This window comes from Cebidichthys violaceus, unplaced genomic scaffold (genome assembly GCF_023349555.1).
Source record: "Cebidichthys violaceus isolate CVI_PGR_0920_01 unplaced genomic scaffold, fCebVio1.0.p SCAF_154, whole genome shotgun sequence".
Classification (NCBI taxonomy): domain Eukaryota; kingdom Metazoa; phylum Chordata; class Actinopteri; order Perciformes; family Stichaeidae; genus Cebidichthys; species Cebidichthys violaceus.
Genome location: NW_027176323.1, coordinates 1 through 122,355, shown reverse-complemented (window position 1 = coordinate 122,355; position 122,355 = coordinate 1). Strand labels below are relative to the sequence as shown.

Here is a 122,355-nt window from a genome sequence, read left to right as displayed (position 1 = left end):
AATTTGTGTTGGTTTTTGGCGGTCCCTGTGGACAAAAGCGGTAGTGTTTCTGAGCACCAGCGTTCCTTTAGAAAACCTCTCATTTTACAGTCTGACAGTCTGCTCCTCTCAGTCCTGGTTCTGGTTCTGCCTCCCTTCCCTCCAGCGGGCCCAGCATTACGGCCTGCAGCGTGGTGTCGGAGGCACCGATGACGAGCATTAAAAATGAACTATATAGAAACAGACCATCTTCTCTGTGACGCTCTTGTGTACTTGTGTGTGTTTCTCCTTTGTCCTCTTTTCCCTCCAGCTTTTCTGCGTCACCCTGCCGTCTGTTTGCGTTTCCACTGCCGCTCGTGTTTTATGTCCTCCATCACACAGCAGCAAACAAAAGAGCCTCACAGGCCGCTGGTTTGTTTTTTTAATTAGGTAAATGGACTTGAGTCTGCCGGACCAGACTGAGAAATCACTCTGTGGACTCCAGCGCTGTCATAACGACTTCTTAAATTAATGACTTCAACTAAATGTTATTAAAATCTTTGCCGTGCAGCGGGGTTATGCGTACTTTTTTTTTTTTTTTTTTTTACAAACTGCTGTTTCAGTTTTGGGTTTCTTGTGTTTTTTTTCCCTTTGTGCTTTGTCAAGGTGGAAACGCTCCACAGTTTCTCCACAGATGCTCGTGCTTCTAAAGGGGAACTCGCCCACACGGCGGCCAACCTCCGAAACCTCGGCCTCACCTGGTCCTGACGGGCTGCATTCTGACTCTCCCGCACCCACACAAGGTGAGGCCTGGCTGGGCGTAGCAGACGTGGCACTGCCCATCTTTCCAGGGAGGATCCCTTCAGACGCAACAACAAATATGCGCTCAGACAGAGGGGGTATTATCTGTTGTTATTACTGGAGATAATTATGTCAGATAATTATATCTAATAGCTATGTTGTGTCTTTTCAGCCACTCCAGTGTCAATATTATTTCAATCTCAGTCCTGAGAGCGCTGGACCTCATGGGAAAATACTGCGGGTCGGGTGAAGAAGGGGGTGTGAGGGGACCACGACGTCAGGGAGGGGTACGGATTTTATATGTCATAAAGCTCCAACGATTGCTAATTAAAGACACAAGGTTCATTTGTACAGCAGTTTTAGGGTATTTAAGAAAACTTCTGACCAAAAAAAGCAAAGAAAGGATTTAAATTTTGGATAGCAAATCACATCTGTGTTTTGTCTTATTACCAGAGACACGCAGTCACCCGACGCTCCGTCGTTTTCCTTGTCGTACACAAGCGTTTCTGACTTTTGAGGGACTGTTTCTCTCACAGAGGGCTTTTGTGTGCCGCAGGTGTTGAGGTATACGAGGCTGCGCTAAGGAGGGTTTTATTCCTACGGGCCCCCTGAGGCCCCGGGGCCTGGTCCAAGAGAAAGACCAGAAGCTGTTTCAACTTCCTCTGCTGTTGTTTTGTATGGAACACAACATCAAACACTGTACGTCAGAGCGCACAGCCCACCACAGCTACACACACACACACACACACACACACACACACACACACACACACACACACACATACACACACACATACTGTAAAAAATATGAGTGTAGGGAGGTGGAGAGAGAGTCTGAATCCATACTTTATATGATTTAAGTGCTGCGTGATTCACACAATATTATCACATGTGAATTATCTACATGATACAAATATTTAATTTTTTTAAATGTCACGGTTATTGTTAATATTGTACATCGCGACCCTCCTATTGTGAGCAGTGTCTCATATCCCAGTCGTGACAAAAGTCTGACTTTTATTAATAAAAGTAGCATCAGAAATATAAAACAAATATACAAAAAAAACACTCCTTTACAAGTAAAATCCCTGCAATCAAAGATGTATGTACAGTACAGAATACATTTTATTATTATTATAATGTATTATTGTATTTTATTGATTAAGCAGCATTTTAATAAAGCTACATTTTTCTAGTTTTTGTTGGGTAATCTATAAATAATATCTTATTTAACGCGATGATCATTATATTCCGTGTGTAAGAATTTAGTAAAGCAACAAGTAAAGACAAATAATGAATCGTGATATTTAAGTTTTTTTTAAATACTCGTAGTATAAACAATCTCAAATTGTACTCAAGTACAGTATTTAGCCGTATTAAAGCTCTGCATTTCTCTCTGCTCTTGCAACAAATTTTTAACAAAAAAACATTTGAATAAACATAAACACTTTTGTGAGGAGACGATACAAAATCTTCAGGTTCAGTCTAACATGACTTACTGAGTTATCTTTAAAAGGAAAAGTCTGACTTTCCCTGAAGAATAATTAGAGCTATATATATATATATATATATATATATATATATATATATATATATATATAATATAGCATATATTTGTCAGGCTCAGATTGATGATATACAATACAGCGTGTAATATTAGACTATAGCGCCGAATGGAGTCCGGCCAACAGGTATGGAGCAGCGGAGCAGAGAGCTCCTGGTATGGATTGTGTTAGCGTCTCTGAAGCCCCTGGAGCCACAACACTGACCTTTCCTGTTATGGAAATGTGCTGCAGGCTGTTCTAGGCCCACCGCCACACGCTGCTGGTTTGAATGGGCCACACAGGCCCCCTTCTGCTGCCCGACCTCTTTCCTGAAGACTCGCTTTTTTTTACTGTTTTTGAGCTGCTTTCTGAACGCACATTCGCGGAGCATTGTTCAACAGAATGGGCACAATGTGTTCCATTTTTATGACGTCGTTCTCTGTTCTCTTTATTTTGGCGACCTTTTGCTCGACTGCGCGGTTCTCCGAACTCCTCGTATATATATATATATATATATATATATATATAGCTGATGAATAATCTCTGCTCAGCCAAAGGCAGGAAAAAAGAAGTTGGCATTGTATGTATCGTGCAAAGCAGGGATCCGTTTAACGTCAACGTTTCTGAACCAAACACGTGTTTCATGAATGCGTTTAAATACCAGCCTTGTAAAAACGTTAACGTTGGGAAACTACTTGGTTAGGGTTCGAAAAAACAGTGAAATAATGTTTAATGTTAAGTGTGTTTACTTTGGGTTTTCACATGGGACACAAACAGTGATCTCCTGGGTGAAAGTCCTGCGTTTGTCTGTTTCATATCCGGTTCCTATCACACTCGGGGAAATAGGTGAAATGGTTACTGTTGGGAAATGGTTTGTTTTTATGTTAAGGTTGGAAAATAGTGCCTTTAGTGGACTTTCTTATATAACAAGCTTTATGTTATGTGACAAGCGTCAAAGTTTACGTTTGGTTTCACAAGGCCGTGAACACACACCACTCTCCTGGGTGAAAGTCCTGTGTTTGTTTGACCCCTCTCTACTGCCCATAGTGGACTTTCCCACTGACGATGGACTGATACGACTTTTTCAGCCCCGATACGAAACCCGTCTTTAACCAGTCAGCTGTAAGCCTCACTGTGAGGAAGTGACTTTTATGTAAAAGGCAACATCAGACTTGACATGATGTTGCTTTCCTAACATTGTTAAACAAAAATGTAATAAATACATAGATATAAATTTACTTAACTGTTTTTTGTTACAATAATAAATCGTACACCAGAAACTCAGTGCAAAATCTTAAAGATTTACAGGAGTTACAATTTCAGTGTCAACTTTTTTTAATGCAGCAACAAATTGGACTGGGCTGGTCTGCTTCCATGTGTGTGTGTGTGTGTGTGTGTGTGTGTGTGTGTAGGTGTAGGTGTGTTGAATGTAAAAGAGTTGATTCGTGATTCCTAACCAAAAAAACATACCAGGGTGTAGAGAGTCCACTTGTCAAACTTCATGCTGCTACCCCCCCCCCCCCCCCCCCCCCCCCCCTCTCTCCTGTCCGTCACTGTGATTAGAGGCTAAACTGGGGCAAATGAAGTGACATGTTTTGCTTTGCAAAGAAAACAGAGCTGCGTTAATCCTCGCGTGTGGACTCGTGCGAGCGTCGGAGGAGTCGGGTCAGCAGTGACCGCCCCCCCCCCCCCCCCCCCCCCGTACGCCATCATCTGGACTTTCCACATGTGACGTGATTAGAAAGCAATTTGCTCCTTGACAATCTGATCCAAGAAAAACACCCGCTTTATTAAAACAAAACAAATTACCCCATTTAGCCCCAAAGACACAGAATCGCACGGTTTAGCGGCCTGAATACATCACATGGATGGATTATTATAAACAAATGGGGGTTTTAAGGAGTTAATCAAGAGCGCGGCCAACATGATCCTTATCGTGACGTCTGGCGGCGCTCCACCAAAATCTCCAGTATTTTCGTTTGACCCGCAATCTGCACTGAAAGGCTTAACAGAACACAGATGAACACGACTGAAGTATTGTAATTGCTGAGCAAAGGGATCCACTTTGTACGTTCCAGAACTGCAGAACAGTATTTACGTTGCACTAAACTTGTGCGGCCTCCCGATCTTCAATTTTCATTTGAGGAACTTTTTAAAGTTTCATCTCGTTTCATACAGTGCAGCACAGAACTTAAATATTGAGTTTCTCCAAAGCTTTTTTTATGCTAATATTGTGGCCGTATAGTTCACATCGTTTAGAAATGAAAGAGGCTGCGTTCGAGGGAATTACACTGTGCTGGGTTACATAAAAACACACACTACCTTGTAAAATAAATATGTCTGGATTGATGTGGCTGAGGTGACGGAGAAATTGGAAGATCTACAGCAGTTCTTCCAACACGCTCTGTATAAATGGGAGATTCTAAAGAATACATGAGGTTTAGCCACAAGAAAGCCCCCTGCAGCAAGGGGGGGGGGGGGTTATACAGTGTGACGTAAACAAAGATCAGTGCTGGTAAAAAATAGATTTAACAAACACTTGCCAATAAGAATTTGCAATAAATTTGACTTGAAATATCCAAGAAATGCCACGCGGCTTAGCTCTGCTTAGGCTTGTGAAGTGTCCCCATTGTGCGGCCGTTTGTCCTCCCGCAAAGCCCTCGAGAGAACGGTAATCGCCTTGCCGGCGTTTGTGCGACGTTAGCGTAGCATAGCGCGCCTTAGCATTAGACCAGTCAGCTGTAAGCCCCGGATTGTTTTTCGTGATTTGTCAGAGGAAACCATGCGCGGCATGATAATCGCTAAGCTGTCGGGATGCCCCTTTCAGTTTTTTGGCATTTTGTACAGTTGTCGGATGCTTTCCCAGGCACAATGAGGCCTTTTCATGCGATTGTTACAACAGTCAATCTCAGCCGGTTGTGTGTTCTACTCAGAAATCTGTATGTGATTTCCCCCCACGAGCTTCAACAGAAATCTGCATCATTTTTCAGTGTTGCAAACCAGAGGTCTTCCAAGCATGACTGTGGCCTTCTGCGTTATCTCCCCTCTCTTCACCGTTTCCCTCCATCACACAGGGTTACCCCCTTCTGTCTATCTTTATCTTCTCATGAAGTCTGTAGGCTCTGTAAAAGGAACAACAAAAACACTGTTTTCCTGTTCCTCATTGTTTTTCACTTCAATATGCAAAATCAGAGACATTCTTCTCTGTTTCTAACGCTTCACTGGACATTCGCTTTCTGCGTTTCTCCTCTCGGTGTTCAAATCTTCTCCTTCATTCACTCTCTCTTCCGCAAACCTGCTGTTACTTTATTTAGCTTTAGACGTCCCCTCTGCCCCTGACGTCACTGATGTCACGACTGTGTTGAATCAGAAGCGTAAGAAGAAATGCCGTTGCCGTCTGTGTGCTCCCAGAGCTGTATGCGTATGAACCATAGACTGTCCAGTGTTCTCCACAGGATTTTTTTTTGGGATTCTATAGTGTGTGGACCTTGGACCCTCTAGTGGGGTCTGGGGTCACGGTCCCCTGGAGGTAAGGTTTGTACAATTTAAAATGAAATGCATCAATCTGGTACACTTTCCGAGAACAAATAAGAGTCTACGTCTAAGACGTTTTGTGCTATTCCTCTAGCAGTGGTGGAAGAATGTGACTAACTACATTTAGGCTACTCCACTGAAGTGCAATCCATTTATGTATATCCATTTTATGTAATATTATACTCCGGCTGTGCACCTCTGCGGTGGGAAATGCTACCCGATAGGGCCAGCCAGCCCACTCGTTGAGAAGTGTGAAAACATTTTCGGGATCATCATGAAACTGTGGAGGGACAAAATAGACTTTGGCGAGCCGCCGCATTCTCGGTAATTAATGGCAAGCGTCGCTGCCGTATTTATCCCGAGATGCCGTTATTTTTGAGTGTTGACGGAGCAGCTAGAGTGTCATCCCAGTTTAGCACTGATCGATTCCAACTCCATTTGGGAAATGATTTTAAAAGTTGTTTGTCTTGCGGACAGAGCTGACAAAGCATGAACTCAGACTTTTTACAAATAGTTATTTAAGAATCCTTTTTTATCCTTTATTGAAATTAAATCACAGCAAAATCTCTTTATTTTGGGTTCATGCCACTGTGGTAAACCAGCCGACGTGTGGATTGCTAGTGGGATTAACACAACCAGACACAACTGATCCCGCAGTCAAACTCTAGTGGGTAACAGAGGTGAAAATTTGCTTCGTGCTTAGTTAACACAACTGTAGGGTTCAGCCTCTGGGGACCATAGATTTCTGTACAACAGTTCATAGCAATAGATCATTGATAGATAGTTGACCAACAGACCAGCAGACATTGCCACACTTAGAAAAGGTAAAAATAATCTGACCAAATTTGATCAGCGGTGTGTTTGTGAAAGTAAGACAAACTTCTGTCTCCTTCGCTTTCAAATTACTGCCGACCAAATATAGTCCACATCTGCTGCCACCGGTCACATCTTAATGTGTGTTAAGAATATCAGTCGTATATCAGTGTTTGACACAGTTTGTTTATGAGTTGAATTTAGCAACTCAGCATTATCTGAAAAACGAGCCGCGGTGTTCCGTGTAGACGAACTGGCCGGCTTCAGCGGCTGTAAAGGGCTCCAGGCAGATGATAAACAGGACTAGTCCTTCCCCAAACTTGGTTTTCCAGTATTTATTAGCTTCACAGTGACAACTCCAGGCCAACGGTAAGCAGGGATTTGTTTTTTGAAGCGTTGGCCTACTTAAGAACACAAAAGTCTAAATCTGTTCTTTCAGCGCTTCTCACCATCACAGACAGACAGACAGACAAGATTCCAGCACTGGTGCCAGCCCCAATAACGTGTGTGTGTGTGTGTGTGTGTGTGTGTGTGTCAGCATGTGTGCATTTTTTGGACGAGAGATGGAAGGGTGTTAGTGAGTTCAGAGGAGGAGAGCGGTTGGGTAAAAGAAAAGAGAGATGAAGCAGATGCTATTTCTCAGTTGGGGCAACGTTAACCCGGGGCGGTGCCAAGAGGCAGCAGCCGTTGGCACGGGACTAACAAGTGTGTGTGTGTGTGTGTGTGTGTGTGTGTGTGTGTGTGTGTGTGTGTGTGTGTGTGTGTGAGTGTAATTTAAATTGGGGGGGCTTGTCTTGCATTAGCTGTGCCCTTATAAAGACGAGAGCAGGATATACTGTTCTCATACTGAAATGCCATATTAAACAAACACCAAGCAGTGGGTGGTGAAACTGTGTGTGTGTGTGTGTGTGTGTGTGTGTGTGTGTGTGTGTGTAGGGAGAGATGGTGTCTTTCTCTGTGTGAGGCCTTTACGGGCTTTAGGAGCTGGAAGACCGCAGTCCTCTTGATGTAAAAATAGTCTGTGTATACTTACACGTCTCTATACGCTTTGTGCAGAACAGTGAAGAGATTCAAGCCCAATTACCCTCCGTGTGCACAGAGGAGGAGAAGCCCGTCTCAACCCAGTCGCCAGAAAACAACGTTGACCATTGTACGTTCATGCAAGACACGGGGGTTACGTTGAATGTCGGGCGCTTCCGAACCGAAGCGACGTTTCGCGAATTTGTTTCGTATCCGTCACACTTGCAAAAATGCAGAAAAAACGACGGCAATTTTTTACAAAACTTGAATACATACAGGTTCAGTACATGAAAGAAGATCGTGGTTACTCAAACCAAACGGAAAGAAGACATCCACAGGAGCAGCTGATGATGCCATGTTTGGTATTAGTTTTACAGTATTATTTGTTAAAGTTGTTTTAATACAGAATAAATCAATTATTGGCCGTGACTAACAACAACAACCTGATTTTGTGTGGTAAGTAGTTTGTTTTTTTTGACCCAACAGGACAAGGTGAGGAGACTCCAGCTCGTTCTCAAACCGTCAGAGTAGTTTGATGTGTATCAGTGTCTGCAGCTGCTCAACATCAGCCCGTGTGTGCTGCTCCTTTTTCCTCTTCCTTCTTCCTTTCCTCACTCCCTCGTCTCCTCTCCTCTGTTGTCTTTAAGGTCACGGATCAGCATGTGTGTGGCTCACTCCATCAGCTCTAAGCAGCTGGCACGGGTCGACCCCGGCGGTATTGGTCCTCCGCTCACACCGGCGGTAACACACTCACACACACACACACACACACACACACACACACACACACACACACATAGACTTACACAGAGGTGCGCGCTCAGCAGCGACGGTTTCAGGCTAGGACTAGGAAACGTGTGCAGACGTGTGCGCGAGATGTTTGTTATGTCTGTCTGCGCTGTATTGTGTGAATCAGGCCCCATGCAGAGCGTCTGATACGCTTCCACTGTGTGTGTGTGTGTGTGTGTGTGTGTGTGTGTGTGTGTGTGTGTGTGTGTGTGAACCACGTAGCCGCGTGGTTCACTGCCCCTTTTCTCGGAGATGAAGAACACATGGACACTAAATTATTGGGTGGAAGAGACTTCTGAAACCTAACTTCTCTCCTGTTTTTAAAGCCACTCTCACGTCCTCGCATGTCTTCAACCTAACATTGGTTTTGTTGCATGATTACAGCATTACGGATCACTTTACTAAGTACTTTAGGCCTTTAAGGCAGCAGTTGGAATTGGCAGAGGCCGCTCAGGTTTTAACCCCTTTGACTGGCTTGGCAGCAGAGAGTGTTTGCGAGTCTTCAAGCACTTTTGGCATGAAAAAGGTCAACTCTGAAAGCACTTTCTGGTAGATCTGTCTCTGGTTACAAAAGCCAACGCCTTATGAGATGCCGCTCGCCTAAACAAAAAGTAAAAGTACTGTTACTTTGAAGAAATTTGACTCAAGTAAAAGTGAAAGTGTGTAAAAATGTGTTGTTTTTTTTAGCTGAGTGAGAAACAGCAGAACGTCCTCACGCTTGTCATTGAAGGTCTAAGCACCTCAGTGAACTCTGAGGCTCCACCGTTAGCATCTTAGCATCTTAGCTAAGTTAGCCAGACCGAGCGTACTCCGACTATCCGGGTCACGAAACATCGTGGGTGTGTGTGGTGCATGAAATCCTGAAATAACGCATTTATGATCCGGAAGAAAATAGGTTTCCCTCTAAAACATAATTGACGATGCAGTTTCGTTGGATGGGAACGGATCATTTTTAGGAGACCAGGTTAGTATGAAGGTAGATTTGTGTCTTTATTACGCAAACAAAAAAAATATGTTTTGAAAGCAAATTTCTCGCACTGCAATCAAAAATCAAGTTTGTAAGTGAAAATATATTAACTGAGAATAAATTATTTGTTAGTTTTGCTTATGAAACTATAATTTTTGGTTGCAAAACAAAAATCTTTGCTTTCAAAACCAAAAGCTACGGTTTCAAAACCAAAACCAAAACGTAAAGCTATGAGTTGAGTTTGGACGTAGTGGGCGGGGCATACGCTGCTGAATGAGCCAGGAGTTTCTATTGGTGGGTTCGACTTGGATCCCGGCATCTACTTCCACTGTAGAGGTTACTGTGATGAGCGGCATGGAGGTAAGTTGACTTTATATTGCTCTGTTAGCGCTTCACTTTGTTTTCATGTTGTTAGTGTCGTAGAGTCTCTTTTTTTTAAAGAACGACATGAGGTGTTGTTGACATGAAGCTTCACTTTCTGCGTGCATGTGACGTAAGTCCAACCCACCAATAGAAACTCCTGGCTCATTCAGCAGCGTATGCCCCGCCCACTACGTCCAAACTCAACTTGTAGCTTTACGTTTTGGTTTTGGTTTTGAAACCGTAGCTTTTGGTTTTGAAAGCAAAGGTTTTTGTTTTGCAACCAAAAATGATAGTTTCATAAGCAAAACTAACAAATAATTTATTCTCAGTTTATATATTTTCACTTACAAACTTGATTTTTGATTGCAGTGCGAGAAATTTGCTTTCAAAACATATTTTTTTGTTTGCGTAATAAAGACACAAATCTACCTTCATACTTAGCCGTTTAACACTTAATTAATATATTAATATAATTTCACACACTTTTTTTTTTTTGTTGTTGTTGTGGACAAATCAAACAGTCATCTGTGCACCACAGTCTACTCTGCACTTGGAGACAAGTCAAGACAGAGTCGTGCTTGGAAGCAAATCAAGCACGAGGGTGTCGAGTGAGAAAACAACTGAAAGTGTTGATCAAACAAAAAAATATATCAATTTTAAGGAGAGAAAAAGCAAAACTTCTACGACGGCCGAAGGTGAATGAACCTGAGTGAACAGAAATGTTTCAGTGTGTAGCTTCTGAGCAGACAGTTGTTTTCTGTGACTGGAACCATTTTCACTTTAATCTCTCAGAGACACAATGTAAGAGAGAGAGAGAGAGAGAGAGAGAGAGAGAGAGAGAGAGAAAGACTGGCTCTTAACATTGTGGCGTGTATGCATGCATGTGTGTGTGTGTGTGTGTGTGTGTGTGTGTGTGTGTGTGTGTGTGTGGGGCTCTTTGCAGATGGCTGGCCGTGTGCCAGCAGCAGGGATCTCTGGGAGCAGACCCAGGCATGATGTCATTACCAGCCAGACCAAGGAGCCGCAGTTATCTGTGACATTGTGTCTTCGAAGGAGACACAATGTGTGTGTGTGTGTGTGTGTGTGTGTGTGTGTGTGTTAGTGTCATTTTTTTAACGGTTTGTGTCTGCACACAGTCACATTGTGAGGACTCGCCTTTGATTCTGGGGACAAAATGCAGGTTTACGGTTGTGTTAATGTTAGGTAAGAGTTCGGACCGGGCTGGTCACGGTTGCGGTGACGGTATCTCTCCAGGAAAAATGAACGCTCCTCAGCGACTACGTTCTCATGCGCGCTCATATTCCACTATTATTCCTTCCAAAATATTTAGAATTTAATATGGCTCATGTAAACATCATGTTCCGTTTGGATATGCAGAATTAGGCCTTATTCCAGTGGAGACATTTTCCGACTGAGACATGCGGGACACACGCTGGTATTATTAGAGCGTTCTTTGGACATGTGTACAACGTCTCTGTAGGAACACGGCCGCTTTCCTGTTTACCACCAGCTCTGCACAAACCAACTAGCCAACAGTTGGGAAGAAGCAGAGATGCATGCCCAAAAGAAAGGCCCACCTTTCTCGTGTGTGTGTGTGTGTGTGTGTGTGTGTGTGTGTGTGTGTGTGTGTGTGGTACAAGAACATGCTTATTGTCAGTCGTCTGTGCCTGTGGTCCATCAGTCACACTCTCTCTCTCTCCTTCATACTCTCCTCCCTCTGGTCTTCAAAAGATGACCCTCAGAGGTTCAAGAGTGTGTGTGTGTGTGTGTGTGTGTGTGTGTGTGTGTGTGTGTGTGTGTGTGTGTGTGTGTGTGTGTGTGTGAGCCGTTTATGAGCCTGTTTTCTCTTTTCTATTTCAGGTTTTTATTACTTATGAAAGGGGCGGATAGACGTCTGACAGGGTGACATTTCTCTGCGGCCACTTGAGTTTTTATGGCTGATGTGATTTGGATGTCGGAGGAGAGGCAGCGGCCGCCTGGCGGTCGAATCCAATTGGTCTCTTTTATGGAATGGAAACGACAAAACTCACCGTGACAATTTGTCCCCCTTTTTTTTTTTTTTTTTCCTCCCCTCGTTCACTTCAGACTTCTCCGAGATGTTTCCATGTTATATTTGTTTATGCGAGGCTAGCGAGGGGGGAGGCGAGGGGGGGGGGGGGAGGCAGAGAGAGAGAGAGAGAGAGAGAGAGAGGAATCATTGAAGTGCTCGCCAGTGTTTTTGTTTGTGTCTGGGTTCCCCTGCTCTCTCTTTTCCCCTCGAACCCACAACAGCAAGCAGCTTCAGTTTCTTCACCTCTCTCTCCCTACCTGTCTCACCCCCCCTCCCCTTGACAATTTGAGTCGGCCCAAACTGAACCTGTCCTCCCTCCCTCCCTCCCTGCTGTCTGTCTATACACCTGCCAACCTTTACTCTCCCGCCCGTGTTTGTGCTCCGGTCTGGCTCTCGGCGTGGTCCGTCTGGACGCTGAGGAGAGGGAAAACCCGTCAGGTGGAAGCCGCGAAAGAAAAGAGGGCCTGTGGTGCAGGACTAAGCTGCGTTTTTTTTTTTTTTTTTTTTTTTTCCATCGGAACGCCGAAAACCCAGACGTCTGAGCAAGCTTTATCAGGAAGGAGTTTGAGTGGAGGAGGAGGAGGAGGAGTGTGAATTCGCCCTCCTCTGTAGTGGAAACGTTAACAGCCCTGGTTGACTCACGCAAAAACTCTCTTCTGTCTTTCTTTCTTGTCCTCTCCGTCCGTCCGTCCGTCCGTCCGTCCGTCTGTGTTCGTGTGAGTTGTGAGTAAATTGAATAGGCCCTTCAGGTTTCACATGTCAGCAGGGAGCTCCGTTTTCAGATGGTAGGTTTCAGGTAACGACCCAGTCTCTCTAACCAAACACATTAGCGCCGCTCTCACCTCGGAATACGAGGTTCACCCCCCCCCCCCCCCCCCCCCCCACGGCCTTCAACGCCTCATTTTAGAGGTCCAGAGGTCCCCCCCACGGTGCCGAAAGACAGACGCATGCGACACCACTAACACCGGGAGACATGCAAAAACACGTTAAAAAAATATCATGCAATATATAAAACAATGACATATACGGTCGGACTTATACATAATGTGTACATATAGATGCTCTGCAATATCAAGATCATAGGAATGTTCTATAATTGCTGCATCCGCTTGAAGGTTTTTTTTTTCCCGGATGTGCGTGTTTTTTTTCGTTCTGAGTGACTACAAAAACAATAAGCGGTGTCATTTCCAAATCTACCCGAGCGGATTTGTCGTAGGTTCGTGCCCACGCATTCAGTAAAGGGAGCCAGCGTTGTTTTCCCAGAAGACAAAACAAACAGTCAACTGGCTGGTTGTTGACTGGAAGCTTATGTGGCAAATTTGGTATTTTCAGTATGACTCGTCCTTTTCAAACTGCCATCCCCATTGAGTGGTTTTGTTTACTTATTATTTATCTTCTTTAATGTGAAATTGATCACCGAGAAGATTTACTTGAACCAAGTTTAGTTGCTCACTTAGTTTCCCCCGTTGCATCCCCGTTGCATCTTTAAATCCCCCGTTGCATCTTTACATATCAGGCATGTAACAACACACTCACACTTACTGGTTTACCTGAGATTACAGGAAATGTTTTTCCCAATAACAATGTCTTTTTCTACATTTCCTGTAACCCTCTAGCTCTTTCTCACTGGGATTTTTGCTGTAGTTTACTACTGAGAGAGTGTCAACATGTGTAGAAACCTTTGACCTTTGCGGTTGCACTTTCTGTCCACCTCTGCAGCAGGCAGCTGCGGAGCTCCGAATCCCCGCTGATGCCGCTACATCTGCTGAAGCTCACCTCGTGCGACCATCTGAGAGGGATTCCCAACTAGTTCACAGTTAGTTTACCTCACCCCCCCCGCCCCCCCCCCCCCGCCACCTTGCATCGCTGTCCTCTCCCACCTCTCCTGTGGTTTCTTCTGCCTACACTGTGGTGAGCCTGTCGGTGCTCGTGAGTCAGTGCAGAGACATGCTGCGGTTAGCTGATCTTTATGGCGTCCCCGATAAGAACAAATATGAAGTAGACCCCCATGATGCCTCACACATAAACCACAAAGGGAAACACAACATTATTCAAAATGTGTGTGTGTGTGTGCATTCTCTCATTTATGCAGAAATGAAACAAAGAAGAACGACAGAATAGTTTGTCAGCTATTTAGCAAAACCAACAGTTTAGCCAAAATTCTTTATATGGAGGTAAAAGTGAAACTATGACAAGCAGGTCAAAGTTGAACCCAGAACTGTAGTACATGTTTAAAAACATGACAGTTTGGATAATATTTTACCATTAGCATGTGTTCTTTGAGGGTTTCTTTGACGAGAAAGACTACAGCCGTGCTAGCAGCTCTGTGAGGCTGTACTTTGAGCTAAATGCTAACGCCAGCATGCTAACGCCAGCATGCTAACGTGCACACAAAGTGAGGCTTGATGGGAATGTCATGATCTTTGCAGGTATGGTCATTAACAAATGCTTTGGACAAATGCAGAATGTGACCTCAGGATAGCTCCATGTGGAAAGTTGAAGTTTGTAAAAACCAAAGTTTGCAGGCTTCATGCTTTTTGAGGCTGGAATATCCAAAAGTTGTTGAGCTATTCCAGTCGAGGCCAAAGTGTTGCACAGAAAAGCTGACACACTGATATTGCTAAGTACCGTGTGACCCATGCAGCAGCTTGTGTTTGTTGCCCCCTCTCGAGCAGTGTTGCTGTGTTCTCAGCGAAAGTTAAAAGTTAAAGCGTCTTTTGATCTGGTGGGAATGTTTCTTCATTTACAGCAGATAGAAACAACTCGTTAACCGAGGTCCACTATTCTTCGACAGCTGAGGGCTCATTTACCGAAACACCCTGTAACTTTTCATGAGACCGCAGCTTTTATTTGAATGTCATTGTGTGGAGCGTAAAGTTCAATCTCAAAGGTGTGAGCAGCGAAGGAGAGGGGATCCCGTCGCGACCCAGCAGACTGTCACGGCTGCACGGCAGAGCGCTTTACATGGACCCCACGCAGTGGGTGGGCGGACCGCTGCTCGACACATTCTCAGCTGTGGGGGGGGATTCTGAAACTGCAGGGGGGGGGGGGGGAAAGCCCTCATTTCAAAGTGTGTGTGAGCGACCGACGGCAGTTGACGATAGAGCTGAGGTTGCAGGTACGCTGTCTTTGTTACGCCCACGCGTCCCTCTTTTCTAGCTGCACTTACAAGCAGATGCATTTTAAAGATCAATCCATCAAACATGATCTTTCAAGGGACAGACGGACGAATGAGGACGTTAAAATAGGCTTTCAAAGGGGGCAATTTTCCAGTTCAAAGGTTGCCATTTCTCATCCAGCAAAATGAACTGGTGTAGCGATATGACGAGCTTCCCACCAATAAACAAAGCTAGCTGTGTCAATCCAGTTAGCTCTTTTGGTAAGATTGATTGACCCCCCCCCCCCCCCCCCTCGCTAAGTCCCGCCCCATGAACGCAGACAACAGCCAATCATAGCGTAGCATCGACTCCAAGCGGGGTCCGAGAACTATCCGGCTCTGCTCCAAAGACTCTGATGCACGTCATTAACTAGCGTTAGCACCTCTATGCTATGCTAACTATTGAAGGTGTACTGAATGTAAACACATGCTGCTGCTGCTGCTGGTGTAGCTTTTTAATGATTCTAACAGTGAATAAAGATCGACCCGGCTTTACAAGAACAGTGTTCCTTAATTTCATTGTCTTCCGTCTCCGTCAGGTGATGTGATGGTTCACCTTTTTCACTGAGATCTGTAGCTTTAGCTTCTATCTTTATCGTTTTAAGCTGTTTTTGCTGCTGAACCAGTCTGACATCCTGGATCTATCCTTCAGAATGCATACTGTAGACCCTTCTGTCTGCTTCTCTCTGAAATCACTTTTTTCCAAAAATACGATTATTTATTTATTCCGGGGGTGCAGTTAGTGACAGTGTGGGCTCCATGGTATCGTAGCTCTGACAGCTTGACGGAGAAGCAGCGAGGGGGGGCGGGGCTTAGCGAAGGGTCTTTTTTTTTTTTTTACACACATAGGGCGATTCTGCTCCTATGTGAGGAGAGAACCTCACCGGAACGCACAGCTTCCTCCGACATGACCGTAAGTTCAGTCAGACATCCAGGCGAGCGCAAGAGGATGCAGCACCGCTTACTTTAGCTCGCGAAGGGTATGAGGCCTTAGCATGAGGCCGCGAAGGTGCTGTTGTTCTCGGCGAGCGGGTGTCCTGGTTGCTAATTAGGTCAGCGCGGCCCTCCTGGGAGGAGAGGGCAGAGGGGACACCGTAGAAGCCCCTGAGCCCCATCACAGCCAGATGAAAAGAAAACAGTCCCGGTACAGGTTCCACATGTCAGGGCGAAGGGTGAAAATGTGTTTTCGATTTCCCCTCCTTCCCTCTCCTCTCTGGTGCCGTTTGATTCTGGGCTAGGGAGGGAGTAACCTCCTAAGAGCTCTTATAACACCTCTCCGTCCCGGCGCGTCCAGTTTGTTTCTACACTACGTGAGGTTTGTGTGTGCGTACTGCGATGTGGTCCGGCGTATCTGTTTCTTCCTTCCTTTGGGTTTTAGCTAATCCACTTGTCCAGGCTTCCTTCCCAGAACAGGCGAGACCTTTCTAAAGAAAACAGGACAGAGCAGCACCTTGGAAATCCCTCCACCTCTCTCATTAAAGATGAGGATGAAGACGAAGTTGATTTTCCTGATTCGATTTAAGCCCGTGAAACTGGACCCGGGCCACGGAGCTCCGAGAGAGGGATGAAAGAGAGACAGCTGGAGAGAGAGAAGGTGTGGGGGGGGGGGACACTTTAGTGAGCAAATATGAATCTGGTTTATCAATCCAGTTCTGCCTGCTGGATCTGAGATCCCTCTGCATGTATTTAAAGTCAAGTAAAATACATTTTTGCCGAGAACTTTAACCTTCTGCAATTATTTGGTCAACATTTCGTTTACATCTGACACTGTCCAATAGTGAAGGCTTTCCCTTTCAGTTTTTAGTTTAGTTAAGCCGGCTCTCAGGTGTAAGTCAGCCGCTCTCGTGGGATCGGTCAGCATTTTCACTCGTATCGTATTTTGATAAAAATGGTGAAAAAAAATAAAAAATCGGCACGATTGCCATCATAGATTATATTTCCACAAACCAATCCCGAATGTAATTTGAAGAGAGGAAATGTAACGCGATCCGACTGTAGAGACAGACATCGGGTGCATGCATGCGCACGTGCAAACGTGCGCATGCATGCATGCGGTCGTGTACAACATAATGACCCACCATCAGAATTGCACGTCAGGCAAAATGACAGACCTGCCGAGATAAAGACCGTTCTTATGTTCATGTAATTCAAACAATAATCTGCTGTGGACTCGATGATCCCTCCAATCTGGGAATCCTCTCCCTGTAATCACACTCGTCACGTTTTGCACCGAAAAGAGCAACAGTTCCCGTCTTCCTCCTTGATCTTTTTTTTTTTTTATTGCCTTTATTAATAATACATAAAAGAACCTTTCTACAACAGGAACTCTGAATGAAACGTGTGATATGTTAAGACTTTCCCTGACACCCGGGCTTATTTAAACATGGTAGTATTGTTGCCATGGCTCTAACTGAGGCCAGGCTTTCCATGCTCATTCGGCCGTCCTGTAAACCAACAGAGTCGTCTCTACCAGAGAGCGTGTTTCACCGTCTTCCTCTGAGACACGAGTGTGAACGTCAGCTCTGTGGGCAGCGGTGTTTGCCTCTGTCAGCGGCCCTTCAGCACCAGCGGGGGATCAAAAAACGGTGGAATAACAATCCAGGAAACCAAACGTGCCCAAAGTGAAGTCTACACTTTCAGTTGGCAGGAGAAATAAAAAATAATTTTAAAAAAAAGTTTTTTTTCGAGAGATATTCTTATCCTGCGTTGGAAAGAGTTTAGTGGAGTAAAAGAAAAAAAGATAATTTCTCCTGAAAATATTGGTAATATGCATGACAGCAGCTGGTTATTGTTCAAAAAGTTACAATAACAGTATGAATACGTGATAGGATGCCAATAGAGCGCTACTTTCAACGCCCGTCATGTGAATGTAAGCTGCGCGTCACATAGCTGATCGTAACTCCGCCCCCTGACCCACGGCGTCGGGACTCCCCCCCCGCCACAAACTAGCGCTGTTAGCACCGTTAGCTGCAAGTCGACCCGACTCCGCCGCCCCAATGCAGTCAGACGATCAGGCATATTCACCAATCCCACCGCTCCGCATCACAAGACCCGCCCTGCGTACAGCCGGCATTGACCTCCGGTCACCGGTTAGCGGTACCTTGGGTAAGCGTGGACGCCTGGCCAATCCCAGCACTTGAATGCAGCACGGGGCCGGGGGCCAAGAAGAGCAGTGGGATTCATGATAACGATAATCTGGGCACAAGAAAGGATCGATTGCAGGTGTTGTTTCACTTGGAGAAGTTTCGGTGCGACCTGGCGTTGGGATATTCCGGTCGATACCTCACAGGTATTGAGTATCGACTCTCAACTTTAAAAAAAAAAAACACCCGTGACGGAGTTAAACCAGGTGCTGTTTCTAGTGAATCATCACCGCCGGTTGCATCTGCTTACTGGAAGTTGTCGTGGGTTGTACAGCTTCACCCTCCAAAAGCCAGTGTATCCACCCATTAAATTATTCAGCATGTAGGTGCGGCCACATTGATTAAAGTCAATGTAAACCAACTGAAGTGAAGAGAACGCAGCAGGGCGACCGAAGTTCCCCTCTGAAGAGGGAACCGGGTTATTCAAAGTAGAGCGAGAGTGTGTTTTCACAATTCTTTTCCTCTCATCTCACACTACCAGCTGTGTTTTTGTTGTCTTTCTGCCTTTCTTTTCATTTCAGAATAAGTGCTGACAGGGCCTTTCAAACACTGCAGCAACTTCTCTTTCTGCAGCCTCCTTTGTCTATTGTTCACTTCGAGCTGAACCCTCAGACAATGCACGCGTGATCCATATTTAAGAACGTGTCCACCGCAGAGAGGCCGGCGTTCTTTGCTCTGGTTCCTATTGTGTGTGTGTGTGTGTGTGTGTGTGTGTGTGTGTGTGTGTGTGTGTGTGTCGACTGCATGTAAAATAAACAATGTTGTGTGGCAAATTGAGCGAAATGTCTCGAGCAGATGTGTCCACACTGGATCAAAATCTGCAGTCAACTGCTGCATATCTGCTTGACAAATCACCCCCTCCACCCTCACCCGCTAAACTCTAGACCTCACACACCCCCCCCCCCCCTCCTCCTCCTCCCTTCGGCCTCTCTGGGGAACCACTACAGGCCGCCTGGCTCCAGCGTTCTGCACCAGGAGCCAGGGGGTCTCCATGGAGGGCATACCCAAACGGTGAGTCCCTCCTGGGGGCACACAGACTCTCATCGCACAGTTGCAGGAGACAGGGAGGAGGCGGCGGCGGGGGGGGGGGGGGGGGGTCATAAACACAGTACGAACACACAGTTAATGAGTCACACAGCGAAATACCAGATCCCGGCTGGCAATCTGTGTTGTTTGGAGAGAACAGTTATGCAGGAAAGTTATTGTGGAGAAGAGGAGGAAACGGTCTTTCTTATTATCTTCATGCTCTCTCTCTCTCTCTCTCTCTCTCTCTCTCTCTCTCTCTCTCTCTCTCTCTCTCTTATAAATCTCTACATAAACATGACCTGCAGTAATAAACACCTCGCCTCAATTTAGAAGGAAATGAGAGCTGTAGGAAGAAAAAAAAAGGATTCTAGCGCTGTGACTTACAGCCATTATTAAAACGCTGCCAAAACATAATCTGACGCTTAATCCACGTTACTCAAGAGTCCATCTCCATGAAAACCCTTCACCACTAGAGCCCTGATATTCCCACTGTCCCTTTAAGTAGAGCTCCGAAAAAATAGATCCAAATATTTTCTTCCAGTTATTGATTGAATTTTGGACGGTAGACGTCTCGTTTTGTTCACCGGCCGTTGCCTCGACTCCTCTCTCTCTCTCTCTCTCTCTCTCTCTCTCTCTCTCTCTCTCTCTCTCTCTCTCCTCTTACTCGCCGCTCGCTTTTCCCATGGGCGGGATTAAGGCTCAAGGAGATGAGGGCGAGGAGAGGAATCAAGGATGCACAAAACTGGGAAAATGGGGAAAAGGCCCATTTCTGTATCGAATTTCAAGATGAAGTTTATTTTTGTATTACTGTTGCCTAATTTATCATCTTCACCTTCGCTAATTCGTCCACCTGACCGCACAAAACAGGTATATTAAAATACTCTGAGAGCGTTAGCCGGTCTGTACAGATGCAGCTATATGTTCAGACTCTTCTGTAGGCTTCTGTTTCCTTCTCACTGTCTCAGATTCATAGTTAGGGACCCACAGGCTACTTACAGCCTGTTGACCTCTGACCTCTGGGAGGGGTTAAGTATGAGAATGAGAGGGTCACGGAGAAGCTAAAGGGTTAATTGTAGTCCCTCTTAGAAGTAATCGCCAGCATCACCCACGACCAGTGCCGCCCCCACTGCCTCCCAGCACACACACACACACACACACACACACACACACACACACACACACACACACACACACACATTTGACAGCTACAACAGCAGCCCGGCTCTTTATCTGCAGTGTCCCTTCATATCCTGGCCTGCAGGCAAACAGTCCCTCTTTTTATGTGGACAGATAGATGTTCAGCTTGTTTCCTGCTGCATGTTTTGCATACCACAGAGCGCTCGAAGGTCAGGCCCCCCCCCCCCCCCCCCCCTGGGGACTTGAGCCCAGGAACTGTACCCCCCCCCCCCCCGTGTCACCCAAACGCACAACCGCCCCATAGTCTCGGACGTCCTTGCGGGACCGAATACGGCAGCAGACCCGTCCCCGAGTCCGCTAATCTGTTATAGCCCAGAGCACAAGAGGGACGAGGCTTCGGAGGGATCTCTGGAGGAAGAGGAATGATAATTGGAGTGGAATTTTTCTTTTTTATCACTTAATTTATGGAACGATTGTGGTTTGTCATCCTATTTGAGCTTTTCATTTTGAAGGACAGTGTGTGCATGTGTGTGTGAGAAGAGACATGTATGTGTGTGAGAAGAGACATGTGTGTGTGTGTGTGTGTGTATGTGTGTGTGTGTGTGTGTGTGTGTGTGTGTGTGTGTGTGTGTGTGTGTGTGTGTGTGTGTGTGCATTCATGTGAGGCAGAATGGATGCGATTAGAGGACTGGGTTGAGCGCAGCAGGGTAAGAGGGCCAGATGGAGAGACGGAGGAAAGCCGGGGTTGGAGATGGGAGGGTAATTGGCTGAGATGAAAAATGAGAGTCCTTGACCTTTTGTTACCTCCGGTGGGGGGGTGGGGGTGGGGGGGGGGGGGGGGGGGGCTGATAGCACGGGAGCCCATCCCATCGCCCCGTCCCCTGTGCCACTCCCTCACCCATAAAGATCTTTAACTACAGGGATGGAGGACGGGAGGGACGAAGGTAAAGGCAGGCGGAGAAGCTCAGGGGTGGGTGGGAGTCACTTGGTTGTTCATGGGCGTGGTGGTCTTTTATTGTGTGTGTGTGTGTGTGTGTGTGTGTGTGTGTGTGTGTTAGGGTCTCAGCTGTCCCAGCCTCCATTAGTCCCTAATAGGGCTGTCACTCTGGTGCTCTTAAGTCTGCTTGGTAGCACAAGCAGACAACCAACAAACCCCCACAACCCCCCCCCTCCCCCCCCTTTTCGCTTCCCGATCCCAATTAGCATTAGCATCCCAACCGCCCATCCAGGTCTCATGTACGCAAGCACGCCGGGGTGAGGCGAGTCCCGTACCTCAACCGCAAACACACCTGCGCCGAGGAACAGATCAACAGCTCCGTGATCTATAATGAGCGGAGCGGTTTCGTGAGGGGAATTCCCCAGCGTCCCCGGTGTGACCCGCTGTGGCGGTGCGCAGCGCGGTGACAGGTGTGTCCGTTAATTGAAGCTCAGAGCTAATGACAGGGCGGCAGAGCTGAAGCCTGGCTGAGAAGAAGAAGAAGAAGAAGAAGAAGAAGAAGAAGAAGAAGAAGAAGAAGAAGAAGAAGAAGAAGAAGAAGAAGAAGAAGGGGCCCAGGGGATGAAGCATTTCTGGCACGAGTGCACTTGTGGACTGAAGTCCTCGTTGTTGACAAATGACTTGATAAGTTGAAGGAAAGGAAGCGGTCGTCGTTGTGCTGTTCAGTGTTACATGTGTATTGTTCGTCTTTTAGAGAACCACACTTATTTGCTGAATGGACTGCATTTGATGAGAGCTTTTTTTTTAAGTCTTGGCGGCCAATCAAAGTGCTTTACAACACACACACACACACACACACACACACACACACATTCAAACACTGGTGGCAGAGGCTACCATACAAGGTGCCACCTGTTCCTCAGGAGCGGTAAACATTTACATTCAAGGCAATTTAGGGATCAGTATTTTAAACATCTTAGTCAGGCCCGGGATTCAACCGCAGACCTTTCGATTAGTGGACAACCGCTCTACCTCCCTGGCCTCTTATTTGAAATGGTCTGGAAGCAAATAAGGCGTCTTCAAGGACAGAAGAAAAGAAAAAGAGCCCAAACTAATTAGAAATGATTCTACCGAATCAAACACAAAGACAACAGAGAGAGAGAGAGAGAGAGAGAGAGAGAGAGAGAGAGAGAGAGAGAGAGAGAAGAGAGAGAGAGAGAGAGAGAAATCAGTCGATGAAACACATGAAACCCTTTCGCTAAGCCCCCCCCCCCTCCGGCTGCTACTCTGTCAAACTGTCAGAGCTATACCATTAACTGCTCTCACTAAATAAATTATCTTATTTCTGGAAGAATTAAAAGGTGATTTCAGAGAGAAAGAAGACAGACTGGGGGGCTGATGGCTGTGATTGGCTAGTCTGCATTTGAGGGCGGGACTTAGCAAAGGGTCAATAGAGTTCAGCATTTTTTTGCACTTCCTGTTCGCTCGTTTCAAAGTCAGTGTTTTTATTGAATGTGTTTTTTGTTTTTCGATGCCTGAGATAAAGTCTGTGGTTAACACAAATCTTAACACGTTTTGCTTTTTGTTCTACAATATAAAATATGTCAGTAAATACCCTTCTGAAGAATTTTGAATTTTTCAAAATTTTCGGTTGCTAACAAGTGGCTGAATGAGATCACCAGAACACCAGTCCTCCGTTAGCTTAGTGGTGGTGAAGTCACGTGACGATTGTATCTACGCTTCAAAAATAATAAAAGTGGCGTTCATTTGTGACGAATATCTCGCTGAAGAAGTATCATAAAGGTTTGTTTCTGTTGGATCTAAAATCCAAAGTAAAAAAATCCTGTTTTCTTTTTGGCGGGGGAACCGGTGCGATGCTAACTTCCTGGTTGGCCTTCAAAAAAATACTAAATTTACTAAAACAAAAACAACGTTAAGTTAAAAGTCTGGTTGTTTTGTGTTCCACAAATGTGAGTAAGGGAGTGAAGTAGTAGAACGATGCCAGAAGTGAACTAAATAAAAAGGACGCAGAAGAAAGCCTAACGAGATGAGCGGATATATGGACTTACCAGAGAGCTCCGACACGCGGGGGGGGGGGGGAAGCTACAGAGGAGAAGGATTGAACCCGGGAGAGAGCGGGGGGGGGGGGGGGGCAGCTGTGAGGAGGTGCAGTTTGTCCTTGTTAAACTCGCGGCCCATATGGCCGGCATCTGAGCCGGTTCTGGAGGTGATTTTTATTGCCGCTTTTTATAGCTTGGCAGGCTCGCGCCGCTCCAATGAGAGAGTGGCTGCCCGTACCTGCCAGTGGACGGCCATTCAGCCGATGGAGAAGGAAGAAAACGTGAATAATGTGCTGGACTTTATTCTACATTTTGGAAGATTAAAAAGCACCGGGAACCAATGCGCCTTGAAAAGAGATTAGTTGGGGATATCGGATCACACGCCCCCACCACCTCCACCACCACCACCACCACCACCACCATCCTTCCCCTTTTTGGCTTCTCTTTGTTACATTTCTTTGTCCTCTGCTCTATCCCTCATCAATCCCTCCAGGCCTTTTTTTGCACAATTTTCTACCCCTATACTTATCATTATAATCAATAACGCGTAACAAACCATTACGGTTGATACCAACAACAATGATTACTGCGTTCTGTAGATAAGCACACGGTTGACTATTCGTACTCACACGGATTTTAGTCCTCGGAGATCGTTGCGCGCTTCTTTTTTTTTCCCCCTCCCTTAAACTGTCGGAGAAGCACAGTCCCTTATAAAGTAAAACCACACTCTGGGAACCTGTCCTCGTTGGTACTCGAGCGCATACATTATATCTGCCATGCAGATCATTTCTTTTCATCCTTTCCCCACAAAGTTCATTAGGTTCTTTTTTGCTGCCGTTGATGTTTTGAGTTGCCAAGCCTCTCCAGCAACTCGCGTTTCAGCGTTTGAACTGGAAATATGAAGCGGATCAGGTTTCCACTGAGGGGAATTGGTGAGTGCGTGTGTGCGTGTGTGTGTGTGTGTGTGTGTGTGTGTGTGTGCGTGTGTGTGTGTGTGTGTGTGTGTGTGTGTGTGTGGGGCTAGATAGAGGCTTTCCCGATGTGAGACAGACAGATGCTCGGCACACATGTGGCGAGACAAAGACCGGACAGGCGGAGGTTTTGTAAAAACAAAAACAAAAAAACATCTGACGTGAATATTGTAACAAGAAAAGTAATTGAAAAAAAAAGCCAAGTTTAGTGTTTAGAAAAGAAAAAAAATCTGACTGAACAATACAAAAATAATGTGCCGAAAAAAAACGAGTTTACTTGACGTCAGTGGGTCTTTAATTCTCATGCAAATGTTTACCACTGTTTATTCGCCAACGTACAAACTGTACAGATGTTTGCTGTCAGCTAGTTAGCAACGTGTGTGTGTGTGTGTGTGTGTGTGTGTGTGTGTGTGTGTGTGTGTGTGTGTGTGTGTGTGTGTGTGTGTGTGGTTCTATCTGTGTGTTCAGCTCAAAGTCGAACCGAACATAGAGTTCATCAGAACTTTCTCTGCCTTTATGAAAAAGATGAAAAGAGTGAGAATCTTTTTCTTCTCTAGTGTGTTTGTGTCTTTCCATAAAAGGAGCTTTCATTTGTTGATTCTGGCGGCCCCTGTGGTCAGAAGCGGTAGTGTGTCCGTGTACTGCAGCAGGTGTTCTGACAGTCTGCTCAGCTCAGTCCTGGTTCTGGTTCTCCCGTTGCCTCCCTTCCCTCCAGCGGGGCCCGGCAATACGTCCTGGATCTCCAGCAGCGTGGCGTCGGCGTTGGCTCCCAGAGAGGAGAAGCTCTGCTCCTGGAGGAGGAGGAGGAGGAGGAGGAAGAGGAGGAGGAGGAGGAGGAGACCCTCAATCCAACCCGGCGGCACCGATGACAAGCGTTATATAGATATAGCCAATCGTGTAGCTGATGGTGTAGTTTACTGATGTAGGTCACATAGAGGCATCAGTATTACTGTTTCATAACCAGTTCCTCACAGCAACTTTTAAAAAACATAGAAAACCGTCAAATCGCATTTCCACACTTTGCTAAGGTGGAAATGCGACAATTAAAACAAACCTACATTGTTCATCTACTAGTCCCTTTGAAAGCGGCCTTGGTTCCTTATCTGACATCATGAAGCACACTGCCAGAAATTAGTAATACTACTATTTGACTCAGATCTATGCTTCAAACCACAACTCAAAAGAAGTTTCCCACGCGCTGACCCTTTAAAAGTCATTCATGCTTTTATCTCCTCAAGACTCGCCTCCTTCCAGGCTTCAACCAGAAGTCAGTCTCTCGCCTCCTACTATAGTTCTCACCGGTACACGTGAGTGGACGTTTATTGACGTTACTCGCAATCGTCTGACCTGAAACGCTCAAAGCGAAACTCGCGCTGACGCACGCGTCGACCGCGGAGGTGATCGAGAGGAGTAACGGTTCGTCTCTGCGTCAGGTGACCACATCTGTGTTCATGTTTACATCACGATAATAGACTCGGCTCGCTCCAACTCCTTCTCTCTCTCTCTCATCGTGACGTTGTTGTTGTGGAGGACTCGTGGATCATGGCCAGCTTAAACAGTTCCACCCCCCCCCCCCCCCCTCCCCTCCCACACTTGCTGACCTTCAGAAACTGACTCGAGCGTGTGTGTGTCGTGGGTTTTTTGGCGAACGGTGAAACGGGGACGTATGTAGGAGGGAGATGGAGAAAGACGAGCACAAATTCAACTGTGGGGAGAAAAAAAAAAAGGTGTTTAAAAGGACTTGATTGGAGAGTGCTCATGCAGATATAGGATAGGAAGGGGGGGGGGGGGGGGGGGGGGGGGGGGGGGAAGCACAACTGAAAGGAGCTGAAAAAAGAAGAGCGGTGCAAAAGCTGAGACGTGAACTCCTGCCAAACTATTGTAAGAGCAGCCTGCTCCGCCTGCTCCGCCTGCAGCTGCCCTGGTAATCTCCCCCCGCTGCTGGTTCCTCCTCCACATCTGTCCTCGTCCTCCCTCTCCTCTCCTCCAATGACACAAATGATGTGATCACAATAACAGAGGAGCTCTTCTTAAAGCCTTTACGCACCGTGTGCCAATTCATTTGCATGTCGACATATTTCTCTGAACTTCTCTGATTTTTTTTTCCAGGGCTTTTGCAGCATCAACCGATCACATTGTGCGGAAACGGTTGAGTCGCGGCCGTATTTACATCCCAATCAGAGGCTCCGTAGTCCGGACCAATAAAGTCCAATTTATTCGACATATCCTCACACAAGGAAAGACAACAACACACGTCAATTTTCCACGTGTTACATGCATACCGTCTTTTCAAAATAAACTTCCGTTTTTACAGGAAACTTAGTCAGGTTCATAGACTGTATATAAGTAGTAGTCATCGTGACGTCACCCATTGGTTTGTGGTTTTGAAGCCTGGAGTTCAGCGTTTTGCCCGTCGCCATGTTGGCTTTTTTGCAAACCAGCGAACGAAAGTTAATCACCGTGTAGCCCCGCCCCTAAAGCATCCCCTGCTTTATGGTCTGTTTGACTCTAAATGGAGCATAATGTACTAAATGAATATCATGCTGTGTTGAAGAAGACTTGAAACTAGAGATTGAGACCATAAACTCATGTTTACAATGTTTACTGAGGGAATAAATCAAGAGAGAAGTAGAGTCATTTTAGACTAGACTTCTATACAACCAGAGGAGTCGCCCCCTGGTGGACACTAGAGAGAATGCAGCTTTAACACACTTGACTTCAGAACCGGAGGTTTCCGCCTGATTAGGTTTAGGCAGCAAAACTACTTGGCTGGGGTTAGGAAAAGACTGCAGTTTGGGTTAAAATAACTACGGAAGAGCTATTACCGAAGTTTGCATGTTACGTGACAAAAACCTCAACGTTGACTTCTTGTTTCATGCGGGGAACGAACAGGAAGTTTGACCCATACACCTCCACTCCTGCCCGCCCGGTGTGGGCTTTCGCGGACTTTAAACTTCCGTGGGATTACGGCGCATTACGGCGCATTATTTTTCGTAGTTTTTTGCAGACAGGAAGGCAGCGCAGACCAAATCTTACTCCTTACATTCTTACCTTTCACAATAAAAACACTCGACATGTAACAATCGCAGGCGAGTAGTCCGCATTCTCCTATTGTTTACTCGTCGCACCCTGCATGTGAACGCCTCTAGGGGGAAAACGCACACCTGTGTGATGGATTGGGGGGTGTCGTGAAATCTAAAAGTGCGCATTCCAAAGAAAAGAGCGAAGCAAGGTGGAAATAACTCCAGGTTGATGCACGCAGGGTGAAATGGAGGAGAAAGGAGGGGACGTTAAATGGAAAATGGCCGCCTGCCAAATGGCAAAGTGCCCTTTCAGCTGCATGCTTGTTTTATACACACTCCTCAATCACAAACATTTCATCACCGAGGACAAGCCTCACATGTGTGTGTGTGTGTGTGTGTGTGTGTGTGTGTGTGTGTGTGTGTGTGTGTGTGTGTGTGTGTGTACCTGCAATAACTTGTTCCTTTGACCGTAAAATGCAAAAAGCTTTGTTTTGCAGAAGGACGGCTGAGAAGCGACTGTTTTGTTCCCGCAGACAGGATTGTGGACACAGAGACGTGTAATTTAGAGTGCAGCCTTGTACTTCCTGTCAGCCACTCATAAAGAGAGATGATAACACACTCGCGGAGATGTGCCTGTCACAAACCTCTCGACAGGCATGATAATGTGTGTGTGTGTGTGTGTGTGTGTGTGTGTGTGTGTGTGCGCGTCAAACTCCTCTCCTCCGCGTTCAAAGAAGTGTATTGTCTGCTCTTATCTGTGCATCTGTGCAGAACGAGTGAAAGGGAGAGCCGCAAGCTTGTTGTCGAAGCTCCTTGTTGCCGCCCAGCTTTTAAGCCGAGATTTGTTTGTTAACCTCTTACCTCTGACAGAACAGACAGAGACTCCATAGTTCGGAGCGATGGATGTTTGCCTTTGACGGGGGGGACGGGGGGGGGGGGTCATCTCAGACGTCAGGACAACTCCGGCCGGGACGGACGGGGTGGCCACCAATGAAAAGAAAATCTGAATTAATGAGCGGAGAAACAGATGCTTTTTCCAAGTAGCCACTGACTGGTTTGATGAATGTGAAATGAATGGGGAATCATTTGGAGCTAACACATACTAACACCTACTAACTCTCCCAAGCTGTCAGCAGCTTCTTCTTTCTTTTTTTTTTCACACATTACCTCAGTTTTTAAACCAGGTGTTTACAGCTGGGCTCATCATCATTTATTCCTAAAGGAGACTGTTTCAGTCTGCTTTAAAGGAATTATTGGCCATTTTGGGGGGCAGCGGGAAAACCAAGCTGTAGACACAACATTGACATATTGTGAACTCGTGAAAAACTCACTTCTTTCGGTGCTTGTGCGCACACATTGTCTGCCAAAGCCTCAAACTGTGAAATAAGACGACCCAGTGAGTCTCTTTGTGGATCAAAAAAAACATGTGATTTTAACAAGCCATTTAGATTTGGCTGTGTCTCCAACTGTCTCCACCCACAGTTCCGGAACTACCTTTGCAAAGCTGCACCGTATTTTTCACGCCAATCGTAAGAGGCTGGGCTTTTTTTCGAGAGTGGCTCTTAAAGAGACAGGCGCTACAACTTAGTGTTTCCGGTGAACACAGGTATATATATTCACATAACAGACAGTAAATGTGAAAAATGCATCTCAACATGTTCTAGTATCCAACAGTAACGGAGCAACGTCGGTTCGTGTTTGTGTCAACCTGATGAACGTAAGCCCAATATTTACTCTACTTTTAGCTCTGGTTTTGGTCTCTACCACCTCCAGAGGGAAGTGTTTGGCTCTTTAGCGGCCGAATGCTTCTCTACATTACGTATCGTATATATGTTCACCAGCTAGTGGCTACCTTCGTCTGCTGTTCGGTGCTGGGACAGGTAGGGTGAACGTGGGGGATTTACGTGTAGGATTTGGTGGCATCTAGCTGTGCGGTTGCAGGTTGCAACCGACTCGACAACCCCTTGCGCCAACTCCTCCCTTTGCAAAACTGGGTGACGTGAGACCCGCAGAGTGCCAAACCCTTTTTTTGTAGCGCCGTTAGCCTCACTCAGACGCCATCCGTACCAAAGAAACACTGCTTTAGGAGCAGAAGTCAGAAGGCTGGTGGCCTTCAGGTAACGCAAAAAAAAAAAGGCCCTCTCTAGAGCCAGTGTTTGGTTTGTCCATTCAGGGCTACTGTACAAACATGGCGGACTCAGAGAAGAGGATCCGCTCCCTATGTGGATATGAAGGTCTTATACCAAGCGAACAAAAACACGAAGATTCTTAGTTTCAGGTGATTATACACTAAAGAAAACATAGTCATAGAGCATTGTATTCCATTTCTGCAGATCCCCTGAAATCCTACACTGGCCCTTTAAGTGTAAGTAGAATAGCAGATATTAGAATGTCAAAAAAGCGTATAAAACAAGTAACACAATCACGGTAATAAAGGTACTTGTGATTAGATCGTCACATGTTAAAAATGTAAATGTTGGAGCTGCCAAAGCATGAGCCTTTCAACACAGTATGGTAGTATTGGTACATGTTCAATGTGTTCAATGTAGTACAGTATAAGTATTGTCTCTGCTGTATTTAGAGCTCCCAGCAGAGTAGTAACCGCAGTGAATGCAATAAAACTAAGAACTCTATTTTAAAGAGGGCTCTGTTTGCTGTTAAAATGCTGGATCCGCGATCTGTAGCGTTTGCCCAGCGTGTTCTGTATAAAACGGTATCGAGTAGATTTAAGAAAAAGAAAAGCTGACAATTACCTCGTATGAACTACACCCCACCGTGTCTGATTGTCAGTGCACCCGGGCATGAGAAAACCTGGCCCGGGGATACGGGCCAGCTGGAGCGGCCCCTGAGCTCCTCTGAGAACCAGAGTTTACAAAGGCTCACTGTGCTGGAGTGGCACTGAGAGCCGCCCGCTGGCAGCGGCTCTGAGGCTTCACCAGCGCTGGGCGGCAACACTTGAAAAGACCTGGGACTTTTTCTGTCTGCCTTTCACCTCCGTCTTTCACCGCGTTCTGTTTCCTACTGGCGTCGCCCCGTCTCACCTCCGCTGCCCGTCTGCACATACACTTTAACGGGGGGGGGGGGGGGTGAGACGGAACTAAGCACGCTTGCTCTGTAGGAGTGTTTCCATTTTTTTACGCAGCTGTATGCTTCCATGCCACCACTCAGAGGCATCTCAGAGAATTACTCTACTTTTTTCAACTCCACTGCGTTTATCTGACCGCCTCAGTTTCTTAATAGATTAGTGTTTTGAATCCCCTTCATGTCCAGTGAAAACCATTTATCTCCAAATGTTGTAAGGATGAAGTGTTTCTTCTACGTGTTGAGAAAAACCCTCCTACTTCTTAAGTTAAATAAACTTTAATTTGAAAAGCCTCTTGGATCAGCTGGAAAATGCTTCGTCACAAAGCTGAAAACATTCTCACTCCCAACTTGTATACTTGCATATTTTTGGGGTACCTACAGGGGTCTAGGTACCCCAACTCGTATACTCGTATACTTTTGGCATCTAGGTACCCCAACTCGTATACTCGTATACTTTTGGCATCTAGGTACCCCAACTCGTATACTCGTATACTTTTGGCGTCTAGGTACGCCAACTTGTATACTCGTATACTTTTGGCATCTAGGTACCCCAACTCGTATACTCGTATACTTTTGGCGTCTAGGTACCCCAACTCATATACTCGTATACTTTTGGCGTCTAGGTACCCCAACTCGTATACTCGTATACTTTTGGCGTCTAGGTACGCCAACTTGTATACTTTTGGGGTACCTTAGAGAGGTCTAGGTACCCCTCTAGCGTCAATTTTGGACGTGGCAGGGACGACAAGTCAAATTCAAGTCGTAACATGCATAGTGACCTTTCAAAATAAACTCCCGTCTTCACAGGAAGTAAGGTTTTGTCAGCAAAAAACACTGAAAGAAAAGACCGTGGTTTTGACGTTGACTTGACTGACTAGCGACTCAGAACAAAATGTCATTTATTTTTGGTTTCACACAGGACATGAACAGAAGTCTCCTGGATCAAAGTCCCGTGTTTGTTTGATTCATCAACAGCCCATCCCAATTACCCCATGAGGACTGTTTTGCTTTCTACTACGTCAGTTGCCCTGACCGACGGTATCGCGCGCCGAGAATCACCGACCGAGCGTCTGTATTACACAAGGTGGGAGTGAGAGAAGGTTCCACCGGACGGCAACCCTACAAACATGTAATAATCTCATAGAATATGTTGCATTGCTGTAGAAACATCGGCACTGCAACATTAATGCAGCAGTAATATTAAGCATTCTGTTACTGCCTCTGTGTCCTCAAACTTTGTCAATGTTTGTCTTTAATTTTACAGCTAAACAGTTCACTAAGACAGTGGTTCTCAACTGGTCTGGCTGTGGGACCCACCATCACCCCTTAATGACAAGCCGCCACCCACATTTTTAACTTCTCAAATGTATTTAATTAAATCCACACCTCATTAGTCGGTGTCGTACTTGCGTTTCGCTCACTTAGCATGAAAACAAACTGTGTGTGTGTTCTTCTATACTGTGAAATGGGTATCTATTAGCATTACAAGGCATTAACGCCAAATACTGTTAAGGACTGTGACTAACTCCGCTGCATTAAAAATCCCCTTCAAAATAAAAGCACAGGATTTATTTATTTATTTTTTCAGGCAAAGGTCCGCGACCCACTGAAAACGGGTCCGCGAACCCCACCTTTTGAACGCAGGACTTCTTTTACTTGTAGTGAAGTTTTTTTTCTCAGTGCGGTATTAGCAATTTTACTCAAGAAAAGGATCTGAACGCTTCCTCCACTACTGCATGTCCGTAGGTGGACGTCAGCCTGTCTTTCTCTCCCCCCTCTCTGGCTCTTTCTCTTTTGGTTTCCCGCTTCCTCTCTTTGGTATCAGAGCGATCAGATTGTCACTTCCAAAATAGCTTGCCCTTTCGCTCGGTAAACCGTTGGCAGCGAAAGACAGATTGGCACAAAGACAGTCAGACAGATTTTTTTCCTGCCCAGTTTGCACAAGTTTTTTTTTTTTTTTTTTGTTGTTTTTTTTGGGTCTCAAATCCCCTGACAACATGGCTGTGATGTTTTCACCGCGAGACGTCTGGACTGGGATCAGGTGGAAGCATGGCACTGATCCCGCTATAAGAGGCCTAAATGGCACCCGCTAACCAGCAGCAGGGAGCGGGGATAAAGTAGTGGGTGCAGGTAACAACAGAACAGACAGAGAGGAGAGTCGGGCAACGGGGAAATCCCTGGTGAGGTCACACTCCTATTCTGAAGCCTGCCCCCCCCTTCTAAAAAGAAACCCCCACAAAAAAGCTGTCAGAGGGCCAATAACCGTACCTGATGCAGCCTACTTCTCTCTGTACAGCACCTGGATTACAGCAGGAGTCACAGCTGCATTCTCTTTAAATCAGCCTGTGGGATATCTGTGACATTTAGCAGGATTTGTGGAACTCTATTTGAATCAGTAGTAAACGCAGAGAGCCAAAGAATGTCCTGGACTGATCTTCGGGTCTAATCACTTTATCCCTGCGTGTGACCGCATCACTACTGTCCCGAAAACACCCTCATACAAAATAGTCCACCGCAACAAGATTCAATGCGGCTGAGGACCTTTTTGAGAGAGAGAGCTATAAATATCGCGTTTTTTTGTCACCATTCCTGCGCCACGCCGCCTTTGAGTCGGGTAGCTTTGTCCACGATACGAGAACAAACAGCAAATATTTGACTTTCAGTTTTGTTAATCTTTAGCCACAGATAAGGTCAGATACCACAAGGGCGGCGACTCTCGCCCTGCACGTTTCAACCGCGAAGCAATCTTCTGGTCAGGTGCCTTTCTTCTGTGTTAAAGCAACATCTCAATATCCTGGGAAATATGCTAATCTGATTTCCGAGGTAGAGGAGAATATCGATACCAGGAAGTTCCTGGTCCCAGCCAAGAAATAGACGGTGTTGGTTCAAAACAACAATGGCGGCTCCTGAAGAGGTTGGGGCAGATGATGCAATAGCATAGTTTATATCAGAGCTGGGGAGTATTTCTTCATTGAAAGGAGAACAAACAACGACACTGAAGGTTTCTATCGTTAGAGAAAATGTTATAAAGTATTTTTTGAAAGTGCTTTAAAGTCTCTAAAGACGTCTTCTCAGATGGTTTTGTGTTGGGTTAGCTTTTAGTTGGACATGAGCCAGGCTAGCTGTTTCCTTTTGTTTCCAGTCTTTATGCTAAGCTAAGCTAATTGCCTGCTAGCTCCAGCTTCACATTTCCTGTACAGCTGTGACAGTGGTATTGATCTTCTCATCGAGCTCACAGCGAGAAACCGTGTTTCCAAAATGTCGAACTCTCATGAAAAGCGATTCGTGGCTTAAAATCTCTCTCAGATCTATAATTCATTATAAATAAATGTCAGCGGTCATATCAATTCTGTGGTTCACACGTCAGACAGGAGTCTTGTATGTATTACTGTCATTTTTGACACAATCATTTCCTTTTGGGATTTAAACTATTCTGTCGTATCTCATCTTTGATGTGAAATACATTTCCTAGCAGCAGTTTGGTCACGTGACACAGTTTGTTTTCAGCCGCACCCTGAGGTGGGACGCACCCACACCCCCACACAGACTAAAGGGCAGCTCCTGACCCCCGCCCCCCCCCCCCCCCCCCCCCGATCCCCTATAAAGTTTCAGGTCAGACTGGAGGTGAAGCGTCGCCACCCTCAGCGGCTTCGTGCTCAGCGATAGAGTTGACCTCCGCGTCATGGCCACCGGGTCAGAACAAGGTGTGAAGCCACTGACCCGACGTCTAAGCTGCTGTCTCTTTGTCTCGTTTGTCCCCAGAAGACAAAATGTGGCAGTTTTGTCGGCGCCCGATACCCGAAAATCAAAGTCGCTCCCCATTTCCTCCTCTCCATACATATGTATAAATAAACATGTGTACAGGCGGTCGACTCAAAAAAAAGGCCGCCCCCCCCCCCCCCCCTCGTTCCCTACTTAAATAAATATACAGGGGGAAGCAAGGGGTTAATAGGGCCACGTTTAGGGAAAAGGAGGAGAAAGGAGGGAGGGGTGGAAGGTGAGGGAGGCCCGGGGGAGCTCATTATACTCAACCAGAGGAGACATTAACTCACATACACACACTTTGACGCAAACCTCCAAACTTCTTTAACGCACACATAGAGACCTATTACTCTCCATGTGAAGCATATGCTGGCTTAAAGCCCCATTAACACGCAACGTTTTGTAAGCGGGCTTATTGAAAGCAGTTACCCAGAAAAGTCACCGGTTCCTGGTGGGGTGAAGCCCGCAAGCCACGCTATAACACGAGAATGAAATATATATATATATATAGATCTGCTTTGCAGGATATTGAACGGTGCGTAGCAGAGATTTGGAGTCTTATTGGCATTGTGTATTTCTGCAAAGCACAGGATCTCTGAATGCTGACGTTTCTGCACCATAAGAACGTTTCATCGATGTTGACTTTTTTGGTTTCACACAGGACACGAACAGCGGCCTCCTGGGTGAAAGTCCCATGTTCAGTTTGACCCCGATCCTCCCTCCCTCCCTCCCTACGCAGACGTCTGGATTGCTGTTCATTATGTCTCCTTGCTATCTTCACTCCCGTGTCCTAACTGTTCCCAGCGAGGACTTAAAAAAAAGACATGCAAGGAAGGAAACGAGGAGCCCAAGGACACAAGGATTGGAGGTTCACCAGCTAAAGTCTGCCTGTTAAACTCGTCGTTTAAGGACAGCGAATAGGTCAGGTTAGCAGCAGCCCTGCAGGTCCTGGCTTCATGATTACGTAGATATATAAATATATATAAATGAATACAGCATTACTTTTGGTAGTAGTAAGTGCGAGCGGTGAATGAGAACAGCCTGCTCTATGTGAGCTTGGCACTGTTTATTTACAAGTGCTGGTTTTATGATCACCGCTTTAATTGATAGTTAACCGAGGCTCTGCTCTCCCACTGTTGGATGAACATAAACAAGTACTAAAGCAAAACATGTGTCACTCTCTCAGCTCTCTGTGTGTGTGTGTGTGTGTGTGTGTGTGTGTGTGTGTGTGTGTGTGTGTGTGTGTGTGTGTTCACATGACCTGGAGTGTGAGAGCCAGGAAAGCCAGACTGGTTTCATTATGCTCCAAACTAGCCCATTATGGTTTAGGAAAATCATCCAAACCCTAAACAGTTGTCATGGCAACGGCATGTCACCGCTCCTTTTTTTTTTAATTTTTATTTTTTTTATTAATTTTTTCAACCTTCCTCACTCTCCCGCTCTTCACATTTCTTCTTGTTTCCTCACCTCCACCCATTCTCTGCCCTTCCCACCACATCACACACTCAACACACACACACACACACACACACACACACACACACACACACGGCCCTCGCTCTCTTTTCCCCCCAGCGGTGAGTTATAGATGCAGCCTCTGCCCTCTCTTAAAGAAAAATAAAACAGTGGAAAAGAACACAGAGAAACAGCAACAGGAGTTTGGAAATTGTCGGATCTCTATCTTTTTTCCTTTCTGCTTTATTTTGTTCAAAGGTTCTGGCCCGTCCACTTCCTTTCCTGTACAGTTCAAGTCAGGTTTCAGTGAAGGGGAAAACAGCACGAGCACCACGGTCAACATGTTTGTTGTTACTGGCAGAATTAACGTGCTTCATTTGGAACTTTTGGAAATATTACTTTGAATGAATAATTTTAAAGTGTAACTGCGTCCCCAGGTCTGAGAGAAATAAGAGGGAAACAGATAAAGTCACGCCCACTTACGTATGATGACATCTGGTACTGAATTTAATGGGTTTACTGTTTATCAGACACACCATACTACATTACGGTTATTTAGCAGATGTTTTTATCCAAAGCGATTTACAATTCAGTATCTATCTACACAGCGTAGATGCAGCGATGGGAGACATTTTGGGGTTAAGTGTCACATGGGGATCGAACCACCGACCCTCTGATTGAAAGGCGGCCCTGCTCTCCACTTAGCCACGGTCACCCTCAGGCCACAAATTAGACAGGAATGACTTCCAATGGTCAGCAACCTCCGGTTCTGAAGAGTGACGCTGAAGTGTCCTTATTAAACTTGCATTCTCTCTAATGGCCATCAGGGGGCGACTCCTCTGCTTGCAAAATGAAGTCAGACTGTATAGAAGTCTAACTTAAGTTAACTTAAGTTCCAGTAGACAGAAAGGAGAGAACAAGCTTAATGCTGCAAACCTGGTAACCAATAGACGCTGAGGGAAGAGGAGACGAGGAGAGAGGAGAGGTCCGATTAGATTCTTTTATTTCTCGACGTTATTAGTCACAAATGGTCGGCTCCATCTCAGAATTGGTCTTGCAAGATTACGGCAGATTTAAAAACAGTGGATGGTATTTTGAACCATGATTTAAATGATGATGCCATTAAAAGGTTTAAGCATGCAGCTATTCTTTAAATCTCTTTTCCTACTTGCTGTGTCATTAACCGAACTAACGATACGGAGCCAAACTGTGATCCAACATTCTTTTCAAATTTTAGTGGAGATCTAAAAGTTTTGTCCACAGATGTTCTATTTTCTAGTTGGCGAAGGTTCTTGTGTTTGTTTCTGTAAAGTCAGTTGGGTTCTCTCATCTGTTACACTTTAGGTGCCTCAGCAGCCTTTTGTTGCTTTTCCCGTCCGTCGTTTTCTTTGTAACGGTTACGGAAACATTTTGTACTACTCCTTGTGTCGCCTCAGACATAAAGTAACAGATGTGAAACACAGAGCAGAGTTTTGACAACGAGAACATTTCAGTTTAATTGAAGAGCACGAGCGCTTCACTCAGTGTGAACGTCGTGTCTCTTCAAAATAAATAGCTGGAACAACCTGAAACAGAATATAAATTTCATACTGTCAGCGTTGAAATCAGGTCGTTTCCCAACCAATAGTTATTAGACATTGGGGAGATACTCTTTGATCGTTTCAAATTCAGAGAATTAGATGAAAAGATTGATACACCTCGCGTGAATGGTAAATGCAAGGCCAACAGCTTTAGCATAAAGACTTATGCTAAGCTAACATCTTTATGCTAAGCTAATGTCTGCTAGCTGTAGCAGCAGCTAATCATCCGCTAGCTCCTTAGCCAGTGTGGCTAGACAGTCAAGCGGTATCTCATTTAATTCTTCGCTAGAAAGTAAGTAAGTTAAAGGGTTAAAGTTTAAATATACCTTGAGCATTCTGAGTGTGTGGCTTTAGGAATCTCAAGTGCACGCACACACACACACACACACACACACACACACACACACACACATGCTGAAAACATTATTAATGACTTAAAGTGGTGCAGTATAGTGCTTCGCTCTGTGGCAGGTCTGGTGGTCTGGGATCCTTATTGGGTTGTGTTTGATGTCTCTTCTTAATGGCAAAGTCCCAATGCGTTATGATCACACACACACACACACACACACACACACACACACACACGGAGAGAGAGGCACACTTTACTATGTGAGCAGCCATTTGCCTTGTCGCCATGATAAAGCTCTTGGCGCTCTACCGGGGTTGTTTTAAAGCCCAGACACCCTTAGCCATTACTCAGGTGATGTGCCAGCGGCTGCTGATCAATGAGTCTCTAATAGAGGTGGAGGGGGGGGGGAGGCAAAAAAGCGAGAGAAAGACAGCGATATTGATAGAGAGAGATAAAGATAAGCGCAGAGAGTGATTGCACTTTTACCTTCTCATCCATCAGCCTCTTCGTAGAGCGCTAAACTGGCCCTAACCTGCACCGCGGTAATAGCCTGTCTGCACGTTGTATTTACGAGGTGCCATCAAAACAATGGCATTTATCTCGGCACTCGGATCATAAGCTTTCATCACTTTTATCATCGCGTCTTCGCCCTCCGTGTGTGCGCGCAGGTGTCGGCGGGTCTTGCTGAAAAGGCTCGATGACCCGCGTGCTTTAGCGCGGAGTGAGGAAAGCTCAGAGAGGGAGGGGAGGGGAGGGGAGGGAGAGGGGGGTTAGGGTGTCGAATGCGAGGCGGTTAATGCTCCTTAAAGTTCAGCCAAATCCTGAGGTCAGCACGCGCGTTTCTGTTCGTCCGTCTGACCTTCAGTCTGTTCATCTGTCTCGCTTCGCCTCTTGTGGATGCACGGGGGGAAAAAAACGCCCACGGGGGGGGGGGGGGGGGGGGTTATTGTGGGAGTTTCAGATTGAATGAGGATTAAACGGCAACATGAAGCGAGGGAAGAAACAAAGAGAAGAAGTGCATGGGAAAGGAGCGCTGAAGAAGCAAAAACTTCTGATAAGCGGGTTTGAGTGAGACGGGGGAGGTGCGAGTGTGAGTGTGAGTGTGTGTGTGTGTGAGTGTGTGTGTGTGTGTGTGATGTGGGGAGGGCGAGAGTGCCAGGCGATGTAGGAGGGAGAGAAAGAGCGGGCGCGTCTGGAAAGCATCAAGCCGTAGCTCGGCGTGTGTGTGTGTGTGTGTGTGTGTGTGTGTGTGTGTGTGTGTGTGTGTGTGTGTGTGTGTGTGTGTGTGTGTTTTGCAGCTCCTCTGGTCTCTGGCTTGTTAACCCGAAGGTCACGGGGCAGCTTCAATGCCTGGCACACGGCATGGGAATAATGACCTCTTCCATAGCGAGCATGCTTATGAATAAACACGCATAACACAGAAACATGCAACCTGAGTGTGTGTGTGTGTGTGTGTGTGTGTGTGTGTGTGTGTGTGTGTGTGTGTGTCTGTGTTCACGAGTCAAATGTCTGCAACACGTTTGAAGCCGCGCTGCTAGCTGCTTCCACGGGACAACCGTTAAGCATTCTCACTGTTTACCATCCACCTCTCATACACAGTCTATGGTGGGTTTCCCCAGGTCTCCAGTCTTTATGCTAAGCTAAGCTAACAAGCTGGTGGCTGTAGCTCTTCGCAATTGGCCCACAGTCGTGAGAGTTGGTGTCGATCTTCTCGACCAAGGTTTGTTTTGCTGGTACGGATTCTCTCCTCACTGCTCAGGACGACGGGAGCTTCTGAGGGGGAAAACAACATCTTCTCCTCTGAGATAAGACAAGTTTGCTGGGAGGCCACTCCTTGTGTCTTTGATCAGCAGTGTGTGTGTGTGTCTGTGTGTGTGTGTGTGTGTGTGTGTGTGTGAATAGTAGAAAAAGACCAGCAGCTGGTGTGTTGTGTTTTGCCCTGTGAGACCTGGACCAGGCTGGTGTTGTATTACATGTACTAGTGTTGCACAGAGGCGAGGTGGGGTGAGTTGGCTCGATAGCCAAGAAGCGAGGGGTGGCAGATGAACAGGGGGGGGTGAGGAGGGGGGGGGGTTTGATCCCGGGAAGTGAAGCCAGCGTCTGACACCCAAAGCGCTTCTCATGCTCTGGCACGGTCTATTGTAGTCTGGAATTTGAGAAATGCATTTGATCGGTACAGAGCGTCCCTGTGGGTTGTTATTTTGGACGACTCCTGGGGACAAAACAGCCACCAGAGAAGGAGAGAGGAGAGGAGGGCAAGGGTTACCTGGTGAATACTTTTACTTTCATCACACATGAGACAAGTCAAGAATGGAGGCCCTTTGAATGTAGGTCCAAGCTCTCTGCAAGAGACAGAGAGAGAGAAAGAAAAAAAAGAAACAATATGGCACTTTTAACCTTTATGGGGCGAAGTGAGCGTCTGATTAAAAGAGGGAAAAGAATAGCATTCCAGTTCACATTGTGTGGGAGACAGGAGTGAAAAGAAGGAGGGCCTGGAGATATTCTATCTGGCTCTGCACACTCTCAGCCTCCCTCACTCACTCAAAGGGAATCCCATCTTTTCTCTTTGACCTCAGCATTCCTTGCAAGGCGTTTGCGTGTGTGTGTGTGTGTGTGTGTGTGTGTGTGTGACAGAGATCAGTGTTCACCTTCAGAACTACTTGAGGTAATTAATACGATCCTCAGCCACGCCGTCGTGACGGTTGAGTAACTCAAAGAAGGGAAACCTACACCTCGGCGCTGGCTTCAGTGTCCTACCATCCGACCCGGAGAGAGACGCCTTTACCTCTTCTGAAGAATCGGTTCAGTCTTCCGTCTTTGTGGAGCGGAGATGTGACGTGGGGCTTTAGAGGTGCGAGATGCTTTGTACGGTGTTGGTTGTTGAAATTAAAGATAAGGATTCTCAGAAATGCATGCTTGACATTATGAGATCTCTGTAATAGTCCGTGTTTGCGCAGTTAATGTTACGCAGGTCTTTCACTTGTTTCAATGTGTACGATTTGGCGGCACCTAGGGGCGAGGTTGCAGACTGCAACCGACTGAAACTTCTCCCATGGTGCAAAGCGTGTGGCGGGTCTACTGTGGCCGACGTGAAAACATGAATCCAGAGAGTGTTTGGTTTGTCCTTTCTGGGCTACTGTAGAAACACGGCAGCCGGCTCTATGAAGAGGTGTGTAGATATAAAAACAATTATTATTTTTTTAGATGAGCGTACACTAGAGAAGACATTCTTAATATTTTATTCAAATATTGCTATTTTTTTTTTTTACATACAGATGGATAGTTTAGTCCAGTGATTCTCAACCTAAGGGTCGGGGCCCCTCAAAAGAGTCACAAGATTCATCTGAGGGGTCGTGAGGTGATTAATGAAGAGAAGAACTTGTGCTTATATTTCTGACTTATCTCTAATTTATGCTTTTTGTGAAATAATAAATGGACTTTATCTCTTTCTTTAAAATGAACCCATATGAGAATTTTAGCGGGGAAATGTAAACGCAGCATCATAATCTGTAAGGTGACCAGTGACTACAGTCAAAGTGTAATAAGTACAATATTTCCCTTGACTTTTACTTGAGTCAATGTACTTAATAGTTACTTTCCACCACGGAGCAGCTGCTACATTTCATCTGCATTTAAAAAGCCTTCGACATGAAGCGCAGAACAATCAATTTAAAAGACTAATCCATTGTGCATTAAGACATTTAGACAGCTATAGGGCATGAGCCTGGAATGCTGAGTTGGCAAAATGATAAAAAAAAAAAAAAAAAAAAAAAGGCAGAACGTTTTGCAAACCTCACTGGGCACTTTGAGCAACATCGCTGGACGTAGATGAACTCGATGTGGTCGAGTCCCTCTTTTCAACATAATGAATGGAAATGTAAATAAACTAGTCCTTCCACTACATGTGGTACCACTCCCCACGTCTGCAACTGTTTAGGACGGATTGGTGCTTTCACCCTAATTGCTTTCAGGGGGGGGGAAGACGGCGTGCGCATGCCGCCGCCTACTGATGGAAGGCGGTACTGCGGCGAAAGCGGCGAGCTGATATGTCCGGTCGTAGGAGGACACCTAGTGGTACAGTAAGAGTGAAAGGATTCAGAGGACAGCGTGTGAAAAGTGTTTATTGAAGGAAACGAGGCAGTGACACTCTACTCTACACTCCTGGCTCATTGCATCCCACTAGTCACCAAACCGGATAAGTGCATCCAACGCTTTTGGATCAGTTCTTTATGAGAATTACCATTCCCCCCCCCCCAACAAAAAAAAAAAGAGCCGTGAAACTAGAGAAGGCTGTAGTGTCTCTTCAGGGCTGAGTGTAGCGCAAGTATTTCTTCCCAGAAGGCAACTCTTTGGTGGTCACACCGTTGGGGAAGAGAGCGGCGGCTTCGGCGTTGGAGAGCGACGGGATGACCATGACTTTCTGACCAGGCTGAAAGAGACAACATGGAGGACGTTTTTAAAAAAATAAATAAATAAATAAATAAAAATCACAGCGTCACCGTGATGACGATTACGCAGACCGTTATTATAAATAAGAATCCTACAGAGAAATAAAATGTGTTGCTGTACCTTTAGATCGTTCTTAAAAAAAAAAAAGGAACTTAAAAGACATAGAATACATTTTGGGAAGCGTGATCATTTGCTTTCTGGCCGAGAGTTAGAGGAGGAACGGTTCCCCTCTCATATCTGTGGTTAACATATGAAGCCGGAGAAGAAAGGCGCGGTTTAACCGTTTACCTTCCAGTCGACCGGCGTGGCGACCTTCTTCTGCGCGGTGAGCTGCAGAGAGTCGACGACTCGGAGCAGCTCGTCAAAGTTCCTCCCGGTGGTGGCGGGGTAGAGGATGGACAGCTTCATCTTCTTGTCCGGGCCGATCACAAAGACCTGAAGCGGGGTTGAGAGGTCACAGGGTCAACGTGGCACCCGGAAGACGCTGCTTTCTTTTTCCCTTTAAATACGGCGATAAAGCGGCACGCAAAAAACAAACAAAAAAAAAAGCACTGAGGACGGGTTTCCTACACAGCGAGCGGTGAGGGGCACCCCATCCTTGTCCCTCTCATCGGGGTCCAGCATGCCGAGCTGGACGGACAGCTCTCTCTTGTCGTCGGCGATGATGGGGAACGGCAGAGCGCTTTCAGCCGCGTCGTTGAACGCCATCACGTCCTATAGAAGGGAGAGACGCATTACAACGGACGTACATCATCATCATCATCCTAAGTGAATCATTCTCTCCGTCCCGACGGGCGTCTCCTTCTCAGGTTTGATGAGCGACCTTTGATCTTTAACTCCAGCAAGAGCTCAGACACCGGGAGTGTAGAGCCGACACTGCTGTGTGACAGATGTTAATGATTATCACCTGAGGAAGGCAAAAGGAGGAAATGATACTTTCAAAAAGTTTTCTGCATTTTTTTTTTTTTTTTTTTTTTTTTTTTTTTTTTAAGCGGGGAAGCAGGCTCGTGTGACTGTTGTATAAAAACCACACGGTTCCCTCGTCGACCAATCACGGGCCTGTCTGAGGAGGCGGAGCTAAATGTCAGAAATGAAATTATAACTAATTTAAAGTTAAGTTGAAATAAATTAAATGTATTCAATTAAATCTAAATTAAAAAAAATAATAATGACACCAAGTTATATACAATGTGATTAAAATACATTGTATAATTATTTAAATCTAAACAATTATACATTATTAATGTAACTCAATAATATTTATTGAAAATTATGCAATGTATATTACAATTAAAAAAAGGTGTGTGTGTGTGTGTGTGTGTGTGTGTGTGTGTGTGTGTGTGTGTGTGTGTGACCTTGCTCCAGTTGCGGTGATCCTCCACGCTGTCTATGGACAAGGCGATCATCTTCACGTCTCGTTTCTTGAACTCGCCGCTTATTCTGGAGGCACAAGCGAGCTCAGTGGTGCAGACGGGAGTGAAGTCCTTTGGGTGGGAGAACAGGATGCCCCATCTACAGAGACAGAGACACACACACACACACACACACACACTATGAGGCCTTTGCTCTAAACGTCGTTTTCTGGCTCAGAAACCTCGATGTGCATCAAGCCATGCACAAGTAACCACACCGAATGAAGTAAACTAAAAAAAAAAAAAAAAAAAAAAAGGTGAAACAGAGCTACAAACACACATTGCATAACATACACCTTTGCTCTGTATTTGTGTGTCTGTTGTAGTTGTGCACGCACGTCTTCACGTCTCCCATAAGGAAGACACAGAAACAGAAGAAACGGCCATAAAAGAAGAAGGAACAGAGAGAACATAAAGTCTCAGGAGAGGAAATTCCAGCCACAGATTGAAACAACAGGTGTCTGTGAATCTGGCAGAGTCCAGCTTCAAAATCCAGCTGTGCGCTCACTAAACAATGTCCAATGAGGAGGGGGTGAAGGATCATGGCTGATCCTTTTTTTTTTTTAAAGGACAATTCCCCCATTAATCACACGAGTCTCCTGCTTCACATGATGCGTGTGGATTTCTTTCTTTTTTTTTTTTTTTTTTTTAAATGTGTTGGAACATGCCATCACATGGGGGAGAGGGGGGGGGGGGGGGGGGGGCACTGGAAAGCTTTGTTCCTCACATGCATTGTGATCAGCTGATTAGATCTGTCACAGCAGGGAGAAAGTGGATACTGACACAGTTTCTAAAGAGGAATGGTTTTCTTCTAAAAAAAGAAGAAAGGTAACAAAACACCGTACAAAGTTTGGTTTTGTGCTCAGTATTGCAAATTGAAACTGCCTTAAAACAACCCCACCCAACAATTGAAGCTGCTATTATTATTATTATTATTATTATTATTATTATTATTATTATTATTATTTGGCAGTTAACTGGGAGTGAATAGATCCAGCAGTTTGGAAAGTAGGTCACGTTCCACCGTGTGCTCAACCCAGAAGATTATTCTTGCAAAGAGTTTGTTAAATGTTGAGCAAACTCTCTAGATCACAGTTCCAAGTCCACATAAAAAACACACACACACACACACACACAACACAGGCCTTGTCCTGACGGGGCCAACACCTCACTAATGAGCTGGTCCACAGAGAAATGCAGATATGTTTGTATCTGCAGCTAGAACAGCTGTGATCCATTCAAAAAGCACAAGATAAAGAGTGTTTATTACATCACATTTATGGTGTGCAAAATTTGTATAGCCCTACAAAGTGATGCGTGTGCAACACAGCATGTGTCGCATCACGGCAGTCACACGGTCAAGTGATCTGGACTGATGTGTCACATCTCCACACAAAAACAAAATCATCACTTTGTGAACTTAAGAATTAAATCCTTAATACTCAGATCAGCGTTCAAGCTTCTCAGTCTGAAGACAGGCGCATGCGCACACAACCTGCTCAATCAAATGTCGCACTGTTAACGAAACACGTTAATTAGTTCAAAACTCAAAGAGTAAAAACATAATAGGGGGACGCATGTGCGTGGGAGCTTTCCAAATGCGCGCACTCACGAGCTGCCCAGGAACTCGTGGAACTTGATCCTGCCGATGGTGGTGTCGGCCTCGAAGTTCGGGAACACGTCCCCCAGCAGAAGTCCAGGCATGTTCGGTTCTTCTCCGCAGCTCAGACGCAAGAAAAAGAGGGTCAGTCTGGCTGCGTGAATCGTGATCAGCGCCTGATAAATGGACCAGGATATGGGCGGGGTTTATTTGTCTTACGTTAAAATCATCGACCAATGAGATGCGAGTGTTTTTTTGGGTTTTTTTTTTTAAATAACTTTATTAAAACAAAACAAATTACACTTTAACAGCAGGGAAAAAAAATAATTATGAACAGTATATTACTGTTATAATGAATGTATAAAAGGGAACTGTTTAACAACATAAGAGTCAGAAGAAAGCGGTCACATAGAAAAACACAATTACCCAGGTAGCTTTGCGATTAGAACAACAAAGATGGCGATTCTGTTTAGTGTTTCCGGACGTGATAAGAATTGTGAAACGTCCAACAGATGAATTAAAGGAGCGACAACCCGCACGGCACTGCAGACAACAGGGAATTTACCACTGCGGGTCAGCGACATCACACCGCACTACATACACCGGTGTATGTACTCATAAAATGCCGTCTCCTAAAGCTAAAAACCCCGGTCGCGGCAGTGGAAGCCCGGTGCTCGGCAGCAGCTCAAACGGCCGCTACGAGTTCATGTCGCTAACGAAGCCGCTGAACCGGTCCTCGGTGCCGCCTCCGCTCCTCCTCCAGCGGCAGGGCTCCGACCCGACCACCGCCCGCCTCCGAGTCTCCGAGAGCCCGACTCGGCGCCGGGGCTCCAGCTCCTCCACGGGCTCGGCGAGCGGTCAGGGTCCGCCGCCGCCAGAAGAGGACGGCTTACGGCTCAACCCCTCCTTCGTGCGCGTGGCGCTCAGCTCGCTTCTCGCCATCGACTTGTGGATGTCCAAGCGGCTCGGGGTGTGCGCCTGCGAGGACTCGTCCTGGGGCAGTGTGCGACCGCTGATGAAGCTGATCGAGATATCCGGACATGGCATCCCCTGGCTGGCTGGCACCGCCTACTGCCTGTACAAGAGCGACAGCGCTGCAGGACAAGAGGTCATGCTCAACCTTTTCATGGGTAAAAACACTTTGCGATCATCTGTTATGCAGACATGCTTTCTAGGCACCACTGAGCCTGGCTAAGGTGCAGTATTTGTGTCTCCCCCCAGCTCCTCCTTCTCCTCCTCCTCTCCCCCTCCCTCCCATGCACACCTCTTCTATCAGATCCCACCTCCCATCACTATTTATATTAAAACATTTTTTAGCAGGTTCTCACATGCAGATCACAACTGTTGTTCATTCTGCCTTTAATCCACCTCTTGTTTGCAGCTCTGCAGCTGTAGCTTGCTCCAAAAAAAAGCAGCGTGTCTGCGGGGTAGAGTGTGTCACAGCGCCACCTACAGTCAAGGTGTAGAAGTCTGAACAGGCCAAAACTCCCGGGAGTCTTAAAGAATGATGTTCTATAAATCTACAAGTGTTGCTGGAGTTTTGACCTCTTAGACCGCTGGAGGGAAATATCTTCCGAGATTTAAAAAAAAAAAAATGCAAAGTGTGCAAAAAAAAACAAACACTGTGCACAAGTGCATCCACTTTGTACATGAAGATTTGATTCCCTTGTTGCAGGAGGAGGATTGTGTGTGTCTCCCTGCTTATTGTCAGAGGTTGTTTTTTTCCAGTAGCACCAGCCCACAGCGATGAACCTTTTTGATTTGTGTTCTTCCTCTGCGTGGGTGAATTCATGTTTCTTTTATTATTGTGGGATAATTGAAGTGTCAGGGTCAGTAATTACGTGGCGTGCAGAGGCAGGTCCGCCTCTCCGTCATCTCGTGCACGGCTCGCGATCGCGCACGTGAAACCGGTCGAGCGGTTTCGGAACCGCCCCCGCCTCGTCATAATTAAGAGTCTGAGTAGATAAACGTCCACTTCGCAAAGCGCCAGCTTGTAACGGCGGCGGTTCTTTAAGAGTTGAGTCGTCGTCGGTAATGTGTGCGATGCGCCGTTGCGTTCTCATTTTGATGAAATCCTTTCATTGGACTCACGGCAGCCGGTTTGGCTCGATGCCCACCCGGCTGTCGCATGAATATTTCAGCACTGCAGACCTGGAGGACATAAAGCAACCGCTAATAAAACACGTCTCTCTTCATTCAAGACTAGGGATGGGCGTCGTTTTTTTTTTTTTGCCGATACCGGTGCTAAAACGATACTTTTAAAACGATACCGGTGCTAAAACGATACTTTTAAAACGATACTGGTGCTAAAACGATACTTTAAAAACGATACCGGTGCTAAAACGATACTTGTAAAACGATACCGGTGCCTAAAACGGTGCCTGAACCGATACTTTAAAAAAACAAAACACACACAAAACGACGATTGACGACATTAAAGAAAGGCTTTTTTTTTTTTATTGCCACGGCAATTTGTTTTCTTCAAATTGAACAATATATTAACTGTTTGAAGCATACTATAAATATAAATAAATACAAAAACACTTGGCTTCAAACTACAGCTTCAAACTTTTTAACTTCAAACTATGAACAATATATTAACTGTTAACAACAGTTTACAGTATACTTAAATAAATATAAATAAACTTCAGCAATTCTTTTGCAGAAATATGAGCGTATTTGCCTCGGCACCGAAAGGAAGCGCCGAAATCTGCGTTGCGTTTCGGTCCGGTAGGCACCGGTTGTGTAGGAACCACATTGGCACCGGTTTTCGGTACCCCACCCTATTCAAGACTCTGCCGAAGTCTTTTTAAATACAAGATAATTCTTCTGTTTTTGAGCGTATGATTCTTGACTGTCCTCGTGAATTGACTGGTTGTCGATCAGTGTGTCGCATGTTGTTAACGGGACCACCTCCCCTCCCTTTGGTCCCCTCCAGGCCTCCTGTTGGACCTGCTCCTGGTCGGCATCGTGAAGGCGGTGGTGCGTCGCCGTCGGCCGGCGCACAACCGCATGGACATGTTCGCCACCTTCTCCGTGGACCGCTACTCCTTCCCTTCGGGCCACGCGACCCGCGCCGCCATGTGTGGCCGCTTCCTGCTGGCTCACCTGGTGCTGGCCGCCCCGCTCAGGGTCCTGGTCCTGCTGTGGGCCGCCCTGGTGGGGCTGAGCCGAGTGATGCTGGGCAGGCACAACGTGACCGACGTGATGTTCGGGTTCTGGATGGGCTACTGCCAGTATAACCTCGTAGAGATGTTGTGGATCTCGCCGCAGACCCTGCAAGGGCTGCTGGGACAGTTGGCTTAATGTGGAGCGTCCTAAAGGAGGACGAGACGCGGCCGCTTTAAGTCTCCATCGGTAGAGCGCCTGCACCACCTTTTTTTGACTTTTAGACGGATACGTCACAGAAATTGTCTTTTGTTCTGCTGTTCTCTGACACTTACAGGCACGTTGAGTAGGATTTGTCGGTTCCGGCGTGTAAACACTTAAAGTTGGCTCCTCCTCCCCGGCTCTATATGAGGGCGACGGCGCTCGGATTCACTCTAGTTTCGTCCGCTTGCCGTTTTAACCCCCCCCCCCCCTTGCTATATTTACAGACTCCTCCATTTTCGTAGCTTCCTCGCTACGTTTTTCAAGAGTTTGAAGCTCAGAAAATGTCCCAAACACGTCAAAATGAAAAGAAACCAGAGAGACCCGCACACACTAGTCGTGGGTCGTAAGTAAGGATTAAGAAGGGTTCATTTTGCACCAGTCTACACATTGTTTTTAAGGAAAATCCTAGTCGTCGTGCTTTAAATACAAAAGCCTTTCGGGCCTCATGACCAGCCCGTCTGTAGTAAATAATACAGCGCTTTGATTCCGAATAGACCAGGAGAAACGGAACCGCCTCACTCCCCCCTGCTGGCCCGATTCACCGGAAATGATTTAAACTGCAAGCATGCTTTTGTTGTTAGAAGAGTTCGGCTGTGTGTTTTTTTTCTTCGCCCGTCTGTCCACGTCCCGGCGATCGGCGGAGAACTTTGGGGAGTTTTAAGAGGAGAAACCTGCAACCTGAGTGTAAAATGCTGCACCCTGAACAGCTGTTTGGTGCACAGACAGTGGGCTCACAGCTGCACGGCTCCTCCTGTTATTGCTCTATAAAGCCAATGGTTTAAGAAGCTCAGCTGTCCTCGCCTGCCCTCGTTCTCCGGGACGACATCTGAGAGCCGATGGATGATTTCCGCACAAAGCGGTGTGCAGTTCATGCCCCCTCACAGAGGACACACTGAACCCGCGTGTCCTCTTTACACGTCAGACAGGTTAGACATTGCACCGTTTTTTAAGCGAGACTCCCTTTAACTTTAACTGTTTACCTGTTGGCTGCCCTTTCTGTTTCTTTGACTGTGTCACTGTTCTGTTAACGATCGACCGCAGAGTCGTCTCTGATGGATCACACACGCACACGGTGACGTACATCACTTACTGGACTGGACTTTAAAAAACTGTATAAGTGCTTTTTTTTTTTGATTTGCTGTTATGCTAAAAGCAAAACTACGGAGGCCTGTAAGTTTACACTACATGGTTAGGTCTCTACGGAAGCACCCGAGAGACAAGAAACAATATTCTTATGATTCATTTTTTTTTTTAAGTCTGATCTGAACAGTTTTCCCTCCTGTGTTTATGACTTCTGCCAGGATAATCTTTCTATTATTTTTTTTTTAAGGCAGGATAATTCTTTTTCAGTATTTGTTGTTGTAATACTCATTTCGGCCACAAGAGGCTCTACCCCAAATAGGACCGAAACTGCAGATTAGCACCAATTTAAAAAAAAAAAAATATATATATATATATATATATATATATATATACATTTATGGCCGAAATAAAGACATAACAGTAATGATGCATAACTTGTTGACACACAATATATGTATCTTGTGTTTTAGAGTGAACAGAGAAACTAAAACTCACCTGTAAGAAAAACAGGAGTTAGTTTAGTCCTATCTAGAACACGGGGTGGTGGTGCACTTTAGCCTCTAGTGACCGAAATGAGTATTACAACGACGTCACACTTCACCTGACGAAACTCTTCACCGATTTAAGATGATCCCGTCAAAATAAAACGCGGGACAGAAACCCATTCAGATCAGCCTTCGATCTCCAGAAGTACTCCGTACTTCTTTGCTGTCAATCATTTTTCTTTTTCTTTTCTTTTTTTTTAAAATATATGGAACAAGGTGTATCTGAGCTCCACCTAAAGCCCAGGGGGGGGGGTGTGAGGTGAGGTGAGGACATACCTGACATGCATACGTTCAAACCCGCTCTGACTGAGGACTGAGGACAGTTCAGGTCACAACCACACCTGTTAAACTACATTACATTACAGTCAATTATCCAAAGCGACCTACAACTCAGCAGCTATCTGTACAGCGTAGGAACAGCTACGGGAGCAATTTGGGGCTACGGCCTTTTTAAAACGTTTGATTAATTTAAATGAACACAGAGACTACGTTTGTTCATTAAGTCAGAATGTGTAACTACGCACGTCGTTTCTCCTCTCTGGCTATATTTCTCCCGACTGTTTGAAATCTTCCACAAAGTTCTCAGTTAAAGATTCAGCAAGGCAATAACGCGTAAAGGAATAACAAGCCAAGCGTGTGGCCCCGTCTTCCCACGGTTAATGTTTGACCAGTTTGGCCCGGCTGAACCGCTCTCAGAACCTTGACGTTCGGACACAAATGGGACTCTGTGGGTCAGTGACGTGAGCGCCGTCTCGCAGGCCGTTGACCCGGACGTCAGCACAGCATGTGTGGAACCGAGACTCTGTTTTTTTTGCTTATTTGCCAACGAAACGCAAAATCACAAGAATGATCTTGTGCTTGTTGTCGGATAAGTAGCGTAGAAAGCAGCTGTTGGGCTGAATTGATTTAAAGAGATTTAAAGAGAGCTGTGTTGCTGTGTTGCTGTGTTGCTGTGTTGACACGACCTCTCTGTCCGCTGATCATTCAGTGAGTTGTGTAACAGCTGGCTCCGTCTCGCTCGCTGTAAACACGGCAGACACCAGAACCGGTGCAGCCTAATTCATGTCCGTCTGTTCTAATGTAAACCATGAGATATGTGGACGTCTTTCTGTGTAGATTTTGTTTATTGTTAAGAACTAACATGATGTAACAGCCTGTTGCCTGGTGTGCAGGTGTCCCATTGTAGACTTTCATCGTCTCTAAATACTTATAAATTCTCTCTCTCTCTGTCTGTCTGTCTGTCTGTCTGTCTCTCTCTGTCTGTCTCTTTCTGTCTGTCTCTCTCTGTCTGTCTCTCTTTCTCTGTCTCTCTGTCTCTCTCTCTCTCTCTCTCTGTGTCTCTTTCTCTGTCTCTGTCTCTCTCTCTCTCTCTCTCTCTGTCTGTCTCTGTGTCTCTGTCTCTCTCTCTGTCTGTCTCTCTCTCTTTCTCTGTGTGTGTCTCTCTCTCTCTCTCTGTGTCTCTTTCTCTGTCTCTCTCTCTGTCTCTCTCTCTCTCTCTCTCTCTGTCTCTCTCTGTGTCTCTGTCTCTTTCTCTGTCTCTCTCTCTGTCTGTCTCTCTCTCTTTCTCTGTGTCTCTCTCTCTCTGTCTGTCTCTGTGTCTCTGTCTCTCTCTCTCTTTCTCTGTCTCTCTCTCTCTGTCTGTCTCTTTCTCTGTCTCTCTCTCTCTTTGTCTCTCTCTCTCTCTCTCTCTCTCTCTCTCTCTCTCTCTCTCTCTCTCTCCCTCCCTCCCTCCCTCCATGTGCAATAATTGACAAATAGTCCCAGTGCTGATGATAGAATGACTGGAGAGTTTTTTCATTACCCTTCTGTTGAAATCTTAATACGCTGGTCAGTGAACTTTGTGACCAAATGATTTATTTATTTTAATGATTGATTCTTTCTTGTTCTCCATGTTGACGTGTCTGAGGCTCGGTCTGACCCACTGCTGCATTTCTTCTCTCTCCCGCTTCCTGTCTTCAGCTGTTCCATACATGAACCATGTATCACGACAATCCTAAAGAAACGCTTCAGCACATTCCAGATGTCACCTGTTCACCTGTTCACCTGTTCACCTGTTCACTTCACCTCATTCAGCTCATTCAAAGGTTGTCAGCAAACGTCACATCTGTTCTTGCACATTGTCCAACATGAAGCCAGCTGCAATATATTTCACTGCGATCCGTTTTGCCTGCTTTATGCTATAAATGATATTTGTGCGTTTCCTGTATAGACCTTATTCATAATGTATGTAAATATGCCTGTACGGTTATGTGATTACACTGTGTTAATTAATGTCCAGTAGATTTGAATGTGCTGCTCAATATGTTTTTGATTTGGATTGTAATGATTTTTAATTAAATTGGGAACGAATCTGAATCTGTCTCATGTGTAACAACTGCTGCTCGGTCACTCATCATCACTCTTCCGTGCGCTTGATTTATAACAGAGGTCTAGATTGGACTCATCCCACTGGATACAATTTCACTCGGTGCCTTTTTATAGGACGGGTTAGAATAAGATACATTTTAAAAGATTAGACCGAGTGTCTTTGGTCCCCGCCTCTATAAAATGCTGTGCTGAGGTGGCGCTCGTCATTTGATTTTCACCAGAAACCAACACGCAAGGATCAAGGTAAAGAGGACTCTTCTACTTCTAGTGTATTTTACTGCAGAATTCTGCTATTTATTTTACTGCCGTTGTTGAGTAAGTTGGTCATATTTTAGTGAGATGTGTTGTGTGGCCCATTTATGTGCTTATTATTATTATTATTATTATTATTATTATTAAACTGTAAAATGACTGAATCAAACACAAAAGGTTGTTTTCTAAGGTCAAAATATATTTAAAAAATTGTTTTGCACATTTTCCTCTGATAGAATCAAAACACTGAATCTTTGCACATACAGCTTTGGCTTTGAAAGTCCAGCACTTGGATCGATCTGCTTAAATCTGATGATAGCGAGGAGAGTAATGGTCATTTTATTTCCTAGTATATATTTCTACTCAGTATATTGTATTCATGCATAAGTCATTTTGCTCTGAACTTCACCGTGTCCCTGTTGTGCAGAAGAAGAATTCTCCCTTGCCTGTTCATAAAGATAACTAATTGTGTTGTGTTGGCATGGAACGTTGTTGTTCACTTGTTGTTCCTATCAGTCTGAGACCAAATGTCTGTAACGTCGGCCATCGGTCCCCACCTTTGCTCATTCTGTATAACGAAAGCTTGTTCACTATTTTTCGAGGTTCTTCCTCACTGAGACTGTTCTGTTGTGATGATTGAACCTTCTCTGCGCAGAGAACAAATACTTAAAAGAAAACCTGGTTTTTGGTATTATGTATTTCAGCATGAAAAGACTCACGCAAAGCGGGTATAGGAATATTTTCCACCACAGGAGTTAAAAAAATATATATCTACGTATGTATATATATATATATATATATATATATATATATATATATATATATATATATATATATATAAATATTTGTCCCTTTCCTTGGTGCAGCTCCATCATGGTGCACAGAGTGGCGGTGATCGGGGCAGGCCCCTCTGGTCTGTCCAGCATTAAGGCCTGTCTGGATGAGGGCATGCTGCCAACCTGCTTTGAAAGCAGCGATGACATGGGTGGACTGTGGAAGTTCAAGGCAAGTTGCCACTTTTTGTGTTTATGCCCCCAAGAAAGTCAAAGTCAAACGGGGTGAGAAGAAGAAATTAAGTTGCTGTCATTTTAATGCCTTTTTCTGCAGGAAGTGTCAGAGCCAGACAGGGCCAGCATCTACCGTTCCCTCACCATCAACATCTCCAAGGAGATGATGTCCTACAGTGACTTCCCCATCCCTGCAGATTACCCCAACTACATGCACCACTCCAAAATCCTGCAATACTTCAGGATGTATGCAGAACACTTTAAACTGCTGCAACACATTCGCTTCCAGGTAACAAGATGCAAAAGATGCAGAGAGGAGTATGCGATTCATCCAATATTTGTCGACAAACTAATCTGCGTTTGTTTTTTATGCATATTTCAGACCTCAGTGAAGAATATTAAACAAACACCGGACTTTTCTCGCAGCGGTCAGTGGGAAGTGGTGACAGAGAGTAGAGATGGACAGCAGGAGAGGCATGTCTTTGATGCAGTTATCTGCTGCTCTGGTCACTACACCTACCCTAACCTGCCGCTCAAAGACTTCCCAGGTAAGGACAGGTTGTACATCATTGGAGGATCATGTTTCTTGTTGTTGGCACCTTTATTTAATCGGTGGTGGCGCTCTCGCTTTCAGGAACGCTCTGTTCACATTCACACAATTATTCATCCCTGGTACAACCACAGTCTGATCTGCAGGTCACTTTCCCCACCCAGATTAATCCTGTGGGGGATCGAACCGACGACCTTCCGGTCACATAGCTAGCTTCTCTTACCTTACTAACTGTATGTCATTATGTCACGTGATCAGATAGAGACTACATCAACATACATATTACCCAACAATTATCATTGCACATATGCACTGTATATGACAAAAATACCAAAGAAAATTAATAAATATTAGTTTGATTGTATTTATAATATGTATAGTTTATGTATAATAAGCAAACATATTGTTATAGATTGCTACTGACAAATTTACCCCCAAAAATAAAAACCAAGATGGTGATGGATTTGCCTTTTTGAGGGCATTCTATATGGCAAATAGCCCCATAATTAAATTAATGTTAGTTTTAATTTCGCACAAGAGCCATTCTTCGCCCAACACATTGTTGGAAGGCCGGCTCTCTCTACAAGCACACCCACCCAATTGATCCAAGTGCAACGAGTTGGGTCTGTCAGCGTACTTCAAGAGAGGGGTGAAACATTAAGGAGGTGTAACTTGAAGTTGCAGCTGAGACTAGCTTGTTACCTAGCTAGCTAGCTAGCTGATTCAACCATGCTTTCAAACTACAAAATGAGCTGGACCAAGTTGTTACTTATCTGGCGATGTCAACATGATTTCCTACGCTATGACAAGACTGTGTGGATGAAGCATTAAGTTGTTCAAATTTACTCATTCAGGTCTTGGCTAGTTAGCTAACTAGCTCGCTAATCCTAGCATGCTTTCATGCTACAGTTACAGAACATAAAAAGCCCCACATGAACTGCTGGACTTGGTCTACTTCACATTAACATTCAGCCGGACTTTACTGTTTTAACTTGCGTCCATGATGGCCGTTACCCTTTCAATTAGCTTATGTTAATCGCTAGAGCTAATGCTCATCGCTAGCGCCATCATAGTTAGGTAACTAAGTGCTGTAAAGGGTCTGTTGTAGTAACAAAATACAGTATGAACTCTTAGTCATTATCACAGGACATTTATTCTTGTAAGAAGGAGACAAAGTTGAAACACATACAAGTCATTGTCAGAGGTCTGTCTCTGAGTCTCTGATATTTATACTTCGGATAACACACAAGTGCGTTTGCACAGAATCATTTGCATAAAGCTACGTGGCATGCCTTGAACTCGTTCTTCTCCCCTTCCGCACAAGCAAACGTCATCTTGACATTTAGTAAGATATACAATCGCCCCCTTACAGAAGGTCCCAGTGACTTCTAAACGAGGAACATCTGAGATAGCAAGTGTGAAGAGAGTTCACACAGGAGCCACAGACTTCATAGAGCCTTGTATGTTAAATACCAATATTCATTGGTTTTCAGGTGAAAAAAGTGACGTAGCATCACGTGACGTCATCAACAACAATAACTTTTGGTTTCACACGACATGCACACCGATCCCCTAATTAAAAGTCCTGTGTTTGTTTGACCCATATACCACCAGTCCCTCCCACACTTTCTTGCTCTTAATACCATGTCCGTTGTTCTTAGTGTCTACTAGGAACGCAGATGGGTTTACATTGGAATTAGTTGAAAGCCTGGTCCGTCGCATAGCAACAAAATAGAGAAACACAACAATGAAGCGATTATTCTGGTGTGTTGCAGGAATTGAGACATTTGAAGGGAAATACTCCCACAGCTGGGACTACAAGGGGCCTGAGGACATGCACGGGAAAAGAGTGGTGGTCATCGGCATCGGTAACTCAGGAAGCGACATCGCCGTGGAGGGCAGCAGAGTGGCAGAGCAGGTTGGGGATTCTTTTCTTATTGCTCTTGTGTCTTTTCTTCTTTAAGATAATTCACTCATGTTGATGTCTGACTGTTGCTCTCGTCCTGCAGGTGTATATGAGCACTCGTCGTGGTGCCTGGGTCATCCGCCAGGTTTCTGACGACGGCCTGCCCGTTGACATGAAGTACAACACGCGCTTTGTCCACATCCTCTTCCAGCTGTTGCCTATCAACGCCCTTAACTGGTTTGGCGAGAAGAAACTCAACGCCATGTATGACCACACCATGTATGCCCTCAAACCAAAACACAGGTAGGTGCTGTAGAGACCACACAAATAACTACCCTGTTGCGCAAGTGTGCAGGCAATAAACAACTTGCATAATGAAGAAAAATGTGTTGAATCTGTGGATGAACAATACTTATTTGACTATCTTGTTCTCCATTCTTCTTTCTTCTGCTGCCCCCTCAGACTCTTCAGTCAGATCCCAGTGATCAACGATGATCTGCCTTTTAAGATTCTGTCCGGGTCGGTCATCCTCAAACCAAACGTGAAGGAGATCCGTGGCTCCACCGTGGTGTTTGAGGATGGCAGCGCTGTGGAAAAAGTTAGAGAATTATGTCTTCATCAATACTGTCTTTTCTTTTTATGCCCAGCACAATTTAAGCTCATCTCTAACTCATCCTTTCCTCATTACAGGTGGATAGAATCGTGTTCGCCACAGGTTACAACTACGATTTTCCTTACATGCCGAGCAGCGCTGTGTACAAGTCTGGGCACCGTGTGGGTCTGTACAAGCACATCTTTCCTCCCAACCTGGAGCATCCCACTCTAGCTGTCGTGGGTTTCATCCATGGCCTCGGAGCCATCATGGCCCAGGCTGAAATGCAGGGTCGCTGGGTTGCACTTGTCTTCAAAGGTGAGGCGGCGTGTCCAGTTTATCAGCTGCCACTAGTCTTTCCAAGCAGTCTTTACCTCAGTCTGTCTTTTGCTCTTCAGGACATAAAAAGCTGCCTTCAAACCAGGCCATGATAAAGGCTGTTGACAAGGACACCAAGGACATGGAGAACAAGTAAAACTTCCAGTATTCCTTTGCCTGACGACTTGTTGCAAACAACATTGTCCCCATTGTCCCTTCTTCTGTTTTATATAATGGAGTGAATGGCATTGCATAGTTGTCAAATATTATGATTTCAAGGTATAGTATCGTATAGTATGAGCGATCGCTTCCACATCACAAATATGAATTCAACACATTGTTGTACTTTGAACCTGTTTAAGCAACTTGTACATTTCGGATGCATCCACAGCTACATTGTGTCGAAGCTGACGCCGCTGCAGGTGGACTTTGTTACCTACATGGATGACATAGCAGGAGAGATTGGGGTGCGGCCAAGTCTCCTTTGGCTCTTCTTCACAGACTACCCGCTGTTTACGAGGGTTCTGTGGGGACCAGTCACAGCCTACCAGTACCGCTTGAGGGGACCAGGGAAATGGAACGGAGCCCGCAGAGCAATCTTCACCCAGTTTGACCGCATGGTCCAGCCCTTAAAAACAAGAAAGGTCGGTTTCTTCGACATTCTATGAGCCTTATGTGAAATTAAATAGCTGTATAATGACCCTGTCCCTGAGGCACAACCCTGAGTCAAACCTTAACAGAAACTTTTCTCTCCCGTCTTTCCCAGCTGGAGGCAGAAGAGTCCTCCGTCGCTGGCCGCCTGGTTAAGCTGAGCCTGACCGTCGTGGCTGGAGGAGCTGCCGTCTACTACGTCCATGTGCGCAACCCGACCACCATCCCCACCCTGCTGTCCAACCTCCGTCTACAAACAGTCTGAACGTGCTGCAATGATCAGACGATGTGAATCTCGCAAATCAAATACTCTACCTACTGTTTCTAGATCCCTTTAGAAATCCTCCTGTTTGGGATGTGATTATGGGAATGCCGATATGGGTCACTGTCTGAGCTGCTGAGTAATGCTAGAGGTATTATATGTAGCTATATGTTTAGTTTCATAAATGCCTTAACGTTTCCTTATAAATGATATAGATATGAAACTTTTTTACAATTATCAAAATATGTTTTAGAGGAAATGTATAAATCCTGGTTTACATTGTGTGTCAACACAATTAAAAACAAATAATATCCCTTCTTTGCAGTATTAAAGTCATGGTTAAATATTGAAAACTCCGCAATGACTTAAAGTATAAGAGAGGATCCACCTTTTACACACATACTTTCATCAACCTGCACCCTTACAGTAGTAATAGTAGTAGTAGTGTAGCTGCACTACATTGGAACTTAAAGGGACAGTTCATCCCAGATTAAAATATAGATATTGTTTTTGTTTGAGTTGTCTTTGGTGATGTGTACCATCAAGACGTCTGCCTTCCCACGAACATAGTGGAGCTATTTTTATATATATTTTTAGCTGTAAGTCACAGTGAATGTAAAATATGTAAATGTTTTTTCCTATATGTGAATAAACATCTCACCTGCCTGTCATTGTGTGTGCAGCCCAATTGAAATATAATATAACGTTAGGCATATATGAAGTAAAAAATGCTAAACCTAGAAATAACTGTGGGAGACCTATCTTAAAGGGTAACTTCTGTATTTTTCAACCTGGACCCCTGTTTCCCCATGGTTTTGTTTTCGAACTAACAAATGAGGATAAAAACAATGGAAACTGGTCCAGTATTGAGGGAGAATGCTGCAGACGGCAGCTACTAAACAGGAAAAGCACAGGCGTTACGAGCATGCACGATACCAGGAAACCGGGTCCAGTTCTGGACTGCTTTGAATGGCCGAAATCTTGTGCGTTTTAGCCCCCACACTGTAAATAGCTTTCAATAATTTTAGGCGGCATCGGTTGTATCCCCTTTCTCCTTTAATGTTATACAGTGTAGCACCACTGCTCTCTGACCATGGACTGTATATAACAAGTGGATGTTGTTGTTGCGACGTCACCCGTTGGTTTGTGGACTGCTGCTTTGAAGCCTTGAGTTTGGCATTTTGGCCGTCGCCATCTCGGATTATGGCTATTGCCATTTTGGCTTATGGCAACCAATGAATGGAAGTGAGCGGAATAACTTAGTGGGGTCATTTTCTCATAGACTTCTATACATTCAGACTTCTTTTTGCAACCAGAGGAGTCGCCCCCTGCTGGCCAGTAGAAAGAATGCAGGTTTAAGGTACTTCAGCATTGGTTTAACTTTTCAGAACCTGCAGTTCTGACGCGTTACTTATCAGAGAACGTGGATTTATCAACATATCAGTCCGCCATTAAGTCCATCTTACATTTGAACGTGTGGTCAGTTATAGTTGACTAATGTATATAAACTTGTAGTGACTTTCATGGTCTGGGATTATTTTTTGTTTGGTTCACTTCCTGTCTTTGCGTGTTTTCCCTCCTGTTTTTGCCACACCTGTGTTTCATTAGTTCATTAGTCCCTTGTGTATTTAGTCTTAGTGCTCCCCTCTCTTTGTTTTACGAAGTCCAGCCTGTTACAAAGTTAGTTTCCCAGAGTTTTGTGTTCCTGGTTTGTTCTTTTTTTGAGAGTCGCCTGCCTGTTGTTGGACTGAATTTGTTCGAGCTATTTTTTTGCCCGGAAATCATTTAACGCCACTTGCTGCCTCCTCATCAGTGTTTTTCCTATGTTTGGATCCAAACCTGCCAGTTCTGAGTGTGATAGTGAAAAGTCAAAATATCTGCTGTGAGGAGAAGAGTTAACCTTAGACATCCACATCAAACCCTGTTAAAGAGTGAACGGCTTAAGAAAGTTCCTTTACAAAACATTTCCAGCACAGCAAACTGGGTTAAAGGTATGTCATTAAGTTAAAGCTCCTCCCTTCCCCCTGCAAGACGGTTCAACTGACTGGTTGATAAATAACTGAGTTAAATGCTGTTTGGCATTTGATCGGAGAGGCCCAGGGCTTGAAATCGGCGCACTGGAGAAGGTGAGAGCAATCTGTCAGACTTCAACAATAAAAGTAACCCATTTTAATCAACATAACAGTAAAGAGCCCTACTTTTTTGTTCCGGCAGTGTTCAGCAGTGCCAAAAATGTCTCTCTTGAATTGCGCAATACACATTCTGTAAATTGAATCTGATCAACGTCCTCAAACAAAGTGTTTTAAACTACTTAATGATATGATATGCTTGACATTGCTGTTCTTTAATAACTGTTACCTGTTCTTCTAAAGTTACAAATGCTAGAAATGTAGCTTTGCTGAACAGAAAACCCAGTTTTGCTGTGTGCTAGAGCACAAAAGTAGTCTCACACTTACATGCTGCTGCAGTGTTGTTTTGAACATTCAGTTAGTTAAAATGCTCCTTCAGTTCTACTCTTGAGTGGCGTCTTAAAGTAGTTGTCTCTTTTGAGTTTTGTTTTGCTAGCCAACAAAATCTAATTAAAATCAAGAAGTGCAGAGGCACTGTTGGAAAGACTATCATATATGATAATGTTTTATGATACTGAGATAATATTTACAGAGTTAAATATGATTGTAGTCTAGGGTGCATATGTCATAAAACTGGTGGTAATCTAGCCTCATTGGATAACGTCAATAATTCTGGTTTCAGGAAATCAATAATCGTTGCCAAACTCATAACTGCGTTATGTCTGGGCGGGTATAAAACACTGATACAAGCAGCTGATACAACACAATGTCTGGAAAAACTACCTCATGGATTTCCATGAAATCTTGTACAAACGTTTGCGTTCCCCACAGGATGAACCTTGTTTAATTTAATATAGAATGACATTCAGGCTCTGCTATTTTTGGCGTTTAGTGCTAATTAGCAAACATTAGCATTTTCACTTTTATTACTACCGTGCTGATCTTAGTATTTAGCTCAAATGTATAATTAGAATACATTTGTGGCTACATTAGAAAAATCCCCCTTGTGACCCATGAAGCATTTTACCCGTATACCACCATCATAAAAGAGACTTCTCTAAAATTGCTGACAGAACGCCTCGAACTGCAAACAAAGCCAACTATGACACTTTCTATTTTTAATTTTGATCCACAGATGGCCTCCTTGGTGTGTATGTGTGCATTGTTTTGTGTTATTTTTATTGTAAATTTGTTCCAACGTGCGTTCACTGTGCAACAAACTGGACGAATTTCAGCCTCTGGTTGGGAAAAACAGACTTTTCTTCATCCTCCGTTTTTTGCTTCATCGAGACTTGGCTCTGTGGAAAGATCTGGACTCCTCAGCTCTGCCTTCAACACTATCATCCCGTCTCTGCTGCAGGACAAGCGCTCAGCTGCCCGTTCCCGACTCCACCCGCAAGTGGATCACAGATTTCCTGTCTGGACAGGAAGCAGCATGTGAAGCTGGGGGAACACGTCTCTGACTCTCCGGCCATCAGCACCAGATCCACTCAAGGCTGCGTTGTTCCTGTACACCAACAGCTGCACCTACAGTCACCAGTCCGTCAAGCTCCTGAAGTTGGCGGATGACACTACCCTCATTGGATTCATCTTTGGTGGGGATGAGTCCGCCTACAGGTGGAAGATTGAACTTCTGGTTGCCTGCTGCGGACTGAACAACTTGGAGAACTCAACTAAAGACAGTGGAGATGGTTGTGGACTTCCGCACGAACGCAGACCCACCTGCCCCCATCTCCCTGTGTGACTCCCTGGTTGCTGTGTAGTTCCTTCCGCTTCCTGGGCTCCATCATAACCCAGGACCTCAAGTGGGACCTTAACATCAGCTCCACCACCAGGAAGGCTCAGCAGAGGATGTGCTTCCTGAGGCAGCTGAAGAAGTTCAACTTGCCAAAGACAATAATGGTGCACTTCTACACATGCAGCCATCATTGAGTCCATCCTCTGGTCCTCCATCACGGTCTGGTACGCTGCAGCTGCCGACAAGGGCAGACTGCAGCGTATCATTCGCTCTGTTGAGAGAGTGATTGGCGACAATCCCTCCACGACTTGTTCGCCTCCAGGACTCTGAGGTGGGGAAGAAAGATTGTAGCCGACCCCTTTTCACCCTGGACACAAACTGTTTGAGTCCTTTCCCTCTGGCAGGAAGCTGCCGTCCATCAGGACCAAGACCTCATGCCACAAAAACAATTTCTTCCCGTCTGCAGTTGGCCTCATTACCAAAGTCCGGGACCCTCACTGACTTGGACACTTGTATCCCCAGGACAACTGTCCCTATTTTTTTTTTTTTTTTTTTTAAATCTGTGAAAATGTAAAGTCTAAATACCAAGCAGGAATTTACCGGCACTTTTGGGATTACTCCTCATATTCAGTGGGCAGAATATCCAGGAAGTAAACCCAGAAGCTAGAAAACTTTTTTGCAATAGAAAACAAAAATATCATTGGACTGAATTGGTGCCATCTTGGAGTCCGGCATCCAGTTCTTATAACACATTTTGGTTGATTACTATTAGTCTTGTTTTCTCAGTGCTCAGCAATGGTTCGACGTGTGGCAGTTATTGGAGCAGGCAGCTCTGGGCTGACTTGTATCAAGGCGTGTGTTGACGAAGGCCTGGAGCCAGTCTGCTTTGAAAGCAGTGATGACATTGGCGGCCTGTGGAAATTTAAGGTGAGTGAGGCCACAGTTTTAAACATCACAAAATATTAGTCATGCTGCCAGTTCAGGATTTGTCTTTTGATGATGAATGGCCAACGAGCTTTCCACCACATCTAGAACAAGTCAAGCTTTGTACATATAACATAAATGCTAATGTGATTATCAACACTATTGATTTAAAACAGAAAAATCCATATCCGAGTATTTTTTTTTCTATGTCTTGTTTTCCTTCAGGAGTCGCCTGAGCCAGAGCGAGCCGGCATCTATCGCTCCTTGGTGGCAAACACCTCCAAAGAGATGACGTGCTTCAGCGATTTTCCCATGCCTGCCGACTATCCCAACTACATGCACAACTCCCAGCTGCTGCAGTACTTCAGGCTCTACGCTGACCACTTTGACCTGCTCAGATACATTCGTTTCCAGGTCTTCAAGCCACAAGCGTCTCTGTCTTTTTACAACGTATTGTGTAAAGTCAAAGTTTATTAACATGTGTGTGTGTTTGTCTGTGCGTCAGACCACAGTGAGGAGTGTTACACAGAGGTCAGATTTCTCTGAGTCCGGTCAGTGGGACATAGTGACCAAGAACGTGGATGGAGAGGAGAGACACGTGTTTGATGCCGTCATGGTGTGCACAGGCCACTACACCCAACCGGTCTTACCCCTGTCAGACTTCCAAGGTCAGTAAACTAATGGGTTTTACACAATTTACTTGACATCTGCACATTCTTGCGAGGACCTCTTGCAATTTCTTTGATCTGTTGCAACATCTGCATCTCTCCAGGCTACGAGAAGTTTTCTGGAAGGTGTCTTCACAGCTTGGAATATAGAGACGCAGATGCCCGCAGAGGAGAGAGGGTGGTGGTGGTTGGCATTGGCAATTCTGGAGGAGATATTGCAGTGGAGATCAGTCGATCTGCAAAGAAGGTAAACCCTTGGTTATACTCTCCGTAAGGACGGTCGCACAGACATTAGCTGATGAAGAATCGTGACAAGGAAACGTTTGGATCTTTTATACTCATGCGGTTTTCTCCTCGCGCCAAAAATTAAATTGTCAAAGTTCCCAATTTTCTGAGCCCATCCGCGTAGTTGGAAAATGTTGCATGGGACATGACGGGTGAAAAACCTGCTACTTGTGACCCTCTGGGATGCAGCAAGCATAAATCACACTAAACTAAGTAATACAGCTCTTATTACACCAAGAGAACATAGTACATCTATTTACATCCCTTCTTTTTACTCTCTCTGACAGACATTTCTCAGCACACGGCAGGGGTCCTGGGTGATGGGCAGGATGTCAAGTAATGGTCTTCCCTTGGACATGACCCTTGTCACAAGATTCAACAACATCCTCATGCTGCTTCTTCCCAGGTCTCTGGCCAACTGGGCAGTAGAGAGAGCACTCAACTGCAAATATGACCACAGACTATACGGCCTGAAGCCCAAACACAGGTGACACATTTTTTTTACATTTTTGCAATATGATAAGCCGTTTTTACATGCTCCAAACACAACTCAGACAATAACTAAAAGAATTGCCAAATATCAAAATCCATATAGCGCCAGGCAACCCACTCGCCACAATTTTGGCTCTACCACTGTGGTATTTTATGCAATATCCACACGCGTCACCTCACAAGAAAGCAGATAATCTACCGATTCTGGACATATAAATCAAATCCAGCTACAACAAAGCATCACCGAGATATGAGCCAACAAACACCAGCAACACAAATCGCTTTATGGTCAGCAAATTCTCCTTACCTTTTGATAGGATATACGCTTCACGATAGACGGTGCCTTGTTGATTCTGATTGGCTAACAGTGCTGCCAATCTCGTCCCTGTGGATATAGCTTAATTTTATTGGCTCTTGCGCTTCAAATGAGGTGTCAATCATTGAAATCGACCAATGGGTTGCTGAGATATAGCCCTGCGTACTCACAGGGGGCCGAAAATCGAGAAAAACTACAGTAAGCAGAGAGACGGAGGGTTCAGAGAGAATTCTGGCCTTAAAAATTAAGCCAGAACTGCGGTATTTGGATGTATTGAAACACCGTTAGTGATATACAAGTGAAATATATAGTTTGGTACATGACAAAATTCAAATGGAACAGATGGTGCCAAAATGATCATTTTGGAGACCTTGCATGAACTCTTTGTATACTAAAACCTCTCTAATTGTGTTCTGCTTCACTTTATCAAAGTCAAACTTTGCAGAGAGACTGTTCACATATTGTGCTATGATTTGGGAGATGTGTAGACCTGCAGCTGCATCATTACAAAGAAATAATAATCCTGAAAGTACTTTTTCTTTTTAGGTGAAACTGAAACTTTTTAATTTGGGCTGTGTGCCATTTTCATTTACTCTTAACCAGTGTATGTATGTATGTATGTATGTATGTATGTATGTGCGCGTGCACACACACACACACCTGAACAAAGTGTTCTGTTTATTAAAACACCAAAATTATTCAAATAGACCTTGTGGTTGCAGAGATATACTCTTTTTAGTATGGGTATGCAATTTTCGAGCAGAGGCCTAAAAAATAGGTTCCTTTTTATTAAACGCATCATGTGTTTTATTGGACACATGATTTATGGACTGTGACAAAAAAGATGTATATTTTTGTAGTCTTGGTAAGACTGCTCTCTCACTTGTAAAATGTTCTCTCACCTAAAAGAAGAGCAAAAAAAAAGTTGGTGATTCATATTAAAAACAAATTTAGGATACGAACAAAAATAAGAAAAATGTGTTTGTTTTTCGCTTCGTATTGACTCCAATGACTTCCTTTCTCTTTCAGAGTTTTGGAGCGGAGGCCTTTGATCAATGATGACCTTCCTGTTCGAATCCTTCAGGGGGCGCTAGTAATGAAACCCAATGTGCAAGGATTCACGGACTCTGGAGTTGTGTTTGAAGATGGCACTGTGGAGGAGAACATTGACGCTGTGGTCTTCTGTACAGGTTATAATGGAAACTTTCCATTCCTGCCTTCACCTCTATCTGGGGGGCCTCACAAAGTGCTGACATTGTACAAGTGAGTAAACGGTGGATGGTGTTTTGTAAATCTATTACTAATTTTAATTTTGTGAAGAAGGTAGAATTGAAACTCCATATTACACAATAAAAAACAGATTTACTGAGGATGTAAAGGTCACATACTTGAGTTAGATGAGAAGATAGAACGGTAGCAATCATCTCATCCAACTCTGACATCTCAAAGTGGATGGCGACACACCACCTCAAGCTCAACCTGGACAAAACCGAGCTACTGTTCCTCCCGGGGAAGGGTTGCCCGCACCGGGACCTGTCCATCACCATTGATGATACCGTGGTGACGCCGACTCGGACCGCGAGGAACCTGGGTGTGACCCTGGATGACCAACTGTCATTCTCAGTAAACATTGCATCGGTTACACGCTCCTGCAGATTCCTGCTCTACAACATCAGGAGGATTCGTCCCTTCCTGACTGACGAGACGGCGCAGGTTCTCATCCAGGCTCTTGTCATCTCCCGCCTGGACTACTGCAACTCACTACTCCCCGGAGCCCCGGCGTCGGCCATCAGACCTCTGGAGCTTGTCCAGAAAGCCGCAGCTCGCCTGGTGTTCAATCGCCCCAAGTTCTCCCTCACAACTTCCTTTCTCCGTTCTCCACACTGGCTACCTGTAAGAGCTCGTCCAGTTTAAGACTCTGGTGCTAGAATACAGGGCAGTAAAAGGAACAGCTCCTTCCTATCTCCAGGCCACGGTCAAGCCTTACACCCCCGCCCGACCACTTCTCTCTGCTGCCTCGGGGCGATCGGTCGCCCCGTCGCTCAGAGGTCCCGGCGGCCGATCGACCCGGTCACGGCTGTTTTCTGTCCTGGCCCCACAGTGGTGGAATGAACTCCCCACTGACGTCAGGACAGCGGAGTCGCTGCCCATCTTTCATCAGGCTGAAAACCCACCTCTTCAGGAAGTGCTACCCTGAGCCTTCCACTCAGCACTTATTGTTTTCATACTAGTTTGTTGCACTTATTGTATTCATATTACTTATAGCACTAACTGTTTTTCTTGTTTCTGTACTTTGGCTCTGAGTTATGCTCTGCTTCATGCTCTCAGATGCTTGTGTAAGCAAGCAGATGCACTTATGACTTCTGGTGACTAGTAGTTCTTTTGAATACCTATGTTGAATACGCTTATTGTAAGTCACTTTGGATAATAGTGACTGTAATGTAACTCTATTAGGAACCATTTCCTCAAAACTATTCTTTCAATATTTTTTTAAAATGCCTTTTTGAATACACTTTAACAAATATACATATAAATTCAGTATTTTGATTAATATAAAATTGCATTACATTTTTTTTTTTTTTTTTTTAAATGAAGCCAAAATGAAACCGAACCCAATAATAACTAATTGAACTAATAAGTCCGACTTATTATTACAAGCTCCGTAGAATGGAGCTTGTAAGCATTTTGCCTATTCTGAGCGGCGCATCGTGTCTTTTCAGGTCTTATGTTATGCATTGGAATGTGATTGGAATGTGAAGGATCAACAAAGGCTTTCTTAAATTTCAGGACCCTGTTTCCTCCTTCTCTATCACAACCCACACTGGCCGTCTTGGGTCTTTTCCAGACAACAGGACCAATCATTCCCATAGTAGAAATGCAGGCGCGCTGGGCTGTAAAGGTCTTTGCCGGTAAACTGCTTTAAATTTACACACATTTTCAGTGCCAAGAAGCAACGTGTGTCAATTTGTTGCTTTTTTTTTATCTGTAAAGGTTTGAGCCATCTGCCACCTAAGGAGAGGATGCTGGAGGTCATTGAGTGTGAGAGGAAGAGAAACATGAAACGGTAGACATCATCGTCACACTGAAGTCCTTTCCATGCTGCCATCATTCAGGCTGGTTTTTGTAGAAAGCTGAATTTTTATTTAACTATGTTTGACTTTTGAAAGACTCTGCATGTTTTCCTCAGCTATCCTTGCCCACGAAAGGCGGCTCTCCTGGTAGACTACATCCCTTACCTGGAGTTCATGGCTGCGGAGGTCAGTTCAGTTCATCTCTATATAAAATTGTGTGACCATTTGGACTGTATTTGTGAGACACAATCTTCATGACAGACTTCTAATCGCAGGTCGGGGTGCGACCTAACTTCCCGAGACTACTACTGAGAGATCCCGTGCTCTGGATCAGGGTCTTCTTTGGACCCTGCACGCCTTATCAGTATCGTCTCACGGGGCCCGGACAGTGGGCCGGAGCCCGCCAGGCCATCCTCACTCAGTGGGAGCGGGTGGCTCAGCCGTTCAGTACCAGGGCGGTACCGGAACCGGAGAGCCGACCTTCTGTGCTCTTTTCACCCTGGCTGCTCATGTTTGCAGGAACTGTTACCATTGCTGTCGTTCTGTTGAAAAATGACATTCCTCCAGTGCTGCAGGGTGCAGCTCAGGTTCTGGACAAGGGCAAGATTTTCCTGAGTTTCTTCACTGGTTAACCACAAGAACATGATGAAATCTAGGTCCAGTTTGTGACATAGGATCCAAAATCATGTATGTTGCAATGTGATGAAAAAAGTAAGAACAGACCCTGAGAGATCAACACGTTCTCACTCCCAACTCTGTCAAATACAGACGCTTGGTTTGAAACGATGACGCTCTACGTACCTCTCTAGCGTTAGTTTTTGGACGTGGCAGGGACGGCGTGGCACGTCCAAAACTGTCTTTTCAAAATGAACTTCTGTCTTCACAGGAAGTTAGGTTCAGAAAATAAAACCACTTAGTGAGGTTTAGCAGATGGTTGATGTTAACGACCCACATGACTGAGTTTTTTTTTAGGACACGAAGAGCGGTCTCCTGGGTGAAAGTCCTGCGTTTGTTATACCCATCTACCAGCCCTCCCTCTTGCCCTCAACCCGCTGGGTGGGTTTAAATTGGAGTTAGTTGAAATCTCGGCGCGTCGGTATCAGACGGTGCGGGGCACTGACCAAGCGTCTGTATTTGAAGAGTTGGGAGTGACGCCTGGTTTAAAAGATCCACTTTTAATATCGAGAGAGGACATTTGAGAGTATTTGAGAAGTCATGTATTGTAATAAAATCTTTCTATTTTGTGTTTGGCATGCAAAGAAATGTAGCCTCCTGCTTTTTACTGTGGCATGTATGTAATAACATGGGGTTTTGAAATTGTGAATTACACTTTGCTTTAAATCAAAGAACGCTTGTGGTGATTGGTGGAGCAAAACCATACGAATTGTAATTTCAAGGATTGATTGCAGGTGTTGTTTGACTGGGGAAGTTTCAATACTACTGGGTCCTGGATTGTTTCAGTGAATACCTAAAGGTACCGATAACCAGCACTAACCATGTAGAAAATCCTAAACGGAGGCCGACTGATTGAAGAAATAAAAAGTCCAACGTGACGCAACTCTCATCTCTTTGGCCAAATCCTCGCTGGCGTGACTCTCAAGAGGGCGTGTCTGAAGAACTTTTCATCTCCCACTCAGCGGGGAGGTAGTGTGCCGTTACTGTCAGGTAGCTTTGGGTAGCCCTTGACGTCCAACCTTCTGTTGAAAAAGCAGCAGACGGAGCTTCGGACATTTGATTCTCTATTTGGGCTTTTGTTTTCTTGTGCCGAAACAGGAATTATGGTCTGGCTGAAATAGTAGCTTGTAAAGGAGTATGATAACAGGGCGTCAAAAGGCCAGCTGAGGTGGTTCAGGCATCTGATCGGGATCCTCCTGGACGCCTCCCTTTTAGAGGTTTTGTGTGCATGTCCAGCTGGACAAACACCTTGAAGAATTTTGCAAACATTGTGCAAAAATTATGAAACTCCACTGCCGATCAACTTCTGTTTTTGGTTTTTTTATCAAACGGCTTCTGCTTTCTGCAGCAAGAGGGAGGAGGAAGCTAGACCCTGTGAGCTCAGCATGAGGCATTCTGTAGTTTGGGCAACTGACACCTACAAAATGGAAATTCCTAAATGTATTAATGTGGTTTTCATTGACCTTTAGTCTGCTCAGCTCTTATAGCCACCAGCCAAAGAGCCAAAGAGAAGCTATAGTTCAAAGTATTGTTTTCTCTTGTTTTATTCATTCAGTATTGATGCATCTCAGTTTCGTTCTGCTCAATGAGTTACTATTGGTTTCTTACCTATTACTGACATAGGAGTCATTTTGAATCTGTCATAGTTTTACTTTTCATTCCTTTATTTTCATTATTACTGAGTTTTTGTTATTATGAATGTCTCTATATACTCTTGAGGTCACGATTGCTTAAGATGATTAAATTAGGTAACCTTGGATTTGTCTAAAGGCGGTAACTGTTAGAAATACCGGGTACTGATGTGTCACCCAGGAAGGCCGGACAGAAGCTTAAGAAACAAGTGTTGGCATTGAGAAGCGTGACAAAATTTGAAGAGTACGTGAACAGTTTTCATCCAATGATTTGATGATGTTTAGTTATCTGCCATATATGGACCAGGATGTTAAAGGTGCTGAAAGAATAAAGAGGTCGGTTGATGTCGGTTCAGTCCTCAGTTTAAGGTTGGAACTTGAGGTCTCTGAGACGTAGAATTAGCTTTTGACATTTTAGTCTTTTCTTTTTTCTTTTATTGACTCTCTTTGCATTTTATTTTTGTAACCCATAATCGTCTTTATAATTTTAGTTAATTCATTATTTGAATTCTTTATTTTTTGGGGGGGTTTTTTCTATTTTGTACACTCCAACCAAAGTCAAGACTTTCTCATCTCTAGTCTCCTAAAGGTAAGAGAGCTCTTCCCCTGAGAGAGGCTGACAGTAATGAACTTACCTACAAGCTTTGGTTAAAAAGGTGTTGTTCAGTCTCATGTCATTTACTAACTTGGTGAGACTCGCGACATCAATGATGTTCCAGGAATTAATACAATGTTATGCAGGAAGTGCTGGTGTGTTTTTACGCCGACATGTGTGTAAAACGTGTTCTGGGAAAAAAAGGTCGATTCCACTTTGCCTTCAAGCCATGATTGACATGCAAATGATTGATTCAAACCCAATATACCCGGCGTGAAAGAGTCACACAGTCCACATGAAACGAAGCATCAAACCACATTGCAAAACCAGTTTTCTTTTGTCTCCGGTTCCACCCTCTATATCAGATCAGCTGTCCCGTCGTTCCTCTCCAGCATGGTTCAGAAGGTGGCAGTGATCGGCGCTGGGATTTCTGGTCTGACCAGCATCAAGGCCTGTTTGGACGAAGGTCTGGAGCCCACCTGCTTTGAGAGCAGCCATGACATTGGAGGTCTGTGGAGATTTAAGGTGAATATGAGCTGTACTGTGCATTTAAGAGAATGTGACTGAACATTTTCTACCTGTTTATATCACATTTGTTGCTGTCTGCAAATGCCAAGCACAGTCATGGGATCATTTTGACTTTTTTTTTGATAACTTAAAATCCTGTGAGATTTGCCCTCAGGTGCACACTAACTGTGATGTGTCACATTAATGTGCAGCTTATCGGCTTGTGCTCTAAACAATGAGCGCATTTTGAGGTCCATCAGCTTTAATCAGAGTTGCATTCAGAGGCTCCAAAGTCGTGACAGCAACTTGATGAGTTATTAATAATGCGCACGGCTCAGTAAGAAAGTAATTGTCCTCTTCATCCGTCCATTTTCACCTCCGTCTGCAGGACAATCTAGAGCCCGGACGGGCCAGCCTCTATTCCTCTGTGATCATCAACAGCTCCAAAGAGAGGATGGCCTTCAGCGACTTCCCTCCTCCAGCGGAGCTTCCGAACAACATGCACCCCTCCGAGTTGCTGCAATACCTGCGTCTCTACGCGCAGGCCTTCGAACTGTCGCCGCACATACGTGTCCAGGTCAGTGTGTTCCGGTTCAGGGGCTGCATCAGACTGAGGGGGGGGGGTCAGTCTGTGGGCCTGAAGTTTATGTTGCTTCAGTGAAGTGAAGCTTCATTTAATGTAGAGTAAATGGTCGCTTTTAGCTGACTACACTATCCAAGTAGCTTGCCCCAACACTGTATTTATATTCTGCGTATGTGCCTGCTTGTGTGTGTGTGTGTGTGTGTGTGTGTGTGTGTGTGTGTGTGTTTCAGACGTCCGTGGTCAGTGTGAGGCAGACCACCGATTTTGCGGCGACAGGCCGGTGGGAGGTGGAGACAGAGAGGAGAGACGGTCGGAGGGAGGCTGCTGTTTTTGATGCAGTGATGGTTTGTAGCGGACACTTCAGCCAACCTCACCTGCCTCTCACAGACTTCCCAGGTACCAGCAGTATTTTACTTTTATTAATTGGTTGTGAAAAAGATTCAATTGAATGCCGATGCCTCTATATGACATAATAAAGCGTGAAGAAGCAGAACTAAGCCGGGCAGACTGTCAGACCCTGCTACAGTGAAATGAAAGTATTTTTTTTTTTTTTTAAAAGGAGTCTGGCAGCTGCAGATCTTTATGACACAAAGCGGTGATACTCAATAAAACTGGCCGCCAAAATCGACCCAAAATGAAATTTCTTGGTAGCAACTTTTTTTTTAAAAAGTAGCCGAAATGAATCAACGCAGACAATAACCGTTGTTTCCATTTATCTTTCTCTAAAAACGTCCTTTATTTCAACTGCTTTGCGACGCGGCTACTTCCCCACAAGTCATCATCTCAACTGCAACCACACACACACACACACACACACAACGCGTAGCAACATTTGCGAGCGTCTCAGCGTCGCATCCGATAGATCAGGGATCATGCATTCAGTAAGCCGTGGAGCGACTGACTCATTCATTTATTCTTTGATTCCCCGTTTCAGGTGTTGAGAGCTTTGAAGGCAAATACTTCCACAGCTGGGAATACCGCAACGCTGAGGGTCTGCAGGGGAAAAGAGTGGTGGTCATCGGGATTGGGAGCGCCGGGGGTGATATCGCCGCGGATATCAGTAGAGTTGCTGAGAAGGTACGATACTGAGCTACATTTTGTCCATCGCTGAATGCACGTTAATGCAGATCGTTTACCGTTGATATTCACCCTCTCTGTGCTGATCTGATATGCAGGTGTTCCTCTGTATCAGGAGCGGAGCGTGGGTGGTGAGCCGCGTGGGCCAGGGGGGGCTCCCTATGGACATGATAGGGAGGTCCAGGATAGACAGGATGCTGCAGCAGCTCTTCCCCTCGTGGAGAGCGGGGATTTTGGAAAAGAACGTGAACGAAGTATTTGATCATGGACTCTATGGCCTGAAACCAAAGCACAGGTAACAAAATCAAATTTGAGTCCGAAATGCAACGGTCCAGATAGAAGGAATGGACAGTTGAGGAGGAGATTGAGCAACAATTCATATTTTCGGTTGTTTAGTCACCTGCGATGGGATCACGTCGTACGGATGTGTAAAGAAAACAGGAAACAGCTTTGGAGGCGGGGTCCCGTTCATTAAAGTCGCTCAGTGGTGCACAACGGCAAAACGTTGTGTTCTTATTTATTATGCCTGAGTGGTAATGACTCAACTTTTCGGACCTAATGACTGAGATAAGGGCTATTCAAGTGTTCGTGTCTGGACCGTGATCTACCTCAAATGACTAAATATCAGCTGATTTACAGACGTCTCTTTCCCTGTGTAAGTCTATGCGATGCATTTGGGCCCAACGGCGCACCATCCACCGCTTGGCAGCCATGTTTAATGTGCTTTAAAGGCCCTTCCCCACTTCCTTGCCCTTTACTCCCGGTAAATTCATAACCGGGGGAAATATTTCAGTATGTGTTCTTGTCTTATCACAGCCAGTTTGGATGTTAACATTTAAAAAAAAAAAAAAAAACAACCTGAAAGCCCGCTTCACAAATATGACTAATATTACTGTTGGCAGGATTTTTGAGCAGACCGTGGTGAATGACTACCTGCCGTCTCGGATCATCTCGGGTCGGGTTCAGGTGAAACTGAACGTGACGGAGTTCTGTGGTTCCGGTGTGGTCTTAGCGGATGGGAGCACCATAGACAAGGTGTGTAGAACGGTGTTATCAGTACAGTAACATTGATATAGCCCTATGGCCTGGACTATGATACAAGAGCACAATGTGTGTGTGTGTGTGTGTGTGTGTGTGTGTGTGTGTGTGTGTGTGTGTGTGTGTGTGTGTGTGTGTGTCACACAGGTGGACGTAGTGGTGTTTGCCACGGGGTACAAATACAGCGTTCCCTTCCTGCCCTCAGCTCAGCAGGTTACATGTGGCGACAGGCTGCGTCTCTACAAGCACGTGTTCCCCCCCGCGATGACCAAGCCCACCATGGCGGTGGTGGGCTTCGTCCACAGCGTCGGACCCATCACCCCGCTGGCTGAGATGCAGGCCCGCTGGGCCACAAGAGTGTTTAGAGGTAAACCCCCCCCCGAATCTCAGTTTACTCAACCATCTTTTTCATACAGAGCTGTGATGACAAGCATGGACTCTTAGTGCTCCATCAATGTGTCCGCACGGAACAAGCCTCGAAATAAGCCAAATGTGATGATGATGATGATTTAAAACTCTTTAAAAACTTTAAAAGTAAGATGATTTGATCTTAAAACGAATCTATTTAAATCTGCGTTTAACCTGTGAAGCTAGTCATGCATGTTTTTGTGTTGTTCCTTACTGTTACGTCATCTCTTCTGTTCATATTGTAATTGCTTTTTATTTCTTCAGTTTTTACCACCTAAAGTGCTATACAAATAAAACGTTTTATTATTAGGGCCCGAGCCACTGACAACGTCGGGCCAGCGAAGGCCCTATTGAAATTGTATGGGGTATTATTATGATTTTTATTTTTACACTTTGGGAGCATTTTTGGGATACTTGCCATGCATGAAAACTCACCAAATTTTGCAGACTTGTCAGGTCTGGCGAAAATAGCCATCTGACATAGGTTGCATATTTCACTGTAAAAAAATGGCTCTCTATCGCCCCCTACAAGTCGGACCGGCGACGCTCCTCGGCCAGTATGTCCGATTTACTTGAAATTCAACTCAAATGTCTAGATCCGTTAGATCTACAAAAAAGCCTCTCAGACCCCTAAGCTCCGCCTGCCAAAATTTTCCGCCATTTTGAATTTTGTGAAAAACACATTTTTGAGATCTCCTCCTACACGCTTTGTCCGATTGCTACCAAATTTTCTGTGAATCATTATTGGATCTAGATCACAAAATCTTATCAAAAGCTTGTTGATATCTTACAGCGTTTAGAAGATACGGACCAATGAACTTCTTGGGGCGTGGCTTGTTTTTCAATACACATAACTTCACAACCGTGTATCCTAAAATCACCAAATTTGCAGTATTTGTGCACATTGCATGGTGGAACATCCCGTGCAATTTTCAGTCCATTCAACCAATAGGGGGCGCTACAGTAATTCACTCAATTTCAGTTTTTTGGTGATTTTTTGCGTTTTCAGCCTTTGTATTTGAACAAACTCCTCCTAGAGAATTCATGCGATCGACTTCAAATGTAGTCAGGATGCTCTTCAGACCTTTGTGATGAAAAGTTATCAAAAGCTAGAGTTTTCATCAAAGAACTTTGACGTGGCGGGGCGGCCATTTTGCCTCATTGGCCGGGAAGAAAGAACTTGTTATAACTCCAAGGTACATTATTCAATCTGCACGAAATGTCTTATGCATGATGCTACTTCAGCCCTTAGCACATTTCAATTAAAAAATGTTCAATAACTCATAGCGCCACCTACTGGCAGAAGGAAATGTCATATTTTATACTTTTATTTACTCCTCCTAGCCAGTTCATCAGATCAGTCTGAAATTTGGTAAAGATAGCCTCAATATATTGATGATGCATCATCATGAATATTGAGAGTTTTCGTTGAAAGCTGTTGCCATGGCAATGCATCATTCGCCATGAAAACGTAGGCTGATGGATCAGTGACTTGCGATGCTCAAAAACTCATGAAACTTTGTACATGTGTCATAGGTAATGGGAAGACATATTTTATATGGGTGTTTGGCTTGGCCGTTTTAAATTGCCTCCATAGCGCCCCCTACAATAATTCAAAAGAGCAGCCCCAGCGCTACGTTTGAGGTACCTGTATGAAACTTGGTAGGAACATGTATCTCAGAGAGACTTACAAATAAGTCTCTTGGGACCATGCTCTCAACCGTACCGGAAGTCGGCCATTTTGATTTTTGTGTCATTTTTCAATGGATTTAGGCTCATTTCTAGTCGCTATACTTTAACAAACTCCTCCTCGACACTTTGTCGGATCCACTTCAAATTTGGTCAGTACAGCCTCAAGACCTTTGTGATTAAAAGTTATCAAAAGCTTTACGTTTGACGGAATGGCTTAGCCGTAGCGGGCGGCTACTTTACGTGACTCCCCATGAAAAAAGCTGATGTAACTCAGCCGGACTTGTTCCAAACGCTCCTAAACTTCCCATGCTTGATAACACTCATGGCCTGAGGATGTCTACAAGCTAATTTTCACGAATACTCACAGCGCCACCTGCTGGCCAAAGTAATTTTGCGTTTTTTGACAACTGGCATCCGATTTACATGACTTTTACACAATGTTGTCTACAGTTGTTATAGAGCAACATAAAACATGTTTTTGCATGCTCTGTAGCACCACACAGCGGATACAGGATGCTGTGGACTATTTGCATAGCATCATTTCCTGCGTCACGCGGTCCAAGCAGAAAAAAAATCATCGGACTCCTAAGCGCGTTGTCCGACTGTCGCAGACAATCTCGGCTGCATACGTTGGAGTCCCGCCGGCACCCCCGACGTGCGGGAGGAGGCGAGGGCCCGTTCATCGCTGCTCGCAGCTTTAATTATTATTATTATTTATGGTGATGAGTGAAAGAGGCGCTCCCAGAGTGTGAGAGAGAAATGCTGCAGGGGATTTAAAATGCCTAAATTTAAAAAAAAAAAAAGAAAAAAAAAAAAATGAAGAGAAACACAAGACACATTGTTGTATGTATTTCCCTTTTATTCATGCAATCAAATTCACCCCAAAATTTTCTCTATAGGTTTATCAAATTTACCCTCTGAGGAAACAATGATGGAGGAAATTAAGAAGGACACAGCAGCTATGCAACAGAGGTAAGACATGAAGCATTTATGATATGTAATATATTATACATACTCTTTTTTTTTTTTTTTTTGGAGCCAATATTTATATCGAACAAAGTTATGCATTGGCTTTTGACCATGACGGCGACTTTTAGTTTGACCCTTTAAAATCGCATCTTTTTACAACTCATCCGTTTGTCTCTCTTCATTAGATACGCCTGCTCTGAACGCAACCCCATCGAGGTGGACTTCATCCCTTACCTGGACTCTCTGGCAGAGCGGGTGGGGGTTCGACCAAATATACCGTGGCTCCTGCTGACGGACCCCAGACTGGCTCTGCAGGTTCTGCTGGGTCCCTGCACGTCATACCAGTACCGTCTGACTGGACCCTCCCGGTGGGCCGGAGCCCGTCGGGCCATCCTCACTCAGTGGGAGCGGGTGCGTCGGCCTTTCAGGACCCGAGTGGTACCGGAACCGGAGACCGGACCCTCTTTTAGACGCAGCATCATAGAGAGCGTGTCAGGTGCAGCGCTGCTGTGCTGCTGTGCTGCCGTCCTACTGCTGCTATAATAAACAACTTCTATCCTCGTATTCTGTAAACCTGCTTTATAAAGGCATAACAGACGTGTTATATAACCTTTGTGAGGAAAATGTTTTAGTGTTCAACCAACATAATTGGACTATATTTAATTCTTGAATAAAGCCTGTGATATTTAACATTCTCCTCTGGTGTGGTGTGTGCCAGTTACAAGTTACAACAATGATCTTTTTCTTCTATTTAAGTCCTTCTTATTACAGATTATCCCGCTATGGGTTGTATTTGTTTGCACAAAACATGGTAATAAAGTTTGCATTTGTTCGTAGTCGGTTTGTTGCAATGATGCTGACCGACACTGCTTTAGAGCTGCAAGTGCTGCATTCTTCTTCCATTAAGGACAATATATATAAATTGTATAATCTTCTCATTGTAAACACACCTTTTGAGTCTTAAGTCCGGTCTAAGCTGTTATACATTAAATGCTGTCCATTGCCACATGTTTGCAGTACCGTTATCCAAAATCTATCATGTTGCACTTTGTCTTCTGTTTTAGCCAGTTTTCGCATCATCTCTGTACTTATTAACCGGGGACCACCCGTCACCTTCAATCACTCTGGTGACACCGCAACCCCCCCCACCCCCTGTGCCAGACCGACCGCTTCAAGCCACTTCTGTATCCATAAGATCCAGACATTACATCACAGTTAGGCCGATAATTCCTCCCAAAGGAAGGAAAGTTTGCGCTACGTCCACATTTGTGTCATTCGTTTGTTTTTCCGACGACACGGCCGATCAATCATCAACCTGCTCCGTGTGTACGTTAAAACCTCGCCGATGGAGAGTTTCAGTCCGTCGTCCCTCTCTCCCTGTGAACAAGAGGTAAGGCTGAGTCACGTCGGTTGTGTGTGAAACAAGCACGGCTGCGTTGAGGGTGATGTTCTGGGAAATTACGGCTAAAATTGTAAATTATTGCGGCTATGCTGTGGGTTTTGGGGGGAGTGAAGGGTGTGTTCCGTGCTGGTGAGGGAGAGGTGGAGTATAAGTGTCAAGCTTCAGATTCACTCCTCTGATCGTTTGTGTGTTTGATCTGAGGAAGGTCTCCTGTTTAGTGTCTATAGTTGTTTAACACAACTAAATGCTGTCGTACGTTGTTTTTTTTCTTATGCTAAAAATTTGCAAAGTAGCAAACACATAAAAGAACACTTTCAATAAGGAAAAGGTTGTAAAGCCATGATGAGAACAATCCAATCAAACTATTTTACCATACATAATTAAATTCAATTAAATCAAACTGACTTAATCTGTGTTTTCCTTGTATCCACATGTGCTTTACATGTCATCTTACTTCTGTCGCAACCCGGTTACTAAGACCGAGACAAAGTGGGAGATGATTTTCAAAAGTTAAATAAAGTAATTCATTAAAGAGTGGCTGAACCACAGCGCCTCTATAGGACGTAGAGGGGTAGTGAAGGTCAGAGGGCTCCAGACGTGCGACAAACAGTTTACAGATTAACGCTCCATTGCCGCCTGGGGGATTTTAAGGACGTTGCGGGAGAGGAGCGCGCCTCAAAGTCCATGAGTGTGGAGATTGGGATTGGGCCGTAGACTCTGTTAGTCGCAGCCAGAGCTTTATAGACCGGGAACACTGGACCCAGGTGTTCCCGGTTGGCACTAATGAGCCCTCAAGGATACAAACAACAGATTGGCAAAGAAGGGCAGAGGTCTCCTGAATAATAACTCTTTCTAGCTTGAATCATTATAGCATGAGAGCACTTCTTGTTCCCAGCAGACATTTTGACTTCTCATAGCAGAACAATCACAGGATGCAATGATGTTCCGGCAATGATTGACATGAACTTCTGGTATTTGTTACGCTTGTGTAAATCTTCCTCTCTGAAAAAGGTGAGGCAAAATAAGATTATGGATGGATCCATTGTTCTTTATAAGGTGACGCTTTAATCTTGTTTCGTACTCCTCTGTCTCGTGCTCAAATTAATTGATTGACTCAAGCAACTTGAAAAGTCATCGTTTACATGCAAATTAAAACCCGATGTGGGTGTGAAAGACACTCAACGTGAAGCTGCTTCAAGTCACACCGCAAAGCAACACACACACACACACACACACACACACACACACACACACGTTTCTTCTGTCTCCGGTTCCAACCTCTCAGAGTTCCCGTTGCTGTCGGGCCGTCGTTCCTCTCCAGCATGGTTCAGAAGGTGGCAGTGATCGGCGCCGGGGTTTCTGGTCTGACCAGCATCAAGGCCTGTTTGGACGAAGGTCTGGAGCCCAGCTGCTTTGAGAGCAGCCGTGACATTGGAGGTCTGTGGAGATTTAAGGTGAGCGACGACGCTTTTATACCGTCTTCATACACTGAAGTCACACTCTTTTTGACTGTTAGTGTATGAATATACACACACACAAATCTGACAGGAAATAAACGTATTTATGCTAAAAGAAAAAAATACACCGTAGCTGTCATTCACATTACTGAGAGGACTCTTAATTCAGTACACAATGTCTTTGGTTTGCTTATACAGTATCACACAACATGGTAAATAACTGTTAATCATTTGTATTTATTATCATTGTATTAATTACATGTAGTAGCACTGAAGCAGGACTCAAACCAAACATATCTGTTTTGTATTTTTAATTGAAATATGGAAACTAAATTAGGGCGAGACACTACAGACAAAAACTGTTTTCTTACAACTGTTAGATTTTGAGATTTTTGACTACTTTGCTTCCATAACATGTTTTCCTTCGTGGGAAGAAAACATCCAAAATACACATTTAGCTGTTTATTTTACTACTTTGAGTATTTGTTTTCTCCTAAATTTACCAATTGTTAACATTACATAATGCCTTATTTGCATATTTAAAGATAACATTCAAAAAACAAATTCAAAGGGGATAGTTTCATGGTGGTGTCTATTATTTAAATGTGTTACCCTATTCACCCGTAGTGTCTCCCCCTTCATCAATACTTACACACACTGTTAATGATGCCATGGGGGAAACATGTAATGACAGTGTTGTCTTATATTTATTGTGACAGTATTAATTAATTGGCGGTTCGATGCCCCGGCTCTTCCTCTCCAAATGTGTTGTATATACCTGTGTGTGTGTGTGTGTGTGTGTGTGTGTGTGTGTGTGTATGTATGACCATTGTAATAAAGTGTCAAGCTTTTAAAGTTGAAGTGAAGTTCATATCGTCCCTCTGCAGGAGGAGCCAGAGCCTGGACGTGCCAACATCTATCAGTCGGTGATCATCAACAGCTCCAAAGAGATGATGTCTCTCAGCGACTTCCCTCCTCCAGCTGAGCTCCCCAACAACATGCACCACTCTGAGGTGCTGCTGTATCTGCGTCTCTACGCTCAGGCCTTCAGACTGCTGCCGCACATACGCTTCAAGGTCAGGGACCTTTAGGGTTGTTTGTAAAGATGATAATAAGAGCAGGTATTTAGTTTTTTCTGTATGGAATTAAACATATAGGCCTGCTCAACCGGTCGCTAACAACAGTAACCACATTAATCCTTTGACTCATGAGGACTGTAAAAACGATGGAAAATCTGCAACGAAAATGTAGATTCTGGTTTTGGCAAATCTACCGATGAATTCAGACTTTTTAGTGGCTATTATTATTATTATTATTATTATTATTGTTATTGTGCAGCCGTCAGCCGCTAAACCAGGCCGCAATGTCATGTAAAGTGCTTGTTTTTGCCACTGATAGGCTCCGATTGTTATCATAAGTGTCCGACAACATGATGGAAACGACCTTATGTTGTCCACATTAGTCACGTAGACACAAGAATATGGGAAAAATAGGGTCCAAGTTGAAGAATTTGAAGTTAAGCCCCTATTTTTAGCTTTATAAGCAGTACATAAACATTGAACGAATGGTTTATAACACATTATATTGTAGTTGTAAGCAGATGTCCTGTGGGCACCCATAAGTCGAGGAACAGATAATAAAAGAAGCTATAGTAATACACATACATATATAAATTATATGAAATATAATTGCTGACAAGCACTGTACAATAATAAACACTAAAAATGTCCCTATAGCTGTGCATGTGTCACGGAGGGAGCTCTTGATGAGGACTCGGACGCAGAGTAGAGGTTCAGCTGACGATTTTTTTATTTCCAACAACAATGCACAGGGAAATCCCTGGAAACAAAAACCGCTCTTAGCGAGGAAAGAAGAAAATAACAAAGAAGAACTAAAAATGCTCTGATTTAACTCAAGGAGCTGCAAAGTCAAAACGGCAAAAGCCAAACCAAAAATCACTTCTCAAGGAAGGTATTTAAACTACAAATAAAAAACGCTCTGATTTAACTCAAAGAGCTGAATGGTCGAAAAGGCAAAATGCAAAACAAAATCTCTCTTACCGAGGAAACAAGAAACAAGAAACAAGAACGGGACAGACAAAACTATGACTTGGACTGATAATAGCATAAGGCGGGTGTGCAAGACAAAAGGACATGACACACTGGCACAGGACAAGGGGAGACGCAGACTATAAGTACACATGAGGGAAGTGGGGGAACAGGTGGACACAATCAGGAATCAGGGAAGACAATCAGACTGGTGACACATGAGGAAGGGCAAGGAACCTGAAACGAGAGGAGAGTTAATTTCCAAAATAAAACAGGAAGTCACAAAACAAACGTGGAGACAGGACAAAAACCCAGCTTGACATACAAGTGTGACAGCATGAATACAAAGTGTTATAAACCATTTATTAAATGTTTGTACACTGCTTATAAGTGCTAAATGTGGGGGACTTAAAATAAAGTGGTGCCCATGAATGTAGCGGATAAAGACTGATATCAATGCAGAATATTCAACAGTGTGTGTGTGTGTGTGTGTGTGTGTGTGTGTGTGTGTGTGTGTGTGTGTGTGTGTGTGTGTGTGCGTGTGTGTGCCTCAGACGTCCGTGGTCAGTGTGAGGCAGACCACCGATTTTGCGGCGACAGGCCGGTGGGAGGTGGAGACAGAGAGGAGAGACGGTCGGAGGGAGGCTGCTGTTTTTGATGCAGTGATGGTTTGTAGCGGACACTTCACCCAACCTCACCTGCCTCTCACAGACTTCCCAGGTACCAGCAGTCGTCATACACCCTCACTGCTCTTCAATGGGAGTATACGGCTATGAATATATGGGGGGTTTTCTGTTCTTATTCCATCCCAGGTATTGAGAGCTTCGACGGTAGATACTTCCACAGCTGGGATTATCGCAACGCTGAGGGTCTGCAGGGGAAGAGAGTGGTGGTCATCGGGATTGGGAACTCTGGAGGCGACATCGCCGTGGATATCAGTAGAGTTGCTGAGAAGGTACGGTTCTGTGTCTTTTTTCAAATCCGGCATTGCTGTTTCATATTTAAATAACCGCTGCATGTGGCTGTACGTTTTTTGACCCGACCTGCAGGTGTTCCTCAGTACCAGGAGCGGAGCGTGGGTCGTCAGCCGCCTGGGACAGGGCGGGCTCCCGGCTGACCTGGTTCAGGTTTCTCGAGTGGGCGCGATGATGCAGAAGCTCTTCCCCTCGTGGACCAACAGGACGGTGGAGAAGAAGCTGGACGAAGCATTCGACCACAGACTGTACGGTCTGAAACCAAAACACGGGTAACGATGGCACTCGGTTGAGCGGTTACTTTTAAGTGACAAAAGTACAAATTCCTATAGATTGATTATGGCTGCAATTATTCCCTCACGCAGCTCTGCTGCCCTTTCGTCAGTTTTTTCGCGCAGATCCCTCTTGTGAACGACGACCTGCCGGCTCGTATCCTCTCGGGTCGGGTTCAGGTGAAACCAAATGTGAAGGAGTTTTGTGGATCCAGGGTGGTCCTAGTGGATGGGAGCGTCATAGACAAGGTGTGTATTTTACAGTTCTTAGTCTGTGTATTCTAATCTGTATCATTCAAGGTAAATACAGTATGTATATATATATATATATATATATATATATATATATATATATATATATATATATATATGTATGTGTGTGTGTCACACAGGTGGACGTAGTGGTGTTTGCCACGGGGTACAACTACAGCTTCCCCTTCCTGCCCTCAGCTCTGCAGGCTAAATGTGGTTTCAGGCTGCGTCTCTACAAGCACGTGTTCCCCCCGGCGCTGACTGAGCCGACTCTGGCGGTGGTGGGCTTCATCCACGGCTTCGGGGCGATCAACCCTCTGGCCGAGATGCAGGCCCGCTGGGCCACAAGAGTGTTTAAAGGTAAAGCGCTTGTGTGTTTAAGCTGATAAAACAATGATAACTTTTAACTGACACAGACTAAGGTATTCTTAGTGCCTGTCATTGAATCTGATTAAGGACTAAGCGGGGCAGATTTGCAGACTTTCCTGCAGGAAATTTAAAGGTTTTCTAAAGGGAGTCTGGCAGCTGCATCTTTAAAACATGCTCGTGGATACACTACCGCTTTTGTCCACAGGGGCCGCCAAAAAAAAAAACCCCACAAACTGAAAGTTCCTTGTAGTAACTTTAAGTTTGTTGTTTTTTTCATGCAGGCTTATCGACCCTCCCATCAGAAGAGACCATGATGAAGGAAATTGAAAAAGACACAGAAGCTATGCATCAGAGGTAGGAAATATGTGTGACTTGTATCCAAATTAAGATATTGAGATTATCACAAATAATTCATTTCACTTAATTCATTTAACAATTATTTTCATTGACAACAAATCTGCCAATTATTTTCTTGATTTAATTTATTAATCCTTTAAAGACTTTTAGAAACTCAATAATATGTACTATAACGTAAGAAAAGCAAGAAATACTCACATTTGAGAACCTGGAACCATCAGAAATTTAGCTTTTTTTTTTGGTTTAAAATTAATTTGTAGCATTTCTATTGAAAGAAATGGAATAAAATATTTTGGAGTATGTTTTCATTAGTGTATAATCACCTGAAAGTCAGAATCATTGTGTTTGTTGCCTTAGAATTAGCCTTAAATCTACGTATGGAGCGAGTTGTCTTCCTGGAGCCCGCCGCCATGTTTCTACAGTAGCCCAGAACAGACAAACCAAACAATGGTTCTAGTTCACGTGGGCCACCGTAGTTCTCCTACACGCTTGGCACACAGAGAGAAGTTTCAGTTGGTTGCAATCTGCAACCTCACCGCTAGATGGTGCCAAATCAAACACACTAGAACTTCAAACGTCTTTCTTTTAACATCACATTATTTATGTTGTGATAAGTCCCACATAAAACTTTTTAATGTTTTTTCGTTTACCTGTGTTAGATACACCTGCTCAGAGCGTAACCCCCTCCACGTGGACTACATCCCTTACATGGACTCGATGGCAGAGCAGGTGGGGGTTAAACCAAATATACCGTGGCTCCTGCTGACGGACCCCAGACTGGCTCTGCAGGTTCTGCTGGGTCCCTGCACGTCATACCAGTACCGTCTGACTGGACCGGGCCAGTGGGCCGGAGCCCGTCAGGCCATTCTCACTCAGTGGGAGCGGGTGCATCGGCCTTTCAGGACCCGAGTGGTACCAGAACCGGAGACCAGACCCTCTTCTAGACGGAGCATCATTGTGATTGTTTCAGGTGCAGCGCTGCTGTGCTGCTTCTGCTACGAGAAACACACTCTGTCCTCCTTCTTGTCTCCTCTGGCATTCTTCAGATCTCCTCAATAAGATGGCATGATTGTGTACATTAATGATGGAAACAGACGTTGTGTTTTTAGACCGTACTAAGTTAACAATTTGAATGAGAAACAAAGTCTTAAAAATTAAACATGCTCATTTTAGCTAAGTCTGTACAGCATACTCAATGTATGTCATCTCTCTTTACAGAGTTTGATGATGTCATTGTTGGACATTTATTTTCTCAGTGGCTCTGCCTCGATTGTTCTCGTCTCCATAATCTTTGAATAAAGATAAAGCTGCTTGAAACAAACACACACAAAGGTAAACTGGACAAACTTACTCTGAAGTTACTTGAATACGATGGATATTTTAGCATTTCTTTAGCCAGCAGTGTTACGTTCCTGTGTAAAACATACAGCATCTAAAGAGCACTTCAACAGCGCCACCCTGTGTATTTAGTGGGTCATTACATTGTTTATAGGCTAAGCTCAAATCAATACAATATGAACAATATCCTGTGATGTGGCAGGTGTGTACTCTGAAGACTTCACAAAAGTAAAAGTATAAGCAAATTATAAGACGGATACATTTCAACGCTTTTATAATAATCTTTTTTTATGGCTCTTCTCGGTTGAGTTTTCTCGTACTGATCTTTTCGGTGTAAATTCGTAGGTGGGATACATTTTCCCTTATCTCCTCATTTATAGATATCTATATTTATCTATTTATCTATCTACCTGTCTGTCTGTCTATCTGTCTGTCTGTCCGTCCATCTACTCTGATTCAAAATGAGATATCGCCCCCCTGGCTGCTAAATGGAGCATAAAGCGCGTTATTTTCGTGCAGTGCGCTTCCCTTTGCAGCCGTTTTAAAGGACCACAAACGCTGCTGGCAGCGGCTCAAGGGTCACTTTAAGATCCTTCATAAACGTGCACCATCCCCTCACTCTCACTTCCGCCCACCGCAGAAACTATACGTGCAGCACGCGCAAATACGTCTCCTTCTAGCAGTCACAGAGAGGTAAGACTACTGTCAGTGCAGTAAACAGATTGTAACGTTCTGAGCGCGTGTGTGTTTAGAGTCGTGGTAAAAACCGAAATGCGGTCGACATGCTCACGTTAAACGTGATATTGTTACGCCCTCGCGGAGTTCAGAGTCGCACAAAACAAAGTTGAGTTCGTTAGTTATGCTGGTAAATTGAAAATAAATGATACATTTCCGGGTATCGTGTTAGTGCACGAGCATAATAAGATAATTTAGAATGAGAACATACCAGTAGCTTTTCAAATTACCGTCCAAATGTAAAGTATTTTAACTTTTATTGTCCTCTTCCGCGACTGGATTTACACACGTTACGTAACTCCCTCCCTCAGAGGAAAACCGATACGTTGAATCGGGATTATTTGGAAATGTGTTGGTTCTTTTTGGGAACTTTCATAGCGATAAAGCCACATTGTATTGACTATTAAGAACAAGCTGCATTTCATGGCTACACGCATTGCTAGAATAAATCTTTTTTTTTGTTTTTTCAAATAAAATACATTTTATTGAATGTATTTTATTCCTTCAGCATACCGACTTCGTCTGACTGATTTCACGTGAATGCAGCATTTGAAATCTCTTTGGCTACATATTAACTCGTGTTGAACTTTGGTTTAGAGAACTATTGGGCAGATTAGATAGAAAAAATAAACATGAACCTCTTATTTGCATTTTTCAGATGGCTATAGTAATAATTGTGTTGTGTGTGTGTGTGTGTGTGTGTGTGTGTGTGTGTGTGTGTGTGTATATGTATGTATGTATGTATTTCCATATTTGTAGTGTATTGTGGGTTTTATGATACTGAAAGCTGTAAGGTTCAAGAGTTGTGGATAAACTGCAGCACTACATCGTCCTTTTCTGATGCGAGTGTTGAAGGACAGAGGATGTCGTCAGCTGTACACATTGTAAAGCCCTCTGAGGCAAATTTGTGATTTTGGGCTATGCAAATTAATTGAATTGAATCCTAATCAACCCGCTTAAGTAGGAAACAAACCCCTTGGTCCACTTCCTGTTGTGTGCAGCCCCATGAATGCATCTTATCGTTCACAGCTGAAACCTTCTTTTTTTTCAGTCTGGTTCAGATCCTTCACAGAGCTGAAGTATGACTCGCCGTGTGGCGGTGATTGGAGGCGGTAGCTCAGGTCTGGCCTGCATCAAGGTCTGTCTGGATGAGGGGCTGGAGCCCGTCTGCTTCGAAAGCAGCAATGACATCGGTGGTCTGTGGAGGTTCAAGGTGGGTCTCGCTATACGTGCAGGATCTCGTAAATTCCACAGTACGTTTGACAAAGTTAGGAGGATCATTGGTCTGGGGACTCTATTGCAGGAGAATCCAGAGCCAGACAGGGCCAGCATCTACCACTCTGTCATCATCAACACCTCCAAGGAGATGATGTGTTTCAGTGACTTTCCCATCCCTGCACACTACCCCAACTACATGCACAACTCCCTCATCATGGACTACTTTCGGTTGTTCACCGACCGCTTCCAGCTCACCAAGCACATACGCTTCAATGTGAGGACGCTTACTAACCGATGCCTTATGTTTCACCCAGATCTCAAATGTAGATGTTGCATAATAAGACGACAGACGGCTGAATGTCTGTTTGTGCCTCTCTGTCGTTCAGACCAAAGTCTTGCAGGTGAAGCAGAGATCGGACTTTTCTCGTTCGGGCCAGTGGGACGTTGAGATGGAGAACAAGGACGGCGAAAAGGAGAAACACATCTTTGACGCCGTGATGATCTGCATCGGACATCACTGCCACCCCAACCTGCCGCTGCACGACTTCCCAGGTACCATTTTACTGGGCTGTAAATCTCCCTCGGTTCACTCGAGGACAGGTAGCGCTGATAGCGCTCCAGCAATATGAAGAGGAGAACCTTTGACACAGTCTGATTAGCCTCTAATGGCAACAATGTGCAACGTGATTGTGTAATGCTTTATCAACAGAAAGCAGCGCCACCCAATAGATAGGCCCAGTATAATGGACTCAACCGTGGCCTGGATTACATTCTAAGGGCAAAGCTGCAATGTCTGCTTCAAGTACAGATTAAAATCCTCTTCTGTCCATTGTTTTTTTGTTTTTTTTCCAGGAATCGACACTTTCAAGGGAAAGTTCTTCCACAGCCGAGACTACAAGACCCCCGAGGAGTGGAGGAATAAAAAGGTGGTAGTGATCGGAATAGGAAACTCCGGAGGAGACATCGCGGTGGAACTGAGCAGAGTCACCAAGCAGGTTGGGATGAGTCCCGTTACAGACAAATAAAACAAGGTGTATGAATAAATCCGCCGTGTGGCCATGAACCCAATAATCCAAAAGTTAAATCGAAGATGAATGCACCCGAAATAACTATGAGTTCATTGTACAACTGCAGTAAGTACTGTAAATATAAAAAATATGTACAAAATTGGTTATGTTACATGTAACAGCGCCACGTCATTTAGTCCACTTTTTAAATCCTACCTTTCTGTATATCATTTTAAATACAAAAACAGACTATTGATATTTGTCAAAGATTTCTCTCGTGCCGTCAGAATGACTGACTACTGTGTGTCTTTCCTTTTTTCTCAGCTTTATCTGAGCACTCGGAGAGGAGCCTGGATTCTGAACCGAGTCGGGGACAACGGGCTGCCCCTCGATCTGTATTTCAACAGGGTGTTGGATTCTGTGAAGAACATCCTCCCCTTAAATCTATTCAGCGGTCTAGGAGAGAGCCAGCTCAACCGAAGATTTGATCACGCTCTGTACAATCTGAAGCCAAAGCACAGGTACTGTTTTTACAATAGTCCGCAAATTTGTACAGGAAGGTACACATATTGAGTATATAATTGCCACGTTTTTTAAGTTGTCTTCAGTATCAGAGTGATCCAGTAGCAGCCATCTGTACATCCAAGGATTAATTGCAAACAAGAACTGCTAATAGCTAATTCGGTACATTTGTAATGGTGCAAATTTGCCTAAATGTAAACGCAACAAAAACTGTTGTAGCCCTGAATGTAATATCATGGTTATCCCCCCCAAATAGGAGTTTATTGCAGTATTCCTCTAAGTGATTGATTTACAGTATCCATCAAATTGTTGTAACATAATTAACCAGTGTAAATGTATGAATCTCAGGTTGTTCAGCCAACATCCCACAGTGAACGATGAGCTTCCCAACCGCATCCTCTCCGGAACGGTTCAGGTGAAACCCAACATCCGCAGGTTTCATGGGTCCAGTGTGGAGTTTGATGATGGAAGCGTTGTTGAAGATGTCGACCTGGTGGTAGGTTTAAATATTTAAAGTGTGTGTTCACCCACACACACAGCATTATCGTTGGCCTGTAGTGTGTGTGTGTGTGTGTGTGTGTGTGTGTGTGTGTGTGTGACTGAGAGGAGTCCAACTGTCTTGCAGGTGTTTGCCACAGGTTACAGGTTTTCCTTTCCGTTCCTGGCCTCACAAGTGGTCTCGGTGTCCGAGAACAAAGCCTCTCTGTACAAGTACGTGTTTCCTCCCGAGTTGGACCGCCCCACTCTGGCCATCATCGGTCTAGTGCAGCCACTGGGAGCCATTATGCCCATCTCTGAGATGCAGGCCAGGTGGGCCACGCGTGTCTTTAAAGGTAATACAGGCTGCAATTTTTTTTTTAATCATCACTCAGTCTTTTTACAGAAGTATTTTTGAATTTAAAGAGTCACTAAACCCCCAAGTTTTGGCTGAAGTGACCCTCAAAATATAAAATAAATGCCTCTTGAATGTGAAAAGTATCAACATAGGCGGGGCTGGAGAAGGGGGAGGGGTTAAGACACGCCCAGTCCTGTCTGTTGTTTATATTTTACTCATTTAGCTGCAGGCTAGTGAGCTAGTTAGCTTGCTAATTCCACCATGTTTTCATGCTACAGTTACAGAACATTAAACAGCACCACGTGAACTTGGGCTACGTTACAAAGCACAATTATTGAGACGGACACTTAGAGAGCAAAACGTCAGCTCAAGTCTCCAAAAACACATGTTCTGCTTTGCACCCGATTTGCAATTCAATATGGCACTTTTTGCAACAACCCGCACGTGGTCACTTGTTTGCCATTTCAAAAATATTCTATTCATAATGCCACAACCATGGACCAATTGTCCAAACTCCTACATTGCTTCGTTGTCAACTCCTCAATCAGAATGTCAGAACTATAAAAAGGACAAAGAAGAGAGAAGAATCCAGCAACGTTTTGTTCAAACAGTATTATTTTAGTATAATTAAAGAAGCCTTTCAATTAGATTATGCTAATCAGAAAAAAAAGTGGTTTGGTTTAGTTACTCTAGGAGGACAAACCACTGTGTCTCAATGTCTCCTTTCAAACAGGCTGCATCAAGCTTCCCTCAGTGGCTTCCATGCTGAAAGATGTCCAATGCAAGCAGGAGACAATGGCTAAAAGGTAGGATTTTGGATTTTCTTAACTTCACGTTTGTCTATTTGAGATCTAAAAGGCACCAAATCTTGTAACGCTCATCATGCTCTCTTTTCTAGGTATGTCTCCAGTCAGAGACACACCATCCAGGTTGACTACGTCACCTACATGGATGAGATAGCAGAGCTGTTGGGAGTTCGACCCAGCTTGCTGAGGCTGCTGCTGACCGATCCCAGGCTGGGACTGAATCTGATGCTCGGCCCCGTTACTCCGTACCAGTACCGTCTCAGAGGACCGGGGAAGTGGGCCGGAGCCCGTCAGGCCATCTTCACTCAGTGGGAGAGAGTGGCTCAACCCATGCAGACCAGACCCTGTGACGATCCCAAACCCCAGAGATCGTGGAAGTGGCCTCTGATTCTGGCAGCAGCTGCTGTGGGCTCGGCCGCCTATGTCAACAGGAACAACCTTCCAGCTTTCCTACAGGATCCCACTGCACTGTTTGACAAGATACAAGGCTACCTGTCTGCACAGTGAAGCGCAAGTCATGCATGTTCCACCTGTAAATATGTGCTAATCTTTTAACACATGTATCATACATGTTTGCAGGTTTTACACTACCCCAACCCTGAAAATGAACAATATGCTAAGACATGTGTCTCATGAAGGCCAGCTGAGCTTATACTATACGGTCTTTGGTTCTCTAACTTCTTAGCAAAGCCTAGTTTGTTTACTAAATTGACATATAATCTCCAGCTTTCATTCATACTTATACAGTCTCTAAACACACACTGTCCTTGCTTCTCACTGTATAATCTGAGGAACATATGATTGCAAGGATCTCTCCCTGATATTAATTCATGACTGAACACATGACTACATACCGTTATACCTGAAAAAACCTGATGAAGTTGGATTTATTTAATTAAGAATTATGGTGCAGTATTTTGGGGGGAAAAAATCTGTTTTTATGACGTTTTCAATTTAAATTAAATATATTATGGGGAAAAGGTAATTTCAACAAAAAAAGATCAGGAGAAACCAGTGATAAAATATTTATTGTGGCTTCATTTGCAATATCTAAACATGAAGGACGGCTGAAAGGCAATGATGCTACACTTAATGTTTAGGTTTGGTTTTAATACCAGTTATTTGTATTAACACAAATGTTTAAGTTTACTCTGTGTGTGTGTGTGTGTGTGTGTGTGTGTGTGTGTGTGTGTGTGTGTGTGTGTGTGTGTGTGTGTGTAATTTTTTTTATATATTCTTTAAACCAAAAACTAATGTACAGTCCTTGGTTGCATCAATAAACAGTTTGATCCCGTTTTAAGTTGTGCACATATGATGTTTGACATTTTAAAAGATAATTTTGCAATTCTAGAAAGTTTCAGTCTGTCATTGTACCATTTAAGTTTTGTGAGAAAGCTCTCAGTTGATTACATCTCTCTTGTTCAACGTACGTCACCAACAACAAAATGGCCGCTACCGTGGCTAACTAGCTAGCTAGGTAACTTGTCTATGTTCCATTCACAAATGTAAAGTTATCTTAACTGACGTGTCTTATCCATAGACTGTATAAAACATGGACGTGTGCAATCTGCTTCTATAACGAGAGGTTAAGTTTAGTGACTCGAGTATCGCTGAGGTGACACCTAGCAGACTTCTAGCGGCTGTGGCGGCACCCACCTCTCACTCAAAGTGACCACGCCCTTAATCATGCGTAACTTTAAGCCTCAACATTATTTAATCCAGTGAGCTGTATAAAATTCATTGTAAGTTCCAAACATCATTCTTTGGTTCTGCAGTCTGGACCAGGACGTGTGTAATGGTAAAAATATGCATAAATAACTGTGTGTCCTTGTCTGAACCCGAAACTTACGTATCAGCTGTTAAAGGAAAAGGCTACTGAAAAAGTAGCAGAAACAACTATCTGGGAATAACAGCCTGTGCTTGTGATATTTTTTGTTACCTTGTGTACCGAAGCTGAGGGAACTCGGCAGAATACGAGATAAGCCCTTGTGGGTGTGACTCCCTTAAAGAGATAACAACTGTATAAAGGATGTTGAATATTGTGTTTCGTTGAAGGCTTTGTCAACAGACTGCTGTGATACGTGCTCTGTTGTACAATCTTCCGCTTGCAAGCAAATAAACGAGACAACTTTGATTCTCATCAAGACTCTGTTTATTTCAATTGATTGAACTACAAATTCTTCTCCCGATTTACATAGAAACTTTCTAAAACTGCTCCTCAGAGAAGGAAGTGTGGGATTACGAACCTCAGGCTAGGCTCCTCCTCCAATCAATGCCAGCATTTACAAGGCACCTGTGGTCCTGACCTCGTTCCTTTGTGGCCCCTGTTCTGGTGCTGTGGTGGCTCATGGTGAGTTCCAGACAATGTTCCGTCTGACTACTTACCCCATGTGTGAGGTGGTAAGTAGTCACGATCTTAACTTGTACTGTTTTGCAGCATGGTGTGCCCTTTTAATCTCAGTTTATCATTTGTAGGTTCACCTGCAAATTCATTAGCAAGTGGTGGACCAGTATTTAGTGACCAGATGTATACATTTGGTGGAGAAACCCAGTGTGTAACGTTACAACAGCGAGACATAACTAACATGTACAAGTCACTAGATGCTTCCAGCTACGTTATCCGTGGTCATGTACAAATACCACAATTTGAGTTTATTGAGTTTCAAAATGGCCGCAACAAACATTTTTGATTGGCCCAAATGGTACCAATCAACACGTCACCTATAGACGCTGCCATGACCGTGTTAATTCAAATCAATTTATTCAGTATAACCCAAAATCACAAATTTGCCTCAGAGGGCTTTACAATCCGTACACGTGCGACATCTTCTGTCCCGGGACCCTCACGTGACTGATGATGTAAGAGTCATTTAGGGTAATTTAGTCACTGGTGTTGGGGATAACAGTGTGGATATCAGCTGTGAAGTAGTTTAGTTTTGTGAATGGAATGAGAGGGAGTCTTATTTTTTTGGCGACCACTATGTGTCGCTGTTGATCACCCCTACTCAGCCTCTCTGTGACTAATTTTAAGTTGCAGATAGTCAGGTATGTATGTATGTATGTATGTATGTATGTATGTATGTATGTATGTACGTACAGTGTATGTATGTATATACATACTGTGTGTGTGTGTGTGTGTGTGTGTGTGTGTATGTATGTATGTATGTATATACATACTGTGTGTATGTATGTACATACATACATACTGTGTGTATGTAGATACATACACTGTGTATGTATGTACGTGTATGTACATACACTGTATGTATGTACATACGTATGTATGTATGTACATACATGCATGCATACATACGTGCATGCGTACGTACGTACGTATGTATGTGCATGCGTATGTATGTATGTATGTATGTATGTATGTATGTATGTACGTACGTACATACACTGGAGGTGACTTTCAGCCAAATGCGTCCGTGGTCGCTCCTGATGACAGTAGATGTCAGGATTAAGAGTCAACTGGAGGACACTAATATATTCTGTTTGTTCTGTTGAGTCTGCTGTTGGAATATCTTTTTTTGACTACTGAATATGCCACAGCCAGACATGTTGATGCTGTTAATTCAATGTTTTAAAGCTTGCTAAATGTCCTGGATGTCTCTGGGCAAAATGTCACTTTCCTTACCAACACGCTCAAGCCTTTTTTTTAAAATTACGTTGTCTATGAAAGGGTTTATGGGGATTTATGGCCATTTGATGAACTGTACTTTTTTTTCAGCTTTAGACTTTGGAGCCCCTCTGTTTCATCCAGGGACTCTTTTTCTTTTCTTTTTTTCTTTTTCTTTGACCAGGGAGCAAAAGGGCGAGCAAGACCCGTTTGTGCAGCACATCCCGGTGAGAAACAATCAGGCATTTTATCTTCCTGGACTTTTTGGTGCGTACTCTAGTCAACAAATGGTTTGTCTCTCACCAGATTGTATTTAAGAAGTGGACGTAGTCTCTGTGACTTCCTCCATTTGGAATACATGAAATTGTAATGATGTTGTTTGGCATTATTTGACAGTTTTTCTTTTTTACTTTTGAGTGCATACTGCAGCTGCCTTTACAAAGTACATAATGGCATACTAAATAGTGTGGTAGTGTGGATATTGGAACCCACACCATGTAGTGACACAAGAGAGCGGAGCTAACTACAGCCAGACTCTGAATAAGACATTTTCAGGCGACCAAAACTGCTACAATAAACTTAAAACACAACTGTGGAAGGGTTAACACTCAAAGACAGAAAGGTGAACCACTCAATGATAGGATCATTATGGGCTAAAGGTTGTTCCTTTGACTACTCTGAAACTTTGCATCAGTGAGCTTTCTGTGTTTTGCATCTCATAGGTAAGTGATTTGGATGGTTTTAATGGAAAACATGGATTTGGTTGTTTTAGTTTTTTTAAGTGTCAGTTTTGTTTCTCATCAGTTGTTGGGGTGAAACAGCTTTTTGCATAGTTTAGACTCTTCTGTATTGGATTTGATGCATTAATGATTTAATGCATTGGGTAACAAAGTTAGGTTTTAATTTTCCTTTTTTTGATGATTTGAATATTTTATTTCAATCTTATAAGTTTGCAGTACTTACCCCAAATGATCATCATCTTTCATCCGTGCAATTTGACAGAACTTTGAATTATGCAAGTTAAATTTATTACATTTATGTCTCAGCTGCCATTTACAAAAAAACATGAATCTCATACAAGGAAAGGAGTTGTGTTGTACCACATTTAGCTTCTAGCTCATTTACACAAGCTGAATACAAAATAAATTACAATGTGACATTAACAAACAAATTACAGTTTATATGCTGCATGTGTTTGCCTAAATATAACAGATATGAATTGTTACATTGATAATATAAATATTAGGGATAATAGATCAACAGAGGACTTTTTAGATTATTAGAATAGCTTCAAGACGCGTTTTGTAAAAGTTGGGATGTTCTTGGGACATGGACCCAAAGAGCAGCTCAGGACATGGATCGAGCCGCTATCAAGTCTGTTGATAGCGTCCAGCAGCTCATGACAACATATGCTGCTGTTAAACATTGACGTTTTATAAACCCGGTTATATATTTTGTGTAGTGTGAGGTTGAAACACTAGATACATATTAACTTATGTTGTAGGTCAGAAATGGGTCCAAAAGATGTTGCTGAACAACTTTCTCTTTAATGTTTGTAGTAAGGTTAGTGTTCTAAGGGGGTGAGATTGTGTCTCAGAAAATATCACGGTTTTTACTCTATAATAAGTACAGCAATCATAAATATTATTATTGTTAATAATGAGAACAGAATTATTATAATAAACCAGATTAAAAACATGTTGTATAACTGAAGCATGTTGGCTTTAAATTAACTACTGAATAAAAGGATTAAAAGCAATGATCTTTTAAAGTAATGTCCTTTGGTTATTCACTATTAACATTTACTGTACGTAAGACTGCTTCTGTCTGTACCTATGTTTTTCAAAGTCTATGGACTCACCTTTAAGTCAAACTTAAGTTGGTTTTTTTTAGCAAATGTACACGGTATGATAGCTGCCATTTTCAATACGGCAGCGTACCGTTACGACCCTTCGTAGCTCCTTGAACGTCTTGTTTCACAGCTGTGTTGACTATTAAGAACAAGCTGCATTTCATGGCTACATGCATTGCTAGAATAAATCTTTTTAAAATAAATAAAATACATTTTATTTAATGTATTTTATTCATTCACCATACCGACATCGTCTGACTGATTTCACGTGAATGCAGCATTTGAAATCTCTTTGGCTACATATTAACTCGTGTTGAACTTTGATTTAGAGAACTATTGGGCAGATAGGATCCTCTAATGGAGAAAATGAACATGGACCTCTTAGTGTGTGTGTGTGTGTGTGTCAGTCAAACCCCTTGGTCCACTTCCTGTTGTGTACAGCCTCATGAATGCATCTTATCGTTCACAGCTGAAACCTTTTTTTTCAGTCTGGTTCAGATCCTTCACAGAGCTGAAGTATGACTCGCCGTGTGGCGGTGATTGGAGGCGGTAGCTCAGGTCTGGCCTGCATCAAGGTCTGTCTGGATGAGGGGCTGGAGCCCGTCTGCTTCGAAAGCAGCAATGACATCGGTGGTCTGTGGAGGTTCAAGGTGGGTCTCGCTATACGTGCAGGATCTCGTAAATTCCACAGTACGTTTGACAAAGTTAGGAGGATCATTGGTCTGGGGACTCTATTGCAGGAGAATCCAGAGCCAGACAGGGCCAGCATCTACCACTCTGTCATCATCAACACCTCCAAGGAGATGATGTGTTTCAGTGACTTTCCCATCCCTGCACACTACCCCAACTACATGCACAACTCCCTCATCATGGACTACTTTCGGTTGTTCACCGACCGCTTCCAGCTCACCAAGCACATACGCTTCAATGTGAGGACGCTTACTAACCGATGCCTTATGTTTCACCCAGATCTCAAATGTAGATGTTGCATAATAAGACGACAGACGGCTGAATGTCTGTTTGTGCCTCTCTGTCGTTCAGACCAAAGTCTTGCAGGTGAAGCAGAGATCGGATTTTTCTCGTTCGGGCCAGTGGGACGTTGAGACGGAGAACAAGGACGGCGAAAAGGAGAAACACATCTTCGACGCCGTGATGATCTGCATCGGACATCACTGCCACCCCAACCTGCCGCTGCACGACTTCCCAGGTACCATTTACGGGGTAAACCTGTCCACTTCCTGCTGTTTTCTCATGTGACCCCTTGAAATGGAGCCATGTCTACCAATGAAAAAACATGTAATGCATTCGATCTGATTGTGACAAATCTGTCCTCTAAGGAATCGACACTTTCAAGGGAAAGTTCTTCCACAGCCGAGACTACAAGACCCCAGAGGAGTGGAGGAATAAAAAGGTGGTAGTGATCGGAATAGGAAACTCTGGAGGAGACGTCGCGGTGGAACTGAGCAGAGTCACCAAGCAGGTTTATCCTCAGACACACACCATGAGACGTTGATGTCTTCCCTTTGACACAGTACTGGCATAAGGATTTACTTCATGCATCTTATATTTACAGCTGTATCTAAGCACTCGGAGGGGAGCCTGGATCTTAAATCGAGTTTCAGTTAACGGTCTTCCCGTAGATATGCTCATCACAAGGATCAGTCATTTTCTGCGCAAAGTCCTTCCCTTTGGATTAAAGTGCAGCATGGCAGAGAAAAAACTCAGCCAAAGATTCGATCACAGTCTGTACAACTTGAAGCCGAAGCACAGGTACAGGCAGCAACAGCGTATAGCTCAGTGAAATACCTCTGTATGTGCTGCAGTATTACTTATCAGTGTGAATATAAATCTCAGGTTGTTCAGCCAACATCCCACAGTGAACGATGAGCTTCCCAACCGCATCCTCTCCGGAACGGTTCAGGTGAAACCCAACATCCGCAGGTTTCATGGGTCCAGTGTGGAGTTTGATGATGGAAGCGTTGTTGAAGATGTCGACCTGGTGGTAGGTTTAAATATTTAAAGTGTGTGTTCACCCACACACACAGCATTATCGTTGGCCTGTAGTGTGTGTGTGTGTGTGTGTGTGTGTGTGACCAACTGTCTTGCAGGTGTTTGCCACAGGTTACAGGTTTTCCTTTCCGTTCCTGGCCTCACAAGTGGTCTCGGTGTCCGAGAACAAAGCCTCTCTGTACAAGTACGTGTTTCCTCCCGAGTTGGACCGCCCCACTCTGGCCATCATCGGTCTAGTGCAGCCACTGGGAGCCATTATGCCCATCTCTGAGATGCAGGCCAGGTGGGCCACGCGTGTCTTTAAAGGTAATCTGTAGAAAAAAAGAAGAAGAAGAAAAAACGTACTAACTCCTTCCTCGACAGAAATACATTAAATATCAGAATTCACTCACCATAGCTCTCATTATGAACAGGCTGCATCAAGCTTCCCTCAGTGGCTTCCATGCTAAAAGATGTCCAGTGCAAGCAGGAGACAATGGCTAAAAGGTAGGATTTTAGATTTTCTTAACTTCACGTTTGTCTGTTTGAGATCTAAAAGGCTCCAAATCTTGTAACGCTCATCATGCTCTCTTTTCCAGGTATGTCTCCAGTCAGAGACACACCATCCAGGTTGACTACGCCCCCTACATGGATGAGATAGCAGAGCTGGTGGGAGTTCGACCCAGCTTGCTGAGGCTGCTGCTGACCGATCCCAGGCTGGGACTGAATCTGATGCTCGGCCCCGTTACTCCGTACCAGTACCGTCTCGGAGGACCGGGGAAGTGGGCCGGAGCCCGTCAGGCTGTCTTCACTCAGTGGGAGAGAGTGGCTCAACCCATGCAGACCAGACCCTGTGACGATCCCAAACCCCAGAGATCGTTGAAGTGGCCTCTGATTCTGGCAGCAGCTGCTGTGGGCTCGGCCGCCTATGTCAACAGGAACAACCTTCCAGCTTTCCTACAGGATCCCACTGCACTGTTTGACAAGATTCAAGGCTACCTGTCTGCACAGTGAAGCGCAAGTCATATAATCAATTCATAATAATGCTATAAAAAAAAAATGTTTGAATGAATACAACAAAGGCATATTACTCAAATAAAAGTATTTTAAAATTGTACCCAAGCACAGTATAAGCAAAAGTAGAAAACTTTGCACAGTTTCTATTCCATTGTGACTCCGTTGCCAAGCCGTCCTTGAACTAGGATAATGTACACTGGTCAATGATACCACCCGATGGCAGCTTCAGAATCCAGCTCCTGTTGGACTTGTATAGTCTGTATGAAACGATGTCGTCCTTTATGTGTCTCTCTGCACCATACTGGGATTATAAGGACCGCCCTCTGGGGTCTCTTTGAACCTCATGATGTCAAAGTCTGCAATATTTTGTAATATGTATTATTTCAAACGATGACATTCGTGGGTAAATTGTGTGATACAATCAAGAATCAAAGACATGAAATTAAAAATCAATGATTATGGAGCAGGAAATATGGTTTCATCGTATAATTTTTGTTTCATGGGGAATTTTTATTTATTTGACTGAAATTAGGAAAGGTGAGCAGAGAAGCGGAGACACAAGATGTCCTGTTCAGAACATTTACATCATCAATAAGTTCGTTAATGACGTTTTGGATGTAGAAATATAGAAAGTAGAAGACAGATGGATAGAAATAACCTGCATCGATCAATAATGATTGTGGACTCATTTTAAAATGGACCTATCAAACCTTCAAACTAACCGCCTCTCGGCAAACACCGACAGACCCCGGAAGAAGAATCGTCCACGCGTGAATCGTTAGCATTTGGGTTGCCAGGTTTGGGGTTACCTATGAAATGTTATCCGAGGGTTAAAAAAAAAAAGATTAAATAAATGTTATCCGAGGGATAACATTTATTTTATCTTTTTTTTTTAATTAAACTGTTTATGTGGCTGCACACTTCAACACCTCAGTTACCAAAACTGTAACCTGTGAATGTAACAGCTGTATAGACCTATACATGTACACTATCGGTACCACTCATACAATAATAGCTATTATAAACAACAATTACCTTCATTTAGGACAACCTCGTTTAAATCAATCCAGTCCTTCTCCTCAACCCAAATGATACTATAAGCAGTTGTAAATATGACTCCAGCCAATGTAACAGTATTTTTTTATAATATAACATTTCAATGTAAAATGTGTACAGAAGTGTATTCACACAGTGATTGTGACTTTATGAACAGTTTCAGTACTGTGTTTTATTTTCTACCATATAATATATATTCTTAACAGAATATACATAAATACATACAATAAATGTTTTTCTTTTTTTGGTCTTTATATAGTTAAATACATGCTTATCTATACAGCAGATCTACAAACAATTTAAATCAGAGTAAGATTTACTAAGTAGGTTTTTCAAGGAATTTGCCACAACAACATAAGTTTAGGACAGAATGTTTGCAATAAAAATATGGAAAAAGATACTGTAACCAATGTGTACAATATAACTAATTTGTACAATAAACGGTTGTTTTTAATCAAAGATCTGTACAGTTTTGTGCAGGATACCATCGTAAGAATGTAGGTGGCGGTCTCTCTGAATGAGAGCCGTTGACGGTGACATAGGGGGTTTCGGGTTTGAGAGTGGGGGATGAGACGATAAATCTGGCAACTAACGGGCTGCCATCTTTGATTGTGCGACAGGCCGCGGCGCGAGCGGGGCCTCACACACAACTAAGGAAAAAACGGTGTGACACGAGATAACGGGCGTGGATAGACACGGAACCACGAGACCTCCGCGCACCGGCTCCCACAGTAACGGCCGAACACACGAGGACAGACCGGCGGCTTGAAACGGCGCCGAAGACACAGCAAAACGAGTCGCCGTGCATGTGGTGGAGCGGTTTGTTGGCAGTAGCTAACGTAGCTAACCATCGTTAGCAGGCTAGCCAGCTTTTGTAATCCGCCGGCCAGACACACACGTTCGTCCACCTCAAAACCAGGCCGACATCGGATTCCAAGTCGGGCCGCACAACTGCCGAGAGGACAAAGAAGGCACCGGCGGTGGCAGGTGGGTCTGCATGTCGTGCGAGGTTTAAAAAAATAAAATGATGGAAGTTTAGCCCCCACGGTAGCTGATGTGTTGGTGTTCACACCGCGCTAAGCTAGTGTTAGCATGCTTTTGGCCACTGAAGGAAAAGGGGGGCAGAAGAGTGGATTTGATGGCGACCAGCGAGAAACGAAACTATGCTAAACGATGCAATGCTCGGCAGGCCTGCTCTCGTAACTGCTTCTCATTCTACATTAAAAGAATAATAATGTCTGTATATATTTTCTTGTGTGTGTACACCTCTTGCACATTTAAAGTGTTCTCAGAGACCGGTGTTGGTTGAGTTCCGGGCGAAGTGGGCCTCTGCTCCCTGCCGGTATAGCTTGATTCATGGAGAAGGATGGCCTGCACACCCCTCAATCAGGGGTTTACAGAAACATCACAATTCAGTAAATTAAGCTGGCATATCATAATGGTGCTTTGGTCTTATTCTCGGGTGCTACATGTGCTGGCGTTGAACTGAGATTTATTCTTCGTTGTCGTGATGTGTAGTCTCGCGTTCAGACTAGCACCGTGCTTTCCTTTTTTTTTCAGTTTCGATGTCTTGCAGACTCCAACAGATGTGGTCTTTAAGGAGCACATTAGTATTGTGGCGAGTCTGTACGTTTAGGAGCTGGGCGGGATGGGGGGGGGGGGGGGGGGGCTCTAAATGATTAATAAACTCTTATTATCCACCTGGTGGGTTACTAAGTGACATACATACATGGTTCAGGATCTGAATAGTTATCGGGAGGCTTTTTGCATATATTGATTGAAGTAATACTTGATATGCATGATCTGATCAATAGTTCTAGTATATTTTGGTGGGGGGGGGGGGGGCTTTAGCAATGAGTTGAAGAAAACAACAGATGCTAATCATTTCTGTATTGTGATTCTCTTCTCAATAAACCCGACTAGGATGGATATCAAACATAGTCACACACTGCATCAGTTAGTCCCCTAAAGTGTTCCCATGTGTCCATTTGAAATTGGCATTTCCAGCAACGAATGCCTCATTTGTCCCTTGAACCTAAGCATCCAATAGGGAGGAGGGGGGGGGGGCAAACATAGCCACCCTTCAGTTTGTGGTGTGCTTATTGAAATTACTGACAATCTCCCAAGGGAGACCATCTCAGTGGTATCGATCAGCCTGGTGTTTGAGAACCACAGTAATCTTAAGTGGCTTCCCGTCCTCATCTTCTTCCATGCTTTTTTGTCAGAAGAAGTGTGTGTGTGTGTGTGTGTGTGTGTGTGTGTGTGTGTGTGAGTGTGAGTGCAAGGAGCCTGATCAAAGGGAACATGAGCTCGTAGATGTTCAATGTATGCTAATCGGTTCAATTAATGGATACAGCGATGCTTCTTTTTTTTCTTTTTTTTAAATCTATGGGTCAGGACCAGTAATCCAGAATCTTTCTATATTTATTTTATGTTCATGTAGTCTCATTGCTGTATCTTTGGCTGGTATTCCTTCAAATATTTCCTATAATATACTCTCCTTTGTCACTGTAGAGATTTTGGAGTTCTTCGCTGGACACTAGGAAAGGCCATCGTGAGGATTTTATAAACATATTAGTATTTTAAATCCAACTCGACGTGCTCGAGCAGCAACGACGTTTACAGGAGCACACAAACTCGGCAATATTTCACTGGAAACATCTAAAATGTCCACGGAATGAGCAGTATTCCTGAGTGAAGCCCACGAAGAACGCGGTCGGTCGTTCCTCCCCGTCTTCCTCGCTCCGCTGACGTGATTTACTGCCTGCAGGTATCGCCGCTTTGTCTCAGCCGGCAGATAAGTTTACAAGAATAACCCGAGCTGAGCGGTTAGACTGCATCCAGACAACGTTTTTTTTTGTTTTAACTCCGCTGTTAGCGATACTGGATGAGAGGACTGTGGACATATCCCCATAGCGGCACGCTTCTGCTCGTTGAACAGGTGTGTTAATGACGTATCGCATTGTAGCGTCACAATAGAAAACCAATGTGGGACAAAGAAACGCAAGCCGGCACCCTTCATTCAGCCCATCGACATGACTTCTCATTATGTGACTTAACCGTTGCGGGTCAGAGCCGTGACCCACTTTTAAACAAAAGATTTAGGTGCATTAGAACTGCGCGGGCGAGTCATCTGAGCCGACCCGCTGGTGGAGTCTGGACTTAGGCTCGAGTCCTGCAGTGCAGAGGAGAGACTCGTAATGGACTGTTAGGGTAGAAGACTGTAGAGGCAACGCTCATCCACAGGCGCGCTGCAGAGAGGAGAGGAATAGTTTGATTGTAACGCTGTCCTGTGTTCAACGGGAACTGCAGTCAATGATCCACGACCTGAACATGGCGACCCTTCACTAAGTCCAGACACTCGAGACCGGCCAGTCGCAGCGTAGCGTCCGCCGGCTCGGACCAGGGTCTGAACACCATCCGGCTCCGCTCCGCTCCGTAGACCGCGATGCGCTATGCTAGCTACTGAAGGTGTATTGAATGTCACACGTTGCTGCTTTTTGCTTTTTAACAATCGGAACCGTGGAGAAAGACCCACCCTTGTTTTCCAGGAACGGTGTTGTTACTTAACGTCGTCGTCTTCCGTCTGGACCTCCCCGGGTGATGTGGCGGTTCACTTTAAACACTGTGATCTGTAGCTTCTATCTTTTACCTTCTTGACCCTGTTCACGCGGCTGAATTGCATAACGGTTGTAAAGGTCCGGTCTTTACACCAATACCCAGTAAGGCATTCGTAAAAACCCAGATTTGTATCGGTCATGCTTGATATAATCCGTGTGTGTGTGTTCTGTGGTGAGAGTCCCAGACAAACACCCTCAACCACCAAGACTTAGACTAAAAATCAACGTGTTCCTGCTGCGTTCAAATCGTTTTACGAGTCAAGCATGACAATGCTGTACTAGAACCATTGATTTCTAATGATGATGATGATGAATCATCAAAAAATTGACAAGCGACTTTGTGATCAGTCTTCTCTGCCAAATACAGAAGCCACACTCGTCCATTTTGATGTTGTCGCTGTACACGGCGAGGGCGCACAAATCCACAAATCGGTGTCCAGGTTTGTCACAGCGCCGAGGTCGACGACGGGTACTACTCTGTCGGTGTTTTGGCCCGAAACGGACCGAGACGCGGTGTTGTCTCCTCTCCCGGCTTCAGCGTCTTTTCACACAGCCGCAGATTTTAAAGCCTCGGATGCGTCGAAGTCGCCATTCCTCGTCCTCGGCTTTCAGTGATCAGCAGCCTCTACCAGAAGTGGAAAAACGAGAGCGTCTGTATAAGACCTGCGATGTCCCGGTGCTTCGCTACGACACGGAGCTCTACGCATTGTTAATGGACTCTTGGGACGCCTGCTACAGAGGCACAAAAGCTATTTGATGCACAAGTTAACGGCAGTGTAAAGACGAGAGTGATGTTTTTATGAATGAATTTAAACCCCCGTTTAAGATTAAATCAACTAATCGATTAGTCGGCACTATTTGTACGAGTGTCAGTCGACTAAGAACTACTTCGGTCAAGGACTGAGCGAATCATCGTTGCATTTCACACACAGTATTTTACAAAATAAGAGCCAGGTTGTTGAAAGGACTTTTTCCTTTTTAAATGGATGTTCCCAAGGCCAAGTTGCAGATAGTCTGAGCTGTCACCCCCCCCCCCCCCCCCCCCCAACACACACACACACACACACACACACACACACACACACACACACACACACACACACACACACACACACACACACACACTGCTCCGTTAATAATAAATGACCTCTGTGTGACTTGGGGAAAGACACTGCAGCCCTAGACATGCTGTATCTCTGTCCATGGTGCTGCTCTCTCTCTCTCTCTCTCTCTCTCTCTCTCTCATATATTCACTTTCTGCCTGCCTTGTTTCTTCGCCGCCCCTTCGAGTAGCCGTCAGATCAGATGGCGTTCAGTCTAGACTTGTGTCATGTGTGCGCAGGCCTCAAATCTGTAGTTTCGCGAAATAAATTTTAGGGGTTTTCCCGTTCCACCAAATCCGTATCGAGACAAATATCGACCGTGTTAATTGAATCGGGTTAATTGAATCATGTAGCGGCCAGACATGGTGGATCCAAAGTTCATAAAACTCAATTTAAAAACTGTGTCTCCTGTCAGTTACATTCACAAAGTCACTGCAGGCCGGTGACTCACTGTCCTCAACTTACCTTCAATACAAATGATTCTGAGAGAGAGAGAGAGAGAGAGAGAGAGAGAGAGAGAGAGAGAGAGAGAGAGAGAGAGAGAGAGAGAGAGAGAGAGAGAGAGAGAGAGAGAGCGCGCAGATGTACGGCTGCTTTGTGAACCAGCACCAGACCCTAAAGAGGTTCAGAGATATATTTTGTTGTGGTTTAGTGTCCTAGAGCCAATAACCTCCCTCACCTTTTCTGTCCTTGTTTGCCCCCCCCCCCCCCTCACCCTGGGTCTGTAGGAGGCTGGTTCTGGGGGCGAGGCCAGAGGGACCAGACTCAATGAGTTTCAAGCGAAATGTCCGAGAAGTCAGGGCAAAGCACCAAGGCAAAGGATGGCAAAACGAAGTATGCAACCCTTAGCCTCTTCAACACCTACAAGGGCAAGTCTCTGGAAACCCAGAAAACTGCAGGTAAGCCCCCCCCCCCCCCCCCCCCACACACCCCTATTGTCCCCCATGAGTGGCGCGTTGTTGCAGTAAATGTTTGTCGTCATTGAGTTCAGTTGAACGATGTAATATAATCTTTTTCCCTGGCCCTCCTTTTTATCTAACTATCTTGCTGTTCCCCTGCGTGTGACCTGTGTCTTCACCCCAGTGGCTGCTAGACATGGGCTCCAAAGTTTGGGCAAAGTTGCTGCCAGCCGGCGGATGCCCCCTCCGGCCAACCTGCCCAGTCTGAAGGCCGAGAACAAGGGAAACGACCCCAACGTCAACATTGTCCCCAAAGACGGTAGCGGCTGGGCGTCTCGACCCGAGGGAGCGGAGGAGAGGTGAACTCAAGCTACACTTGTGTTACGGCTCTTCTCTAAACGCAGGTTAAACACAACGGAGTAACTAAGGCCGCGGCTACACGTGTCCGTTTGTCATCCGATCACCTCGGGATGCGTTTTCACGGTTAAAGTTGGTACCCGGGCAGAGATCGGATGTAGCTCACATTTTGAAATCTGATCATCCAGACCACGTGCAGAGGTGGCCCGGCTCGCATCGCGTTCGCCTCTCAGCGAGGCGTGGACCGAGGATGACAAGTTATCGTCTTTCAGTGGATTCATATCGTGGTGAAATGATATATCATGACAGACGATTGCTTATCTAAATTGAGAATGTAACATAACTCAAATTTCTTCAGAAAATAAGATTCTTTTTTTCGAAGGTTCTGAATTGAATGGGTGACCGTGGCTAAGTGGAGAGCAGGGGCCGCCTTTCAATCAGATGGTCGGTGGTTCGATCCCCGGCTCCTGCTCTCATGTCAATGTGTCCTTGAGCGAGACATTTAGCCCCAAAATGGATAGATACTGAATTGTAAGTCGCTTTGGGTAAAAGCGTCTGCTTTACGGTAAATGACCGTAATGTAATGATGTTAAATGAGGAAAATACTCAGTACATTTAATTCACAAAACCCTATAAAAGTACCTGACTCATGATAGGGTTTGTATCCATATGGCCCAGTCCTGGTGTGGACATTCTGTGTGGACACAATCCGGTGTCCAATTTGTCTCATTTTATGATCAACATTTCCTGATTTTTGCTGCTCCGAAATAAAAGCTTTTAAATAACGGACTATTGTAAAGAATTCAATGTGTGCACTCCGTTCTGATCTGGCGGATCCGATCACGAAAGTGGAGCGTAACCACGTCCTTAGATGGAGGAGTCTGTAAACCGTGTTTCTTTGTGCGCCGCAGGCAATCGGAAACACCGCCGCCCCCGATCAAACCACCAGTGATCCAGCCGCAGGAGCCTCCTGTTGTGGGCAGCCGCTCCTGGGCCAACAGCAAGCCGACGCAGCCGGAGGGTAAATGTGCTCTCTTCACTCGCTCCCTAAACGTGGAACACTGTCCTGTACGTTTTCCACTTGTTTTTCCCACTTGGGCTCGTTAACGTTGCTGCGGATGCAGTGACACAAAAATGGATTTGTTTACTAAAAAGTGAGGCCGCTCTACGCCGGTAAAAGCTCCAAAGCCTGTGGTGAGGTGACATGACCCTGAATACATTAAATCTGGATTCATGATGGCTGGGCGGGGGTCAGCTCTATTATAGTCATTACAGCTGACGATGCGTATTAGCAGCCCCGGTTTATATGCTTGAGGACCTCAGCTGTACGCCAACTGAGGATCGGCGCTCTCGATGCTTCTCTGTGAGTCATTCAGTCTTGGGATTTCTGTGCATTCCTAATGATGCGCTCGTGTCGTACAGGTGCCCCTCGCGTGAGCAGCCATTTCCAACAGGAGTTTCCCAGCTTGCAGGCGGCTGGTGAGGCGGAGAAAGGGGACGAGCAAGAAGAGGAGCCTTATGGACCGGGCCCCAGCCTCAGACCTCAAAGTAAGGCTGCGCTCGTAAACGTACCGCCGGGCTCTGGCCTGATGTTCGGGTCAAACTTTTAATATTTTCCTTCTCCTGCCGCGTTAGATGTCGGCAGTTGGCGTGAGGGCGGAGGCAGGAATTTGATCGCTGCACCCAGCCCCCCTGAGATGGACAGCAAGGCTCCGGAGGAGGGCGGCGCGGGCCTCGGCACCGCTACGCCGCCGGGGGAAGCCGAGGAGCCTGGACGGACCGGAACCGCTGACGTTCAGAGGGACGGCAGGGAGAAGCTGTCCCCCTCTGCCCCCCCTCCTCAGCCTAAACTTAACGGGGGGCAGCAGCCTCCCGCTGGGGTGCCGACTCACTTCGACCCTGCTTTCAGGAGCATGATGCCGCCCTACGTAAGTCTTCGCTTTACGCCACGGACAGACCGCATCACCGTTGGTCTGTAGTTGTTTATCTCGTCTTGAGCCTGCGTGATGATCGCCGTCTTTGTCTTGTAGATGTTCCACGCCTATCCTCAGATGACGTTTGCTCCAGGCCAAGCAAACTTCAGATACCCTGTTCCACAAGACGGAGCGAAGTGAGTTCCCATCTTCACGGTTCACCTCGTCTAGAGTGGAGTATAAAAGCCAGTTGTTAGTTTTCCAGACCAGGTGCCATAATCTGCTTCTTTTTTTCTTTTTCTTTTTTTCCCCCGTGTTGGATGGTGAGGGGTCCTCGTCCAGTACGGCCCCAGCAGGGCCACCCTCAGTCCTGGCACCAGGACCCAGACAGACCCTCTATCATCAGCGCAACGGAACTTAAAGAGCTGGACAACTTGGACACCGACACTGATGAGGGCTGGGCAGGTTGGTACCCATACCTGTGAACCTCAGTGTTCAACTAAAACCAGTAAGGACAAAAAAAAAAAAGTAATCCATCAACCCTGTCCTTTCTGCTCTCCAGGAGCTCAGATGGAGGTGGACTACAGCGAGAAGCTAAACTTCAGCGACGATGAGGAAAACCATGCTGCTAAGGAGAAAAGAGAGAACTGGCAAGTCGTCCTTTTCAACACTTGGATTCTCTTGAATTCATTATTTAGCGTCTGTGCTTCACTGTCGCTTAGTCATTCAACGTTCGATGTATTTACACAAAAATACACTCTGTGTAGTGGATTCTGTGATGAGGTTTGATGTGCAGCCTGAGGTTGAAGTGCGCTTTAGAGAGATGTTGAATAACCTGTGACATTATCTTCAGGGAGTGGCTGGGTAAAGTGGAGCGTCTGCGATCTCGGCCCCCAGACGGTCAGGAGGGCTGGAAGGAAGGTACCGAGGACCGTGGGGCCAGTAAAACCTCGTGGGCCGACGGTGATCCCAGAGCGCCATCGCCTGGCAGCATGGGGCAGTACAATAAGTCAGCAGCCCCACAGGACTACCAGGTAAAGCTGGATAACAAGCTTATTTACCAGCAAGGTGATGAGTCTCTATCTGTACTCATTTCTCGATTTTCCTCCAGGGCGTCGGTCGCTCCGTCGGCGGCGGAGCCCAACGTGTGACCAAACCACAGGCTGCGGCGGCACCCGGCGTCGACGAGGACCCTGAAGCCTGGCGGCAGAAGCGCAAGAAGCCTCAAGAGGTTTCTGAAGCCGTAGAGCGAGCGAGGCGGCGGAGGGAGGAAGAGGAGCGGCGGATGGAAGAACAGCGGCTCGCCGCTTGCGCTGAAAAACTCAAACGTCTCAATGAAAAACACCGACCGGCGAATGAGGGCAAATCTCCTCTTCCTCCGACCGCCAACGACGAAGAGGGAGCCGCCCAAGAGGAAGAGTCCTCGTCGGCTCCCGCTCGCTCGTCCAGTCCAGAACCGTCGATCCCAGTTTCACAATCGCAGGCCCCGATCGTGGACGCTCCTGAACCTGAGATGGTGGACCGAGACGAGGAGGAGAGGGTGGAGCGAGAACCGGAGAGCGTAGAACCGACTGTAGAGGAGGAGGCGGTGCTCTCGCCTCGCCAGCCCAGCCCCCCCGTCCAGAGACCCGTGGCCGTAGATCCAGAGCCCCAGAGCGAGGAAGAGAGCTCCTCGGTTGAGGTCGTCCCGCTGATGGAGGAGAACCAGGTAGACAGGACAACAGTGCCTCTCCGAGACTATTTCAACACGGAGGACAACAGAGGTGAGCTAGCTTGCGTCCAAACGATCGTTGTGCAGTTTAACAACTGGCTGCCGTTCTTTCGGTCATTGATGACCGTTTGGTTTTGTTGTCCCGCAGTGGATGAGCCCCACCTGTCTCTGCCTCTCATGGACACCCCCGGCGGCGAGGAAGTCCCCGTGGCGCCGCCACAGCTGGAAGGAGAAGCAGCAGCTGCCATGCGTCCCTCTCTTACCTCAGGCTACTCCAAACAGTTTCAGAAGTCTTTACCGCCTCGTTTCCTCCGACAGCAGGTAAGGACTTCCACATCTGGCTTCTTCAGTCAACAACCGCTCGCTAAATCGTAACATGTGGGTGTGTCGGCGACTAGACGGCGAGTAGGGGACTCCAACAACCAGATCTAACTTTTATAAGACAACCTCTTTCTTTTGATGTAGCGGACACCATTAAAAGCAAATAACCTTTCTTTGTTTCCTGTTGGTCTTGTAGGAGCAGATGAAGCAGCAACAATGGCAACAACAGCAGCACCAGAGTGGGGGCTCTGTGTCTCCATCAGGTGGTGGTGGTGGCGGCGGCGGCATTCCAGCTCCCCAGCAGCAGCAGCAGCAGCAGCAGCAGCAGCAACAACAACAACAACAACAACAACAACAACAACAACAACAACAACGCTCCATGTATCAACCCATCGGGCCCCACCACCAGCACCTGGCCTCCATGGGGTTTGACCCCCGCTGGCTCATGATGCAGTCCTACATGGACCCCCGGATGATGTCGGGACGTCCTCCCATGGACATGCCGACTAACATTCACCCTGGTAGGGAGCTATGTGGATAAGAATTACAGAGCGTTTGAGTGTCTTTGTTGTGCCGACGGATGATTTTAGTTTTCGCACCTCCTGTTTCAAAATAAGAGCCCTCTGACATCTTTATGTGGACTGAATCCCTTCATTTGTTCACGCAAGGCTTTTATTCTGAAGTCTTTGCAGGACAGTGTAGGACAATGCAGTAACTTGCATGGCTCAATAGATTAATAGAGTACAGAGTTTTTAATTGTGTGTTGTCATTATTTAGGAATGAGCTCAGGCTTTCCACCCTTTTTCTGTCTAAAATAGACATAAATAACATTCATAATGTAATGAAGAACATTATGAAAGGAGAAGCTGGGCGTTGACGTCGGTCTGTTTTGTCACCTTTAGGGAGGATGCCTCCTAAGCAGATTGTGCGCAGAGAGCCTGGCGACAACTCCAGCTCCAGCTCCGACTCCTTCGACCATTTGACCCGACCCATCCGTGACCACGGCCTGCCGTCGGACTCGCGCATGGTTTGGGGATCGGACCCGTACCCACAGTCGGAGCCGCTACCGTCTGTAACGCCCCCAAAAGGACGGGATGATAACAAGGAGCCGAGGTAAACGGAAAGTACATGACATCATGAGAATCTTTTTATTTTCTGCGCATGCCGATACCTAATAACAATTGTGTCTCTACAGGATGGACTCTGCTTTGGATCTGGACCGGGGTCTCCCGGCGATGTATCCCCAGGACCACAGTGCATTGGACTCTCATAAAAGTAACTTCTTCCAGGACCCTACAGAGTCCCTGTCAGCGTTTACCCAGGACCCAGAGGACCCGTCGGGGCCTCTAGACGGGGTCCCCGTAGGCTCCGCCTTCGACGCCGAGGAGCCGGGCCTACCCAGTGGGGAAGAGGTAGAAGCTCTTGGTCAGGCTATGCTCCAGAAGAGTGTCTCCCAGGGCTCCAGCCACTCCCTCAAGCTGGAGGAGCCCAGGTTTGATGGGCTGTCCCTGGGAACGAAATGTCTAGAGCTACAGGACACGGGAGAACGGACCGACGATAAGCCCCAGAATGAACTCTACCCCCAAGCTGCGGTGACTAGCAACAGGGCTACACCTCCCGCTGATGGATTACACAAACAAGAGAAGCTGCCTCTGCCAGCTTCTAGCAAGCAGAAAGCCGAGCTGCGCTGGGCTGCTCGATCAAGCGCCGGACGCAGGGAAGGACCAGGGGGAGAGAGACCCGTCCGCAGGTCTGGGCCAATAAAGAAGCCTGTCCTGAGGGACATGAAAGAAGAGCGAGAACAAAGAGAAGAGAGGGAGAAGCGTCACGAGAGAGGGGAACGAGGGGAGAGAGGGGACCGGTCCAAAAAGGATCAGCCGTCCAAACCTCCCTCTGCAGCTGCTGCTGTGTCTGAGGGCTCCAGACCTCAGGGTGAGGGCAAGAGAGAAGCTGCTGAGGCCGAGGAAACGCCGACCGGCCATCAGAGAGTCAGAGACTCCCAGCCTTCAACGGCGCCTCCCACCTCTTCCTCTCAGGAGGAGAAAGCCGACAAACCGCCCGGCAATGACAAACACCCGGAACCCAAACTGCCCTCCAGGAAAGAGTCCAACCTTCCTCCACGTTCCTACCGGCGGGAGGAGAGGGAGAGGGAACGCGAGAGGGAGAAGGATATGGACAAAGACAGAGACAGGGACAGAGACCGAGACAGAGATAGAGAGTGGCCCGCCGACTCAAATTTCAAAGCACGCGGCCGAGGGGAGTATTACTCCAGAGGGCGGAGCTACCGGGGGACTTACGGCGGCCGAAGCAGGGGGGGTCGCGGTCGAAGCCGAGCGGAGTTCAATTACAGAGAGCCCCGTTCGCGCGCCGACTTACCTTCTGCCGGAGGCGCCGCTGCCTTTCGCAACAGGGAAGAAAGCGAAACGCGCAGCGAGAGCTCAGACTTTGAGGTTATACCGAAACGCAGACGGCGCCGCGGTTCAGACACGGATTCTGAAAGCGAAGGCGGGAGAGAGTCCGCCAGTGACACCGGACCGTCTGACCGCGAGCCGAGCACCAAACCTAGCCGTCCGTTGAGACGGGAGCTCCCTGGGGAGCCCCGGCCCGGGCCCCACAAGCCGGGCTTCGGACCTCCTCACATGGGGGAACGGGTTGGACCCAGAGGGGACGACGACGGCCGACCCAAGCCGGGATTCCTCCCGAAAGGAGAGCCTTCTCGGCGAGGAAGAGGAGGGCTGTACAGTAGACGAGGTGGAGCAAGGGAGCGCGGCGGGCCTCGCTCGGGCCCTCTCAGACGGCCGGGAGCGAGAGAGTCCTCTTCTCAGTGGCCCTCTAAACCCATGGAGACATTCAGGCCCGAGGACACCGAGTCCACGCAAAGATATGACAATCCTGCGGCTGACCGACGACACCCACGGTCCGACGGCAAGAAATTTGGAGACATGGCTCAACAGAGCAGTAGAGAAAGGCCTCGTCGGTCCAGACCAGCACGGCCCCCCAGGCAAGATAAACCGCCCCGCTTCAGGCGCTTGAAGGAGCGGGAGGCTGCAGTGTTAGCTAGTGGAGAAACAGCCCCGAGTCCTGTCCCTCTGTTCCCAGTGCCTGCTGCCGTCTCTAGCTCTGCCCCGGCCCCCGTCTCTGTCTCCCCGACCCTGTCTAGAGCTCCGGGGACCCCCGTCACTGTGCCTGCTGACGCGGCAGCCGCTATGCCGGCAACCGACTCGTCCTCTACTACGGACGCACCGTTGCCCGAGACCGGCAGCCCCGCCGTCGCCGCAGTCGGCACCAAGTCCCCGGACTTGTCCAACCAGAACTCTTCGGATCAAGCCAACGAGGAATGGGAAACTGCGTCCGAGAGCAGCGACTTCAACGAAAGGAGGGAGCGAGAAGAAAGGAAAGGAGCGCTGGAGGCCGCTAATGAAGCGGCCGCCGCCTCGGCCCCGGCTCCCGGGGCCCCTCAGGGCTCTTTGACCCCCAACAGAAGCCCTCCCGACGGAGGGACGACTCCAAGACGCGAGGGGCCTCCCTCGGCCAAGAGGAGCTTCTCGAGCCAGAGGCCCACGGAGAGGCAGAACCGCAGAGGCAACAGCGGAGCCAAACCGGGCCGGAGCTACGCAGGGGGCAAGGGGGAGAGGAGGGGAGGAGCCAAAACCGGCCGCAAAGGGTGAGTTTTGAACAATCGGGCTTTTGTGTGTCGTTAAGCATTTACTTTGTCTGCTTGCATTAACACTTGACACAATGAAGCTGCCTCAATGAACAGCGTGCAGCAGGATAATACTGGAGCTTTATTCACCCACAATAAACCTTTTGTCTACCGTTCTTCCTAATTAACATGCGGTGCTTTTCACTAGTGCAGCAACTACAAGCTCTTGCCGAAGTCCGAGTTGACTTCGGCTGTTTAAAGGATTCTCCTCTTGGTTAGATTACTGTACTCGAGTGTTAGCAATAGCTACATGTGTGGTAGTATTTTTAGACAACATTTGCACCTCGACAGAAGCGTTTCCTCCCTTCATCTATCACTCGAGTGTCGTCTTTGTCATCTTCTACTTCAACTCAAAGGACGGTTAACAAAAGAGGCCTTTTTTTCTTTTGCACAATTCTCATATTACAGAATTCAGGCTCCTTCACCACTACGCTGTTGTGTCTCTTATTTCGGCCTTTTTTTTTTTTCTTTTTTTTTGTCTCTGTCCCTAACGTGCGTCTCTGATACAAACAGCCCTTCGGCGCAGCAGAACTCAGAAGGTGGAGCGCAAACGGCTGGAGGAGCGTCCCAGAGGCCCTCGAAAGACCAGTCCGGCCGCCGCAAAGACGAGGCCAAACAGGCCGCCAAGAAGCCCAAAGAGAACGCTCTGTCCCAGTTCGATCTGAACAATTACGCCAGTGAGTAAAACACGGTTCTGCTCTTGATCGGCCGGGGGAAACCCACGCTCTGCTCCAGCCGCTCTTAACGTTGAATGTAAATGTCTCCGTCCGCTTCTAGGCGTCGTGATCATTGACGACCACCCCGAGGTCACCACCACGGAGGACCCGCAGTCCAACGCCACCGATGACGGCTTCACCGAGGTGGTGTCCCGCAAGCAGCAGAAACGCCTGCAGGACGAAGAGAAGCGGAAAAAGGAAGAGCAGACGCCTCAGGTGAGAGGAGGGCTTCCACCGCGTAGTGGGGGGGAAAAAAACAGCAGCAATGCGATGCTTTGCGGCAGTATAATGAACGTATTCTGCTCCTACAGAACTGGAGTAAAAAAGGCTCTGGTGAGAAGGGCAGAGGGGGCGGAGGAAAGCTGCCGCCAAGATTCGCCAAAAAGCAGTCCTCGCAGCAGCAGCAGCAACAGTCCTCTCAGTCTCAGCCTCCCGTCGTCATGACGCCTCAGGCCCCTCCTCAGCCACTCATTTCTGCTCCCCAGCATCCTCACCTCGCCCCCTCCCAGCCCGCCGCATCGCCCCAGACTCTGGAAGGAGCCGTGGCTCCGCTGCCCTCCGTCCCCACTGCCGCCGCCGCCGCTGTGGACTTTACCTCCAAGAGTCTACCTCCCGCCCCCGCGCCGACGCACAGCACCCTGGGTACAGAACTGTGGGAGAACAAGGTGGCGGGCTCCACCGTCCTCCCTGAGGTCAAGAAGCGTGAGTGGATAAGTCGATTCTTGGGTCTTGAAATTTTGTCTCGGTTCCTCTTGTGACGCAGGTCTGACACGTGTCATGTGTTTTTTTTATTCCAGTCGGTCCAATCAGCCCCCCCCAGCCGCCTTCTGTGAGCGCCTGGAACAAACCTCTCACCTCCTTTACCGGCGCCGTCACCGAGGTATGTTGAACACGCCCGTCTTCTTTGGCTCGCCGCACGATCCTTTTCGCTACGCGCTGAAACCTTCAAATGTGTCGGGTTTTCCAGGGTGTGAAGCCCGGATCGGAGGGCGGCGTGGAGTTGGCGATAGACAGTATTCAGTTCGGAGCGCCGTCGTCAGCGGGCAGCACCGACAGCGATGGGATTCCGGCGTTGCTGGAAACCGTCTCTGAAAACAAACTGCCTGCTCCCAAAGAACAGAGACAGAAGCAACCTCGAGCCGGTCCGATCAAAACACAGAAGGTAACTCGGGCCGCCGGAGGAAACGCCACCGACACTCATCCCTATGAATTCATTTCAATCTTTCAATCCGTCCTTTCTCTCCAGCTTCCTGAAATGGAACCGGTGGAAACCAAGGAGTACAAGCCGGGTCCCATCGGTAAAGAGCGCTCCTTAAAGAACCGCAAGGCCAAAGACGCTCGCGGGGGAGAAGGGGAGGGGATGGAGGGAGGAGTCCCCGGAGGAGTCGTCAGCAGAGCCACGGACTCCAGTCCTCCCACCAGCGACGCCGCGGTGCCAGAGCTGGGAGGAGACATCGAGGGCATGATCACGGTGCCCTTAGCGGAGTACAACAGTAACTCTAAGGCACGGCTTTATTTATTCCATCGTCCTGTTATGATCGTTAGTTTGACAGCCCTACATTGTTCCTTTGACGCTGTTGATACACTTTTAAGTAATATTTCTGCAGTATAATTTGCTGAATTTCTGTCTCTTTTCTCTCTCAGGAGTCTGTCACCGACTACACCACTCCCTCCTCCTCCCTGGCGGACAGTGTTCCGACAGGAGTGAACAAAATAGAAGAGAGTTTGGTGGCGAATGTGAGTATACACCTCCTTGTTTTTAATATTTGAAGAGATCACCCGTCCGTGTGTAATGCAGACGCTTTAGTCCTAAACACCGGTGTGTTTCCAGGTGGCGCTACCGCACTCGTTGCCCCTTCCTCGACGAGAGACCCTGCAGCAGGGCTCCAGCCTCAGCACCGTCTCTCCCGCTACTGTTGACCTAACGCTAAAGGTACGTAGAGAAAGGTAAACGTTGTTTTGAGTGGTTCTGTCTCGCTCCGAAACGTTTCGGTGAAACGTAACCCGAGCGTCCGTTTCTTCCTCCTCAGATGGAATCGGCTCGTAAGGCGTGGGAGAACTCCCCGAGTCTGGAGAAGAACTCTCCGGTCACTTCCTCCTCCTCCCCCATCACCTCCTGCGCGTCCTCGTACTCCACCTTCTCCTCCGCCTCCATGCCGCAGATCCCCGTGGCTTCCGTCACCCCCAGCACCTCCCTGTCAGGTAACGCGTCTCCAAATTACAGGTGGGGTTGTCGGTAACACCCCCGTCCCCCGTCCACAGTAGTACAAAAATGTCCCCTTGTTCCTCCATTGTGATCTCTTGCGTTCACCGTGTGTCCTCGTCTCCACCCCTGCAGGCGCCGGCACCTACACGACGTCATCGCTCGGCACCAAGACCACCACGGCCTCCGACCCGCCCAACATCTGCAAGGTGAAGCCCCAGCAGCTGCAGGGTGGAAGTCTGTCCTCCAGCAGCAGCAGCAGCAGCAGCAGCTTCTCTCAGCTGGGCTGCGTGCCGACCCTCCTGCCCCAGCAGCAGCAGACCCCACAGGTGTACGTCTCTCAGTCTGCAGCAGGTGAGAGACGCATGCCACCCAATCGCCATGTTCACCCACCGCTCTTGTTTTTATTTCTCGATGTTTAGTTTCCCATTTCAAAGACTAAATAGCTAATATTGAAACCCGTGTCTGTCGAGGTTCTGCAGCTCAGATTCCAGCGTTCTACATGGACACTAGCCACCTCTTCAGTACCCCCCACCCTCGCTTGGCTCCTCCCTCCCTGGCGCAGCAGCAGGGCTTCCAGCCCGGCATCTCACAGGTGGGGTTTTCTGTTTCAGTAACATGCTGCGGGAATGTTAGTTTTTTTTTTGTGTTGGAGGTAAAACCACCTGTTTCTCCACCTTTTTTTTTTTTTTTATAGCCGACAGCAGTGCAGCAGATTCCCATCCCCATCTACGCTCCACTGCAAGGTCAGCCGCAGCACCAACACCAACATCAGCACCAACACCAACATCAGCATCAGCACCAACACCAACACCAACACACGCATCAGGCTCAGCTCGGACTCAGCGCCGGTCCCCCGGTCTCCCAGCAACAGGACCTGTTCAGCTCCTCGCTGCAGCCTTACAGGTAACTCGCCAAAAAAACCGCAGCGCTCGTATTCTGTCCCCGACGCTTCCCGACACGCGCACACGGTACCGCCGCTGTTCGCTCATCCGATCCCCTCGTCCCGATCCGTCCTCAGGTCTCAGCAGGCGTTCATGCAGAGCAGCCTGTCGCAGCCCTCCATGATGCTGTCGGGGCCGTCGCTGCACAGCTACGCCGGCGTCCAGGCCTCCGAGCTCGGCAAGCCTCAGTCCAGTCTGGCCTATCAGCAGGCCTCGTCCGCCCAGCACATTCCCATCCTGTTCGAGCCGCAGCTCAACCAGCCGTCTGGCATGGGAGGCTCCCAGCTCATTGACACGCACCTGCTGCAGGTAACCAGTCTGCACAAAGGATCTGTTCCACTCAGCCTCATGGTATTGACCCAACGCCTTACTGACATCTCTATTTATTTGTGAGCGCGTTTGCGTGTTCCGTCTGACATGTGTGCGTCTTGTGTTTCAGGCCCGACAGGGGATGAGTCAGCATTCTAACATGTACTCGGGACAGGTGCAACAACACGGCCAGAGTAGCTACTACAGCAACACCCAGTCGCCCAGCTCTGCAATGCAACAGGTAAGCTGCAGATTGATAAGCTGTTGATTGATGAGTCGGTGAGTGCGTGATTTTGATCGTTTGTGCGTCTTAACCTCTCTCCAGATGACCGTCTCGATGCCCAGCTCCCAGCTGTCGCTGTCTAACTTCGGCTCGGGTGGAGGCCAGCCCCTCCTGGCGCTGCCTCCCACTCCTCCCCAGGCGCAGCCCCCCAACATCAACCGGCAGCCCCCGGTGTCCCAGCCATACCGAGGCCTCATGGGCCCCAGCCACAGCATGATGCAGCCGCCGACCAGCAAGGTGCTGCAGAGCCGCTGTTAAAGCTACTTATTCTAATCTAAACGGTTCAAGACTGGCATGAATACAAAGATGCATCATTTCAGAGACTTTTACATCACGACAATCAATCGCAACACATTAGGCAGAGAGAGAGTCGTTTTGATTTATAGTTCCAGTAACGGGTTTTTTTTTTTGTGTGTGTTGACACTTTGCAGATGGACATGGATCTGAAACTCTTTGGCAGTGGGATGGATGTGAAGCCCGGAACCCCTCCCATCGGCGCCCGGAGCACCACGCCCACCTCCAGCCATTACAGGTACCCCCTAGTGTGTGTGTGTGTGTGTGTGTGTGTGTGTGTGTGTGTGTGTGTGTGTGTGTGTGTGTGTGTGTGTGTGGCACCAAACAAGTCCATCATTTCTTTACTCATAACTTGTTTGTCGCCAAGTCAGCAATGTATCTAGTTGGGTTCATGTGTCATTCATGATGATTGCTTCCTCCTCCTCCTCCTGCAGAGCGAGCTCCACGTCTCCCAGCAGTCAGTCCAGTAAGATCAACAGCATGCTGTACCAGAAGCAGTTTCAGGCTAGCTCCGCCGGCATGAGGATGACGCAGCACTTCCCTGGCCAGTTCAACCCACAGGTAGATTAATCACGCCTGTGTTCAGATGGATGGATATTAGCAGCGAAGGTTAAATGTCAAGCGTCCCATTTTATGTCCCCGTCTCTTCATTTCAGATTCTGTCTCAGCCCAACATCGTCTCTCCTCTGGTTCGACCGCCTCACGTTAACTCGTTTGCAGGAGGCGTCCAGCGCTCTACAATGGGCCCCCCGATGTCGCCCAATATGGGTGGTGGTCTCATGCCCCATCCCCGCCCTCAGCACCCGCAGCACCCACAGCACCCTCAGCACCCACAGCACAGCCAGCACCCTCCCCGAGGACCTCCGGGTCCCTCGCTCGCTCCCAGAGGCACGCAGGCGGCTATGAAGGCCGAGCAGGACCTAAAGGTCTGGTTCCCTGTTTAATATGCCGATTCTGGTTTTATTAACGGGGGGTGGGGGCGGGGCGGATGATGAAGTCATCCGTCAGTGATGAGTGGCTTTGTCTTCTTATTTTGATCGTGTCTTTATCGCCCTGCAGGCGAAGCAGCGGGCCGAGGTTCTCCAGGCCACGCATAAGTTCTTCTCGGAGCAGCAGCAGCTCAAGGCCCCGCAGGTCGGCAAAGCGTCGCGGCTCGACCAGGGGGGGAAACCCCCGCTCGACGCCCCCGCCCCAAACCACCAGGCCGCGGTCGACCGCCCGGATCCCGACAAACCCCCCGTCTCCTCGGCCAAGCCCATCCGGACCGGCCCCATAAAACCGCAGGCCATCAAGCCAGAAGAGGGCAAGTAAAGAGCGGCGGAAAAAAGCCTCTTCAGATGACAATACGAATGGATGGGAAGAGAGAGGATCGAGCCCCATTCACTCAGTCACTGCCTCATATCAGCCCTGGGGGGGGTGGGGGTGGGGGGAGTTGATGGTAGAGGAGGCACTGTCCCGCCTAAACATAATCCTCCTCTTTCTTCCCCCGTCTTGTCCCACTGTAGGTGGCGGCGCTTTGAGTTGGATTCTTCCATCATATTTAGAAGCCGATTTAAAAAAAAAAAAAAAAAAAAAAAAAAAAAAAAAAAAAATGGCTGCACAAGTTGTTCCATAGAAATCTACTCAGACGGTAGATCAGAGGAGAGTTGGAAAGAGAAAATTCGAAAATGAGATTTGCTGCTGAGTTTGCCATTATTTTTTTTTTATTATTATATATATAGCTCTTGATTTCTGTTCCTCTGTTCTTCTTCTTCTTCTTCTTCTTCTTCTTCTTCTTTCTTTTTTTCCCCCTCCAGATAGGATCGCGCATATTATAGGAGAACGCTGTTTTTGTTAAACGAAAGAATCGGTTCCGTTTGTGTCGTCGAAAACGATCTCGTTACGGAGACGTCATTTTAGCGAAGCACACTTTTTTTCTTTTTTTTTTTGTTTGTTGTTGTTGGCCGATCTCCCGTCACGCGACGTGTGCACCTCGATCACCACACACTCACATTTCACCCACGGTCACCGCACACAGACGTGAAATCTGATCTCTTTCTCTTTTTTTTGTGTGTGTTTTTGTTTTTACCAGAACGGAAATGTGAAAAAATTAAAGCAGTTGATTTGAAATTAATGAATTTTTGATTTATCGACGAGTCTGCCCGTGAGCTTCTGCTCCTGCCTTCTGCTCTCATCTCCTTGCCTGAGAATTACTGACGTGTTGGGATGTGTGTGTGTGTGTGTGTGTGTGTCGGGGGTGTGTGTGTGTGTGTGTGTGTGTGTGTGTGTGTGTGTGTGTGTGTGTGTGTCGGGGGTGTGTGTGTGTGTGTGTGTGTGTGTGTGTGTTTGTGGCATCATAGCTGGACTCCCCTGTTTATTTAGCCAAAGGTTAAAGCAACGCAGAGAAGACGTCACAGCCTTTCTTTTTGGGGGATTTTAAGGAGTTTTGATTGGTCTTCACTACATAAAGCTACTGTCACACACCCATTTCACTGCTTCCTTGCTGTCACACAAACACACCTACACACACACACCTACACACACACACACACACACACACACACATTCACTGTAAAGCACCCAGACCTGCTGCTAATGACTGATTTCAGTGCCCTTAGCTAGAGAATAGCTGCAGGATAGGGCTATTTTAGAGGAGTAGGAACGGTGAGGAGTTGATGGGTGAAACGGTAGAAAACTCAAGTGTGTGTGTGTGTGTATGTGTGTATGTATGTATGTATGTATGTGTGTGTATGTCAACCCTCACGAGGACCGGAGAACAAGGAAAAAAAAAAAAAAAAAAGATGAAACGAAAAAGCCTCAAGTTCAGACGCGTTTAAGCAGAAGGACACTTATCGTTTTAGTTGTCTTTACTGACGAGAGCAATCAGCGCCGTGTTCCGTCTCCGCCTCGCCTCCGCCGGCTGTCCCGCCCACAACGCTTTCATCTCGGGGGGGGTTGTGGCGACGAGGGCCCTTCAGAAATGTACAGTAGTATGCACCCTGAGGTGGTGGTGGTGGTGGGGGGGGGGTGGAGGAGCGTCCTCCTCACCTCTACCCGAGCCGGGGGGGGGGGGGGAGAAAGAGTCCTTGCTTTGGAGGATGGAGGGAGGGAGGGTAATGAGATTTTTGTTTTTGTTGAACTTGTACAGGGGTTTCATCGCTGTATTAAAATATGTACGGTCTTATTTACATTCTCTTGGTTTGGTTACAGAAACTAATAAAATAATATACTGTTGAGATGGTTTTCACTGATGTCTGGTTTGTACTTGAATCCTTAATTTTTTACATATTTTGATCAACATCAGAATTAATATTCGGCACAGATCACACCTCACCACTAGGTGTCACTACAACACTTCTCAACATGGATGAGGAAAACCTGAGTAATGCAATACTTGAGTACCACGTTCAAATGAGGCGTCCTCTCTTTAAAGGAGCAGAAGGGAACATTTCTGCCAGGAATGTAAAATGTGTGAGTGAGTGAGTGTGCGCCTCTCCGTCTGTCCACGACGAATCTCGCATTTCACTGCAGCAAACTTCGTAATATTTTTTGCGCTGGCCGGTTATAGCTGGATGCACGAGGTCCTCTCGTGATTTTCTCAAAAACACCTTTTTTTTTAATGACTTTTTTTGTATTCTGCTATTACCACGTAATTCTGAATCCCACTGCCTTTCTTGGCCAGACCAAACCAAAACGCAGGGCAAGAAAATCAGTGGGATTCATAATTAATTCATTCATAATTAGCAATTTGTGGGTTGTGTTCATTCAGTGTAAACCATTAATACTAAAGCTATTAGTGACATCTTACAAACCCTTTTATAAAGTGGTACAAATACATCTCTGATGTTCATAATAACCACACAAACCGTTGTAATTTCGGACGTTTATTTCATGATTTTCAACATTACATTATTCTGTTAAGTACGTGCAATATTCAACACATGCTGCGTGAGAGAGCAGTTTATTTAATATGACATGACTGGTGAAACACTGTAGGGTGTGAAGCAGTTTGTGTTTTAATCGTATGCTTTGATTATCCCACTGTAAAATTCATTCATCTTTCAGTCCTTATATATATATATATATATATATATATATATATATATATATATATATATATATATATATATATATATATATATATATATATCTCTTATCAAGAAAACAACAAAATCATACATCTGAATTGAAGGCGGTACAAAAATAATTCCTCTAAAAACATGTTTGTGGGCCGTGCCACAACAA

General features: G+C 45.8%; 9 protein-coding genes across 18 annotated transcripts; 8 read left to right on the top strand and 1 right to left on the bottom strand.

Annotated features, from left to right (window-relative positions):
* Nucleotides 1–41,626: 41,626 nt before the first annotated feature.
* Nucleotides 41,627–45,152, bottom strand: prdx6 (peroxiredoxin 6). The gene is made up of 5 exons (XM_068710440.1): nt 44,997–45,152; nt 43,328–43,484; nt 42,543–42,686; nt 42,261–42,407; nt 41,627–41,952 (listed from the first exon to the last, which is right to left on the bottom strand). The coding sequence occupies exons 1-5, from the start codon at nt 45,086–45,088 to the stop codon at nt 41,827–41,829; spliced, it is 666 nt and encodes a 221-aa protein (XP_068566541.1). The 5' UTR covers nt 45,089–45,152; the 3' UTR covers nt 41,627–41,826.
* A 289-nt stretch (nt 45,153–45,441) lies between these two features.
* Nucleotides 45,442–52,339, top strand: plpp6 (phospholipid phosphatase 6). The gene is made up of 2 exons (XM_068710439.1): nt 45,442–46,114; nt 47,923–52,339. The coding sequence occupies exons 1-2, from the start codon at nt 45,607–45,609 to the stop codon at nt 48,288–48,290; spliced, it is 876 nt and encodes a 291-aa protein (XP_068566540.1). The 5' UTR covers nt 45,442–45,606; the 3' UTR covers nt 48,291–52,339.
* Nucleotides 52,340–52,582: 243 nt separating this feature from the next.
* LOC137872262 (flavin-containing monooxygenase 5-like) lies at nt 52,583–58,516 on the top strand. Its single transcript, XM_068710422.1, has 11 exons — nt 52,583–52,594; nt 53,470–53,608; nt 53,711–53,899; nt 53,993–54,158; nt 55,936–56,078; nt 56,170–56,369; nt 56,529–56,664; nt 56,757–56,976; nt 57,057–57,129; nt 57,368–57,620; nt 57,743–58,516. The coding sequence occupies exons 2-11, from the start codon at nt 53,477–53,479 to the stop codon at nt 57,890–57,892; spliced, it is 1,662 nt and encodes a 553-aa protein (XP_068566523.1). The 5' UTR covers nt 52,583–52,594; nt 53,470–53,476; the 3' UTR covers nt 57,893–58,516.
* Nucleotides 58,517–59,939: 1,423 nt separating this feature from the next.
* On the top strand, nt 59,940–69,005 carry LOC137872267 (flavin-containing monooxygenase 5-like). Its single transcript, XM_068710438.1, has 11 exons — nt 59,940–60,015; nt 62,483–62,623; nt 62,846–63,034; nt 63,126–63,288; nt 63,393–63,535; nt 63,861–64,060; nt 65,411–65,644; nt 67,169–67,290; nt 67,373–67,445; nt 67,569–67,638; nt 67,728–69,005. The coding sequence occupies exons 2-11, from the start codon at nt 62,492–62,494 to the stop codon at nt 68,082–68,084; spliced, it is 1,683 nt and encodes a 560-aa protein (XP_068566539.1). The 5' UTR covers nt 59,940–60,015; nt 62,483–62,491; the 3' UTR covers nt 68,085–69,005.
* Nucleotides 69,006–70,455: 1,450 nt separating this feature from the next.
* On the top strand, nt 70,456–77,353 carry LOC137872266 (flavin-containing monooxygenase 5-like). The gene is made up of 9 exons (XM_068710437.1): nt 70,456–70,878; nt 71,249–71,437; nt 71,674–71,839; nt 72,378–72,520; nt 72,619–72,815; nt 73,423–73,555; nt 73,706–73,925; nt 76,558–76,630; nt 76,813–77,353. The coding sequence occupies exons 1-9, from the start codon at nt 70,747–70,749 to the stop codon at nt 77,168–77,170; spliced, it is 1,611 nt and encodes a 536-aa protein (XP_068566538.1). The 5' UTR covers nt 70,456–70,746; the 3' UTR covers nt 77,171–77,353.
* Nucleotides 77,354–79,351: 1,998 nt separating this feature from the next.
* On the top strand, nt 79,352–84,969 carry LOC137872261 (flavin-containing monooxygenase 5-like). Its single transcript, XM_068710421.1, has 9 exons — nt 79,352–79,483; nt 80,374–80,562; nt 82,089–82,254; nt 82,347–82,489; nt 82,584–82,780; nt 82,894–83,029; nt 83,173–83,392; nt 83,683–83,755; nt 84,418–84,969. The coding sequence occupies exons 1-9, from the start codon at nt 79,352–79,354 to the stop codon at nt 84,815–84,817; spliced, it is 1,656 nt and encodes a 551-aa protein (XP_068566522.1). The 3' UTR covers nt 84,818–84,969.
* A 712-nt stretch (nt 84,970–85,681) lies between these two features.
* LOC137872265 (flavin-containing monooxygenase 5-like) lies at nt 85,682–91,515 on the top strand. The gene is made up of 10 exons (XM_068710435.1): nt 85,682–85,789; nt 86,883–87,044; nt 87,135–87,323; nt 87,436–87,601; nt 87,902–88,044; nt 88,381–88,577; nt 88,927–89,074; nt 89,204–89,411; nt 90,147–90,219; nt 90,312–91,515. The coding sequence occupies exons 2-10, from the start codon at nt 86,913–86,915 to the stop codon at nt 90,724–90,726; spliced, it is 1,671 nt and encodes a 556-aa protein (XP_068566536.1). The 5' UTR covers nt 85,682–85,789; nt 86,883–86,912; the 3' UTR covers nt 90,727–91,515.
* A 935-nt stretch (nt 91,516–92,450) lies between these two features.
* On the top strand, nt 92,451–99,170 carry LOC137872264 (flavin-containing monooxygenase 5-like). Of its 7 annotated transcripts, none has more exons than XM_068710430.1 (11): nt 92,451–92,569; nt 94,026–94,068; nt 96,182–96,343; nt 96,434–96,622; nt 96,735–96,900; nt 97,031–97,173; nt 97,267–97,463; nt 97,548–97,695; nt 97,802–98,009; nt 98,117–98,189; nt 98,282–99,170. In XM_068710430.1, exons 3-11 carry the CDS (start codon nt 96,212–96,214, stop codon nt 98,694–98,696), a joined length of 1,671 nt encoding a protein of 556 aa, XP_068566531.1. In that variant the 5' UTR covers nt 92,451–92,569; nt 94,026–94,068; nt 96,182–96,211; the 3' UTR covers nt 98,697–99,170. The 7 variants fall into 7 exon arrangements, with proteins under 7 accessions (XP_068566531.1, XP_068566529.1, XP_068566533.1 ...); XM_068710428.1 differs by having other exon boundaries at nt 94,026–94,108; XM_068710432.1 differs by having other exon boundaries at nt 92,451–92,619.
* A 1,208-nt stretch (nt 99,171–100,378) lies between these two features.
* Nucleotides 100,379–120,933, top strand: prrc2c (proline-rich coiled-coil 2C). Of its 4 annotated transcripts, none has more exons than XM_068710426.1 (34): nt 100,379–100,742; nt 105,207–105,377; nt 105,562–105,736; nt 106,646–106,755; nt 107,157–107,282; nt 107,370–107,662; nt 107,765–107,845; nt 107,968–108,112; nt 108,210–108,297; nt 108,501–108,681; nt 108,759–109,410; nt 109,507–109,679; nt 109,876–110,200; nt 110,582–110,792; nt 110,875–113,343; nt 113,896–114,059; nt 114,160–114,314; nt 114,410–114,800; nt 114,896–114,978; nt 115,066–115,260; nt 115,345–115,602; nt 115,743–115,835; nt 115,930–116,031; nt 116,129–116,300; nt 116,437–116,655; nt 116,784–116,896; nt 116,999–117,207; nt 117,323–117,554; nt 117,685–117,795; nt 117,880–118,074; nt 118,269–118,369; nt 118,566–118,692; nt 118,788–119,057; nt 119,191–120,933. In XM_068710426.1, the coding sequence occupies exons 2-34, from the start codon at nt 105,263–105,265 to the stop codon at nt 119,440–119,442; spliced, it is 8,586 nt and encodes a 2,861-aa protein (XP_068566527.1). In that variant the 5' UTR covers nt 100,379–100,742; nt 105,207–105,262; the 3' UTR covers nt 119,443–120,933. The 4 variants fall into 4 exon arrangements, with proteins under 4 accessions (XP_068566527.1, XP_068566525.1, XP_068566526.1 ...); XM_068710424.1 differs by having other exon boundaries at nt 117,323–117,596; XM_068710425.1 differs by having other exon boundaries at nt 116,775–116,896.
* The last annotated feature ends 1,422 nt before the right edge of the window (nt 120,934–122,355 follow it).

Excerpts from the sequence above, each read along its gene's own strand:
- LOC137872265 (XM_068710435.1), top strand. The coding sequence starts at position 86,913 with ATGACTCGCCGTGTGGCGGTGATTGGAGGCGGTAGCTCAGGTCTGGCC. Across the intron at positions 87,045-87,134 it reads GTGGTCTGTGGAGGTTCAAG|GAGAATCCAGAGCCAGACAG; the intron begins GTGGGTCTCGCT and ends ACTCTATTGCAG. Across the intron at positions 87,324-87,435 it reads CCAAGCACATACGCTTCAAT|ACCAAAGTCTTGCAGGTGAA; the intron begins GTGAGGACGCTT and ends TCTGTCGTTCAG.
- LOC137872261 (XM_068710421.1), top strand. The coding sequence starts at position 79,352 with ATGGTTCAGAAGGTGGCAGTGATCGGCGCCGGGGTTTCTGGTCTGACC. Across the intron at positions 80,563-82,088 it reads TGCCGCACATACGCTTCAAG|ACGTCCGTGGTCAGTGTGAG; the intron begins GTCAGGGACCTT and ends TGTGTGCCTCAG. Across the intron at positions 83,030-83,172 it reads ATGGGAGCGTCATAGACAAG|GTGGACGTAGTGGTGTTTGC; the intron begins GTGTGTATTTTA and ends TGTGTCACACAG.
- LOC137872262 (XM_068710422.1), top strand. The coding sequence starts at position 53,477 with ATGGTGCACAGAGTGGCGGTGATCGGGGCAGGCCCCTCTGGTCTGTCC. Across the intron at positions 53,609-53,710 it reads GTGGACTGTGGAAGTTCAAG|GAAGTGTCAGAGCCAGACAG; the intron begins GCAAGTTGCCAC and ends CTTTTTCTGCAG. Across the intron at positions 53,900-53,992 it reads TGCAACACATTCGCTTCCAG|ACCTCAGTGAAGAATATTAA; the intron begins GTAACAAGATGC and ends TGCATATTTCAG.
- LOC137872267 (XM_068710438.1), top strand. The coding sequence starts at position 62,492 with ATGGTTCGACGTGTGGCAGTTATTGGAGCAGGCAGCTCTGGGCTGACT. Across the intron at positions 62,624-62,845 it reads GCGGCCTGTGGAAATTTAAG|GAGTCGCCTGAGCCAGAGCG; the intron begins GTGAGTGAGGCC and ends GTTTTCCTTCAG. Across the intron at positions 63,289-63,392 it reads ACCCCTGTCAGACTTCCAAG|GCTACGAGAAGTTTTCTGGA; the intron begins GTCAGTAAACTA and ends GCATCTCTCCAG.
- LOC137872266 (XM_068710437.1), top strand. The coding sequence starts at position 70,747 with ATGGTTCAGAAGGTGGCAGTGATCGGCGCTGGGATTTCTGGTCTGACC. Across the intron at positions 72,521-72,618 it reads TCAGTAGAGTTGCTGAGAAG|GTGTTCCTCTGTATCAGGAG; the intron begins GTACGATACTGA and ends TCTGATATGCAG. Across the intron at positions 76,631-76,812 it reads ACAGCAGCTATGCAACAGAG|ATACGCCTGCTCTGAACGCA; the intron begins GTAAGACATGAA and ends TCTCTTCATTAG.
- prdx6 (XM_068710440.1), bottom strand. The coding sequence starts at position 45,088 with ATGCCTGGACTTCTGCTGGGGGACGTGTTCCCGAACTTCGAGGCCGAC. Across the intron at positions 43,485-44,996 it reads CACGAGTTCCTGGGCAGCTC|ATGGGGCATCCTGTTCTCCC; the intron begins GTGAGTGCGCGC and ends CTGTCTCTGTAG. Across the intron at positions 41,953-42,260 it reads CCACGCCGGTCGACTGGAAG|CCTGGTCAGAAAGTCATGGT; the intron begins GTAAACGGTTAA and ends TGTCTCTTTCAG.
- LOC137872264 (XM_068710429.1), top strand. The coding sequence starts at position 96,212 with ATGACTCGCCGTGTGGCGGTGATTGGAGGCGGTAGCTCAGGTCTGGCC. Across the intron at positions 97,174-97,266 it reads TGAGCAGAGTCACCAAGCAG|CTGTATCTAAGCACTCGGAG; the intron begins GTTTATCCTCAG and ends TTATATTTACAG. Across the intron at positions 98,010-98,116 it reads GGCCACGCGTGTCTTTAAAG|GCTGCATCAAGCTTCCCTCA; the intron begins GTAATCTGTAGA and ends CATTATGAACAG.
- plpp6 (XM_068710439.1), top strand. The coding sequence starts at position 45,607 with ATGCCGTCTCCTAAAGCTAAAAACCCCGGTCGCGGCAGTGGAAGCCCG. Across the intron at positions 46,115-47,922 it reads CATGCTCAACCTTTTCATGG|GCCTCCTGTTGGACCTGCTC; the intron begins GTAAAAACACTT and ends GGTCCCCTCCAG.
- prrc2c (XM_068710423.1), top strand. The coding sequence starts at position 105,263 with ATGTCCGAGAAGTCAGGGCAAAGCACCAAGGCAAAGGATGGCAAAACG. Across the intron at positions 114,060-114,159 it reads CGATCTGAACAATTACGCCA|GCGTCGTGATCATTGACGAC; the intron begins GTGAGTAAAACA and ends GTCCGCTTCTAG. Across the intron at positions 116,897-116,998 it reads TCCAGCCCGGCATCTCACAG|CCGACAGCAGTGCAGCAGAT; the intron begins GTGGGGTTTTCT and ends TTTTTTTTATAG.